Source organism: Gopherus evgoodei, chromosome 3 (assembly GCF_007399415.2).
Source record: "Gopherus evgoodei ecotype Sinaloan lineage chromosome 3, rGopEvg1_v1.p, whole genome shotgun sequence".
Lineage (NCBI taxonomy): Eukaryota > Metazoa > Chordata > Testudines > Testudinidae > Gopherus > Gopherus evgoodei.
In genome coordinates, this window is record NC_044324.1 from 182716484 (window position 1) to 182860662 (window position 144179).

Below are 144179 nucleotides of genomic sequence, written 5' to 3' on the forward strand. Positions count from 1 at the left end.
CACGACCCAGAATTTTCTTAAGAGTGAAGCACTTCACAGAAGAGGAGGCATTGAGAATTGGCAACTCACTTCAGTGATTTCTGAGAAGGTGCCTACCAGGTATCTCCATAGAACACACCTAAATATTAGTCTCTGTAATCCATCTTTAGGCTTTCCTCCCTTTGTTGATTACTCCTGGGGGAATCCTGCACCACAGAGCACATGCAGAATTAATGTCCCCTCCCAGATTTCTTTGTTTCCTTGCACAATGACGACTTTGACAGGGAAGGTGCAAGAGCAGTCACACACCACTCTCTAGCTGTACAGTTACATCATTTCAGGCACCAAACACAGACCTACAGCAGGAAGTGAAGAGGACTTGCTTATTGTCAGTACAATGATAATTAATTGAGGGGGGGGCACTCAAAGAACAAATGTGATTCTTTACCACAAGTAGAACTTGTTCTAAGACTAAAAAATTTGAGATGTGACATCTTATGTCCTTTACAGTAGATACAGACCCCTGAGAACTATTTTCTTTGAACATATTTATTAGACTGCCAAAAGTTTCCACATCAGCAGAAAATTAGACAAAATAAGGATGGAGTTAAATACAGTTCACTAAAGTACATTCATGGTATTATACCTGAAACTGTAAGGCAGAAGATGTAAGTTAGTACAAGTAAACAAAACTGCAAAGTTGTGAGAATACCCCCAAACCCATACAAGTTAAATTGTAAATGAAAGAGGGTAACAACTTTTTTCTGGAAAGAAACAGTGAATAGGTGAGACTATATTTGATTATTGAAAAAGTCAAGTAGTTAAGAGGGCCTTCAACTAGATACTGCTTTACAGTGATTATGAATGTATTTGATGTTTTAAAACATTGCACTTCAGCCCAGAGAGCAGTGTGTTTTTTCCAATAGGCAAGGCAGTGTTTATATTTATCTACACTAATATTTCAGAGTAGAGATGTTACAATGGAATGACCTTTGAACAAGGCATTTCTGTTTCAAGTTTCCACACCTTTCTACCAGCTGTCCTACTTGTAAACAATGAGCACTTTCAAGGGAAGGTCTTGTATATAGTTTGGTTTTTTTAAATAAAGGACAAAGGCTTGCAGACTATTCCATGTTGTCTTCTACTGTAAGTACATAATGCTACAGCACGTGTAGTGTGCTTTTGAAGGGCTACTGCTACATCTTCACCAAAATAGGCTTTGGTAAATTGCCTATGCAACTTGCCTACACAAAAGAGAAGCTAGCAATACAGACAGTAGATCAAGAGCTTGTAGTTAATTTTTTTTTGGGGGTGGGGGAGAAGAGGCAAGGAAGTTCTCTCTAAACCATCCTCCCCAAACATTCCACATCAATTCAACCCCTTTAGATAACTGTACCATATTACTAGAGCAAGACCTCTGTGGTACCAAATCACCAATTGCATACCTTAAATATGTTCTCTAAGAACTTGTTTACACAACTTTATCTCGAGTTAACTCATTTGCCAATTAATGTTTGTAATGGCTAATCTGGATACTTCCCAAATAGCTGTTTCAGGCTACAACCATTTGTCCCTTAGCACCCAGAACAGCATTTATGAACATATTTACCTTGAGTTAACTGATTCTCAAGTTAACTTGAGATCAAAACCGTGAGTAAAGGGTTAGCCTCCCACCAGGAAAAGAGGAGGTTCTTACCTTAGTGGCCAACGTATTGTAAAAGCCTAATGAAGACAAGGCAAGTTGTAGTTTTCACCCACATTAGCAGACTAAAGTAACTGCTAGGTGTATGCTGAAAATTTAGGCTGATCTAACTACACAGTTTAGGGTTGTGAATCTACATCTCAGGAGTGTGAATTTTAGTCAACCTAAATCTCAGTGCAGACAGCACTAGGGCAATGGAAAAATTCCACCTCTCTGAAAAACTTTTACCACATTACCTACTATGAAGAACACACACTAGTGAAGACAGAATCAGAGTGTAATATCCTATAGAACTCAGGAGTCTGAGCATTAGATTTCCTGGTCCACTGAAATGTACATCACCACAAGGCAATTCAGATTTTATCCAGCTGTACAAGTAGGCAGCAGCATACCTTTATTTAGAGGCTCAATGCCAGTGAGCAGGAAAACAGTGTACAAATCACAGAAGCCCTAAAGAGTTGTCACAGGGATACTGCAGTGGTTACCAGCCTCTATCATAGCACATCAATATATAGCAGTTTAGAACAAGTAGTTTTATCCCACATTATAATTCAACATTTAAAGACCCACAAACTGCTATTAAGTTGTTTTAGAATGAATTAAAGATAGTTTTATTTGCAGCTATGCTGAGACCTGCTGTACAGTCACAAGTTTCCTCTGCAGTCTCAGAGCAGGGTGAAAAGTTTTTCCTTTGCAGCCCTCATTCAGTCCCACTGGGTGATTCTCTCCTGCTCAGGGATCACGCTCCAGTTAGGCGAGGGCTCATCTCTGGCCAGCCAGTCAAAGTCATCCACCAGGTTCCAGTTGTTCCTACCTCTGTCTAGCCCGGAGGACTCGTAGTCGCCCTCGATGCCTGGGTAGCTCCAGGTGTAGGGGGCGAAGCGAACGTCACTGCAGTCCTCCACCATAGCCCGGCTGGTCACCTGCAGGTAGATCCCGGTGTCCCGGGTGCGGTGGGTGCGGAGCTGCTGGCAGGCCAGGACCAGGAGGCAGTCGCTACACCCGTCCACTAGCACCGAGGTGGAGACGGGCCCACAGAGCACGGTGCAGCCCCGGCAGTCCCGTACCCGGAGAGTGTTGGGGTTGCCGCGAAGAAGCACCCGGCAGTCACTCAGATCGGCCAGCAGCACATCGCGCTGCAAAAGCTCCGAGGGGCCAAGCTCCAGCGTCTGGGCTTCGGCCCGGCTGAAGCCGCACAGTGGGGGGCCGCTCCCTTCGCCCTCCGCGAGCAGCTGGCCAGCCGAGGCGGGCGGCGGGGCGGACTCCGCGAGCGGCTGGCCAGCCGAGGCGGGCGGCGGGGCGGACTCCGCGAGCGGCTGGCCGGCCGGGGCGGGCGGCGGGGCGGACTCCGCGAGCGGCTGGCCGGCCGGGGCGGGCGGCGGGGCGGACTCCGCCTCCTTCCTGCGGGCCCGGAAGGCGAATCGCTTCTTGGGCTGCAGCTGCTGGCGCTTGGCCGTCAGGGCCCCCTGGAGCCGGCTCAGCGCCTCCTGCGCCTGCCGCACCTCGTACGGCGCCAGGAAGCGGACGCTGTCGGTGAGGAGCTTCTGCAGCCCTTGCAGCCGCGCGGCTGCCTCCTCCAGCGCCGCCTCCGCCTGGCCCGCGCCGGGCCCCAGCAGCGCCTCGATGGCCGCCCGCTCCCGGGAGAAGGCGGCCGCGAAGAACCCGCTCTGCTCCTCCTGCACCGCCTGGGCCGCCTTCTCCTGCCGCCGCCGCTCCGCTTCCCGCTGCCGCTCCGCCTCCCGCCGCTGCAGCCGCTCCGGCACCGCCGCAGCCCGCGGCCTCAGTGGGGCAACGCCGCCGCCGGCAGCTGCCGGACCCCGCTCTGCGGCCGCTGCCTCCATCTTCTCGCCTGTCCCGCTGCTCCGCCTCTCACTAAGCGGCCTGCTCATTGGCTCCCGGCACCCCAGGCTGGGTCCCCGCCCCCGATTGGCGGGCGGCCTTTCAGGAGGGGGAGTGGGCGTGGTCTCCTGTGTTTTTAAAGGGGCCGGCGCCTCTCTGCGGGACGGGTGAGTCTCCGCACTAGACGTGCCGCCCGTGGGTTTGTTGTTATTGGGCTTCCGAAATTAGAGCCAGGCCGTAAATAACCCCGCGTGACCCCTTCCCCCACGCGCGCGGGCCGGTCCCCTGCTGCGCCTGGGGGAGGAGGAGGCCGCGCGACCAGTAGCAGCAGGTGCGCGCGCTACTCGCCGGCAGCGCGGCGTGGCCCTGCTCCTCCGCCCCGGAGCCGCCTGCTCGCGGCCGGCCCCGGCAGGGGGGCAGCCTCGGCCGTGCCAGGCTTCGCCCGTCAGGAGAGACCCCGCGGGGGTGACGGAGCTTCGGCTCCCCGCTCTGGTCCCTTCCCTCTAGGTGCTGCGGTCCCCAAGCCGGGGCCCTCCTGCCCCGCTGCAGCAGCGCCAGCGCCCCAGTGAGAGCAGCCGTAGGACGATGGGCCTGGGACGTGTCCCTGGAAAGGCTGGGGCAGCGCCTCAGGCGTGGGCTGGGGTGACCCAACACCAGGAGCAGTAAGGGGCCGGGGCCGAAATAACCAGGACACTGTCTCCCCTGGCACGGTGCAGGCTGCCGCCCGGCCTGTTCCCTCCGCAGAGCCTCTTCCGCTCGCCTGTCAGTTCGCTTTGAAGATGGGCTGTAGGGAGGTTTTCCTCATTCCCTGACTGCTTGTAAATAATTTGCAGTCTGAGATGTCCTGACTAGAATGTATTTGAGGCTCAAAATAAAGTCTGGCCTGAGCGAGTGATGGCTGCCCACTGAATTATGATATTTGCATTGTGAATTTCTATGTATTATGAATATCTTGGCCCTATAGACTACAAAGTGGAAGACCTGGGTTGTGCCCCTGAGGAACTTACAAAATAAACGGACAGGGTACACTGGTCTTAAGGAGGCTCCAGTATAAAAGTGGTATAGATAAAACATTTTCTTAGTACTTCCTGTGCTAAATTTCATTTGGTGCAGATATGTGGTGCTGGCTAATTGTAGTGCACATGCTCCTCAGAACTATTCCTAGGGATCAAGTGACTTTTTCAAAAAGTCAGATTTGCAAATGGAGTATTTGGATGCACAAATAAATGGATCTAAGTAGCCATTTATATGTGCAAATGCTCAGTTTGACTACACCATTGCAGTTGTGTTTTTCATTGTTGTGCATCTGACTTCTTGACTGTTTTATTCAAAAGGGAAGGGTACAGGTGAAGGGTGTGCATGTGGGTCCTAATGTGTTTAGAAGTAAGAAGCTGTTGGGAAAATATAGACCTACCAAGGATTTCTCTCACTTTGTTATTCTTTTTACTCTGTTTCTTACATTTATTTTACAGTCAAGGCATATTTTTAAAGTATGTTTGTTGCTGAAGCTACAGTAATAAAGTAAGCCTGCTGGCTTCACAGTAGAATATAGTCAGCTGTTGCTATGAGGTGGCAATGCTCAGCAGAACATATTATATTTTTGGTTTAACTAATTTTCTGTAACACAAAGGAAGTTTATATAGCATGAGGAAGATTGCTTTATAAAAAAATAAATCTTAATGCCTGTTCAATTCTACCATTCCCATTTTCCTCTTTGCATGTAGAAAATATATAAAGTACACAATTATAAATCACCCCAACAACCTTAGAAACAATCCATTAAAATGAAAATGTGAAATACTCGGAGAAAGTGGTGTGGGTTTGATATATTTTATTTGGACAATATCTATTTTTTATCTGTTATAACTGATTGCCTGTCACAGTTAGGAGTGGGCATTGAATCTGACTGACTTCTTTGCAAGCTGTAATATTTTGTTTATTGGAGAGACTGAGTTTGATTTTTGTGTCAAAAGTAAAATTACAGTATTATCTTCTAGGGAGTATTTGGATGGGACCTTGCAGGTAGTAAAGGGAGTCCATTTTGGACCATGGAGGAAGAGGCAGTAAAGAAAGAAGGCAGTGAAATGCCCTTTTTTCTTGTTTTGCAAAAGCTTAAGTTTTTAAGGGTTCTGCATTGAAATGGAGAGGGGGTATTGGTGGAATAACTTTGATGTTATGATTTAAAAATTGAAGGATGAATGTTTGTCTAGTAAGATAAGTACTTCGCAGCAGGTTTGTAAGCATGAGGCAAAAGTAACACAGTAATTGCAGTGTAGTCACACTGCTTTCTTGTAATTGATTTCCAGCATACCAGAGGTAATAGTCTATTCAGATGGAATATAGAAGGGTAATGTAGTGTTTAATCCATTCTAGCACTTAGCTATCTCAACACTGCAAAGCTAGTGGGTCCAGAATTCTGCTTGTAAAGTTTTTAATCTTATAAGAAGTATCTCTTAGGCTTTGGAAAAAGGAGAGTGCCGAACCATGAAAACTAGAAAAAAAATTGAGAAAGCCTCTCATTTTTTTCCCTGTTTTGTAGGAATGATGTCAGTATAAAATATAAGTTAAATGAAATACATCAACATGTCCTAGAGAGACACTTATGCCAATTAACAGCAGAAACAAATCCATCCCTGGTGCAACTGCTGTGGAGTTACATCAGACATTAATTTGGTGCAATGAGCTTAGTGTAAAAATAAAATTTTCCTTCAACATTTTTATTTTTCTTGTTTCTGTTATTAAAAAAAGAGAGGTAGATGTATGTTCTGTGTCATGTGACAGGCAGTTTCCTACCTTATGCTCTCACTGATGTAGGCATCACAAATGCAAGTGTACAATGATAAAAGCACTTATCCATGAACACAATAACTTTGACAAAAAACAGTAGTCTCGTCCCATTTGTCAGCATCTCAGGAGAGAGCTTTTGAGAGTGCTGTACTGAAGTCTCAAGTTACGAAGACTTCACTACCTTTACAAAATTGTGTACAATCAATTGTTTTGTGTTAGAGGAAACGTCAGAAATAACCAGACACTAATGTACATTTGTCAAAATACATTAAATAAGTACTTCTTGTGATGCAATATAATTTTTTATTGTTTACTCACAAAACTTGAAAATCTTACTGGGGAGCTTCCTGCAGTTTACTGATGGTACAAAGTAGCAAGAGCCAACTGTATTTGTATGAGATTCACATAGAGAATGGAATTTTTTTGACGTTGCTAAGCCACAGAAATGATCTATGGTGTTAAGAGGCTAACCAAAGTACTTTTGTACCAGTGAGATACATGGATATCAGAGGGTGACACTGCATACTAGTAATGAAAGATTGCAGAGAAAGAAGCAACAAAATCCTTTCCTTCAATTTTCTCATCTAGAAGTTACAACTTTCCTTTCATCATTTAGAATTTCAGATTTCAGTAAATAATAGTACAGTATTTTTTGTAGCAGCACTGAAAAAGTCAGAGTTTTCCCTTTAGGCAGACTTGGCTATGACACCTCTATTTAAGATTGCACTTTCTATTTTAAGCCCCTGCTTTCTGTTTGTAACATTGCCAGACTTTAACCATTTGAGTTGAAATTTTCCATGCTTGTTCTTTGCCTTAGACTGAACTTTGGTGGGATTTTCAGCAAAAAGAGTTTAGCTGTTTCAGAGGCCATGGTTAAAGAAAAATAGGTAGTTTTGCCAATCTTATTTTTTTGTAACTTTCTTTGAAGAGTTCTAGTGGCTTCATGCTTTTGAGGGAGGAACTTGAAATTTGGCAGGTGAATGGGCCTGTGGTTAGGAAGACGCCTTTTGTTGTCTCTTTTTGACAATCATTCCTGACTTGGTTTAGTTCTAAACTTCTGAAATTACTGAGCATGTCAAACAGCAGAGCTTTTTAGATGCTGCTGAAGTCTCTGAACATTCTGTTAACACAAAGCTGTCAGTGCTTTAGACAGTCCTTCATCTGTACTGAGCATGCACCAGCCCTATGGAGCTCTTAAATGTCACTTGTATTAAACATGCTCCCAGATCATGCTTAATCTTTATCACATTGTTACAGATATAGACCATTATCTACATTTTAAATGCTTTATTGATTGTTTTTTTTGATTCATTGATTCATGGCCTCTTGAAGAAAGAACTAGTGAACAGAGAAATACGTTAGAATGTTGATCCCACTAGTACAAAAATATTAGATTATGTCCTTTGTTCATATTAATTTGGATAACAATTAACAGAGGTTACATTTTTTTAGGGAAATATGTTCTTAAAAATTAACCCTAAGGTAACACTCTTGCTTTTGGGTAAGAAAGTCATTATGGGTATGTCTACACTGCAGCTGGGAATAAGCCTCCCAGCCTAGGGAAGACAGACTTAGGGGCTTGAGCTAGCATGCTAAAAATAGCAGTGTGGACATTGAGGCTTGGGCTCTCAAGGCTAGGGGGTCGGGTGGGCTTGAGAGTCTGAGCTGCAGCCTGACCAACAATGTCCCCACACTGCTATTTTTAGCATACTAGCTCAAGTCCTGCTGGTGTGATTCTGTCTACCTGGGCTTGGAGGCTCTCTCCCAGCTGCAGCATAGACATACTCTTAAAGGGCCCAATTCTCTCCTCAGTTACACTGATACAATTACTACTGAAATCAGTGGAAGTTGCATCCCTTTATCTGAGGGGAGAATTAGGTCTCTGGGTTTAAGTTCCATGTAAGAAATTGGGTTCATAATTTGCCACTATTACTGTGCCATATAGTACTGTTCAGGTGAAAGTTAAAGATTGCATTGCACTTTTGTCACTACTTAAAAACTATAGGGAATAACTCTATAAATCTGTCCACCAGTATCTGTCTGTCAAATAGGATTGTTTTATCCAAGACCCAAAGCTGCCCCATCAAGAAACACAGATAATGTGGCTCTGTGTGGGCATAGGAGTCCTGCATTGTTCTGAGTCTAGGGTTGTGACTTGACTGTGTGTGAATTGCTGATGGCTGCATAATGGATGCTGCACTGATCTACACAACCATTGCACTACCAGGGTCTGATTCCAATTTACACTAAGGCCCCTTTACACAGGTTGGGAACTCTGATGGGGCCTTTAAGTGAGTATATAAATTATATTTAACTCACTTTAAGACTTTTTCACACTGCACACTTTACATACTTTAAAAGGGACTTACTGAAAATGAGAATCAGGCCCCTAGTACCTAATACATTATTGAAAGCATTTTTGGATACTTTGCATATGAAAAGCTCTATATACAACTAAAATTCTATTCTATTTTAATGCAATTTCATATTTTGTTTTGTAAATATAATTTATCAAATCTTTTCAAAAAGCCAAAGTAATCACATATAGAAGCACTTATAAAGACAGTTCCTGCTGGCATATGTATAATTAGGATATTTCCATTATTAATTCCTGTTTCCAGAATTTTTTAAATTTAATTATAATTCACTGTGAGCTGAAACTTGGTATAGGTCTCCCCCTTTCTTTATTCCTCCAGGGATAGAGACTTCAGACCCTTCTATTGGTCCTGTTGATACCCTGATTTTTCCCATTTTGTTCTCTTCCTTTTGAATATGTATATCTTTGTCTGTGTAATATATGCTTGAGGGATAGATCCACCCCCACTGGTTCTTACTACTCAAGTGTCTGCAAGGCCAGGCATGTGATTCTTACATTGTGGCTCTGCAGAGACAATGTAATGAAGAGGAATATGCCCTAGCCTTTTCCACATTACTTTTTGTATTTTCTCCTGAGAAGCCCTGTGCTCCAGTAATTCTTTTTGGTAAAGGTGATTAGACATGGCTCCTTTAATGTACACTGCTTTTTCAATCAACTAGAATGTGACACTAGGATTTGACATAGGATACCTGTTTGTGCTGCTTTTAATGTTTTAGGGCTTATGTTTATATTTCTAATTTAAAAGGATTGAAAATTAAAACTAAATGCTGAGGACCAATTTTTTTTCTGATATAAACAGCTGGAACTTAACTGAATTAAATGGAGCTGAATTTAAAATGTTGCAGGCATTAGTCTGTAATGTGGGCAACTCCCTTCTAATATATATTGGAAATTTGAAAAAAAAAAAAACAAAAAAAACTTAAAAGTGAATCTGAAAACTGTCTGCTGTATATTCCCATTACATAAGTAGTTTCATTGATTTCAAGTCTGGATCCTGCTGCTTTTTAGTCTGATTTTTATTATGCATAGGGAACAGAGTGGCTTAGATTCTCCAGTGCAACAGTGAAAGCTCTCACGAGTACTTTAGATAAGCCATAAAAAGCCTAAATTCCTAGATAAAATTAGATGAGTGGTAATGGGGTTATGAAGTCCTTCACGTGTGGGTCCTTGGTTTAATCTGGCCTCAGTAATGACTGAAAGTAGTTACCAGTTTACTACTGGTTTCTGTATGGAATACATGAAATTCAGCCTAGTTTCTAGTGGTGAAAACTATCATCACAATATTACCTGGCAACATGATGATATCATTGAAGAAGCCAAGGATTGAATCGGAATCAAGACTGCTCTACGATTTTAGGCCTAGAAGTGGTTTTTCTTGTCAAGGAGCATCAACAGGGCAATATGGGAAAGATTGCATTACTATCTCCCATGCTGTAGTGGATAATGGTAGACTAGAGATTTAGCATTCTGTGGATTAAGCTTTTAGTTCTTGTTATTTAGCGCTTAAATTCAGTTAATTTTTGAAATTAGATTTTAACTGTACATTTAGTGTTATGAAATTTTAACAAATGTGTACCACTGTTGAAACCCTTTATAAATAAAAATAAACTAGTATCTTCCATTTTATTATAGGGTTTTAAGTGGCAAACATTATATTAAAACTGAAATTCCACTTTTGTTGTAAACCTGTGTTTCACGTGCTCAAATCTCTTTCAAAATGTTTTAGAGGTGAAACTTCATGTTTGCAGGGAGTTAGCGCAGATCTGGGGCTTAGCAAAGGTCTGGAAGACACGAGATGTGTTTCTGTTCCTGGCACTGACTTGCTGTGTGATTAAGTTGATTAAGTCCCAAATTTTAAATTATCTCTGCTAATTTTGAGTGCCCAACTTGTGATACCTGGGGACTGATTTTCAGATAATGAGCTCCTGCAATTCCCACTGACTTCAACTGGAGTGAGTGCGCAGCACCTCTGAAAATTTGGCCTTACATGTCTAAAGCTGAGCATCCAAAAATGTAGGCATGCAAAACTAGAGGCAACTTTTGAATGTTTGCCCATAAACTTCTCTGCTACAGTTTCTCCTTCTGTAAAATAGTTATAATAGCCATCTGCTTTATAGGTGTATTGTGAAGGTTAGCTAATTGTTTCATTTGTAAAGCACTTTGAGATCCTTGGTTGATAGACTTGATAAGTGCAAAGTAGTGATATATTTGGTCTCAGCTAAAGATTGTGTTTTGAATGTCTAACCTTTTGTTAAATAATGAAGACATACACCTCTACCTTGATATAACGCTGTCCTCCGGAGCAAAAAAAATCTTACCGCGTTAGGTGAAACCACGTTATATTGAACTTGCTTTGATCCACTGGAGTGTGCAGGCCCTTCCCCTCTGCGGGTCCCCCTCTTCCCCCCCCGAGCACTGCTTTACTACGTTATATCTGAATTTGTGTTATATTGGGTCACGTTATATCGAGGTAGCGGTATATAAGACAACGTCAAGGCATTTATTTATAAATAGGACTCAATCCTCCATGTCACTATCTTAAATGCAGGTTCCATATCGTCCATGTGGAACCAATTGGACCCTACTGCAGTATTTTTCAAGTAAGTGCTATCATGAAACATAGACTGTCCCGTAGCTTCACATCTCTGTTTACAGGGATTACACAATGATTCTCTGCTATAAAAGCTGGAAAAGATAAGAGGTGTGTGGCTCATTGAGAGCTAGTTATCATACTTGGCTCAAAACAATGGTCCAATTTTGCACACTTTTTTACAGGAAAAATTTTCTTAATTTTTTTTTGCCTGAACAAGGACTGGGCCAGAATAAAGTGTAGGGATCGGGTCAGAAAAGTACAGTTTCTTTTGTCTGCCAGTGTTTGTTTAGTTATATAGAGCCCAACGTTGCAATCCTTATTCATGTTGAGTAGTACTTGAAGTCAATGGGACTTTACATGTGACTAGATGATTCATATGCGTGTGCACTGGGCCTCAGCCTAGAGGGTTCTGGCTTTTAATGAAACCCTTAAGATCCATTGAAGACCTCTGAGAATTTATGGGCCAAATCCCCTGGCACTTCTGGAGCAAGGGCCAGGATAAACCCTGTGTCCCAGATGGAAGAATTAGAAAGGAAGCTCTTAAGTAAAAAGATGGTTTCTATTTTCTTCAGGATTATTCTCACTTAGGAGAGAATAGGATCCAAAATAATTTAGCAGTGGAAGTATACTACAGCAATTACTACTTTGCATTTATTCAAAAGTATCAAAATGGTGAAACTGAGGTCAGAGTGATTGTGAGCCAAATTTTCCAAAGTGGCCTTTAATTTTGAATGCTTCCATTTCTGGCTGCACAACTTTAGGCACATTGGTCCTGATTTTCAGAAGAGTTGAACACCTAAAACTCCAATTGTGAGCAGCTGGTGCTCAGCACCTCTGAAAAGATACTGTGTTAATAGAGGGAATCATATGTACCTGATAACTTGGATGAGGGCTTAGGTGTTTGCAGTTGGACACGCAAAAATAGAGGCCACTAATAAAAGTTGGACCTAAGTGATGTACCCACAATCTATCAATGAATCAGTGGGAAAGTCAGAAATGAACACAGGATTTCTTTTGACTCCCATTATCTACTGATGTTGCCTCCCTTTTATTTAATGTCTTTCCTGCCACAGTTCTACTCAACAGCAGGTCCTCCATCATGTTTCTGCTTTTTTGTTGCAACCCACTGGTGTTTAGCTTCTGAATTACACCTTTAATATTGCCTACTTGAGCTACATCCTGAATGGTGTACATTCTATGTCAAATGCTGATTGTGCCTTTGCTGTGGTGGGCCCTAAGATGTGGAACTTGGTCCGCCTTGGCCTCTATTCCAATCTGTTACCGTCACAGGTCAATTTTAAATATCTTACATCTTTTTTTCTGAGTTTCTTTTGTATTACTTTTACATAACCATTGTTGACCTCTTATGTGCTTATATCCTTATGCTTTCCCTATTTTTCCCTTGGCGGTCAGTGTTTTAAGGAGGATGCTTTTATTCATTCTCTCACTGTAGTTTTATGTGTTTATTTTATTTGCCGATAAAAAGGAGTACTGGTCCCTTGCTCTAGGTGTTTTTTGATGATCCTTAAATGTACAGTTGTGAAAGAGATTCTTCCAGTAATCAGCCTTTAGCTGTTCATGGTGATAGTCACAACAACCAACAATAAAACTGCAGCAAAAAACATGCTGAAGCTATCTGGCCGAAGCCTTACTAGTCCTTTGCAGCTAGAGAAAATAACATGGCCCTTGCAGGATGCCCTTAACATCAATACATTCTGACATTCAGGGGAAGGGAGGGAGTTCCAAAACTAAGGGGGCCTCCTGGTTAACACCCTGTCAGCTGCTCCCTCTCTTTTATAGTAGTGGGGCTCTAGCTCAGGTCCCCCCACTGATACAATTATGACAGTATAGAGCAGGGAGAGAGATGGTCTCTCCAGTAAGTAGCATCTAGATTAAGTAGGGTTTTCCAGGTTAAAATCAACATTTTTAGTTCTACTTAGTATTTAATAAGTAGCCAGTGTAGATCCAAAACCATGAATATAATGAGCTCATGGCAAGATATCTGAATTAGCTGCTGAGCCCTGCACCAGCATCAGTCTCTGGATAGATTTAAAATGTAGTCCCATCTAGAGCATGTTGGGCAGTCTTATCTGGAGGTGCCAAAGGTACAGAAGACAACTGCAAGATCTAAATCTGATAGAAACAGTTTCAATTGTTTAGCTGTGTATAATGGGCAGGTTAGGGAGAGGACAAATCTGATTTGGTTGTAATTGCTGCCTGATCTTCTGATAGCTTGGAATCTAGCCAGACTCCTAGACTCTGCACTGTTCCTCAAATGATCAACATCAACAATTTGCCTAATTCAGGCAGGCAGAAATTATTTTTGCCATCTCTTCTGGTTGTTTCCTCTAATAACCAACATCAGTCTTGTCTAAACAGATAGCTCTCATCCACTAAGGCACTCTGGTACTCCTATTCTAAACACCATATCAAGAGTACTGCCCAGTATTAGAGCTGATCCAGCAAACATCTGGCATAGATTTACCTTTGTCATGATGGCCATGAGCTCTTGATCTTATTCAGAGAACTTGTCATCCACGTGGAGACTGAGGTACTGTAATCTCTTACTATCCGCTTTGGTGCCTTTAAACCCACAATGGTGAGCAATCTGAGCAGCTCCTAGAAGGATTCCATTGTGCAGCAGAGTGAGTAACAGATTAACACCAATCTCATTATAACACTGTTCCAGGACTCTCAGAGAAGCAAGACATAGCACGCTATATATGTGATCAGTTTTGGAGTAGATTTCTAGCATTTTTGGTTGGATGTAAACAAAACAGTTACACCACGCTGATCTTCCTTCATTTCATGCTGGCACTGAATACCGAGCTGAAGTATTGTCCAAGCACGTTCTGGCAAACTTGCAAAGTCAGGGGCCTCATCTTTCACTGAATCCTGAATCGTTATAACTTCATTCAAAGTTGAACCGGCAGGACAATAGGACAAGATCATTGTCCATTGACATGCTCTCCTTTCGAGAACAATTTTGGTATAGCCAAAAAAGTCAAAGTCAAACATCTCAATAATATGTATTTTCCTGTCTTTGTCTCCCCCTTCCCACTATCACAGGGCTCAAGGGACCATCCCCCAGGCCTCCAAATCTCAGCCCATAGCAGCATTGCTCCACCTCCGGGGCCACTCTAAAACAACCACTTAAGAAGGGAACCAGATGCCAGAGCTAGATACCAAATGCAGAACTCAAACTGAACAGTAGAATGCATTTTGATACTATAATTACCATCCAAACAGTAAAATTATTCTCATTATCAACAGGCCATTTACCCCTGCCTCCCATCCCCAAGCTGAGTTCACCAGCCCAAAGGGAGAAAACAAAAAGAAAATATTTTTTATATGTGTTGTACTATTTATTTTATTGTGAATTGTTATACATCATTCTGAGGGATTTGGTGGTGGGTTTGGGGAGACGCTTCAGAAATAAAACTGGTATTAATTCTAAAAGGACATAAGGTAATCTTTGTTTTCCTTGTATTACATGTCGTATAATCACCTACTTCTACTTGTCAAATGTTAAGCTCAAGCACATTAATGATTATACGTCCATAAGAACTTTTCTATAATCCAAAATGTAGAGGAGGTTTACATTTGCTTTTGAAAGATGAGTTAATCATAGTTGTTTCTTTAAAATTACAGCTAATATACTGATAATTTAAAAGTTTAGCTTTTGTCTAGTTTTGGATTAAAATTATATATATATTTGGCTATAATAAAAGGTGAGGCTTTGTATAAAAAATAAGAAAGAAAAAAAAAAAAGAAATCACTGTTTAATTGGAGCTTTAGAGCAACAGCTGTAAAACTTGCTTGGTGTGTCCTAATTGCCATGAGTAATAGAAAGAGGCTTTGAAAAGTAATCCTTTGCAATGCAATATAATAATTATATTCCAACCAAAATGCAGTTGTTTTAAAACAAGTCTGTACTGAACCAGTTAGAGAGCTGGGTGTCACAAATAACAGATGTGGAGAAATAAGTATCAATGTACGCAAAGAAGAGCTATCCTCAGGAAGCAGGGACTGAATTTAGAGCATGAGAGTCCCCAAGAAAAGACTCCTTAAGGCTAATAAACCTCAAGTGCCATATGACTTGAAATGGGTCATCAAACACAAAGTTTATATACAAATGATGGAGCACAAATACCAGTTTTCTGTTCCCTTCCAAACATAGCCAGACCTCTTTCCAGACCTGGAAAAATACGTTTTCACAAGTAGCGTGTTTGTATTTTCAAGTCCTTGTTCATTAAATGTGAGAAATATTTTTAGTTTTCACTCTTCAATATACATTCCCATACAAAAAACTCCACTTAATACTGAGTTAAGGTTAGACTGCTTATCTCACCAACAAAAAACATGAAACATAAGGAAGTATACAATAAGTCATTCAGCAAATCTTCTACACTCCACTCATCACATCCCCTTCTCAACCATAGCTGCCTTCCTTTCACTACACACACATCTTCATCCTCAACCTGAACAACCAGCCTTAACTTAACCATATTTATTGGGTTTGTGTTGCTTTCATAAGTTACAGCCTACATAGTTCTGAACGTGGTTTTGTATTGGTTTTTAACTGGCATAGTATCAGATTAACAATAGTGGCTGTGAGGATTTTTTTAAAACATTTAGGAAGTTTTGTGAATGGATGATGTATGTTGGTAATTGTAATTAGGCAGTAATTTTTATGTGGAATTATCAATGTGGTATGTTGGTTTATTATATCTATGGTCAGAGTTCAGATTGAACATTGGTTGTTCAGGGAGATGAAGGAGACATGGATCATGTGTGTTGTATGGGAAGTACTTAATGAGTGGTGTGGAGTTAGGCTATTGAATGAGTGTTTACAGTTTGCATTGGAGGAGGATGCAGACTAACAATCTTAACTCAAAGTTTAAAACTGGAATTTCCCAGTTTTGTAAATGTGTCAGTACTATGTGACAGCTATCCATGTGAACAACTGTCAGTACTGATATGTACAATCCTCTGCCTTCCCACCAGAACCCTCTTACGCCTCTTCATAGCTCAGCTTCCCTTTTGAATCCCATAAAGCTGAAATCTTCTCTTCAATGTCATCCTGTTGAGATCTTGTTCCCCTCCATGCCTGATTATCTGCATACTCTCAGCCCACCAATATCCTTGCTTCTTATCATGGCCCCTTACTTTCAGCTTTTAACTGTTGATCTATCTATACATATAGATGTATTTGTGGTTTCAAGGAGTAGGGATATGGGGCAAGGGTATGAGGCATACCTTTTAACTGGCTAAGCTCCAAATGTACAATGCCATGTGGCAAAGACCCAAAATTAAGGACACATTCAGGGAATTTAGGATGCTGTGAAACTAATTCCTTTTAATGTACATAGATAATTCGGTAATCTTTTTCTTGTAATTTTGTTGCTTCTAAATAATTTTCAACAATAAAAGTAAAGGGAGATGCCAAATTTGTGTAGATTGTAGGTCACTTTGGCATTAAAATGAGTGACATCAATCTAAATGAGATATTTGAGGGGCAGAGTAGTGGGCCATGGAGGTTGTAGAGGGAAGAGAGAGCATGTGGGAGTGAATGGGGATGTGGGAGACAGGGACAGTAGGGGGTGAAGAATAGAGAAATGGGACTTGAGAGGTGGGAGAGACCTGCATGTGGAAAAGGGGAATGATGTTTTTTCAGACTGCAGCTTCTCTCCCCTCTATTTCTCTTAGCTCAAACTCTACTTTTCACCCCCACAGCCTCTCTTCCTCTGCCCCACAGTTCACTTCTCCTCCATGTCTCCATATCCCTGCACACCTGCTATAGCTTCTTGCCACACCATGTCCTCCTAAGGATTTCCGTGCCTCCACAACCTTGCTCTGCACTGCTCCCCACATTTCTGAGTGCCACTATTTCTCTTGGTTCCCTATGGTGGTTGAGGAAGTTGTTGGAGCCAGGGAGCAATCAGGATGTATGTAGTGTGGAATTTGGGGAATAGAATTTTAATTGGGGGAACAGGCTGTGGAGGAACCACACTGGCACTTGAAGGTTTTCCCCATCACTGCTGGCTCTGTTCGCTGGCGCACTAAGTGAGCATGGACAAGGGGACCACTTGATGTGGTGATATCTCAGTGCAGGGACACCTGCAATTCCCTTTTCAAAAAGGAAGCATTTTTAAATGTTTTAAATTCAGTAGTCCTCTGAAAAGTTACTATTTTAAATCTGAAGAACAAATTCAAACTTTAAAATGTAGAACAGTGGGATTTTAGTCCTGCTTTAAGTGCAAATCTCATTATTATCTGAACTGTTGAATCCTTTCCAACTTCTTCTCGTTATAATAAATTATAAACTGTGTAGGCCAAATTCTACTCTGCATGGATTATTCTTGCAGAGGGGAATGGGAACTCCAAATGGGTACAAGTTTGCCACCCAGTAGAAGAGGGAAAGGGTTCTCATCCCTAAACCTGTTGACCCACATAGATCTTGGGAGCAGTAGTGGAGGCAAGTACAGCCATCTACCATTTCATCAGCTCCTGGACCCTGGACAGCAAGGTTATTGCCCTAGAAACTCCCTCCAAGGGGGAGGAAATGCAAGTTACTGCAGCCTCTACAGTAATTTACATTGGCTTCTTTGTTTTTTTGACAGGAGACCCCTCCAAAAATCATTTGACCCTTCTCCCCTTTCTTCTCACTTTGCACTGCCCCTTCACTACCTGTGGAACCCTAACGGTGGTGCTTTGCAGGACTGTGGAAAAGGAGCCAGTACTGCATGCTTCTGTTCCCTTCCAAAGCCAGGCTCTCCTCTGCTCACCAAATCAGAAGAAAACATAGGAACCTATATTTGGAGCCCAATCCAATAGTTTTTAATCATGCAAAAATCACACTAAAGTCAATAATATTGAATGGGGTAATTCCAGGATGAGTTTGGCCCAAATGGCGTTTTGCCTGAATAAGAACCCCAGAAGTGGTGTGCTTTTGTGTGCTTCATTTTGTGTGAGATAACTTGTGTGGGATAAGCCCTTTTGTAGCTTCATTTTAGGGTGGGATAACTTAAACCATTAAAAATAACATTAATCACATCTACATTTAAAATTAGGACATTTAGATACTATCTGTACATTAATCAAACATGTAATCTGGCCCTTGGTTTCTCAGAGAGGTTCTACTTATATCACCGTAGGCATTTTTTTGAAGTTGGTCATTTTATATAAAAACTGAAAATGAATATTTTCTGGGACTTAACAAGTAACGAAAGAAAAATAGTGCTGCCGAATAAAGTCCCCAAATCCTGGTCTCTAAAGAGCTTTTACAAAATTAATTTTTTTAAGAAGGGTGAGGGGAAAAATAATTTTAGTCCACAGACTATAAACTTTCCTCCCCTTGCTTTTTTGGTAAATTGCTCATTTATGAAATTACTTTCACTCTGAAATAAAAAATTCTGAAAACTAAAACTTGCAGCAGAAAAAGGAGAAACTGGTCTTTTAAAGAGCGCTAATAACGTTACCTATAAATTTTTCAATGTAAGAATCAGGACGCAATCCTCAATGAGATTTTTGTAAGCAAGACTTACACGATCATATCCAAATTTTATTTTGAAGAATTTATTTTAATGTAACTACTTTGTTCTGAAAGAAAGCATTTCAGCTATTTTAAATTATATTGGATGTTAAAAACCCAGATTTTAAAAGAATAACAGTTATATTTAAGTGAGAGAAATAATTACAGAATTCAGTATGCCAACAAGTTCACTCCCTGACAAGTTTTGGATCAGATCTTGCCTTTCTAGATTATTCAAAACTTTAAAATCAATAGATATTCTGCATTTGCAGTGGCTTCAGGTCTGGATCCGAAAGTTCACTTTATTACTGCTGTCAGGTATTTCTAATTAAACTTTCTTTTATTAAGGTATTTTTTGGAGGTGGGACACATCCATAATTCACATTTTTTTTTTAAATATAGAAAGGTCAGTAGATTGCAACTTTTAACAGGAAGAAACCTGTTTTATACATCTTTAGATTTAAAAAAATACAAAAATTGTCCAGCATTTTACAACTTCAGTCTGGAAGAAATCTTGGAGGCTTTCTACATCTTTTTAGGAAAAAATACAAGGTTTTTTTTTTAAAAAAACAAAAATAAAAGTAGATTACAACTTCTAACTGAAAGTGAACAGCTCAGCTATATCTAGATGGTCAGATCTACAGTTCTCTTTAAAAAAAACTTTTTAAAGTGTCTGACTTTAAAAAATGAAGAACAGAGTGTTAATTAGAGCTTGGAAAAGAATAATAACGTCTCTGTGTGGTGGCTGTGTGTGTCTTTTTTCTCTCTCTCTCTCTGCTTATTCTCTCTCCGTGTGGCTGGCAACTCCTGCTCGCGCTGTGCTGTGTTATGCTGTGCAGTGTTCTCTCTCGCTCTCTCTCTTTCTCTGTCTCTTTCTCTCTTCCCCCCTCCCTGCCTCCCTCCCTTCTCTGTGTGTGTGTGTCGCTCTCTCTCTCTTACACTGCCAGCCCCTGATGTGATGGCGAAGAAACCCCGTTGACAAGGCACTGCTTTTTCATGACGGTGAGTTTCCCTTTGAGTGTATTATAATTTTGTGATAAAAATTTCAAGGAAAAAAAAACACACAACCTCCTTCCTCCCTTCCTTCGGGGAGGGAAAAGAGAGGGGGGAAATCTATCTCCAGACAGACAGAAAAGAAAGAGGAGCAAATTAACAACCAGGAGTTGCCAAAACCAGGATATTAGGTTTCAGCCCAGAGAGCTATTGGCTCTGGGGCTATGTATATAAATATATATCTAGAGAGCGAGAGGGGAGACAGGGAGAAAGAAGAGGGATATTTTGGTGGGTGGTTGTTGGGCAGATGCTAATTCACATGGAAATGAAATATTTATTTCTTTTTCAGCGAGGCTGCGGTGGTGGCTGCTGAGGCCACTTGGGAAAAAAAAGTTGTTTCTTAAAATAAAGAGGAGCGAGAGGAGAGAGATAAGGTTTCAGGTCCAGGCTGATAACTGCAGAGAGGGGAGAGGTTTGGGGTGTTTTTTTTCCCCCTCTTCTTGCTGATGCCATGCAAATGCAGGAGAGGAGGGGAAAAAAGTCTCTTTTAATGACTCATTGATTGAGCTGGTTTAAAATTAGTTGTTGGTTTTTTTTTATTTTCCGCCCCCTTGATGGCCATCGAGAGGGCTAGAAAGAGGAGAGGGAGAGAGTGTGTGTGAGAGAGTGAGGAGCGAGGGGGATAGAGAGAGTGTGAGAGGGAGAAAGAAAAATAATCTTTTCAAATCTCCTCCCTCTTTTTTCCCCCCTCGTTTCTTTGCTTTTCTCTAAAGCTCTCTGGGCTGTGAAACGCTTTTTCTTCCTCCTCCTCAGGAAAATGGAGACACTTCGTCTCCCTCCTGGCTGCGTGGGGCTGGGAAGGATTTTTCTTTTTTTCTTCACTCCTGGCTTGATTTTCCCCCCGCTACCTGCTTCCACCACTCTGATCTTGTAATTCCTCTGAGTTTGTTTCTCTGATGTGTGTCTGCGGCGGATTTATTTTTCATCGGTTTTCCTGTAGCCACGAGATTTTGTGGGGTTCTTTGCAGGTTGCTTCTGAATTTGCCTGTCTTTATTTTTTCCACGGCGTGGACCTGAGGATCCCTGGGTGTGCGTGCGATTTTGGGGCGGTGGATTTGAGTTTAATGATCTTTTTTTTTTCCTTTGTAGGATCAGCCTCCCCCCCCGAACATATTGCCCTGTAATCTATTTTAAAACGTAATAATAAACCGACTTTTCCTCTAGTAACCCTTTTGGTTTTGCATTTTAAGGGCTGTGTATCTAGTTCACCAGATGATTGGTCTGAGCATTTTCTGAAAAATCTCCTTTTGCATTTGAGCCAACACCAAGCACTGTTGGCGTTATGGAGGGGCTTCATTGAAACCTTCCGAGCTGAGGATGGGCGAAGTCGTTGCTGGGGTGGCGGTGTTTGTTCTTAGTGTTAGCTGTTTTCTCCGCCAACCTTCATAAAAATAAATCTTCTTTCCGATCACGGGCTTGTGGGGAAGGTGCAGTAACCTGGCATCACATTTTTAAAAAACACCCTCTAACAACTGAAGGGGAAATAGGTCACGTTTGTATTTTTACCGTGTTATTTAATGAGCGGGGTGGGGAGTGGCTGAGGCCTGACACACACTCAGCTCTCCGCCGTCTCGTTAGGATTGCAATTAAAAGGCGCGAGCCCCGCTGCCGCCTGTGGACGGGGCCGGCTCGCTGTCTGTGACTGGGAGAGCGGGAGAAGATGGCGCTGTCTGGCTGCCTGCCAGCGTTTGTTGCGCAGTTTCACTGTGACTCTTCCCTCCTGGCCTCCTCCCCCACAGGCGCCATTTTAAAGCCCTGGGTGGTTAGGGGTTTTCTTTCATGTTTCATTCCACTATATGGGGCGTCGCCCTCCTGTGCGTATCTCAGGTCGTTTCCTTTGCTCGTTCAGCCTGTTCAAAATGCTGCTACTCCAGCAAAGAGCACTTCTTTCCTCACTGAGGGAAAACCTCCTTTCGCTGCTCTCCCTCACTCTGGAGATGGGTGTGAAGGCGCTCCCCTCCTGCGTGTGTCTGGGGTGGGGGCGGGATGAAAGATCATGTTGCTGGGTCTCTTAAGGAAAAATGACACGGTTATTTATTTTGCTCTCAGTAACAGTTTCAGGAAGGGGCCCTTACACATGTTTTCCACTTAGAGTTGAAGTCTCTTCCCTGCTTCCCCCTTTCAGATTGTCCCCACAGCCCTTGACTAAGCTGCCACAGTTAGGGGTGCCCTCCTGGGAGGTGTGAAGTGCTTTCAAATCCAAATGACTTCTGTGGGGGGTGAGGGAGCTTCTGTGTCCCAGAGGGTGGAGACCCCGTTGTTTAAAGGCTGGTAACGTGAGTGGTAATATTTGTTTACCAGTGAATCCAAAATGTGTTCCAGACTTGGGGAGGGAAACACCCCCTCATTTGAAATTCATTTCACAGTGAGATTTAAAGCATTTCTTTCCTTGTGGTGAAGGCTGCTGTCTCAGGCTATGATAATAATCAAAACAAGGCAGCTTAATAAAAAAGTAATAGGAATAGAGATTTTTGTAATGTCTCAATACACATGACAAAAATTCTTCATCACTGGAAAGACTATAAAACCCGCCTTTAAATAGCCTTGCAAAATTCTACTTAGCCACATGCCTAGGGCAAGTAACCCATTTGGTGGGTGAGTAAACAACACATTTTTATTATTCTCTGCAAGATAGACATGAATGAGTATTTTATAGGTGGGGTGGAGAGAGGACTGGTATGTTTTCATGATAATTTTTAAGACTGATTTTAAAAGAATTTCCTAATGAGAAGGCTCCCTCCCACTGGCTGAAACATGGTAGTTCTGTTATGATGAAATAGGTTTTGTTTTTTTGTTTTGGAGCTGTGTGTATTTCAGTGAGACCACTGAATTTTCCCTTCTATTTAAAAAAATAAAACGTCATCATTCAAATTCTACACAGTTTAAAGTGTACCCATTAATGTGTGCATTTAGAAAAAGGGTAAAATCTATATTCAGGACAAATGAATGAACTCTGTCAAACTGTGTAAAAAAACTACTGCAGCATGTGGCATATTGTTTGTTTCCCTTTGAATTTTATGCCTTTCGATACATCACAGTATGTCCCTGTCGAACTCAGACCTTTCATTCTTTTATGATGGTACTGAAAGACTTCCTCATTTGGAATTAATTTTAAGGCATTTTTAAAAGCCTTTGCCTATTGGTGATGAAAGGATTTTGAGTTGTATTTTCAGTGAGAAATTAAACATTTTCCTTATTTATTTTTTTTTAAATCTCTTCCTTTATATAAACTATAATGTCTAGAACATATAGTGCTACAGCCCTATTAATGCTTGTTGGTTTTTTTAAGACAATCTATTAATGACAGGACAATAAACTCTCCAAATTCATTATTTAAAATCAATTAAAAGGGAGTGAAATTCTTGTTTGCTTACCTCTGAATTTTATATTTTGTAATACATGAAAACGTGTCACTTTCAGAGCTGTTATTTTACATTATTTTGCTAAGAATAATATTGAGGGCGTGAAGGAGGAGTCATTTTATTAATAGTACTGATTATTTACATATATAATATAAATATATAAATATATCTGATTTGCACTAATGATTGGGAGATCCCTTGTGGATTATTTTACTAATTTGTGCAAATTAGTAAGTAAGTGACAAAAATACGGTAACAATAGCAAGGATACTGTGTCAGTAACCACTCAGTCCTGCAAATGCTTAAACACATGCATATGTTTACTTGTGAGTAGTTCCAAACATTTACAGGATTGAGACCTAAATGTACGATGGGCATTTTCACAAGTGTCACTTTGTCCTGTACTCCACTTGAAAGTTTTGCTGGCACAGCTGTGTCAAAAGTGTGAAAAATTGCATCCTTAATCAACCTACCTGTGTTAGCAAAAGCCCCTGTGTAGATGCAACTATACCAGTAAAAAGAGTCCTTTTGCTGGAATAGCTGATTTTGTTGAGGAGACTGTTATAAGGCAGTGGTAGTCAATTTTTTGTCAAGGTTTAGGCTCCAGGAAAAAAACAACAACCCAGTAACGATAAGTAAATAAAAAGATTTCAGGGTCTGTTCAAAAGTGTCTGCTGGTCTGGATTTGGCCCTTGGTCACCTATTGACTACCCGTAGTATAAACTATACTTGCAGAAGCACTCTTTTCACAGTGTAAACTGCTTCTCTCCTAGGATGACCGATAGAGCTATATCAGCAAAGACAAGCTACGGTGTAGATGTTGCTTATATTGGTAAACTGCATTTTTGCCAGTATTGCAGTGCCTCCTCCTAAGTAAGATTAGCGATAGCAGCAAAAGCGCATTTTTGCTAGTATGATTGTGTCTATGGTAGTGCTTGTGCTGGCACAGCTATATAAGTCGGGATCACACTTTTTTACTCCCCCTAACCAACATAATTTTGTTAACAAGAACAAAAAGAACAAAAGCCCTTTTGCAAGTATAACTTATTTTGTTTGTGGAGCTGGTATAAACTATTCTGGACAGTATGAAATGCGTCTCTATTAGGAAGCTTTATTGGTATAGCTATACTAGCATAGCTGTACCAAATAAACCCTTTCTAGTGTGGACAAGGCCTTTGTGCTTGCTTACTTTAGCGCTCCCATGGCAGTGCTTTGAAGTGCAAGGGTGGTCGTGCACAAGTGCTGGGGAAGAGCTCTCCCAGTGCTCCTGGTAATCCACCTCCATGAGGGGATTAGCTCTGAGCGCTGGGAGCGTGGCTTCCAGTGCTCGGAGCCTGTTTACGCTAGCACTTTAAAGTGCTTAGACTTGCTGCGCTCAGGGGGCGGGGGTGTGTGATTTTTCACACTCCTGACCCAGCAAGTTAGAGCACTATAAAATGAAAGTGTAGACAAACCCTTAGAAAATTTTGCCTCTCTAATTACACCAGTATAAAGCAGCAGAAAAAAACCCTCTAGTGTGGATGCAGTTACACTGGTTTAAAGGTGCTTATTCTGGTTTGGAAAGTGAAAGTTAGATGAGTAAAAGGTACCTTTATACTGGTATAACTGCATCCTCCGCACAAGACCTTATGGTGGTATAATTATGTAGGTAAAAAAAATCACACTCCTAAATGACAGAGTTATACTGTTACAACTTTTCTCATGTAGACTAGGTCTTTGATGTAGTTATAGAAACCCGGTTTTGCTTTGTTTTTTCATTCAGAATAATTGAGTTTATAGATTAATGAAATAAGAATTAACAAAATTAATTAACACTATATAATACATCCTTTCCCCTCTTAACTGGATTCCTCATCTAGATGATGTATCTTCTAGAATTGTTTCAAGAAACATTTTGAATGAGGAAAAGGTTTAAAAAAATGTCAGCAAGATACGTCTTCCTTAAAATACTTTACCTTGTGATGAAGGACTTTGCAATGTTTAAAAAACAAACAAGCTTTAAAGTTAATTGCAACTGGAAGGGATCATCTTTCCAAGGGCTAATCTTGTAACACCTCACGCAAAACTCCTATTGGCTTTCAGCTGTTTACACTGCATTTTCTTCAGTAAAGCTATTGTCGATTGGGGTGTGAAACAAACACCCTCAACTGACAAAAAGCGCCGATGTGGGCAGCACTTTGTCAGTGGGAGACACTCTCCCGCTGACAAAGCTACTGTCCCTCATTAGGGTGGTTTAATTTGGTTGGCTGGAGAGCTTTCTCCTGCCAACAAAGAGTGGCTACAGTGCATACCTTACAGTGGCATGGCTGTAGTGGCATAGCTGGACCGCTGTAAGGTGCACAGTGTAGACGTAGCCTTAGTATGAATTTTCCCTGAGTGAAAAGTTACAGGATTGGGCTCGAAGAGCTGAGTTTATTAAGAACTTTGTGGACTGTGGGTGAAATCCTGGACCCACTAAAGCAAATGCCAAAACTTGCATTGACTTTTGGCCAAGAATCACCTTGTATCTTTTTTGAGGATTTCCATCCTATTTTTTGGGGGCGTTAGTGCAAACTAAGTACTATTAGGCCTTGGCTACACTTGAGAGTTACAGCGCTGGTGGTGGCTTTACAGCGCTGTAACTCACTCCCCGTCCACACTGGCAAGGCACATACAGCGCTGTATCTCCCTCGCTACAGCGCTGCATGTACTCCACCTTGATGAGAGGAATAAAGAAAATAGCGCTGCTACTGCAGCACTGGGGCGCCAGTGTAAACAGGGAATAATTTTACTACGCTGTAACTGACCTCCTGAAGCTTCCCATAATGCTTTTAAGTAAAGATAACTCTCTTTGTTTTGTGGTGATGCCTCTGTTTGTTTTGTTGTGAACTCAGGGCTCCAGGAGCTTCTTATCTAAAAAACAAATACAGTTACTGTTTGCTGTGAATGAGCTCCCTTTGGAACGCCCACAGCTAGTGTTTGCTTGAAGAGAGGGGAAGGGAGGGGGCTTGAGGAGAGAAGCAGCACGGTGCTTGGGAGGGAGGTGGGGGTCCATTTTGGGGAGGCTGCTTATCTGGTCTGTGAGGAAAAAAACAAAGAGGTTATTTGCTTTCAGTAAGTGAGAGGGGTTGGGGGAGGGGGTCAGAACTTGCAAGGCAGCTGCTGACAGAGTGTTAGCTTCAAAAATCCACTTTCTCCCCCACCACGCTCCCTGTCACACTCCACCACCTCCCCTTTTGAAAAGCACTTTGCAGCTACTTGAATGCTGGGATAGCTGCCCATAATGAACCGCTCCCAATGCTGCTGCAGATGCTGAAAATGTGGCCACAACAGTGTGCTGGTAGCTGTCAGTGTGGCCAGATTGCAGTGCTTTCCCTACTCAGCTGTACAAAGACAGGTTTAACTCCCAGCACTGTACAGCTGCAAGTGTAGCCATACCCTTACTTCAGTGTGTTCAAACATTCAAATTGTTCATTCATCTATTAGTTCAGTGTGTTCAAACATTATTTGGTTTCCAGGACAGGATGACTGAAAGGTACATAGTGTCATGTTCAGCATGAGTTATCACCAGTAACACAGTATTATATCATACATTCCTCTGTACTTAACAGGTGTTCTTTCTGTCTTTTCCAAGATACCTAATTACTACTTTAGTTACTAGTCAGGTGTATTGACTGGAATGCCATTGAAAATGTATGTACTGACCCTGTTTTACAAGTAAATTAAGTAATCAAATTCTGTTCCCAATATATTAAAATCTAGGATTGCATTAGGTCACTTTCTCTGTCCAATATCTTTAAAAAATATGTAAACATAGCAAAAGAGCATGAGATACAGCTCTTGTGAACAGCAAATTAAATAAAACTAACTGAAGAAACTGGTACAAGAAATTATTTATAACACTATATTGCAGTATAGCAGGTACTGTAACTTCCTTTGATACTGAATATGGTGTTAGTTTGAAATATTTAAGAACATCTCAGCACATAATAGAGAAAGAAGTACCAGTTTTAGGCAACAGCACTGGGACCTTCAGGAATCTATACATACTTTAGACCAGAAGAGGGCAAGCTATGGCCCATGGGCCACATTCGGGACCTGCAGGACTGTTCCCTCTGGACCCTGAGGTCCTGCCAGGGAGTGGGGTCAGGAAAGGCCTGTGGAGGAGCCAGCCCAACTCCCCGGCAGTGAGGTGGAGGCAATGCCGTGGCCCCTCCCTTTCTGCTCCCCTCCCTCGCTGCTTCCCTTGCAGTCACAGTTCCCCCAGTTCCTGGGCAGCGTGGCTGCAGTTCCAGCTGGGCAGAATGACTGTAGCGCCGCCAGACGTGGTGCTCCAGTGTGACGTGGTCAGAGAGCCGGGGGGGGGGAAGGCGAGGAGTAGGAGCAGTCAAAGGGCCTGGACCCTGCTGCCGGGGACAGGGGCAGAGCAAGCAGGTCCCCCTCCACCCACAGCATTCTTGGCCCATCTCCAGCAGCCAAGCCCAGATGTAGCGAGCCCTGCCCGACTGCCAGGGAGAGCAGCCAAACGAGCAGGGGAAACACAGGGAAAGGACTGAGCTCACCTTTCCGGCATTCCACAGATAACATGGGACGGGGAGAGTAGGGAGGGGTGGATAGGGGACAGTCAGTGAGTGGGGAGCAGGGGAGATCGGATAGGCACGAGGGTCCCAGGAGTGGTCAGGGAGTGGGGAGCAGGGGGGACTGGATGGGGGATGGGCGTCCCAGGGGGATGGTCAGGGGGCAGAAAGCAGGAGTGTTTGGATAGGAGGTGGGAGTCCCAGAGGGCAGTTGGGGGGGGGTGGATGGGGGTAGGAGTCGAGGGGGCAGGGTAGAGGGCAGGGGCCAGGCCACGCCTCGCTGTTTGGGGAGGCATAGCGTCCCCCAGCCGTCCCTACCCGACCCTCCATTCAATTTCTGTACCCGATGTGGCCCTAGGGCCGAAAAGATTGCTCACCCCTGCTTTAGACAGTAATTTAGTTTGACTTTCATGGATGTGCATATTCTTAAGATGTCAGCACACGTTTTACAGTTTTCACAGTTTCCAACCCTCTATGGATCTATTTAGGACCTTAGTACAGGTACGTAAAATTCAGGATGGTTTCCCAAAACTCAGGTGAGGCCTCCTCAGTTTTCTAAGCTATATTAACAATGAATGAAATATAAGGAATGTTTGAGTGCTGGATGAACTGCCTTTATCTTTTTTTTTCTTTGTACAGTGCTTTACTGTGCATGTATTACTTGCCCTTCCAGTGCAGAGACAGTCTATGTCACTGTAAAAGGATACAATCCTCTACAATGATTAATGCCTCTTGAAAAGTCATTAAAGGTAATGGGAGCTGAGGACACTTGCAGAGGTGTCCAGTAGCCCACTGGAGGTAGTACTTTATGTATTTAATAGGTGATTGTAGTGATGTATGTAATGTTATAAAACTACTCTGTGATGAATAGTATACATGTTATATACACCTCTACCCCATATAACGTGACCCGATATAGCACGAATTCGGATATAACGTGGTAAAGCAGCACTCAGAGTGTGGAGGGGGTAGGGCTGCGTACTCTGACGAATCAAAACAAGTTCGATATAACGCAGTTTCACCTATAACGCTTTAAAATTTTTTGGCTCCCGAGGACAGCATTATATGGGAGTAGAGGTGTACCACAAAGTAGTTTTCCCATCTTTTATCAGCCATAGTTTTTCAGAAAGTTGGCATTAATATGCAAATTGTTCTAGTGCAAAATTTAAATTATACTTTTCTTGTCATAGAAGTACTTTGCTAATATTAATATATTAAAATATTAATATTTATTTCTAGAATCACACAATTGATTTGCAGCCTTAAAATCTAATCTTTTAAATAAAATATTCCTCAATATGAGACCCCTAGATCAAAAATCCATTTTATAAAGAGAAAAAAAGTTGAGATTTTAAATAAGTGCCAATGAAAATGCAAATGTTTGGGATTCTGTCTTAAAAATATAGAATGTAATTTGGAGTATAAATGATTTTTAGTAAAGTACCATAGTTGTATAATTGCTGAGGCTTACCTTTGCATGGGTCTTGGGGAAAATATTCACAGGACACAGTTGTACCTTTATTAGAATCTGAACCGAAAGTACAGTTTGTGAGTGGATTGCTAACTGAAAAAGTTTACTGTTCTCAAATTAGTTTCACTTGCTGTTTTTAATGTATAAAATGACATCTTGATAATAGTTCATCCATTTTTCCACACTACTCTATATACATTTCATATTCTTAGTTTTAGTGTAGTCAGTCAAATTCCGTAATGTTGGCCACTTTTCTCCAGTGAACATTCTCTAGCAGTTCCTGGTGCATAATTTTCAAACTAACTGGGGTAGGGAAGAGAAATATATTTTAATAACGTTCCCTATACTGCAGTTGTGCAAAAACCAGAATTTGTTTCTTGAGAGCAAAAGGCAAGCAATGTGGGGGAGCAAACTCCACAGCTGATCTTTTATTTGCCTGGTAAGTGTTTGCGAGAGTGAGATAATATCTCCTTGTTGGAAGGTTCACACAATGCCATTTTTAACAGCATTTTGGAAATTTAAAAACCAAATATATATAATAAGGGTTTGAATTACTTTTCTTTATTGTTTCTGTATATTGCAGAATTCTCAGACAATACAAGCCAGATTCCTTGCAGAGCTCCCTTCAATTACATTTGGGGCCTTGTTTTCACTAGGAAGCTAACATATGGTAATTAACACATTGAAATCTATATGGACAAGGCAGTTGTAATTTTAATGCATTAGCAGGTCTATGTAAATGCATGATAAAATACATTTTTCTTTTTTTTTCTGATGTTGACACACCCTTGGGGCAATCTTGAGCCCATTGAAGTCAATGGGAGTTTGCCATCAAATTTAGTATGGCCAAGATTTCACTCTGGGGGTTTTGTCTGTGCAAACACTGCAAGATCAGACTTATTGTGTTACACACAGCTTTGATGTAATTATGTTAATGAAAGATATAGTGGTAGTCTTGATTCAGAATTTCCTTCCTTCCATTACTTTGAGTTGTGCCATAGTAAGATTTAGGGCTGTCAAGCGATTAAAAAAATTAATTGTGATTAATTGCGTGATTAATCACACTGTTAAACAATAATAGAATACCATTTATTTACATTTTTTTGGCTGTTTTCTACATTTTCAAATATATTGATTTCAATTACAACATAGAATACAAAGTGTACAATGCTCACTTTCTATTTATTTTTTAATATAAATATTTGCACTGTAAAAACAAAAGAAATAGTTTATTTCAATACAAGTACTGTAGTGCAATCTCTTTATCATGAAAGTTGAACTTACAAATGTCGGATTATGTACAAAACCCCCCTGCATTCAGAAATAAACAGTGTAAAATTGTAGCGCCTACAAGTCCACTCAGTCCTACTTCAGCCAGTAGCTAAGACAGAGAAGTTTGATTACATTTGCAGAGATAATGGTGCTTGCTTTTTGTTTACAATGTCACCTGAAAGTGAGAACAGGTGTTTGCATGGCACTGTGTAACCGGTGTTGCAAGATACTTATGTGCCAGATGTGCTAAAAATTCATATGTCCCTTCATGCTTCTGCCACCATTCCAGAGGATATGCATCCATGCTGATGAAGGTTCTGCTCAGTAACCATCCAAAGCAGCGCAGACCGACGCATGTTCATTTTCATAATCTGAGTCAGATGTCACCAGCAGAAGCTTGATTTTTTTTTTTTTTTTTGGTCTGGTTCAGGTTCTGTAGTTTCTGCATTGAGTGTTGCTCTTTTAAGACTTCTGAAATCATGCTCCACACCTCGTCCTTCTCAGATTTTGGACGGCGCTTCAGATTCTTAAACCTTGGGTCAAATGCTGTAGCTGTTTTTAGATGTCTCACATTGGTACCTTCTTTGCGTTTTGTCAAATCTGCAGTGACAGTGTTTGTAAATCAAACAACATGTACTGGGTCATCTGAGACTGCTATAACATGAAATATATGGCAACGTGGGTAAAACAGAGCAGGGGATGTATAATTCTCCCCCCAGGAGTTCAGTCACAAATTTAATTAACACACTATTTTTTTAAGATCATCATCAGCACGGAAGCATGTCCTCTGGAATGGTGGCTGAAGCATGAAGGGTCGTGTGAATGTTTAGCATATCTGGTACATAAATACCTTGCAGCGGTGGCTACAAGAGTGCAAATGCCTGTTCTCACTTTCAGTTGACATTGTAAATAAGAAGCAGGCAGCAGTATGTCCCATAAATGTAAACAAACTTGTTTGTCTTAGCGATTGGCAGAATAAGAAGTAGGACTGAGTAGACTTGAAGGCTCTAAAGTTTTACATTGTTTTGTTTTTGAGTTTAGTTATGCAAGAAAAAAAACTACATTTGTAAATTACACTTTCACGATAGAGATTGCACTACAGTACTTGTATGAGGTGAATTGAAAAATACTATTTCTTTTATCATTTTTACAGTGCAAATATTTGTAATAAATAATATAAAGTGAGCACTATACACTTTGTATTGTTTTGTAATAGAAAACAATATATTTGAAAACGTGCAAAAGCATCCAAAATATTTAATAAATTTCAAAAGATACTCTATTATTTAACAGTGTGATTAATCGTGATTAATTTTTTTAATTGCAGTCAATTTTTTTGAGTTAATCACGAGTTAACTGCGATAAATCGACAGCCCCAGTAATTTTGAATTTTTTACAACTGTACTCAACCCAAGGGAATAAAAATGTCATATACACCTCTGCTTCGATATAACGTGACCTGATATAACAAAATTCAGATATAACATGGTAAAGCAGTGCTCTGGGGTGGATCAAAGCAAGTTCGATATAATGTGGTTTCACCTGTAACGCAGTAAGATTTTTTGGCCCCCTGAGGACAGCGTTATATCGAGGTAGAGGTGTACATTTTATCAGAGGAGTGACATAATTCAGAACTATACCTCTACCCTGATATAACATGACCCGATATAACACAAATTTGGATATAATGCGGAAAAGCAGCGCTCTGGGGGGGCAGGACTGCACGCTCCGGCGGATCAAAGCAAGTTCGATATAATGTGGTTTCTCATATAATGCGGTAAGATTTTTGGCTCCTGAGGACAGCGTTATGTTGGGGTAGAGGTGTATTACAATGTAACTAGAATTGTAATAATCCTCCTTTTCATATATATACCTGTTATCGTGACAAATTTTTGTTACGATTTTGCGTAATGAAAATAGTCAATATTATAGTAAGACTGTTATTTAAAATACTGGAAAATAAATGAAATATAAGTAAGTGTGAAATATTTCACGCTGTTGGCTCTGATAGATCAGTTGTATTGTAAATCGCATTGGATACTCTAATTTCAGATATATCCAGATCAAATGCAATATGTAAATTCATATTGAAATTAATGAGATTTTGTGTGGTATACTTTGTATAATTTTAATATTTTTTTAAAAACACAAATTGAAAACGTTAAAAAAATATCGTGCTGTGTGTGCAGTTTGGGGTGTTTCAAACTAAACTTGCCCATATCCTAATTTTAAAAAGTACAAATAGAGCAGTAATTTGTCTTAAGATCTAAAACATTTATAAAGTAATTTTTGTTCTGGTCCTTCTTAAAAACCAAACCAAAGCAACTAAAATCAAAATATCTCACTATTTTGTGAATTTTTAAATATTTTAAACTGACTGTTGCAACAACAAGAACAGTGGTATCCAGCCTAAAAATCTGTGACAAGTTTTAGTTTGATGTGATTTGAAATGGGTTAATTTATATATGCATAAATCTTTAGCAACAATGGTGTTACTCCAGTCCCCTTTTTATTGGAGACTTTAAAGATGGAAAAGAAACCTGAAAAAGCAAAATCCGGTGACGGTAGTGTAACACTTCAAGCCTGATTTTAATATGTAATGTCATTGGAATTCAATGAAATAATTTACAATTTGGAGGGAACAAGGAATTTAAAATGTTTATAAATTGTGACCTTGATTTCATGCCTAGTATAAAGTGAACAACATTGTCATTGAAATATAAATAGTGTTCAGGGACAGTTTTTGAGGAAGGTAATCGTATACAACGAGATTTACCAAGTGGAGTCCTAATTCTGTGAATATTTACTCCCGTGTCTTGAAGTTAATGGGACTTTAAGCAAGTGAATAAAGTTTTTACAGGATTAGACTCTGCCTTAACTTATTAAAAAATTTCGGCCCATTGTCTGTACCTTTTCGCTTTGGTGAAGAGTACAAATAATACCTTTAGTGCAGTGGATAAAGAAACTGGCAGTGATAAAATCTTCTTTCTGTTTGAAAGGCAGTATTGAACACCATGTTTAGTGGGTTTTTTTAAATTAAATTTAAGTCTGAAAGCAGCTTTTCTTAGAGATTTCACGTAACAAGGAGCTTCTTGTTTTCCTCTGCTTACACTATTGGAGAGGAAGAAAACTGAGTGGAAATCAAGCCAGGGCAAAGGGATCGAGGAGAACATGGAAGCCCATCTGTTGATATTCAGTATTGCATTTTTGGGGATCTTATTGGAAGTGGCATATTGGAGCAGAGCTGGGAAGCAGCCAATATCTGTGGCATGCTTCTGTCCTAACACACAAGTTTTCTAATGTTTTATCTGTCCTGACAGCACAGCTAGGAGAGAGAGCGCGAAAGTCTATTCCAGCTTGTACTTTAAAACAAACAAACAAAAAAGTTACTAATGTTCCAATTGCAGAACTGAATTGTTCTGTCACTTACATTTTTCCAGTCCAGTTGGAGACTAACCTACAGAATTTCAGGAAATTACTATTCCATAGGTATAGCTGAGGGCAGAATTTGGTTTGCAAAAATCTTAATTATTGATAATGTACAGGCTGAAAATATACAGCCTAGCTTTCTGATCTCAGATTGTGTTTGCAGGGCTGACAATTAGAAAAGTCATAGTCTTACTTTTAATCTGAGCAAATTTGATATAGATAGTAAGAGACATTATACATGGAACCTTTATTCAGTCACTTTTCAGAGGACTGTGCTTCAAAAGAAAACCATTTTTTCTAAATAATTTATGGTAATTATAAATATATTCCTTGTGGGCCAGATCATGTCTCATGGCCGTATAGGGAATAAGAGTATTTATGGTGCCACCTTTCTTCCCTGTATGGGCTCCCATGCCAAGGGTAGCTGCATGGGGAGGAGAGTAGTTTACACAGAGCTGTTACATTCCCCTCGTGCTTGTGGATGAAAGTAGGCAGGAAGAGGTGGTGAATGGACTGAACCTTGGCTCCAATCCACAATGTACTTGTCAGCCTGTTGGGGGAATCTAGTCCAGGAGTCTCAAACTCAAATGACCACGAGGGCCACATGAGGACTAGTGCATTGAACCGAGGGCTGCATCACTGATACCCCCCCTCGCTGCTTCTAGCGCCGCCCCCACTCCACTCCTTCAATTAGGTCCCGCCCCACCCCACCTCTTCCCACCCCTTGCCTTCCCCAATCCAACCCCTTCCCTGAAGTCCCCACCCCAACGCTGCCCCCAGGGAGTGCAGAAAGGATGCAGGGTGCGGCGGGGGCTCAGGGTAGGGATTTGGGTGGGATGCAAGAGGGTGCGGGGTGTGGCAGGGGGCTCAGGGCAGGAAGTGCAGGAGGGATGCAGGATGTGGCAGGGGGCTCAGGGCAGGGAGTGCAGGAGGGATGCAGGATGTGGCAGGGGGCTCAGGGCAGGGAGCTGGGGTACAGGGTACAGGCTCCAACCCGGCACTGCTTTCCTAGAGCAGCTCTGGGGTGGCAGCAGCGCGCAGCGGGGCCGGGGCAGGCTCCCTGCCTGCCTGCTCTGGCCCCCAGCACGTGCTGCTCCATTCCAGGAAGCAACTGGAAACCTGTCCCTGCAGCCCTTGAGGGAGGGGAGAGGCTCAGGGTTCCCTGCATGTACTGCTCTTGCTGCTCCTCTAGGTACCTCCCATGAAGCTCCCATTGGCCACGGTTCCCTATTCCTGGCCAATGGTAGCTGTGGGGGGCGGTACCTGGAAGGAGGCAATGCAGGAGCCCTCTGCCTCCTTCTCCCTCCCCCCCGTTCCGAAGAGGTGTGCTGCTGTCTGCTTCAGACAGTGATGTGGGGCTTGCAATGCCCCAGGGGGCAATCCCACAGGTTGGGGGGGGGGGGGGGGCGGCGCAGGGAGCTTGGTGGGCCGCACGCAAGAGCCCCGTGGGCCACGTGTTTGAGACCCCTGATCAAGTCTATGCCATACCTGGCTAAGGATACCTCCTCACCAGAGTAAGGGGGAAACCAGGAGGCATATTGTGGAGTGACTCCGGTTTTCCCCTTGCCTTCTGATCTGCTCCAAGGGTAGTGCAACAATATGCTTAGGATTTGTGGCAAAACCAAAATTTATCCTTTCATTAGGTGCGTTGGTGACTTCTTCAGACATTTAAATGGCACAACTCCCTGTTCACTGAAGGGAGAAGAAATTGAGAAAGTCCCTAAAAGTTTGGTTTCCCAGGAGATTGACGACAATTTGATTACATTGCAATTTTTATGATTTGATTATACTATTTCTATATAAAATCACATTGAGATCATTTTAGTGCAAGTGCATGAGTATATATAGCATTCAAATGAAAATAACCTTTATAGAAGTGGACTGTAGCAATGTTAGATTATCAGTAAGAAGCTTAATGAATCCAGTATTGGAGTTTAGAAACAGTGTGAAGTTGTATCCAAAACTACCACTGCATATGTAAAAGGAAGTTATCTCAGTGCTATTTTGAGCCTAAATCACTTTAGCTCTTGCCTGCAAAGAAGACAATATATTAAGACAGTGTGATAATCCTAGTGTATTTGTAAGAAAATAGTGGAACAGCAAGATTAAATGATCATGCTTTGTCAGCAAGCCAATATCTATCTGCTGTATCTGTCTTTCTTTGACTACCGTAGTTAAAAGGTTCATATATAAATTTCCCATGAGGATGTTCTAATGGTTACCATATTCTCCTTGGGCCAGTATGACTGTACCCAAGTGTAGCAGCACATGTGGTTTCTCATTAGTGAGCCTGAAATCTTAACTACTTAGTTAAAACTACATTAAATGAGTCTGACTCCAGTAAATGAATATTAAACTGCTCTAATTTCAGGACCTTTGTTCTGACCCCTGACCTTAACTCTATTTGTGTAGTTCACTATATTGTGTCCCGATGTTACTGTATCTTGAATGCTCCATGGGCTCAGCCTTGCCCAGTACTTGTCGGTTTGCAAGGGCATGTAAGGGGTCTGTTTCTGTCCCACAGGGAATAGGGCCAGGACCAAGACCATTCTGTAGCTCACAAGAGTGGGCTAACAGATCAGAAAAGTTAATATTTTCACGTTCCAACTGTCCCCAGTGCCAGTGAGAAAAGGTGAGTGGGGTAATATCTTTTACTGGACCAACTCCTCTGTGGATGAGAGAGACAATGCCAGTAACATTTTCCTAGCAGAGGTGCTGACTTTCTGATTTCCTGAGGGGATGCATGACCCCTGCTCCGCTCCAGGACCCACCCCCACTCCAACCCTTGCCTCATGCCCCCACTCCCACTCTGCCCCCACTCCGCCTCTTCCTGCTCTGTTCTGCCCCCTCCCCTGAGCACACCTTGTACTCACTCCATCTCTTCCTGTCCCCACTCCTCCCCTAGTGCCTCCTACCTGCCGTTCAACAACTCATCCCAGGGGGCCCGTTGGCAGGCAGGGGGTACTGGGGGAGGAGGAGCAGGTGATCGGCAGGGCCCACCAGTGGGTGCTGAGCACCTACTATTTTTTTCCACGAGCACCCATTGAGTCAGCGCCTATGGTTCCTAGAGTAGTCATGTACAAGTAGGCTTCGAAGGATTAGATTTTTATTTGTAAATGTCAGTAAACATCAATTTCACCGTACATACACAAACCGACAAAAATATTTTAATTGATGATAATTGAAATTTACAGATAGGGAAAGCAAGAAAAATGTTGCTGGAGAATTTACTAGAGTTTGATATAAGGCTATTTACTTTGTATACTTTGACATGTCATGTTGAGAGTTTGTGTTTTAACTGTTAAAGCTTTAACTTTTTGACTCTGTCTACTGTCATTAATTATTGTCTGACTCTTCCATAAGTTCCTGAAACTGTATAAATCTAAATGGATAAAATTGAAAGAAAAAAAAAAGCCACAGTTTTGCGCAACTGTGAAAATTAAAATAGATAAAAATAGAAAATGGTGCTTAAAATAAACAATATTATCTGTTGAAATTATTTAAAAAAAAATCAAATTTTGCCTAGCATCATTATAAGACATTCAAAAGTTACATTATGTGTCTTTGTTTGGCACTGACGATAATGGTGATGGTTGAATATAAGCACCACACTGGTGAGTTAGTTGTGTTGCACCTGCTTAGAACAGGCCCACATTTGGTGTGATGATGATAAATTGATTTTTGACAGATTAAATTGTGTGGAGATAATAATACTTACATATTTGACATGCTACATTGCAGTGGCTCCCCAAAAGGTTATGATGCATCTTGTCAGTTGCTTGGAATTTATTCTACATTCAGTGCTTGCATTATAACTCCTGTTGATGTTAGTAGGTGCTTTGGGTGTGCATCCATGAAAGGGTAATTTCTGCTTTAAAAGTTTTCACTAGATACATAGAGCATAGTATAGCATGTCAGACAATCACCTGGAAGCACAGAATACCACCATATATATAGTCCTATTAAAATAAAGAGGTCAACCCACTTTTAGTGGATAAATAAATATTTTTAAAGAGAGAAATAAAGCTTGCTTTCAGGTTATGAACCTGTGTGTTATATTTTGGTCTGAAACAATGTATTAAAGAATGATCAGTCGCTGAACAAGCTGAGAGATGATAGAACAGATCTATTAGTTCATACAGTTCGTCTTCTGTTAGTGCTCCATAAATACTAAACAAAACAAAAGTAAAGACCCTGTTAGCTTTCATTTATTTGATATGCTGAACTTGACAGAACACAGGTAGCCTATCCAGCTTTTATTTAGTTATTGAGATTAACTACATCCACGGTGTTTTTGTCATGCTCTGATATCTGTATCTAAAGTGATTAGTTTGTAGTATAAGCTGTTTAAATGTAAATACCTGTCTCATGAAACTGAAGTATGTCAGATTTTCGGGTGCTCTTTTTCTTCTGCTGTCCCTCTCTTTCCTTTGACTGTATCCTGGGAGTGTAAGGCTTGGTTCTTTAAGAAATGTTAAATAAAATTATAGTAATTAACTATTTAATAATTTTTTTATGTCCAATATATAATATAGTTTAAAATTACTAGTTTCTGATGGAAAACACTCTGCAGATTCTATGTATGTACGTATTTTTAATAGTTTGGAAGATTAACAGATTTTTCAGTATTTGTTGGCATTTTAAGAAATGAGTGAGAGTGGTAGAATGCATTTGGTGCATGTCAAACATGATTTGAAGCCATTTGCAGTCTTTGAGACAAAGTCAGAGGTGAGTCAAAGTCTAGAGGGGTGGAGGTTCATATAATTCACATCTTCCAGTTCTCACCCAACACCTCCAGTTTAGACTCTCTTAAACGCCCGCAGATATATTTATTTTCACATACTCTTACCATTTATATCCTCAACTTACACTCTACTGGCAGTGAGACTGTAGGAGGTAACAACTCAGAGCCCAATCACTACTACATTGGAAGCTTGTTTTTAATTGAGGCGTTATTCTTTTTCGTTTGGTTATGTGAAGCTTAGAGAGGATGGGCCAAATTCTGTCAGTGTGTATTGAAGGACTAAAGGAGAGGAGTGTGGCTTCAAAAAAAAAAAAAAAAAAGGCAAGCAGAAGGGGTTGTATGTTTAAGTAATAAACCCTATTGTAAGTTATAACTTTTCTACAACCTTTTCTAGCTCCTTGGTATTTTAATTACACCAACTTAGACATCTGTATGTGCACACATTGGTAAATGGAAATAAATATGTGTAAGGGAGTTTACTTTACATATTACACATCAACTGTTGATAAGGTTTCCAACTTTCTACTGGCACAAAACCAAACACACTTGCCCCACTGCTTCTCTGAGCCCCCCACCCCGCTCACCTCATCCTCCCCTCTGTCTGTTGCTTGCTCTCCCTACCCATGCTCATTCTCACCGGGATGGCTCAGGAGGCTGGGGTGTGGGAGGAGGTGAGGGTTCCAGCTGGGGGTGCAGGCTCCAAGGTGGGGCCAGGGCTGAGGGATTTGGTGTGCAGAAGGGAGTTCTGGGCTAGGGGGTGGAGCCGAGGGGTTTGGAGTATGGGAGGGGGCTCCAGGCTGAAGCTGGGGTTGCGGTGTGGTCTCTGGGCTTGGGGTGTGGGTTCTGGGGTAGGGCCATAAATGAGGGGTTCAGGGTGTAGGAGGGAGCTCGGGGCTGCGGCAAGGGCTTGGGGTGCAGGAGAGTGAGGGCTCCAGCTGAGGGTGTGGGCTCTGTTATGGGGCCAGGGATGGGGAATTTGGGGTACAGGAAGGTGCTCCAGGCTGGGACTGAATGGTTCAGAGGGAAGGAAGGGGAACAGGGCTGGGGCAGGGGGTTGGGGTATGGGAGGTATCTTAGGGGGTCTGGCTAGGGGTGTAGACTCTGGGGCGGGGCTGGGGATGAGGGCTTTCATAGACTCATAGACTCTAGGACTGGAAGGGACCTCGAGAGGTCATCGAGTCCAGTCCTCCGCCCTCATGGCAGGACCAAATACTGTCTAGACCATCCCTGATAGACATTTATCTAACCTACTGTTAAATATCTCCAGAGATGGAGATTCCACAACCTCCCTAGGCAATTTATTCCAGTGTTTAACTACCCTGACAGTTAGGAACTTTTTCCTAATGTCCAACCTAAATCTCCCTTGCTGCAGTTTAAGCCCATTGCTTCTTGTTTTATCCTTAGAGGCTAAGATGAACAAGTTTTCTCTCTCCTCCTGATGACACCCTTTTAGATACCTGAAAACTGCTATCATGTCCCCTCTAAGTCTTCTCTTTTCCAAACTAAATAAATCCAATTCTTTCAGCCTTCCTTCATAGGTCATGTTCTCAAGACCTTTAATCATTCCTGTTGCTCTTCTCTGGACCCTCTCCAATTTCTCCACATCTTTCTTGAAATGCGGTGCCCAGAACTGGACACAATACTCCAGTTGAGGCCTAACCAGCACAGAGTAGAGTGGAAGAATGTCTTCTCGTGTCTTGTTTACAACACACCTGTTAATGCATCCCAGAATCATGTTTGCTTTTTTTGCAACAGTATCACACTGTTGACTCATATTTAACGTGTGGTCCACTATGACCCCTAGATCTCTTTCTGCCATACTCCCTCCTAGACAGTCTCTTCCCATTCTGTATGTGTGAAACTGATTGTTCCTTCCTAAGTGGAGCACTTTGCATTTATCTTTATTGAACGTCATCCTGTTTACCTCAGACCATTTCTCCAATTTGTCCAGATCATTTTGAATTTAGACCCTGCCCTCCAAAGCAGTTGCAATCCCTCCCAGTTTGGTATCTTCCGCAAACTTAATAAGCATACTTTCTATGCCAACATCTAAGTAGTTGATGAAGATATTGAACAGAGCCGGTCCCAAAACAGACCCCTGCGGAACCCCACTTGTTATACCTTTCCAGCAGGATTGGGAGCCATTAATAACTACTCTCTGAGTACGGTTATCCAGCCAGTTATGCACCCACCTTATGGTATCCCCATCTAAATTGTATTTGCCAAGTTTATCAATAAGGATATCATGCGAGACCGTATCAATGCCTTACTAAAGTCTAGGTATACCACATCCACTGCTTCTCCCTTATCCACATGACTCATTATCCTATCAAAGAAAGTTATCAGATCGGTTTGACACGATTTGTTCTTTACAAATCCATGCTGGCTATTCCCTGTCACCTTACCACCTTCCAAGTGTTTGCAGATGATTTCTTTAATTACTTGCTCCCTTATCTTCCCTGGCACAGAAGTTAAACTAACTGGTCTGTAGTTTCCTGGGTTGTATTTATTTCCCTTTTTATGGATGGGCAATATATTTGCTCTTTTCCAGTCTTCTGGAATCTCTCCCATCTCCTATGACTTTCCAAAGGTAATAGCTAAAGGCTCAGATACCTCCTCTATTAACTCCTTGAGTATTCTGGGATGCATTTCATCAGGCCCTGGTGACTTGCAGGCATCTAACTTTTCTAAGGCCATGTCTACATCTAAAATTTTGCAGCGCTGGTAGTTACAGCTGTATTAGTACAGCTGTATAGGGCCAGCGCTGCAGAGTGGCCACACTTACAGCAACCAGCGCTGCAAGTGGTGTTAGATGTGGCCACACTGCAGCGCTGTTGGGCGGCTTCAAGGGGGGGTTCGGGGAACGGGAGAGCAAACCGGGAAAGGAGACCAGCTTCGCCGCGGTTTGCTCTCGCGTTCCCCGAACCCCTCTGCAAACCGCAGGGAAGGAGACCAGCTTGCTCGGGGTTCGGGGAACTAGAGAGCAAACCGGAAAGGAGACCAGCTTCGCCGCGGTTTGCTCTCGCGTTCCCGAACCCCCTGCAAACCGCAGGGAAGGAGACCTGCTTGCTCGGGGAACGGGAGAGCAAACCGCGGCGAAGCTGGTCTCCTTTCCCGGTTTGCTCTCGCGTTCCCGGAGCCACCCAGCAAACCGCAGGGAAGGAGACCTGCTTGCTCGGGGCTCCGGGAACTAGAGAGCAAACCGGGAAAGGAGATCCGCTTCGCCGCGGTTTGCTCTCGCGTTCCCGGAGCCACCCTGCAAACCGCAGGGAAGGAGACCTGCTTGCTCGGGGAACGGGAGAGCAAACCGCGGCGAAGCTGGTCTCCTTTCCCGGTTTGCTCTCGCGTTCCCGGAGCCACCCAGCAAACCGCAGGGAAGGAGACCTGCTTGCTCGGGGCTCCGGGAACTAGAGAGCAAACCGGGAAAGGAGACCCGCTTCGCCGCGGTTTGCTCTCGCGTTCCCGGAGCCACCCAGCAAACCGCAGGGAAGGAGACCTGCTTGCTCGGGGAACGGGAGAGCAAACCGCGGCGAAGCTGGTCTCCTTTCCCGGTTTGCTCTCGCGTTCCCAGAGCCACCCAGCAAACCGCAGGGAAGGAGACCTGCTTGCTCGGGGCTCCGGGAACTAGAGAGCAAACCGGGAAAGGAGACCCGCTTCGCCGCGGTTTGCTCTCGCGTTCCCGGAGCCACCCTGCAAACCGCAGGGAAGGAGACCTGCTTGCTCGGGGAATGGGAGAGCAAACTGCGGCGAAGCTGGTCTCCTTTCCCGGTTTGCTCTCGCGTTCCCGAACCCCCCTGCAAACCGCAGGGAAGGAGACCTGCTTGCTCGGGGTTCCGGGAACGCGAGAGCAAGCTGGGGAAGGAGACCAGCTTGATTACCAGAGGCTTCCTCCTTCCACGGAGGTCAAGAAAAGCGCTGGTAAGTGTTTACATTGGATTACCAGCGCTGGATCCCCAGCGCTGGATCCTCTACACCCGAGACAAAACGGGAGTACGGCCAGCGCTGCAAACAGGGAGTTGCAGCGCTGGTGATGCCCTGCAGATGTGTACACCTTCAAAGTTGCAGCGCTGTAACTCCCTCACCAGCGCTGCAACTTTCTAATGTAGACAAGCCCTAAGTGATTTTTAACTTGCTCTTTTTTTATTTTCTCTTCTAAACCTACCCCCTTCCCATAAGCATTCACTATGTTAGACATTCCTTCAGACTTCTCAGTGAAGCCTAAAACAAAGAAGTCATTAAGCATCTCTGCCATTTCCAAGTCTTCTTGTTTCCCTTTATTCCCATAGCTAGTTTGAGCTCATTTTGTGCCTTTGCCTTTCTAATCTTGACCCTGCATTCCTGTGTTATTTGCCTATATTCATCCTTTGTAATCTGACCTAGTTTCCATTTTTTATATGACGCCTTTTTATTTTGTAGGTCATGCAAGATCTCATGGTTAAACCAAGGTGGTCTTTTGCCATATTTTCTGTTTTTCCTAACCATTGGAATAGCTTGCTTTTGGGCCCTTAATAGCGTCACTTTGAAAAACTGCCAACACCCCTCAGTTTTTTTTCCCCTCAGTTTTGATTCCCATGGGACCTTACCTATCAGCTCTCTGAGTTTACCAAAATCCGCCTTCCTGAAATCCATTGTCTCTATTTTGCTGTACTCCCTTCTACCCTTCCTTAGAATTGCAAACTCTATGATTTCATGATCACTTTCACCCAAGCTTCCTTCTACTTTCAGATGCTCAACGAGTTCCTCCCTATTTGTTAAAATCAAGTCTAGAACAGCTTGCCCCCTAGTAGCTTTCTCAACCTTCTGAAATAAAAAGTTGTCTGCAATGCAGTCCAGGAACTTATTGGATAGTCTGTGCCCCACGGTGTTATTTTCCCAACGTATATCTAGATAGTTGAAGTCCCCATCACCACCAAATCTTGGGCTTTGGATGATTTTGTTAGTTGTTTGAAAAAAGCCTCATCCACCTCTTCCACCTGGTTAGGTGGCCTGTAGTAGACTCCTAGCACGACATCACCCTTGTTTTTTACCCCTTTTATCCTAACCCAGAGACTCTAAACACTTCCGTCTCCTATGTCCATCTCCACCTCAGTCCAAGCGTGTACATTTTTAATATATGTTTGTGTCCTTTGGGGTGTAGGAGGGTGCCCCATGCTAAGATCGAGGGGTTCGGAGAGTGGTAGGGGGAACAGGGCTGGGGTATGGGGGGTGATGGCTCTGGCTGGGATGGGGCTGGGGATGAGGGGTTTGGGGTGTAGGAGGGTGCTCCGGGCTGGGACTGGGGCTTGGGGCATGGCGGGGGGTGAGGGCTCTGGCTGGGGGTATGGGCTTTGGGGTGGAGTTGGGGATGAGAGATTTGGGATGCAGGAGGGTGCTCTGGGCTGGGATTGAGGGGTTCGAAGTGTGTGGGGGGGGACAAGGTTGGGATGGGATTGGGGCATGGGAGAGAATCAGGGTTGCGGTCTTCGGGCTTACCTCAAGCAGCTCCCAGAAGCAGCGACATGTCCCCCCTCCGTCTCCTAGGGGGAGGCACAGCCAAGCAGCTCTGTGTGCTGCCACATCCACAGGCACCTCCCCCACAGATCCCATTGGCTGTGGTTCCCAGCTAATGGGAGCTGCAGAGCTGGGGCTTGGGGCGAGGGCAGCGTGTGGAGTCCCCTTGCTGCCCCTACACTTAGGAGCCGGAGGGGGGACATGCCATTTTTTCTGGGAGCCGCGTGGAGCCGCAGCTAGCTCCGCTATGCTGCCGACCGGACTTTTAACGGTCCGGTGCTGAACCAGAGCTGCCAGGTCCCTTTTCAACCTGGCGTTCCGTCAAAAATCGGACACCTGGCCACCCGTTTTTAAACAGGTGAGCCTAAGGACTTGCACTTGCTTGCATCACGTTGAATTTGGCTCAGTATCTTTAACTTAGTTACCCTATGGTATTTATAGAGCATCAATCACCATAGTATCTAGATCTCTATGAGTGAAATTCTGCTATCAGTTACACTGATGTACATCTGGAATAATTTAATTGAGGTAAATAGAACTACTTTAGCTTTACACAGTGAACTGAGCAGAATTTAGCCTAAATATCTAATTAGCCTCTAAGTTTCATACTTAGTTCTAAACTTGAACCACTTTTCCACAGACCACATCCTCTATATGCCATTTGTAGATCTTTTGCAGACTCTATGCGGTGTCATTTTTTTCTTGCAGTTCAGTATGGCATCATATTAAGTAGGAAGTTGTGGCAGTCACTTGAGGCTATAATAGTAGGAAGTTGCTACAGTTTCTATTATTTGAAGTGTATCAAGTCCCAAAAGCATATGACCCTTCTAATATATATGGATGATGCCCTCAGTAGAATATAACCATTTTTGGATCTGAGCTGTCCAGAAATACGATCTGTGTATCTTTGGCTAGTGTGAAGTACTGTTGCATTGATTGTGTAAAGACTGCTAATAGTAATTTTTTGCATATGTCTATTGAAGCAGATCACTGATAGGTAAGAAGGAAATAATGGAATCTATTCTCCTTTCCATACATTGCACAATGCACAGAATTTCTGTTGGCATTAATGGGAATTTCATTAGAAGTATGGAAAAAAGAATAAAGTTGATCCTAAATCAGATACTTTACACTGATGCATTTCATCTGTAAAGACCTGTTATGTGTGGATTGTCGTCCAGCTTATTTGTATTTTGTGATGGTCTTTTTTTCGGTTCATGTGATATTTAGAGATTATGGGCCTAATTCTGTCTGAAACCTAGAAATAGGTGTAATAGACCCCTGAATGAGCATGCAAATACACTGCAAAAGCGATGTTAAGTGTTCTTCTGATCAAAGCCTAGATTCACACAATCTATGCCTTCCTACTAACAGAAGAGGTAACTTACCGAAGTCTAATGGCTGTTTCTGCACAAAAGCCGTTTCATGGTTAGGAAGTATATGAGCATGAATATTGTAATATGCCACATAATATTCCTCTGCTACTCATATCTTGAATAGCCTGAGGGGTAATCTCTGTGCTCATATTTCTAAGTCATTTTATGTGTGGTTGAGTTTTTTTCATTTAAATAAAAAAGTCTTAGTCCTTTACAGGGTGCATGCTTAGGATCCTATGTTTTAAGTGGATAGGTTTCACATAGACTACTCCCTGGCTGGCTCAATTCCCTTCCAGGTGCAGAACTCTGTATTTGGGCTCTTAAAAGTCTACTCCACTGGCATTGAGACTAGCTCACAGCACAATTCATTATTCTGGCATGTTGTAAGTGTGCTTTTGTTTGGGAGCTCGCTAATCATGGCTGCCCTTGATCTTCGCTGCTTGCTAAAATGTACAGTGTATGTATCTTTCTTTTGTATCGTTAACAGTGTGTTGGGTAGATTTTAATAGAATAGACTTGCAGAATGAAGAAAAACATATTGGTAGATATTTTTCATTTTGAATTAATCAAAAAAGTCTTTAGTGTCAAGACTTTATAAAGTGTAAAGATTGTAAAGAAGAATATGAATTACCCACTGAAATTTTGATTTATAATGTATTTTCATTCAGTCCTACATTTTCTTTTTAAAATATAATTTGCAGATTTTGACAAATGATTGCGCTTTTACTATCAATTTCAGCTTATTTGTTTTTATTGGTTTGATGCATATGGAAATACTGAAGCTGAGCAAAACTTCTGCATTGTTACTTAGACTTTTATTTCTTTTTTCTTAAAATCTATAACCTTTATTACTTTGTCACAATAGATTTTATGGTCGATTTGGTAAAACATTTCCATCTTTATTTTTGCTTCTTCTCAAGTTCAGTTGTTTACAAGCAGTTGGTTGCACGGTAGTGTCCCATGAAGTAGCCACAGAACTTCTTTTACATAAGAAAATATACTGCTATTATGTTTTGGAGTGGAGCCGCAGCTAGCTCCGCTATGCTGCCGACCGGACTTTTAACGGCCCGGTGCTGAACCAGAGCTGCCAGGTCCCTTTTCAACCTGGCGTTCCGTCAAAAATCAAAAGAACCTATATAATGCAGCACACATTTTATTGATTTTCAGTGAGACTTGTGCATATGAGGGCTGGTCTACACTGAAAACTTATATCAGCGTGGTGACATGTCTCAGGAGTGCAAAATTATGCCGAACTAAACCTCGGTTTAGGCAGGGCTAGGTTGATGGAAAAATTCTTCCATCAGTCTAGCTACTGCCTTGAGGTCAGATGGATTAACTACAGCAGTGGGGGAACCTCTCCTGTCACTGTAGTGAGTGTCTGCAGTGAAGCGTTATAGCGGCCTGCAGCTGTGCCACTGTAATAGGGTATGTGTAGACAAGCCCTTAGAAAATCCCACCACTGAAGCAGTACTCCATGTGTGGACTCAAAATTCTGCTGATAGATCTAAGGAAAGAACAACGTACTATAAACGCTACTAGGAATAGAGTTAAAGAAAGCTGTAGGCTAAACATTTATTCTTAATAGTACATATTTACACAGTGCAGTGACATAATAAAATAGTGTTTATGTTGTAAATCATTGTGGTTTAAATCCTCAGCCCAGCATCCATACTGAATAGCTGGATTTGGCATTGAGTAGATGGGCTAGTCCATAGGAGAAAGAATTCTCTTTCCTAGGGTGCAGAGTCACTCCATGGATGCTACTTTAGTCCAGTGGCTGAAATAGCTCTCTGTAGGCTCAACTTGTCCCCCTCCCCTCCTGCACCCAACAGGAGTAAGCACCGGAGAATCCACACAGTGGTGGGCTCCCCCCACCTGCTTCTGCAAACTAATGCAGAGGGAATCCTTACTGTGTGGGACTCTGCACTATAGAAGGGCTGCATATCCCTCCAAAGTAATTTTGGATAACACTTTGTTTGCCAGTCCAGGTGATAGGGGAGATAGTGGAGTTGTCAGCAAGGTAGAGAACAAAGGTAATTGAGAGAGATTACTAAGAAATTTCATTTTGGACATGTTAAATTTGAGGTGGTTGCAGGACACTCCTGAGGAGATGATATAAAGACATTTGGAGATGTGAGAGTGGATAGTTGGATGGGAGGTCAGAGTTATGGGTAGATCTGGGATATGCCAGCATAGAGTTTGTATCTTAAATAGTGAGAGCAGATGAAGTCACCCAAAGAGAGAGTAAAGGAGGGCAAGAGAGGCAGTATAAGGATAGGGGTACCTTAAGGGGTATTAACCGAGTGGAAAAGAGTAAAGAAGATAGAGCAGTCAAATGAGATGATGATGGTTATTGTGGTAGGAGAACCAGAATCCTACAATCTCAGAAGCCTAAAGAGCAGAGCAGGCAGAGGAGAAATGCAGAAGAACATCCATCCCAAACTGAACAAGCAGTGAGTAGAGGAGAAGATGGCCATGATGGTTTGGAAGTAGAGATAGGGTGTAACTAATGCACAAGTGATTAAATACAATCCAGTTAATGCAAGTGATGTGTGTAGCAGATATTTCTTTAGGATTTTCAGCTTCTACTTCTTTTACCAGGAGCTCACTGAAGTATGCTTATGATTGTCACTTAGAAGAAACTAAGGGTGAGCATATCTTTAAGGGCCAGCCACTGACACAAAAGTGTGTTAAAGGGTTCTGAGAAAACAGCATCCTTCTCAGCCAGCTGCTCAGTGCCTTATGACTTAGGTTGGGCATATAGTGTTCTTCCCAGCCCACTGGGCTGTGGTTCCTACTCCCTTCAGCTTACTTCACCTTATTGTATCGTGAGTAACAAAACACCATGCTTAGTAGTCCCCAATGTTCCAGGTTTTGCAATGCTCATTTGTTCCCTGATGAATGAGCTGTCACTGTAAACAAAAATTCCCAGAAACGTGTTTTACTGGGAGAGAAATATGAGTATAATTAACATTTTTTGATCTATAAAGTGGTCCAGTTAGTCAGTTTGATCAGGCCATTGTCGTCTTCCATTTTTAAAATAACCGCAGAATGACAGGATTAAAATACTGCATTATGTTTACACAGATAGATACATGGGGCTAAATTCTGCACGCAGATAAGAGTGCAGGACTCACATTAGCTTCAGGACTTGGATTAACTTTAGTGGCCATTGTACAAGTTCTAAGAATATGGCCCAGAGTAAATATCACATAATTCCCACAAATTGATTATTGAAAAAAAATTGATGTTTTGAAATTTTGTTTTATTGTTGAAGGAAATTTTTTCTCTGATTTTGATGAAATACCAGTCATTTCCTTTTTTGCTTTAGTTGTCATGGATGATGACGACGATGAGTCCTGTCTCCTTGATCTTATTGGGTAAGTTCCCTTTAAGAAATTCTTAAAGAAAAATCTATGCAAAATCATTGTACAAAATTAATCCATATAAAAGATGATTAATTTTCAGTAGACTCTGGAAGTTGGTGTCATGTGATAGTTTGGAGGCCTGTAAGTGAAATGAACAGATAGTCACAATCAGAGTTTATGGTAATTGGTAGTCCACTGGTTTTTGGCATGACACTGACTTCCCCTCTTGCTCAATGATGGTCCTGTCAGGTCAGTGTTGAAGCACATTAGCAAACAGGGAAACCTAACCTGTGGGCGTGAGGCAAAGGAAATATCCCTTTTTTGGCTATATAAAGGACTTTAGCCTTCAGTGCTGTCAGAATAGCATGTTCACAGACATTACCTTCTAAATGAAAATATAATTAAAATATATAGACTGATTCAAAATACAAGCTACCTAAATTATTTTTACAGAAGATAAGATGCATTTGTGTACCAATTTTATAGGGTTGAATTGCTACTGGTATTATAAAGAATTGCAAACAATCAGGAATTTTAAAGGTTATCAACTTTTGTCTATTCAAAGGCATTTTTATTTTAAGTCTCTATTTGTGTAAAAACACCAACCGTCCTCCAAACAAACAAACAAAATCACAGTCTTTCTACTTTTCATTATTTCTATTCCATTCTATACCACTTTTACATGCAAATTGATGTGTATTCCATATGGGATTCAAAAATCAATATTTAGGTACAGTTGCAACCAAGAAAAGCTTTATGTGGAGTTGAGATATATTCACTGTAGGCATGGTGAAGTCCTTTTCCCTTGACTAGCTAAAATATCAGTATAGTTCTTCAAGAGCAGACATTTATCGTAATATGTCCAAAATGTGTAGAACATATTGAGTATCCGATATGTAGTACTTTTTTCAGACTGCATTTTTTTTTCAAATGTTATGCCAGTCACTGCAATAGGAAAGTTTTCCTGCATGGTTCTAGCTGTAGATGAAATCAAGAAGACAAATCTATCCACATATGTCAAGTATAGCAAACAGTGAGCTTTATCTTGCATTGCTTATGCACCCAAGACTTCCACTGAAACCAGTGAGAGCATTGAATGCAAAAGGAATGAAGTATCAAGCCCAGTAATAACTATAATTTGATCAGACTAGTATGTGAATAGCCTACCAAATAACAAGTTGTTGGTAGGTGTTGCCTAACCATCATCTTGTACAGTATTATAATATGAGACTGCTGACTTCAGCCACCAAAGGGAACATATTTACATCCTGCCTGGAACATCAGCGTAAGAATTGTCCAAATGGAAACAAAAATGAAAGCGCTCATTAAGAAGCCAAGTTACAAGAATTCCAGTCCAAGTCCAAAGAATGCTCAGAATATGAGGTCCTACAAATAGGAGAGTGTTGGGTGTAATGCATTATTTGTTGTAGTGTCCCTTTTTACTGCTTGTATCAGCTGCCGTTCAGAACATCTGGCAGGACAGAAAAACAGAAGTTCGTCTCCATTATATCTTTCAGTTTGGTAAGTGTCTTCTAATCTTTGTGGATTTATTTTTAGAAATAATAAAAGTTATAAGAAAGGATTGTTAGCTAGGATGATGATAAAACATCAACATTTAAATTTGTCATGATCACAAAAGCTGGTAAGCAGTATTGATAGTAAAGGTCTTAGTCCTGTATCAGTAAAACCCCATAAGCCCAATGCCTCCATGTATGAATGAGACAGTGAAGCCTTTCTCCTTTTAATTTTCTGTAATCTGTACTGAAAATGAGATTTCTCTTAAAAATATAGTGTGAAGGTTGTAGTGTGTGTGAGTAGAATCAGATCTTAGATGCCTCGATATTATCTGAGTGTCATGTATATCATGCAATATGTTTAAAATGTGTATAGTATAACTTCTGTTTGAGCTACAGCATAGCTTTTAGAAATATATCTAGTCATAATTTTAAGACTTCAGATGATGGAAAATCCACCAAGTCCCTAGCAGTGTTCTTCCAATAGTTAATTACCCTCACTGTTAAAAATTTCTAGCCTGAATTTTCCACTTCCAATCATTGGAACTCATTATACACCTTTTTCAGCTAGATTGCAGAGCCCAGTGCTATACTATATGCATTAATATTAACTTTATACAGGAATTAGGTTTCCCGCTCTCTCCTTTTTTTAAAAAAAATCCTATTTAAATTAAAATAAGTATAAAAGGCATTTCTTTAATTAGTGTAACTAGCAGAACAAGTGGCTGGAAACAAATTAGGTCCATTCTAAGATTAGCTCTATATTTTACAGTTAAAAATCACTATTTAGTCTTACTATTGCAATGGAGTTTGAACTGGAATGTATGTTATGAAGATTTTGAAAAATATTCAGATTTTTCCCCCCTATTTTCAATCTAGTTTAATTAAAAGCCAACTGTAGTTATTTATTCTAGCTAATTAGGCTTGATTTAAATAGATATGACAATTAGCTGAGTAGGAATGAATCAGATATCCAATTCCATGAAAATGTTCTCATACTAAATTAAAGCCCTATTCTAGAGGCACAGAGTGCAACTGGCTAAACAGGGCACATGTGTAGTAGCAGCATGATTTTCTTGGTGTTTGTGAGCTTGTGCTATAAACTTATATGGAGACTTGAGGTGTCTTTATTTTGTTTTCTGTTTTTCTTTTAGGATGATCAAGAAAGAAGAGGAAAATTTTAAGATTGACTCTGGTGTTTATTGAGGAGATTCATAAAAATGTTTTTCAAAATGTTTTATTAGTACTATTTACAAATAAAGATTATTTCTGTTAAACCAAAGAGGTCATGTAACTTTTTTTGAATTGAATGTGTACATTAATGGGTGTATCAAGAAAATAATTGTATAATTGCTATATTTAGCACTAACTACAAAGTAATCCCTGTAATTTAAAGTCACATGTTTGTATGCATACCTTGAGAATTTTTACCACCAGATTTGCATTGCATGAATGTATTTTTTTCAATACTGTTAAAAAACAGTATTTTTTTCAATACTTGAACTGCAAATACTTAGTTCATCTAGCTGCACTTCTTTTTTTAGTTGTGTATCAATGTTTTGTTCAGTGAAAGAGTATCTTGAAGGCTCTTAACCAAAGTAAGCTGTCATGGGAGGGTAACTGGTTAAAGATAGGAAACAAAGGGTAGGAATAAATAGGCAGTTTTCAGAATTGAGAGAGGTAAATAGTGGTTTCTCCAAGGGGTCTATACTGGGACCAGTCCTATTCTACATATTCATAAATGATCTAGAAAAAGGGGAAAACAAGTGAGGTGGAAAACCTGCTCAACATAGTTAAGTCAACATAGTCCCAAGCAGACTGCGAAAAGCTACAAAAGGATCTCACAAAACTGGGTGACTGGACAACAAAATGGCTAATGGAATTCAGTGTTGACAAATGTAAAGTAATGCACATTGGAAAACATAATCCTGACTATACATATAAAATGATGGGGTCTAAATTAGCTGTTACCACTCAAGAAAGAGATCTTAGAGTCATTGTGGATAATTGTCTGAAAACATCCAGTCAATGTGCAGCGGCAGTCAAAAAGCCAACAGAATGTTGGGAATCATTAAGAAAGGGATAGATAGTAAGACAGAAAATATCATATTGCCTCTAAATAAATCCATGGTATGCCCACATCTTGAATGCATGCAGATGTGCCACCCCATCTCAAAAAAGATGTATTGGAATTGGAAAAGGTTCAGAAAAGGGCAACAAAAATGATTTGGAGTATGGAGTGGCTTCTATATGAGGAGAGATTAATAAAACTGGGACTTTTCATCTTAGAAAAGAAATGAGTAAGGGGGAATGTCTATAAAATCATGACTGGTGTGGAGAAAGTAAATAAGGAAGGGTTATTTACTTCTCCTCATAAAACATGAACTAGCGTTCACCAAACAAAATTAACAGACAGCAGGTTTAAAACAAACAAAAAAAAGGAATAATTTTTTTACACAACACACAGTCAGCCTGTGGAACTCCTTGCCAGAGGATGTTGTGAAGGTCAAGACTATAACAGGGTTCAAAAAAGAACTAGATAAATTCATGGAGGATAGGGTCCATCAATGGCTATTAGCCAAGATGGTCAGGGATAATGTCCCTAGTTTCTATTTCCAGAAGCTGAGACTGGGTGACAGGGGATGCATCACTTGATGATTACCTGTTCTGTTAATTCCCTCTGGAGCAACTGGCATTTGCCACTGTCAGAAGACAGGATACTGGGCTAGATGGACCCAGTATGGCTTTTCTTATCAAGTTATCAAAAGAAAAATGCATGTAGTCAGTTATACATTTGATTTCATTTGGAAAAGAGATAACTTTTTCCCCCAGCGAAGATAATGATGTTGTAGTTGAGAAAATTTTCTTTTTTATGAATAGACTGGCAAGAAAACATCTTAAATATTTAATTATTAAATATGGTGGCTCTTTATCAGGACACTAACCAATTTGCAGGCAATAGAGCTCATTAGAGGAGATTATTTGTATTTTAGTGATTACATTTCTTGATCTAATACCAACTCTGTTGTGTTATAGAATATTGGGTATTTATTTAACAGATGGTGTAATCAGTAGTGGCCTATAGAATGGAAGTAAACATGTAAAGTGATATTTAGATGTTTTTGGAGTAATGAATATTTGTAAACTCCTGAAATTCTGAAATGTAATGATGAGAATTCCTGTCTTTGAGGAAGCCTCTTTAAAAAAAAAAAAAAAGAAGGTGAAAAATATAAATTTACATATTAACATGGTTTGCTGAAAACAAAAAAGATAGATCCTCAGCTGAGTAAATTGGCATAGCTCTATTGAAGTCAGTGGAGCTACACTGATTTACATGAAGGGAGCACCTGGCTCAAGGTTTTTATTGCTTTTTGTCTTAATTATGCTTTTTTAACAAATGTAAGTACTTAGTGATAACTTTTTTTGTTTCTTTTTTAAGAGATCCACAGGCACTGAATTATTTTCTACATGGTCCTAGTAGTAAATCTGTAAGTAGTATTCTACTATACTACTCTAAAATTACATGAACTTTAGTGACTACTTTATTATTAGTTTAATGTTACTTTACTACATTTGTGCCTTAACAGAGCAATGAAGACTTGACTAATGCAGGGTACTCTGCAGCCAATTCTAATTCAATTTTCGCCAACTCCAATGTAAGTATTCAGAAGAGAAAATGTGTATTTATTGTGATTACACGCTTTCATCATAGTGTTTGTCCTGTATACAGCTAAATGGAGTAAATGTTAATAATGTTAATAACAGACATAAAATAGGCACATCTAGACACTGAGAACTGTGAATGTATGTTTAAAGCACCTGTAACTTCTTTGTGGTTGCAGTTTTTATAGAGGCAAATTGTCCTCATCCACTCCCTTTATTATTTATTTATTATATTTATTTTATTTATTAACATTTATTTTGCAGTACAAACATGTAGCAAATGACATTATTCCCTACTCCAAACAGCTTACAGTCAAAAAGACAAAGGTGTGACAGGAGGATAAGACAAACATGGTGGTTGGATGAAAGTGGGGAAAATGGTTTTAGGATGTGCACACTTTTCAGCTAGCCAGGAACAATGATCACAATTTGTCTCCTATCTAGTCATTATTAAACAGCAGTTCCCTGTATACATCATGGTAGAAGTGAGTTTTAAGGAGGCACATGAAGAAGAGCAAAGTCATGGCTATGTGGATTTTGACTAGGATCTCTTCCCACATATCAGAGAGAAAGCAGGAAGGTGCTCATGGGAGAAGTGGGCAATGTGTGACATTTCTTTCCTGTGACAGTCACTGGTGGCTCCCTTGGGTCCTGCTGATTGCAGGAATGGGGGAAGTAGGAGCCTATTTTCTGCGTGTCTCAGAAACTGGAGATGCCCATAGGAAACAGGGTATTAAGGGAAGTCAGGAGACGCTGGGGAAAGTGGGTGTTGCTGAGGGCAGTTGAATTGTTTCGGGGGAGGAGTGATCCTTTAGGGCAGAGGTGGACAAACCACGGCCTGTGGGCCACATCTGGCCTGCGGGACCATCCTGCCCGGCCCCTGAGCTCCTGGCCTGGGAGGCTAGCCCCCCGCCCTTTCCCTGCTGTCCCCTCTGCCCCGCAGCCTCAGCTCGCTCGCTGTGCCACTGGTGCAGTGCTCTGGGCAGCAGAGCTGCGAGCTCCTGGGACAGCGCAGCTGCAGAGCCTGGCCTGACCTGGTGCTCTGTGCTGCGTGGTGGTGGCGGCGGCATGGCCCATCTCCAGCCGGATGGCATGGCTGTAGCGCCACTAGCTACTGGTGCTTCAGGGGGCACAGAGCAGGGGGAATTGGATAGACTACAGGGGCATTTGTGGTGGTGGTCAGGGGGAGGGGCAGTCGGGGAGGGAACAGGGGGTTGAATGGGGGCAGGTGTCCCAGGGGGGAGCAGTCAGGAAGGATGGGGGAGGTTGGATGAGGCGGCAGGAGTTCTGGGGGCAGTCAGGGGATAGGAAGAAGGGGTGGTTGGATGGGAAAGGGGTCCTGGGGGAGCTGTCAGGAGTGAGAGGAGGGGTTGGATGGGGCAGCAGAGATCCAGGGGCGGTCAGGGGACAGGGAGCAGAGGGGGGTATGGATGGGGCAGGGGTTCTGGGGGAGCTGTCAGGGAACAGGGGTGTTGGATGGGGCAGGAGTCCTGGGGGGGGGGCACATAGGAGGTGGGGGCTGGGCCATGACCCCTTCCCTAACCGGCCCTCCATACAATTTATGAAACCCGATGCAGCCCTCAGGCCAAAAAGTTTGCCCACCCCTGCATTAGGGGCTTTGGGAAAGGCAGAGAGCCTGCTGCAGCCTGAGATATTTGTGATGGGCCAGTAGCTGGGAGGGCAGTGGGAGCTGGGGCAGATGGCTTTTGGCTGTAGGTTCATGGGGCAATATCCTGCATTCTTCCCTCACTCCCATTTAGAGTAATAGGATTTAAAGCCAGGAGCAACTACCAGATCAATCTAGTCTGACCTTTGTATCACAGGCCACCAACACATGCACACTAAACCCAACGGCTGAAATTAGACCAAGATGTTAAGGCCCACAGGAAACTAAACTAATATAAACCGCCAGCAGAGAGTAGGAGGGACTGAGATGCACCAGTACCAAAGGACCCTTCAGTGGCAGGATATTAAGTGAAATACACCCACATGGACCTGACCATGCACCCATACCACAGAGGATGGGGAAGAATACCCAAGGTCAATGCCAGTATGACCTGTGGAAAAATTCCTTCCTGACCCCACATAGGGCAACCAGCCTCTGAGTATGTGAGCATTAACAAGCCAGACAACCACTTGAGAGAGAGAATTATCAGTACCACCCGGAGTCCCATCCATGATCCCATCTCCAGCCATGGCCATCTGCTGCTTCAAAGGAGACAAAAAAGAAAAACAAAAACCCCACAAAAACCAATATCACAATACCCAAACCAACACCAGAATACATTGGGTCACCCCTACAGGTGACAGCTGATGCCTGAGCTTTTAAGAATATCTGACATGAACCAGAAGGCACTCTCCTGGTTGCTGAACCCCATCCCCCACCATCACAAGCAATCATGTCATACATCCCATGCATAAATTGGTCCAGATCTCTCTGAAAACTAATTAAGTTGTTTGTTCCCACAGCTCCTATTGGGAGGCTGTTCCTGAACCTCACTCCTCTGATGGTTAGAAACAGTCTTCTTTCTGATCTCCAACCTGAATTTGTTCAAAGCCATTTTATACTCATTTTAAATAATGCTTGCCCATGTCACTCACTGAGCTCTGTTTTCAGCCTCTCATATGCCCTGAGCTGCCACCACTGCTCCACAGTGACCTGACTCCCCGCACATGGACAGGGAATGGCCAGAGCATAATTCCCAGATGGTGGATGATCCTTTGGGTAGCATAGTCAACTGGCACATGTTAGAGCAGACACCAGGCTGTTCTCATGTGGACAGAGAATCTCGGAGATATAACTAGGTTTCAGTTAGCCCCCCATCTGCTGTATCTAATAGAAGGTGCAACACAGCAGAGAATCTGGCCCCTAAATTTTAGATGTTTCTGAAGTGCTGATAAAGTATTTGTGCCAGATTTAATCCTTATGTTTTCATGCATGTACTGTATATTATAGTTTTACAGGTAAAGTTGTAAGGTTTCTGTTAATTTTTTTGAAAACCTTTAATAAAATAGCAAGAACTATCGCTCAATATTCCAAAATGACAGAGATGCTTTCATAAAATAAGCTAGCTTCAGTAAAAGGCAGACAGAAATGTGAATTGAATAAATAAATTATACTTATGAAGTAGACTCATAGACTCATAGACTCTAGGACTGGAAGGGACCTCGAGAGGTCATCGAGTCCAGTCCCCTGCCCTCATGGCAGGACCAAATACTGTCTAGACCATCCCTGATAGACATTTATCTAACCTACTCTTAAATATCTCCAGTGATGGAGATTCCGCAACTTCCCTAGGCAATCTATTCCAGTGTTTAACTACCCTGACAGTTAGGAACTTTTTCCTAATGTCCAACCTAAAGCTCCCTTGCTGCAGTTTAAGCCCATAAGTAGTGTGCCAATCAGTGAAAGGGGACGAAAGCAAACACTGAAGGTAGAGGTCTGAGAGATTTCCAATATGACAACTGTGTCATGCAGCAGTTTTCACAATGTTTATGTGAAACATCCAAAGCAAAAAATTCTCTACCCTTGAATCTGAAACTGTCTGAATTTCACACCCAGACCTTGCATTTATCATGGGCCAAAAAGGAACTGAGTTTTTGAAGACATCTTGGCTTTGAGTGGGTTGAGATTTGAATTTTGCACCTTAGCAGTGCTGCCCCAGCAGTTTGTTTTGAGGGCATAAATGGTGCAAGAGCTTTGTGCTGGCCCTATGCACGGGTTGATCTTCACTGTGCATATGTAGCTACAAGGATGTGGTATTATAGAGGGGCTCTGTTCTTTGCAGGGAAAAAATTAATTGGAAACAGTTTGTATCTTACATTATTTAAAAAATGCAATGTAATTTATTTATTGTTTTTCATTTTAGAACACTGATCCTAAATCCTCCATCAAAGGTGTAAGCAATCAGCTTGGAGAGGGGCCTAGTGATGGACTACATCTGTCAAGTAGCCTTCAGTTTCTTGAAGATGAACTTGAATCTTCTCCTTTACCTGATCTCAGTGAGGATCAGCCTTTTGATATTCTTCAGAAGTCCTTACAGGAGGCCAATATTACTGAACAGACTTTGGCAGAAGAGGCATATCTGGATGCCAGTATAGGTTCTAGCCAACAGTTTGCACAAGCTCAGCTTCATCCTTCTTCATCAGCATCCTTTACTCAGGCTTCTAATGTGTCTAATTACTCAGGTCAGACGCTGCAACCTATAGGAGTTACTCAAGTGGTACAGCAACCAGTTGGAGCATCTTTTGCAAGCAATACAGTTGGTGTGCAACATGGCTTTATGCAACATGTGGGAATTAGTGTTCCCAGCCAGCATTTGTCTAATAGTAGTCAGATTAGTGGTTCGGGGCAGATACAGCTAATTGGTTCATTTAGTAATCAGCCTTCCATGATGACTATTAACAACCTTGATGGATCTCAGATTATATTGAAAGGCAGTGGACAGCAGGCACCTGCAAACATGAGTAGCGGACTCTTGGTTCATAGACAAACTCCTAATGGTAACTCACTGTTTGGTAACTCAAATTCAAGTCCAGTAGCACAACCTGTAACTGTCCCATTTAACAGCACAAATTTTCAGACATCTTTACCAGTGCATAATATCATTATTCAGAGGGGTCTAGCACCAAATTCTAATAAAGTTCCGATTAATATCCAACCAAAGCCTATTCAGATGGGTCAGCAAACAGCTTACAATGTGAATAACTTGGGAATACAGCAGCATCACGTACAACAAGGGATTCCTTTTGCTTCAGCAAGTTCACCTCAAAATTCAGTAGTTGGTCCTCATATGTCTGTTAATATTGTTAATCAACAGAACACAAGAAAATCAGTTACTCCTCAAACAGTTAGTAATGCTGGCGGTAGTATTGTTATCCATTCTCCTATGGGACAGCCTCATGTATCTCAAAATCAGTTTCTCATACCTACAAGTCTCTCTGTCAATTCTAATTCGGTTCATCATGTCCAGACCATAAATGGACAACTTCTTCAGACTCAACCTTCCCAGTTGGTTTCTAGTCAAGTATCTGCTGAGCATGTTATGCTGAACAGGAACTCTACAAGCATGCTCAGGGCCAACCATTCATATTCAGGACAGATGCTGAATAATCAGAATACAGCTGTTCAATTAGTTTCTGGTCAGACATTCACAGCTCCTGGAAGTCAAGTTATAGTAAATCATGGAACTTCTCAAATTGTTGGTGGACAGGTGCCATTACAACAGGCATCACCAACAGTGTTGCATTTATCACCCAGTCAAAGTAGTGTTTCTCAAGGTAGATCAGGTTTTACTACAATGTCACCTGGACAGTCTACAGTCTCAAATATGTCAGCATCTAATCGGTTTACTGTTGTAAGTTCTTCTGGCACAGTACATCCCAACCTGGGGCCACCAGTTCAGTCTGTTGCATCAGGAGGAAATTTTACTGGAGATCAACTTACACAGCAGAATAGAACACAAGTTTCAGTGAGTGTATCACATTGTCTTCCAGTTTCCTCTTCTAAATCTATCAGCACTTTCAGTCGCACATCAGTAGGAGTAACACAGCAACAGTTCACTTTTGCTCAGGTATGAATACCCTTTAAGTACCAACAAAATTGCACAAAAGCATTCTAAATCATTTCCTGTTTCTTTGGTGGGGAAGGACATTAATAGGTAGTGTCCTTTAATACTGTATTCTCCAAAAATATTCACACATAATTTACTCCTTACGGTAATTGTTTTATAAACAAATATTGTTGATCTACAGAAAAAATATCCAATTCCTGCTGAAACCATTTAATCAAAAAACCTCTTTGAATGTTTCTTTAATGTGGATGAATCTATCATTGCCATTAATTCAAATAGTCTTGCTTTTGTTGATTAGTGTTTTTAAAAGTGTTCAGCATGGGCCTATTTCTGCTTCCAGTGAAATCAGTAGAAGTTTTACCATTGATTTCAGCAGGAGCAGAACTATGCCAAGTCAGGACTTTTGAAAATCACACTGTTGGAGTCATAAGGCAAAACTCTGGCATGTACTAAGTACCTGAAGATCATTTTGACTTCAATGATAGTTATGCATGCGAAGGTCCTCTCGGTATTTGTCCCACAGAAACTGGAGATGGAAAAGAGTATATAGTGCTCTAGGCCATTTCTCTGCCAGCACAGGTTTATTCCCTGCAGCAGATTTTATTTAATTCTCTGTTCAGTATGGCTTTAAATGTCTCAGTCAGTTTGGATTTTCAGTTTTGAAGTTTGGGGCAGAGATGCACTCTTGTATAGACCATTGAAAGAGTTACAAAGAGCTGAATTTTGTGGAGCTCTTTGGGGAGAAAAAGTTCTCATGTAATCAGTTGTGAAAGAGAATCCTTATAAATATGCCTTCTTTAGTAAGTGATCAGTAAAATTAAAATAGTGCTATTCTGTGTAACTCTGAATCAGAAACTGCATATGTGTTTTGAGATGGGGAAAACAAGCTGGATTGATTTGTGGTGTTGGGGGCAGTAAGGGAATGACTAGTGTCACGTGATCAACAGTGGGAATTTACACCACTTCTGAAATCAGCTAGTTATTTTGTATTTTCCTTAAGCATAATAAATTGGCCTAGTTACCTGTTCTTCTTTGAGGTGTCTTCTGTACTTCCTCACTTGTGGGATGGGCACTTTGGGAAGTTTTGAAAAGCAGTGTCCATTGGAGCCACAGAAGTGCCCTCTTGTTGGCACTGAAAATTCTGAGTCATAAAAGGGCTGTGTGACCCCCGCTAACTCAGTTCCTGTCCATGATTAGCTCTAGCTTTTTTCTGTGCTCGCAACCATATTTTTAATTTCAAACCACCCTTATTTTATTGTTAAATTGTATTTTAATTAATTCGTTCTAGATAGCGTACCACTCTCTGGACCAAGATTCTTGTACAGCTTGCGAGACCCTCACAAGTTAGGAATATGCAGATATGACTTCCAGAGGAAAAAAGGGTTACATAGTTATCTCACAAATGGTGACTTCCCATACTTGATCTTCTTCCTTGGCGTTGTACTCTCATGCAACTCTTCAAATTTGTATATTTAGGACAGTGGCATTTTAAAACCTGTACTGAAGGCACTTATTAGGATGGGTAGGGATGAATAGTCTTTTTCTGTTTTATGGGGACATGGTACAGTAGTCTTGAAGATTTCCTTCTTCTTCTGCAGAAGGGCCTCCAAGAACTTTTCAGCATTCTGATGCTGCCAGTTCTATTAGCTGATAGGACAAATAAAAGAGCCAGTAATTACACAGAAAATGTGTTACACATCAATACTCTTTGTACTTCTGAGGACTGACTGGCACTGTGTTGTATAGGATCTGATTATTTAATATGTCAGAACACAAAGTATAGAAGAGAAGGGAGTGTAGGGAAATAGTCAGTTTCCAACCAGTCAGCACAACATGATTATTTTTCATGTTTGGGATTCCAAATTTCATTAAAATACCACACAACAGCTATTAGATGCTGTGTGTGTCAGCTCATCTGAGATTGAAATTTATTAATATGATTGCATTGAGTTTCTCTCTTAATTTCTAGGTGTGTGTGGGAGGTCATTGTTTTGGTACTGAGAGAAAGTAAAACTACCATGGCACAGTTAACCTTGCAGATGATGAACTGTTTTAGAAGATTTAGATTTGGAGAGGGAGTTCTTTGAAGGAAAGTGGCCTATATAGAGAAAATATAATTTAATAAGAAATCTCCTCAGAAGAAGTGGTATGTAGTGAACGTTTAGTTTTTGTTCTCATTTTGTTTCTTTGATGACATTCTTACATAATCACAGTGGGGGAAAGAGTTGAGCTCAGTTGTAGGTTTCCTTTTTGCATTGTTATTAGGTCTGTTAAAACTACAGTGATTACTAGACTAACCTTTATTTCTCTATGGCATTTTCACAGGCTCAGAAAAAAGTTATGAACCAGTCCTCACCAGTTTCTGCATCAAAGTCACAGGATAGCTTGAGACAACCTCCGCTAACAGGTCTTCTGAGTAACACGTTGCCAGGTCAGATAAAGTCTTTTCATGATGATTTTCCCCAATCCCTGTGGCGTCTGAAGTGGGTTCTCCTTCATTATGTCAGGTGCTGACTTATGATTGGTGGCGATAGGGGGTCCTAACGATTATTTTTTTTCCATTTGAGGAACAACGATGCTGAGCCCACAGACTTTCTCTGTAGCAATTGATCATATGCTCTTTTTCCAACAAGAATTGTTAGTAGCCATCTGATTCTATTTGCTGGAATGATAGACAAGATGTATTCTTGGAATGAGCAGTCAAAAATCTTTTCCCACAATCCAAATGTGTCATCTATGTGATGTGTTTAAGTGAAGGAAGTGAGAAATATCAAGTCACTTTCAAACCAAGGTCTGCTGCTGCAAAATTCCAATTATGTCTTTGAGACTTCCAGCCATCCTCATGTGATAACAACTCTCACTACTCACCATTTTGTCTTTCCTGATACAGGATGTCTTGGAATCTAATCAACAGTTATTGTTTTGCAGCGAAAATGTAAATATCGGTTTTCAGTTAAAGTAGTGATGCACTGAACGCGAGAAGATATTATGTGGGTTCTTAAAATGGCACCATCCTAATTACAATTTTAAAGTTTCTAATATAGACTTAAGTCGTCAGGAAATGTCACTGGACTTCTAGGTCCATTTTGATTTAATATATTACAATGCATGTACATGTTCTACACAATGTTTCTGTGCAAAATGTAACAGTACTATTTGTGTTACATGTGGTGGGGGTGTTGGGCTGAGATGATTCCTCTAAATTATGCAGCTAGACAATCAGATGGGAGGCTACCCATCTGAATTTACAACATTGTGTGATCTAGTCACTCATTCACAGAGTGCTGCAGAGTCTTGAGTTTATAATTTTGGGAAAGAATTAGTAAAAAGCTGGATAGACTCCAATTTATCTTTTTTCGAATCTCTTTTGGGATGATACTTGATTTTTTTCTTATTTTGAATTAATGTGTTTAGATATTTTAGACTGATTTTCTTTATTTATAAACATGGTTATAGTTTTCAGCACTGTAGTATCTGATTACCATTTTACTATATGTATTGATTTCCTTACATGACTGCAGTAGCAATACTCCTATACACACTGTTATGTATCAACATCTATTGATATGTAATTTTCAGGTCAAGTAAAGGATTAAGCACAGGACTTCAAATATTCTGTGATGGTTTGTTTTAAGAATCATGAGTAATAGACTCTTTTAAATGTGTACTTTTATAGGACAGGATTCTGGAGGTAAAATCATCCAGCAACCTTTAGGAACAACACAGTCACAGCAGGAAAAAGTAGTAGGATCATCTCCTATCCAACAAAATGTGCAGGTAGGGAGCATTTTTCAGTTAATCCGTTTTTCTTAATTTTAATGAAGATAAGGAACCAGAAACAGTGTAGAAATATTAATGAATAATCTCCTACATGTTATTCTCATTGATCCCTATCCTAAACACAATAATTAATATTGTGTTTGTTTGGTGGGAGGAAGGAAAGAGGAATATCTTCCAACTCCTTAGAGATATTCCAGGAGCCTCTTTAAAGTTTTAAAAACAAAACCTTTTTCCTATTTTCTAAATATGAATGAATCAATATAGCAATCTGAGTGAAGGGATGTCTGCTAATTCAATACTGTGTGCTCTGCTCTTGATATCCAGTCGGTCAGCAAAGTGCTCTAAGGCTACACCCCCTAGTTACTCCATTGCATTTTTTCTTCTTTATGTCGTGAGACTCAATTGTTAGTGGTATTGTTTACTACCTATGTGGTAGGTTTCTTTTTGGGGACTGTGTAAGATGAGATACATAGTTTTCCCCATTGCTTACTTCATTCATGAGCAAAGCAGGAGTCATTTATGGTAGCTCACATTTATGGCAATGACTTCAAGTAATCTGTTTTCATTGATACAGAAGCCTACAGAAAATAAATGTGAGAAGCAACTGAAAGTATTTTATACTTAATGAGCAGTTTGTGCAAGGAAATTCTATAACTTATTTTTTCTAAAGGAAAAGATAATGCCAATGTAATTGAGTTTTGGTTTGGTCCTAGGTGGATGTTCATACAGTTGGACAAAAGAGGCCTGCTGCTAAACAGCTAACAAAAGGAGCTTTGTAAGTCATTTTTTTTCCATTTGTAGTTTTGTTATAGACATTTCTATTAACCTCTGCCTCTCCCACTCTGTCAGTTTGTAAACTGTAATATAGCCTTGTGGTATTAGAATGTTAATTATTGATATTAGTCACTTTCCTTTTAGTATTCTACAGCAGTTACAGAAGGACCAGGCACATGCTGTGACACCAGATAAAAGTCAATTCAGATCGTTAAATGATGCAGTCCAGAGACTCCTCTCATATCATGTGTGCCAGGGATCACTGCCAACCAAGGAGGATTTAAGAAAAGGTAATTTATGTTTTAATTTGGTATGATAAAAGTTGTGCTGCTGCTTATTAGAATTTTTAAGCAGTTAAATATTACATAGGGTGCTGAAAAAATTGTGTAAATCAGAAAGACTAAAAAGAAAAGACACTTTTGCTAGTGTGTGCTAGGTACTGAAGAACATTATCTAAATGTATTCTTTGTGTCTTTTTAGTGGACAGTGAATTTGAATCTGTAGCCACGCAGCTTCTGAAAAGGACACAAGCTATGCTAAATAAGTACAGATGTTTGCTCATAGAAGATGCAATGGTAAGATTTATATGCAAGAAAAACATTATTTTTGTGAAATGTATGGATCAGTTAATGCAAATTGGAATGACTTATTAAAACAGGTTTAATGGTCCAGAATAGAGTGATCTCAGAGGTGTATTACTTCCCTCTTTTGTGGCTACCACTGTGGATGGTGAACGTAAACAAAATGTCTCACAGCCCGCCAGTGGATTACCCTGATGAGCCGCGTACTGTAGGTTGCTGACCCCGGTCTGAGCGATTGGCTGAACAAGAAGTAGGAGTGATTGGACTTGTAGATAGTGTTCCCTCTAAATTTTCCCACACATATGCGGAATAAATTTTGTCATGTGCACCAATATGGAGGTGATGTGTCACACATCACCTCCATATTGGTGCACATAAAATTCATGTGGTGGGGGTGGAGTTGAGGGCTTCGGAGGGCTGGGGCAGAAGATTTGGGTGTGGGGGGTGAGGGCTCTCGGGTGGCGTCTGGGATGAGGGGTTTGGGGTGCAAGCTGCCCTGGGGCTATGGTGGGGAGAAAGGACTCTTTTTACTATGCACTTGGACTTTATTCATAGCTCTGCCAAAGACATTCTGTATGGGTATGTCTACACTGCAATTAAAAACCCATGGCTGGCCTGTGCCAGCTGACTCTGCTGCCGGGCTGTTTCACTGCAGTGTAGACTTCCAGGCTCAGGCTGAAGCCTATGCTCTAGGACCCTGCAAGGTGGGAGGGTCCCAGAGCTCGGGCAGCAGCTCGATCCTGGAAGTCTACACGGCAATGAAACAGCCATGTAGTCCAAGCCTTGCAAGCCTGAGTCAGCTGGCACGGGCCAGCCGTAGGTGTCTCATTGCAGTGTAGACATACCCTGTGTGACTTTGGACAAGTCACCTAGGCCTGATACAGCAAAGCACTTAAGAATGTGCTAATTTTAACTGGGCGAATGGTCCCACTGACTTTGCTACTCACATTCTTAAAGTTAAGAAGGTGCATAAATGCTGTCATGTGGCCGTGTCTTCACTAGTAAAAACAAAAAGTTTTTAAATTTGTGTTAAACTAACCCTTATTAAAATCCTAGTGAAGGCAAGGCAGATGTCGTCTGCATCTTCATAGCAAAATATGCAGCACAGTTATAACTTCCCCAGACAGTAAGAAACATATGAAAACAGGCTTACAATAAAAGTGCAGACACAGGTATAACAAGGTACTATAAAAAGGAAAAACTGCTATCATTTATGTAAATAATAATGTTGGATCTATTGTGTGAATATCAGGGCATCATAGTTGCCTCAGGCTTGGTGTGCTTTAAAGTCTTCTTAAAATATTGTGGGTTTCAGAACAGTCTTATATGTTATCCTGAATTTTCTGGACACAAATAATTGTAGGTACAGTTGACATAATTTAGGCATCTGACTCTCTCATTAGACGGCTATCTGATATCAAATATACTGGGAAATAATTGTGCATGCAAAAGAGTAGGTGGATATAAAAAAATCTATCCTTTATATTTTGAACCAATATACAGTAATTCAGATTCCATAACATTGGAAAGGAAATGCTATTTGGAACAGTGTGCCATGGTGTTGTATTTAATTGTATGAGATGTAATGTAGCAGGCAATGGGTTAGTCCTTTAGTGCTTGGTGATGGATTTTTCCTGGCTTAATCTCATTGTCAGCAATGGATGCAGCAGAGCTTTCAGCACCAAAGAGTTAACTTAAAAAAAAAAAAAAAGTGGGAAACAGAAGTGTGTTGATAAATGCTGCAGTAAGGGCTCCTCATGAGTATTTTTTCTGACAAAGTTATTTCATACTAGATAATAAGCTGCAAATGTCAATGTTAAATAATGTAGCCCATCTTGAAATATTATTATTTGTATAATTATATTGATTCACTGTTAAAACAAAGCTTCAACAACTACAAAATAATAAATAACTGCATTTTATTCCAGTAGTGCCTGGAGGCCCCAATCAAGATTGTACATTGTACAAACACATAATAAAAGACAATCCCTGCCCAAAAAAGTTAATTCGAGTGGAATACAAAAAGAAGAAAAAGCTAAATTTTTATTTAAAATCCATTCTGTCATGCTCCAAAGCTGTGGCAGGATTGTTTTTCTTATATGAGCATATGAAGTTATTTCTAGGAATTCTGTTTTGCAGCGGATAAATCCCTCTGCAGAAATGGTTATGATTGACAGGATGTTTAACCAAGAAGAAAGGGCATCTCTGTCCCGGGATAAGCGCCTTGCACTAATGGATCCTGGTAAGAAATGTTTAACTTCTGCACTGTGAAGTAGAAAACTATTTGCATAATCTTCAGGTGTTAAAAATATTAGGGGCCAAACTGAGGTGTTGATTTTAAGTGCAGTTCCTCTTTCTGCTTCAGAATTAATGGCTTATGGTGAAATCATACCTTCAGCTTCAAGAACCTAAGTTTGACATGTTTTACATCAAGAAACATTGTAAGGTTAAAGTTGTTCTCAGGAAAAAAATAATGGGTGCACTGGTGGGAAACCATGCAAGAATCCTGTTAGCAACAATCATGTGTTGCTTGTATGGTTAGCAACAATCATTTTGTTGCTTCTGTGGACAGGACCTTTGAGTCTGCAGCCAGCCAGATACAATAATACTGAGAGAATGCGAATTCCCTCATTCGTTTAATGAAGTGTTATTTCTGGAGCCCAATGACCACTTAAATTCCAGCATTGTTAACCATTTCACTGCTGACAGACACAACCAGAAACATTCAACAAATGCAATTACGTAGTATAGGTATATGTTCCTGTTGCATCCTGATGCTCTGTTCATCTTAAAGGACATTCAGAGAATGTAAAATACAAATATTTGGACAATAAAATATTCTAGGAAATGGTCTTCTCTTAGATATTGTATTCAGATAGTTAGGATGCTTGCAAATGCCTTGGTTCATTATTTTGCAAACCTTACTTAATGGAGTAGGAGATGTAGGATATAGTCCTTGTATTGCTGTCAGGTAAAACATATATGATCTTTCCTGTACTTCAGCATGCAGTAATTTGTGGATTTATTATAAAGCTGGTCTAGCAGCAAAGACAATTGGATTTAGATATTTTGTTAATAACTCTTCTAGCTTCTTACTCTGTTATGTAATATTAAATATAAGAACAGGGAGGGAGAAAAGAAGATAAAACTAAAACTCCTCAGCAGAATTGGACAGATTTTGGGGGGAAATTCATATATATAATATATAATATTTTGCAAATATAGGTGATACCTTTCTGTTGTTTGCTCCCTTGGCCTCATTACAATGTAAACTTGTGAAGCAAGTGGCTATCAATTTAGCATTTAAAGGAGACCTGCAAAGGAACAATAACAAAAATTGTTCTTTTTGCTTCTTTACCATCTATAAAGAAGGGCTAAAAGGATTTTTTAAAAAGGCTTTGAGGCTTATTTTTACCATAGCAATACAACTGTATCTTTCCCATTTTTGCTAGAGGATTAGTAGGATTAGATAGCTGGAATGGGAGCTTTTTTACCCTTCAGTTGAAGGAGTAGATGGCTTCTTTTACAAGTTTTAGTTAAAAGGTTTTCAAATAGAAACAGAGTTTTGACCAATGTGGCTAAAAATCCCTTCTCCAGTCACTTGTCCAGATTTCAGTCTTCTAGCTTTATTAATCCTGCTTATTATTTCCCAACTGCTTACAGTGTTCTAGATGCCTCACAGAAAGAATAAGACTGGTTCCCACCTTAAAGAGTTTATAGTCTAAATAGGCAAAACATATGGAGGATAGGGGAAAGGGACATAACATGCAAGCAAATTGTTGTCCTAATATGGCTAGTTGTCCAGTCTTCCAAGGAATCCTCCACCAGAAGTAGGGAAATCAGGAAATAATACTGTTAATATACAGCATAAAGCGGAAGCCAAAACAAAATTCCACCCCACAAAACTGTTTTTTTTCCTTTGCAGTAAAAATGTATTTCTCATGCATGATGCTGTGAAATGTAACATTGATTTAATATGAAACAAATGGTACAAAAATAGGTATTCTTATATTTTTAATATTTTAGTGCTAAATTTAGATGATCAGCTCTTGCCTGAGTATAACGGAGATTCACAAGAAGCTTCCCTCTCTCCTCCTTCCCAGATTAGCTTGTGTAAGGACCAATCACACTAGGGCCCCTGTGATCAGGAACTTCTAATCTCTTCCTCCTCATGATAAACGTGCCTAAAAGGGGGCAGAGAAGAGGTGGGGCCATGGATCCGACTCCCCTCTGCATTTAACCCTTAGAGTGGAGTTGTGAACTAGGGAAACAATTTGCACCATCCATTACTCGGGGAGCAATCTGCGTAATGGGAAATTCTGGCACAATCTCTCCTGGTACTCCCCCAGAGGCAGTGTAGCTCCGCACCACTTCCTGCTCAGGTCTGCGTGTAAAGCACGCAATCTTATCCCTAACTTACCTGTTAGCATACCTTTAGTAAGTGTAAGGTCTTCAAACAAGTTTATCTTCTAATTCATTGTTCATACATTGGTTTAACACTCTCCAGAAATGTAATAACATTTCACTTTTTAGTATCTTTTGTTCATGTTGAATGTAGTGGGTTTTTATTCTAATGAAAACTTTTAGAAATTTAAGTATAATTGTTTTTTTGTATGCTTTAAAACCTGATACCATATACCTGAGCAGCAAGATGTTGGTATGTATTCATTATACAGAAAATGAGCTTGTACTCAAACTCCCTATTTTGAGTATAATTCTAAATAGGCTTTAGAAATGCTTGGAAAAATATCAGTAAAATACTTGTCAGAATTTTCCGATTTGTTGAAATAGAAATGTTCTGCCGTATTATGTAGATTTTTGAAAAAAAAAAAATCCACTAGAAACCAGGCCTGGGAGTCCCAGGCTCATGGCTCTTTGGCAGCCGGGGTTTCTAGGATCCCTTGCTCTGAGGCATCCTGCCAGGACTTCTAGTAGACCTGAGCAGAGAATGGTAATTCCATTTGGCAGACAATTTCAAAATTTTTGGTTTTCATTCTGAACTGGAATGAAACCAAATTTCAAAATCTTGAAATCCTCCATGAATTACTGAGTTTTCTGCCCAGCTCTAACATGATGATATACAGTGCTTAGCAAATAAAAAGCAGAATCCATAGTCATCATAAGATGAGTGCACATTCCTTGTCTGTATTTCCAATACCCAAGAACACATATATCTCAATCCCTGCTGTATTCCCTGGAGTTCTGTTCTTATACCAGTCTTTTTCATGTTTTACTTTCACTACAAATAAATAATATGTTTTAAAAAGAATAGCACAGTTACATCTTGGCTACCTTGATCACCATTAAATAAGATATTTGTCATAGAAAACAGTACATCCCCCATTTACTCAGAAACTTTCAGTAGGGACAGAAGAGCTTCAGAATCCTGGAACAACCAATATCTATAAGGCTCAGAGCAACAATAGAAAGAGTCAAGGGGAAAGTCTGAGATGTTCCAGACACTCAAACTTCCCATGAGACATAATTTGTCTAGCTTGTGTCTGGCTTTATCTGGGAGTACAGTGCACTATACTTAATTTGCCCACTGGTTAATTAGATCAAAATCTGAGGTATTAGGCCCTGATCTAACAAAATATTTAACCATATGCTTATGATTCCATTGAAGTAATATTCTTAAATGCTGACAGTTGCAGAAGTCACTTTCCTTGAGTGCTGTCAACTTATGAATGGACTGTCTACTGAGTTGAACTCTGGGTTGCCACAAATGTTTTTGTGACAGCCAATAAAGACTTTAGGCTCTGAGTAGGTACTGTTGTCCAACAAATGGACAGTAAATAATAGAGGCATTTTCAAACACGAGAGAGCAATGTGAGCAAATAGCTTCTCTTTAATCATAGGTTTTAATGCTCAGTCACTTAAGAATGCTTGTTCTGCTTAGCACTTCTTTACATTTTACTGTCTTTGATATTTAATAACTCCAAACTAAAATGTTTGTTTTTAATTTTCAGATGGTTATCTGGCTGATTTTTGTTGTTCCTCTAAACAATTTGATGAAACTACTGATGAGGCACAGTCCAGTGAAAGTGATCATCAGTGTAGTAAAACTTTGACTTCTAACAGTCAGACTACCAAGATCCAAACCAGAGACCGATCAAAATCCAGGACAGCAGAGTCTACAAATCATGACAAACTTCATTTAGTGCCTAACAACATTATGACACAACTAGAAGGAAAAATTTCTACTAAAAAACCAGAAAGCCTCACTAAAGCTTTAAAGTTTGAGAAGGCTAGCTGTTCTCCTGACAGTCAATACATGGCTGTGTCTGAAGAGAAATTGGCTAGTAAAGATCTTGCCAAGACCAGTGAAAATTCTTCAAGTTCTGAAGACCTGTCAAAAATCTTGTCAAGAGCTAATCATGGTACACATAAAATGTCAAGGAATACAGTTGAATCTCACTCAGAGGTAATATGTAATAACTCCTCCCTCCAAGACAAAACTCAGAGGAGCTTTCCAAAGAATGAGGTTTTACATCTTGACAACGTGAAAGGCTCGGGTGAACCCCAACAGGATTTACTCCTCAGTAAGAGTTTAGAAACTACATTCAAAAACATTTTGGAACTGAAAAAAACTGGGAAACAGCCACAAAGTGAGGCTACTGGTAGTGGCTCTGTAGAATTAGACTTTCCAAACTTTTCACCAATTGCTTCACAAGAAAACTGCCTGGAAAAATTTATTCCAGATCACAGTGAAGGTGTTGTAGAAACAGACTCTATTTTAGAAGCAGCTGTAAATAGTATCTTAGAGTGTTAATAGTTACAGTACCATGGACAAGTTATGTTTCTCTTAGTAGAAGCAAATGTGAATAACACCACAAGTACAGCCTGACATATGTCAAAGGTTAATCTTTCTAAACTAGATTCTGTTCTGTGTTTGAGAGCAATACTCATTGTGATTACAGTGAGATATCCAGTAAAGTTAATTCTTGTTAGAATGCAGTCTGTTGGGGCCTACACATTTCAAGTATTATAATGATAGTGCTTATGGTAATTGTTTAACACTGCAATTTAATGAGATTGCAGTTCACTAGGCCCTCGGTAATAAGGTAATATACTGACAATCACAGTCATATGAAAAGACAGATTTATTCAAGAAAACTTTAAAAAGACAAATGGAAGCAACAATTTTCCCCCTTCCATAAATCACTAGATTTTAGTTTCTTTCCAGGAAAACCTCGTGGTTAAATACCCATTGTACCTTTATTCAGAAATGATTATCTATCTGATTTATTAATGAATCCATCTGCTCTAGGATTTTAAGTTGGAAGGATATCATCGGTACGTTTATAGGGCTTCATATTTCAAGTGCTTTTCTGTTGTCACTGAACAGAAAGTAGTACATGAGTATATCTGTAGTGGGTGAATTTAGTCTGTGGAATGATACTGTATAATGTTAGTCACAACAGTATGATGTGAAATAATATATGGTCGACTAAGGAAAGAAGAACAAAAGCCAGTAAGTGGCAAAGTGTACAGGAGGAGGTCATGATAGAGCCATGAATTTATATATATAAATACATATATATGTTAACTCTTGAGGAGAAGGTTTTGCTTTTTATAATTGGATATAGTCAACCTAAGTCTTTCTGAAGTGGTATAAATGTTTTTGGTTTTTTTTAAGACCAGGTGTCAAAAGCACTTTTATTTGAAAACTGTGTTATTAAATTAGTAGTTTATACTTTGAGGGGACATTAGCCTTAATCTGAGAAATTTAAAGGCCAGTGTTGTTGCTTGTTTCTGCTTCTTGCTGTCAGAGAATATTAGTCATCCACAGCAGCAGTCATAACTACCAAAATATGTACAGACCAAAGTTAATCAGCTATCCCATTGTCAAAACATATCTCAACTTGTACAATTATTAATTCACATTTTAGAGCCAAAGGAAACCCCTGTGTGGTTTGTATTTGGCTGGTGTTCATGTTGACGAGAATAGAAGCTTGTTGTTTTATTTATTTATTTTTAATATGTGACATTTTCCCTTTTATGGCCCATGCTTCTTTTTTAATAGTTTACCTTGGTCATTAGTGGTGTTGTGCACATAAGTGTTCTGCTGTTATCACGATGAATCTAGCATGTATGTCTGCTCAGAAGGGTAGAGCTGTTGTGGTTTCTAAGGCATGCTCTCTATCTCTCTTTCCTTCTGTCTTCCTCCCTGTTGCTCTCAAAAATAAACAGCCATGTTTCAAAACTTGCTGATTGCCATTATCATAATCTAGAGACTCATTGTGACAAACTGTGGTTGTCAGTCAGATTGCCAGAACTGCCAGGAAAGAAAACAAAAGGCCAGGTTTTGCTATCATTTACACCAGGGAGTTTGCACCAGTGTAAAAGAGAGCAGAATTTGACCCTTGGGCTTTTGACAGCATGAAATTATAATGCACCTCATTTTGTTGAGCTGCAGTCCATTATGTGATAACATAGGAAAACCAAATCTAGTCTACCTGAGAAAGATAACAATAGTTAACGTATAATTAATGTTCAGTTCCCCTTCAATGTGAATGGAAATATAAATATTTTGTACATTATTAATTGCCATTTAAAAAAATTTGTGCCAATTTAAAAGTACAAATTTGTCAAAATCCAACATTCCCAAATGTCATGTAAAACGTTTAAAATAATAACATGGTATTGCCAGTTTTAAATTTCTAGCTGGGCATCATTACAGGAGACTCTCAGGCAATTAGCGATTTTCTAGTTAATGAGACTGACAGTATAGTCTTTGCCTATTGCCTTTGAAATTTCATAAAGATAATGATGGCTGTGTATCCTGAGGATTATGTATCGTATAATTCATTTAATTTCTGCCAGTATGAGCACTCTAGAAAGGAAGGGTGTAAGTTGTATCAGCAATGTAAATTAGTTTAATTTTCATTTTATGAGAAAAAGATGCACGTTTATGGATACTGTCACTCTTGGTACCGTCTCAAACAGCATATTAGCTTTCAAGCATCTGTACAGCAAATACATAACCTAAATACCAAAATGCTGTGTCCACTATGTAAATTTATTTTCCTGGGCAGTGAATTATAGATAATGACAAATAAAGATTAAGACATGTTTTTTATCATTGTTGATTAGGTCAGACAAAGATTTGTCCAAACATCTTATGTTAGGAATCCGTTGAGCAAAGGCCTGCAAACTTACTGTTGGATCATTAGTGTTCTGTTATTCATTAATTTGAATTCTATTTTAGGAATACTTGTACTTGGTAATGCAGCAAACAAAATAATCGTATATATGAAATGTTGTTTTAATAAAGTGTGAATTGGAATCTGATCCAGTGAAATACTTTAACACATGCCTGATTTTAAGCACATGCTAAAATACTTTGCTGGATCAGTATAATGATTTCCAATGTTCTTGAATACTGCCTAAGGTTAAAATAAATTTTAAACTGGCAATTACAAAAAAATATTTTAATTTTGAAGAGTTTAGCATAATTTATCTCTTAGATTAGGGTGGCCTTACAGACTGACTTCACTTAAAGAGGATGTGTCACTTATTGTCAATGTGGTATGGACTTTATTTGCTTAAATACCTTCATTTGTATAGTATGTCTCACTTGAAATTGCTTTGTATACATTTTGTAAAAATATTTATAAAATGTTTTGTAAAAAAAGTATAACAAATTGCAGTTTATTTTGTTATGTTGGATAAATACTGTTAAAAGACACACGTTGGTAAATATATTGTTAATCCATGGATAGGAAATGTTTAGTTGGAGATTACAGATTGAAACAACCATTGCAATACAGCCAAAGATTTGGGAAAAAAGTATATCTGTGATTGTCTTGATTTAACCAAGATGAATAAGTACATTTCCAAAAAGAGGGTTGTTTTCAGTTTCAAGTAATATGGTTGCAGAACAGGCTGACTTACTATACTTTTTTATAATGCAACTGTGTCATGAAATAATATATTTAATAGAACAGTCTTTTCATGCTGTGCATGTAATTTTTTGAAGATATGCTAATAAGCCACGGGTCATGTGGTAGCATAAAAACATTGTTTAGTTTTAATCTCTTCGCTCAAGTTGGCTATGCCTTGTTACATTATCGCAGAAGTCCTGTTTTAGTGATGTGGTGGCTGAAAGAAGGAACAATATGGTATTAAGGACTAAATCATCTCTCCCGTGCCTGGGTGTGCTATACATGGGAAAGGGTACAGGTAGCCCTTTCTCCTCCTCCTCTTCACATGATAGAGGCATAAACTACTTCCTAGGACTAAGGAATGCAGGAGAGGGGAGTTATCTGTACTAGTGGCCTTGAAGAGAGCATATCTTGGTGTAGCATGAGTGATGCCATGTCACCTCACTCTGCCCCTGGATGACTCACCCCTTCCCTCACAGCACGCAGAAAACATGGTTTTTAGTAACATACCTCTTTCCACCTGGGTGGTGTGCCTCCTTGCCACTATGGTTGGGCCTGGCAGAAGATATAATTGAATCCTAAGGCCTTGTTCCAACAAAATGCTTTGTTTTGGAGCCTGAATAATGTAAACATTCATAGGAGGCCATAAAGACGAGGGCCTGATCCAGGGAGGATAGTGAGTATTTTCAAATCACATGAATTGAAAATGTCATAGAATGTTAAGGTGGATATCAAAAGGAAATCAGATGGTAGAAATCTTCCTGATCTATATGATAATCTATTCTAATTTGTGACAACAAGGCAAAGAATAAAGCCTAGTTACATGATGCTTTTCACCTGGATTCATCCTGTAACAAAATGAAGATGGCTTTATGACTTTGTTATATGTTGTTTGCATCCTTTTATAAAATAGTATGGCTTAGCATTATGTTCGGTGATAGAATCACCAAGAAAGCTTCCCAGACATCCAACATCTGTGAGGTATAGGGTTACTACACAGCTTTCTTCACTTTAAAGTACCCTTTCACTGTGATCAAGATGGAATTGTGCTCTGGTTTTTCTGCAAGGATGAGAAAACTCTAGTAGACTTTTTTTTTTTAAAAATAGATACCTTAGGATTTTCAATCATGGTGTTCGGCATACAGATTCCAGCTTTGGTTTGGATGCAGAATTTCCAAAAACATTATCTTCTTGTATAGTTGTATGAATAAGTTATTTAAGGAACACATAGGATCACAGCCATGTCTGAATTTCTAAAAAGAAAAGATTGTCAGAATAAACCTGGAGTACAGCAGGAGGCATGTAAGTGAGTTTCAAATCCTCACAAAATCTGCCTTTCATCTTCTGAAAATATTTCCTTCTCTTTATAAATTTTGGTGTTTTTCCTTTAGAATGGTTCTCAGTCTTCCTTGTAGTTCTCAGACCAGGCCCTAGACGGGGGCAGAAAACAAAAACGGTTTTACAGGAAGCCATCAGCAAAATCATAGTAACATGTTCTGTAGAAGATCCCAACTTCAGCAACTATGAGGTACAATGTGCAGAAATCAACAGCATCTAGCCTCCAAATAATATCCTTATATTTTAATTTTCTTTATTATTCTTTGATTTATGAATCCACTATAATTTTTGTTTCCTTTGGTCCCCAAATTCTTGTGCTAAAAACCATCTAGTCTTTATGCAACAAATCCATGCACTGGATTGAGACTAGAGGACTATGAAATTGCAGCAACAATTGTGCTGGCTAATTGGTTGTACGGATTGCCACTGTGGAATGCAAACTCCAATTTTCAGTTGGCTCAAAAAACAGTCTTTGCTGGGCTGGAGAGAAAGTTTTCTTATTAACCTGACTGATCCAATAGTTTTCCTTTTATTAATAATAATAATAATAAACTATAGAATTTGAAGGGCACACTCATTGCCTTTTTCTGGAGCTAGTTTTTTTCACAATAAAACTTTGTGCACCATATGTCAAGTCTTCTCATTTGTTAAGCATATGTTAAATCTTTCCATTTGGAAAAGAAATCTGCTTATTAGGTTCACATGTGTTGAATAGGTTGATGTAACCCTTTTACTTTTATCCTGACCCTGTACCCTGGGTGTAGGTTAGGTCAATATCATTACTCTTGCAGATTATTAGCCTGAATTATGACATTCCACCATTCCTTTTGTAACTCAAATCTTTATGTGGCTAAAAGAAGAGAGTGCACCATTTTTGGGCAGATCCTTAGCTAGTGTAAATTGTCACATCGCCCGTATAAGTCCATGGAACTATGACATTTTATACCAGTTGAGGATCAGTTACTTTAAATTAAGCAAAGTCTGTGATTTGCCATCAGTGAAATCATATGCATATCACAAATCTTTCTGCTTGTGGGGAATATTGGTTTGTAGTCAAATCAGCATGCCTATTTTTCATTTTAGGCTGGAATGCTGACACAGTATACGACCTTAGGCAAATTACCATGGTTAGATTTTTGAGAGCTCAGCACCAACCTTTTAAAAATCTGCCTGTTTAGTGCCTAATTGGGAGCGGAGCCCTTTTGAAAATCTGGCACTTAAGCCTTGATCCAAACTCCATGGAAATCAATGAAAAAAAAGTAAATAAAGAGGACTCTGCTTCTTTAGAGGAATGTGTGAAGTCAAATAATTAATATTTGCAAATGTCCTTTGTCATCCTTGAGTGGAAAATTCTATGTGAAGATGCTGAGATATTATACTGATGAGCATCATATAAGTACCTACACAGATAGGTGGTAGTATTAATTATATGATTTTATTAAAGTTATCGGGTGGTGGCAGAGAATAAATAAAATGGAACAGGAGTAACACAGCTGCTACTCTGAAACCAATAAATAAAATGTCACTGATTGATATGTGTAAGTTATTGATTATATATATTGTCTTCTTTAAACTGACAATTTTCAGTAATTACATGATTTTGAAAGCAAAGCAGTAAGCTGAACTTTGCCTCAAGTTTGAACTTTGGGCCAAAAGCTCACCCCAAGATGTAGCACCATATAAAAATGGTCATAACTAGTGACTGCATATAATTAATTTTGGTTGACAAATGGAACGGAATAGATGCAGTCAGTTAATGCACTAGTCATTCACCCCGGGCTGAAAGCCTGCGTGGAACACAATTGAAACCGAGTGACAACATTACTAAATGCCAAGGTACAATACTTGAGATAGGTGCAAGACTGCAGTAGCAGTGTTTTGTAGCTCAGGAATGAAGTTCATTAGCTGAGCTGTCGCCACAATCTTGTGTAGCATCTTACATTGCTTGGCTGCATGCTCTGATGCTGAGTTCCTCCTAATAATCTCTATTATAGCACCGTTACACAAATTAAAAGCCTTTTCAAACATAATTTCAAACAGCTCTAAAACTAGTCTTTAAAATTATACTAAGTTTGTTCATGCAACTATTTTTGTGAGCAAGCACTCATTTGCTCAAATGGGTACTGAATTAAGCTGATTTGCATGCACAGATAACCTGTTTTCACACACAAAAATTGCTAGCATTGAAAATCTGGTTTAGAAAATGTGGCCAAATATGTCATTTCTCTGACCTTTTTCATCGTTGCAACTTGAGGCAGTATCTAAAATGACATCTGTAGCTAGGTCTTGTGAATAGTATTGCAATGTATTGTCCTGAGCCTGCATTAACAAAGTATTTATTAACGTCACAGTTTTCTTCTTTAGATTTGGACCACTTTGCTAACAGATGTACACAACTGGGTTACCTCAGTACTAATTCGTGCAAGATATTGAGTTTGTATAATTCAGTTTGGTTCTGCTATGGTTCTTAATTTCAGTTGTTTTACAACTTAATTGGTGATCTGTTAAATTTCCAGGTAAGTTCAGATTTTATGTTACTGTTTATTGCGCATGACTTATGAAATTTGTGTTTTAAATGGTTGCAACTAAATTGTCTTAACTTGTTGCAGTGACAGGCAGAACAAACTAAGTTTGGCTGATAAACCCATTGTAGTTCATTGCATGGTCTTAATACATGCATTATTCAGTGTTCCTGTAGCACCATCTGCTGGTAAATAGCAGACAAAATAAAAAACATACGATTAATATTATTAAGAAGGAAGCTTACTTTTAGGGTGAAATTTACCAGAGGAGATGGGTTTGGAAGGCCCCTAGAGCAGTGCAATGGGCCTGGCTCGTCTGTGGGTGGGATGTGATGGGTGGTTGTCAAGTGAGCACTTAAATGGACTCTGAAACTCCTGTGTACAGATGAGCTGGGTTTTGTGTTTTCCCTACCTGGACAGATGCTAAGAGGGTCTTTGGGGTGAACTGAAAGGTTTGGGCTTCTGGGAGAAGAGTACCAACAAGGTGGTAATTAGTACTGATTGTGGGGTTGGGGGCTTTCGAATTGGACACTGCAACTTGGACTGAGACCACCAAACTCACCTCTTCTCATAGCACAAAATTTTATATAAAATGTGCCACGAATGAGAATAGCTTTGTGGCCATCTCCAGTAATTCTGCATTAGATCTAATGCTGATCCTAGAAATGAACAATAATTGTTATTGAACAGATTTTTTTTCCTTCCAGTATTACACAAGATTTCAACCTTCTTCCCCTTACCAAATTTTCAGGATATCTGGATTCTGTAGGTGTTGTCTGAAAAGTAGATTTTACAATTTAATTTTTATTCCACTTAGCAACTCAGTCTGTGCCTAGACACATATTTGTTCTTTTACTTGTAGTAAGACCAGGGTTCAACAAACCCTGGTTTGTGAGAGCGGATTGTAAATGAAAATATCGAGTACCTCAATGTTAGATTTAAAATCATAGAAGTGACTATTCAAAATTGTGGCTAGACATCAAAAACTTAGGGAATTAGGGAAATGCGTTCAATATACTGAATGATATTCTGCAGCAACAGATTCTTCTTTGAGTGATTGCTCATGTGTATTCCACAATAGGTCTGTGTGCTTGCCATGTGCACTGGTTCCAGAAGTTTTTCCCCTAGCAGTACCCGTGTAATGGCAGGTGTTGGCACACTGGCTCTTCTGGACCCCATGGGCTTACCGTCAAGTCCAGGGGGCTGGCTTCAGATCTGTCAGTCCCCTCGGAAAGGCGGGCTCCCCCTCCATCCTCTATGGCTTGGGAACCACCGCGAGTCCCCAACACTAGCGCCTGGTCCTGCACCGAGGCCATTACTGAGGGGAAACATTTCCACTAAGGGAAAAACCTTCCGATGACTGTGCACGCAGTGCACGCACACCTACTTGGAATGGACATAAGCAACACATCTTGAAGAACAACAGTTACAAGAAGGTAGGTAACCATTTTTCCTTTGGCAAGCCAATAAGTTCAATGAGCATCTTAATACCTCTAGCTGAGACCCAACTTCTCCATTTTGTTTCTATGTTGCTATATTCCATCAGACATAGATTAATTTTCCTTTCAGAAACCTTATAATTGAGGCATGCATCCATAATCATGAATCATTTCTGAAAATGTTTACTTTTGTGGCTTTGTTTCCCATCTCTAAAATGGGGATATAATAGTATTATCTTTGTCTTTTTTGACAATTTAGCTTGTTAACTCTCTGGCTCAGAGATTGTGTGTGTGTGTGTCTGTGTGTGTGTGTGTATAATAGCATGAACAATGGGGTCTTTACCTCATCTGGATCCTGTACATGCTATTATACTACAACTAAAAAACAGCACAGATATCAGTGGTAGTTCTATTGATATTAGTGAAAGCTGAATCAGAGCCGTTCAGTGCCTGGAAGTTTAAAGTTAATTTCTACTTACTTTTATTCACTGGAATTTCAAATGTTTAGAACAGTCTGACTGTTCATTTCTTTATAACTTCATTATCTTATTGTGTATGGGTCACAGCTATTGCAAGAATAATTCATATTTCGCTTAGTTTTTTTATTTTTATTTTTGCTTTTATTGTAAATCAGTGTCAAGAATTAGTAAGAGGACAGTAGTGCTGCATTAAAATGAAAATAATATGAGCTTGGAACACATTTTACCTGTCAATATTATAAACTTAATAACTTGATTATAGTCTGCATGTCATGGATCAGTGACATCTGAAATAGAGTGATCACCATTTGTTATATTACGTGTGTGTATAAAAATGGAATACAGTCTATAAAAATCTCTTCATAGATGTCAGAAATGTTTAGGAACACCTTAAATCTTTTCCGTCCCTGTATGACTATATGGTGGTTGTCCCCAAAAGGAAATAATCAGATAACAATTTTTCAATTTGACGGCACAATTTGCTATTTAGACATTTAAGGACCAGATCCTGCAAAACAGTCACACAAGTCAATGGGGTTCTGGCCATATGTGGGGGTTCTTGTGACAGGTTCCTCCCAGGGTGCTACCTGGAACTGGGGTACCACTGAGCCCCCTGACCCACTAGCCTGTGCTCCCTTTACACTGTACTGTTGTGACAAGCTGCAGAGACCTCCAGCCTGCACTTTCACCAGCATACATACAAGTAGGGACTCACCCAGCTGCAGTTACGTGCAGGCTCTCTGACTAGCCCCTCTATAGGAAGGCTACAGTTAAGGCAACTTCCAGCTCCCCAGGCGTCCCCCCCTTCTGGAGTATAAACCCCAAATTATACTGTCTTGCTCTGTACAGGGAACTGCACAGTGTAAGCTCATAAAATTCACCTCCCCCTCAATGTGGAGAGGAATATGCAACAACCTTTGCCCCTGAGTTATGATTCCCACACACTTCACTCCAACTCACTGGTTTAGATAAAGCAAAAACAAGTTTATTAACTACAGAAGATAGATTTTAAGTGATTATAAGGGATACCAAACAGAACAAAGCAGATTACCAAGCAAAAAACTCCCCCAAAAAGCAAACTTGATAGATTGGATATGAATAGAAGATTTTTCACCCTAAAATGGGTGGGGAGACCCAGAACCTAGAGTGTGAGGGTACTGCCAGGGGGGGCAGCAACCCAGAGAAAGGGGCACCAGGGTCCGGGAGGTTCATGGGGGCCCAGCGGTAGCAGATCACTGGCCGACAGAAGGCACTCAGAGGACTGGTGAGCTAATTCCCATGGACGACCAGCAGGAGGCTCCGCAGGGGTGAGTCCACACTGCTACACCCCGGATCATTCCTGGAGCCTTCACTTCAAATGGGGTCGAGTCGTGAAGAGCAGAGGAGAAGGGGGGGAAGCTACCAGCAGACTCCTCTCAGAAAGGCTCGCAAAAAGAGCTCCTCTGAGCAACTGGGCAGCCAGAGGGGTTTCCCAGTGCAGCCATCTCGGCACCGATCCCAACACCTAGGTTCCGAGCAGCTGGGTTGTCAGAGTGGCCACTTTAGTAGGACGATACCAGCAGCTCTGAAGCAGGCACCTGAGAAGGGACCTCCTGCTGTAAGCTCTGCCCCGCTGAGAGCTCTGCTCTGCACACCATCCCCACAGGTTCTTGGAGATGCCAGGGGCTTCCACAGTCCTGCTCTGAGGCAACAGTGTTGCCCGTTAAGGAGAGGAGACAATAACCGTACCATCTCAAAAAGCGCGGCACAGAGAAACCCTTTGGTACCAGGTGCAACAAGACTCCCATCTAGGAAGTGTTCTGCACCTTCCCAACCATTGATACTGACAACATACTACAGACACTACTCTGTGGTACCATGTGAGCCCATGGTAACACATGTTCTCTGATACTCTGGAGACCTGTGGCCTCAGTACCCAGGGAGAGACAATTACCGTACTATCTCTAAAATAGTGGCACCGACAAACTTTCTGTACTGGGCACAACAAAACTCTCATTTAGGGAGTGCGCTGCCCAACTATTGGTACTAACAATGTACCACAGACACTCCTCTGTGGTACCAAATGGACCCATACTACTGCATGAGCTTTGGTACCCTGGAGACCTGGAGATTGGGGAAGAACCACAATCCCCATGACTTGGTACCAGGACCCCGGTATCAAGCACTTTCTGGCACCCAGAATCACTCTTGACACCGAGCTGTATGCTGCCAATACCCCAGTCAGCACCACCCTTACCCACTGATGAATCTGATACTGGCCAGGAGGAGATAATTCCCCGGCCCCTCATCATGGCCCACCAGCACACTACAAGGGTCCTCCCCAATTCCATCAAGCCAACCTACAATCATGGTACGGGCCCCTGAAGTAAGCCCACCTCCCATGCCCCCCTTCCTCCCTCTACCCACTAAGGCCATATTATAACTCTTTGGCAGGCACCAGCATGCCAAGTGCGTGCCTGGGGCGGTAAGCCATGGGGGACGCTCTGCTGGTCACTGCAAGGGTGGCAGGCAGGTTGCCTTTGGCGGCATCCCTGTGGAGGGTCCGCTGGTCCCGCAGCTTCGGCAGACCTCCCGCAGGCATGCTGCTGAATCCGCGGGATGGGGGACCTCTCGCAGGCAAGCCGCCGAAGGCAGCCTGCCTGCCGAGCTTGGGGCGGCAAAATGCCTAGAGCCGCCCTTGCTCTTTGGTGATGTACACACACGTCCCGACTGTCCCCGGTGTCTCTCAGGGAGAGTCCACTAGATGGTTTGCTACAGCCTGGCTGTCCAGAGCACCAGAGCCAGGGCAGGAGAAAGCTCTTTTAGAACAGGAAAAAAGAACCCGAAAAGAAAGCTACTTCTCCAGCACACTTCTCCTCATCTCTCCCAGATGAAGCTGTGCTGCCCACCCCTCATCACTGGGTGAAGATTTTAAGAACTTTCTGGATCTTACCAAGAGGGTGGCAGACAAGCTGCAGATTCCACCACAGGAGATGGCAGATACTCATCACAAGTTGGTGGAAATTCTGCACACTGCCTTCTCATCTAGAATTGTCCTCCCAATTAATGAGGCGATTCTAGATCCTATCAAAGTCATCTGCCAGACACCAGCCTCCATCTCACCAACCAGCAACAGAGTGTAAAAACCAACCAACCAAACAAACAAAAAAACCTTACATCTCTACCCAAAGAGGCAGACTTTGTTTTCAGCATCTGCAACCCAACTCCATCATAGTGGATGTGGTTAATTCATGAAGCAAGCAACATAATGCCAAGTCAACTCCATATGATCAGGCTTGGCAAGACGGCATATTCATCGACAACATTACTGTTTAGAGTAATAAATTACCAAACTGTCATGGCCAAATAGAATTTTATTAATTATGGGAAACCTAGGATGTTTCTGGGTTTTATTAATTATGGGAAACACAAAAAGAACAGATTCAGACGGTTCTTAGAGACCGTCAGTTAATAGCCAGACTGGTCCTAGAGACACCACTGGATGCAGCAGTTACAGCTGCCCGCCTAGTCTCCATAACAGTGATACTGAGGCAGGTTGTGTTTTTGTTTTTTTTTGTTGGCTACACCTCTCTAGATTGCCCAAAGAGCTACAGACTTCCAGTTTGAAGGGCCAAACTCTTTGCAGAGAAGACAGATTTTCTCTCCACATCTGGAACGATTCTCACACCATGTTACGCTCCTCAGGAATCTACACTGTGGGACAGAGGAGAAGATATATACCTCTCAACCATACCACAGGTCACAATCTTCTCAATACCCACCATCTCAGTGCTATGAGCAACAGTGTAAGAGAACTGGGGCTCAAAAGTGGGAACAGTCTGCACCCCAGTCTGTGACCTCTCCCACTGCCTCTTATAAGCATTTTTGATAAGCTGGTCAAGGGCCTGAACAATGATATCTTACCGTATCAGCTGCCTTTGACAGGTTGGATCACAGAAACCCCCTTGGGGCTGCCAACTGATGTGCCAAGACTACTTCTGCCCCTACTTTCCTGCCCTGGCAGCTTAGGATTTCAGTGCCCTGCCTGGTTTGAGCCAGACCCGCTAGCCTGCTGCAAACCCAGACCCAGGGTCTGAACCATGTCCCCTAACAGCTGTAGGCTTAACTGAAAGCAACTTACAGAAGTGTTCCTGTCTTTAACACTTAGATGTCCAACTCCCAATGGGTTCCAACCCCAAATAAATCCGTTTTACCCTGTTGTGGTGCGGTGCCTCTGCTGGTCATCCTGGGAATTAGCTTGCCAGCCTCTGGAGCGCTCTCTGCAGGATGGTGACTCACCTTGCCGCTGCCCCTGGTGTCCCTCCTGGATCCCGGTACCCCTTCTCTCGGGGTTCTGCCCCCTGCAGTACCCCCACAGTCTTACTAGGTCTCCCCTCCCCAGGGAACCATCAACCCCCTATCCTCACGTCGCCTCAGTCTTTGGCTACTGCCAGTCACCATCTAGCCCCTGCTCACTCAGGCAGACTGCAGTATAATTGCCACTCATCATCAGCAAGGAGAGTTTGGACCTGCTGCCTCTGCCTACCCTTGGGCTGCCCCTCTGCAACCCCAGTACCTTCTTGGCCTTTAGTAAGGCCTGCATTCTCAGGGTTTTCCAGGCTGGAGCTCCCCAGCTCCTCTGGCCTTTCCCCAGCCGTACTCCAGTCTAGGTATCCTGCTCAGCTCCCAGCAGCCAGGCTCATCTCTCTTAACAGCCAGAGAGAGACTGTCTGTTGGCTTCTGGCCCCAGCCCTCTTACAGGGCCTGCCTGGGCCCTCATTAAGCCAGCCACATCTGTGGTCAGCTACCCACTCAGCTTCCCCAGCTGTTCTTAATCCCTCTTACCCTGCTGCAGCCCTCTCCAGGGCTGCTTTTACCCTTCCAGAGCCAAAGCGGGGTGATCACCCCGCTACACCTGTATAAAGCTTATACAGGGTAAAATCATAAATTGTTTGTCCTCTGTAACAGTGATAGAGAGAGATGCACAGCTGTTTGCCCCCTGCCCAGGTATTAATACATACTCTTGGTTAATAAATAAGTAAGAAGTGATTTTATTAGATACAGAAAGTAGGATTTTAAGTGGTTCCAAGTAGTAACAGACAGAACGTGAATTACCAAGTAAAATAAAATAGAACATGCAAGTCTATGCCTAACTGAATACAGATAAAACCTCATCAGTTCCAGTAAGCTTCCTTTTACAGACTAGGCTCCTGCTAGTCTGGGTCCAGCAATCACACACATCCCCTGTAGTTACTGTCCTTTGTTTCAGTTTCTTTCAGGTATCCTTGGGGGTGGAGAGGCTATCTCTTTAGCCAGCTGAAGGCAAAATGGAGGAGTCTCCCAGAGGCTTAAATAGACTTTCTCTTGTGGGTGGAGACCCCTCCTCACTCCTATGCAAAGTCCAGCTCCAAGATGGAGTTTTGGAGTTACATGGGCAAGCCACATGTCCATGTATGACTCTGTTTTTACCAGCTAAGCCACATCCCTGGGAAGGCTCAGATGTGGATTGGCATCTTCAAGTTCATTGTTGGCTTAAGTGGTTTTTGATTGGGCACTTAATTTGCACTTTTCTCAAGAAGCTGACCAAATGCTCTACTAGGCTAGTTAAAATCAAGCCAGTTCACAGCCAATATTTATAACTTCAAATACAAAAATGATAGATGCATACAAATAGGATGAATACAGTAGATCATAACCTTTACATAGAAATGTTACATGGCATATGTAGCCTAAACCATATTCCAATTATATCACATGTACATTCATAAGCATATTCCATAAAGCCTTATGGGGGGCACCATCACACTGCCATCTATACACCTGTCATGACACTCAGAAGTCACCTTACCCTACTTCACAGCAGTTAGGACCACCTCTAGAGCAAAGAGATTGATTTCTAGCCCTGAACCTACAGGGTGTCTACTTCCATATCTCAATACAACCATTGTACAGGAGATTTCCTACTGCTTACCTTTGAGGCAGGATCATTATCAGTACAGACTGCTCCACAAAGGATATTCTCAAAGGTTCTCTTCATTGTAGTGGCATACTAACCCCCGTACAATGACTGGACTTTATCAGCACCAACCTGATGCAGTACAAGTGAGAGCGTTCCTCTCACTACCCACATTCACCATCCTGGGACATGTGTCTCCCTAATACCCTCAGGAGCTCACCTACACAACCACAAGGTTCAGGACAAATGGCCTTCCGCAGAAAGGACCTTCCATATCACTCTTTTGGGGCTAAGGGCTGTCAGAGTATCTGTGCACACTCGCTGCCTTTCATAAAAAACAACACACAAAGGTCACGATGGACTTAATGTGATCTGTATGTTTTGTATAAACTGCCAAGGAGCTGCCAGATCTCCCTCTCTCTGCAAGACGGCACTCAAACTTTGGAATTGATGCACCCATCACAATATGCTCATCTCAGCTGTCTATCTACCAGGGATACAGAACGTGACAACCGACAGTCTCAGTTGGAATTTTCTCACGACAATGAGTGTGTACTAAATTCAGAGGTACCGTGCTTCAAGATATATCTGACTATGGATCTCTTCTCTACTTAATGGAACAACTGCTCCAGCGCCGGCCTGGGAAAACATTCACTGACAGTTGCCCTCATCTTCCCATGGGACAGGGCCACTTGTATGTCTTTTCCCAGTTTCCTACTCTATCCAAGATTCTGTTGAAAATTCAATGAGACAAAGCGAGAGTTATTCTGATTTCCTGTCTTAACCATGACAAGGTGACATCTGGTTCCTTTACCTGACTCAGATGGCAATATGCCCTCCTGTTTCTCTTCAGCCCATTCCTCACCTGCTCTCTTAAAACAATGGGCTGACCCTTCACCCCGACCTACAGGTCCTCTGCCTCTAGGCTTGGCTCCTTCTTAGTTCCAAGGCTTAGAGGCAGAATTCTCTGACAAGCTGAAGGATGTGTTGCAACACAACCAAAAGTTGACCACTCGACATACTTATCTACAAAATGGAAACGACTCCAAGTTTTTGTCATACCACACACAGACCCAACCTTATCTTTCCTCCCTCTGATTCTGCACTACATTTTAAACTCTCACTCAGCTCCCTTAAGGTACATCTCATGGCTAAAATGGCTTCCCACCTGGTGTTTGCTCACCCACTAATGCATAGATTCTTTAAGGGCATTGGGAATGTCTTCCCGCGTGTGACACCACCCACTCCAGGCTGGAACTTTAACCTAGTTCTCAGGGCTTTGACTAGACCTTCTTCCGAGTCCAGGGCAACTTGTTCTCTCTTACTCCTGTCCATGAAGACAGCATTTCTAATTGCTATCACGTCAGCGAGACACATAGGAGAAATAGTGGCCCTGATGGTACATCCATCATTCACGGCCTTTTTTTTTATTTTTATTTTTTTAAGACAAAGTAACTCTAAGGCCATATCTCAAGTTTCTCCCTACTTTCTCTGCACTTCCCATATGAATCAACAGATCCATCTCCCTGTTTTTTTCCCCAAAACCACATTGTGACAACTGGGAGACAATTGTACATATGCTAGATATTAGAAGGACATTAGCATTCTACTTGGACAGGACTAAGGACTTCAGGAAATCCCCTAAACTCTTCCTTTCATCCACAGAAAGATCCAAAAGCTCTGTGATATCTGCTCAAAGACTATCCAAATGGGTCTCTAGTTGCATTAATCACTTATCAAGGGTGCAACTTGCTTCTGTCCAGAGTCCGTACGCACTCCACAAGGTCAGTTCTTCTTCGAGTGATTGCTCATATCCATTCCAGTTAGGTGTGCGCGCTGTGCGTGCACATCTGCCGGAAACTTTTTACCCTAGCAACTCCAGTGGGCCGGCAGGTTGCCCCCTAGAGTGGCGCTGCCATGGAGCTTGATATATACCCCTGCCGGCCCGCCCGCTCCTCAGTTCCTTCTTACCGCCGTGTCGGTTGCTGGAACTGTGGAGTGCGGCTTGCTGTCCTCCACGTCCCTAGCTCTCCTTCATTACTGTCAATAGTTGTAGTTGTAAATAGTTTAAAAAACAGTTTAGAGTTGTATAATAATTAGTAGTCATTGTATATAGTTTATAGAACTTATTCGCGGGTTGGGCCGTTGCCCTTCCCGGCGCCCGGCACCGGGCCCATGCCTGGTTCGCCAGGCTTCAAGCAGTGCTCGGCCTGCAAGAAGCTGATGCCAACTAGCGATCCCCATGACGCATGCCTGAAGTGCCTCGGGGAATCGCATATCGCCGATAAGTGTCGCATCTGCAAGGCCTTTAAGCCTCGAACAAAGAAAGAGAGAGATCAAAGACTGCGGACTCTCCTGATGGAAGTGGCACTGAATCCGGTACCGTCAGTGCAGCCAGCCACCTCTACACTGGCACCGGACCGTGCCAGCACCGGAAAGACACCCCGGCACCGCCCATCCCTGGCACCGGGATCTGATCAAAGACCCTCGACGTCTGCGACATCATCTTGGCAGGCTCGAGTGGAGCGCCCGGCACCTACCTCTGCCGTGGCACCGCCTGCAGGGTTGCCGTCGACTCCGGGCCTGGAAGGTCCGTCGAGTCCGGCCCCTCTTAGCTCCCCTTAAGATCTGGGGTCGAGCTATTAGTCCCATCCACGCCGGAGACCTTCGTTTTGGCGCGGGACTTGATAGCTCTGAATGAGCCATCCCAGCCTCAACCCCCGGTGCGGGTCATCTCCAGAGGCAAGCCAACGTTGAGAGCGCTGTCTCCGGAATCCAGGCATCGATCGCCTTCAAGGCCCTGACGACGTGGACGCTTGCGCTCTCGGCGCCACTCGCAGTCCCGGCACCGCTCTCCTAGGTGGTACCGGTCGCACTCGCGGCGCAGGTCAACGTCGGTATGGTCCCGGTCTGGCTCTTCTCGATACCGGCACCAGGACTCTAGGAGCCGTTCGCGTCGGCAATCAACTCCCTGGTCGACCTCCCGGCACCGCGTCGGTGGCAGGTCCCGGTCCCCAGCGCCATCCCGGCACCGCATCAGACGTAGATCGCGGTCCCGATCCCGGCACCAAGCTGGAGGCAGATCCCAGCACTGAGTACCAGACTGATACCGGTCCCGGTCCCGGCACTGGTATGGCTGCCGGTACCGATCCTCGGCACTGAGAGGATCGTCGGCGTCGGAACTGAGAGATGCCTATCAGCCGAGTTCGGCACCTCCATGGCCTTCGAGGCAGCCATCGGTCTCCTCTCAGGTGGACAGCGTTTATACGCTGGGCCCGGACAGACACGCGGCCCTCTTTCAGGACTCTCCACCTCAAGACCAAGGGCCACAGCAGTGGGGGTTTTGGACTCCTGGGCATACCATCAAGCCCAGGGTCTGCAACATACTTCTCCCCGGCCTGCTGCGGACCGAAGACCACCAGAGTCAACGCTGTCTCGCCCCCCTCCCTCTCCGGAAGGCGAGGACAGGTCCAGCCACCAGGACCCAGAGCTCCCTCTGGAGCCGGAGGGCCGGGCCCAGACGGAACCCCCTCTGGACGCTCTACTGCCAGGGGTCTCCTCGTCATCTTCCCCTGACGAGGCAGTGGCAGGCACCTCGTCCTCCAGCCCTCCCCCTCTCGACCTCAGGGCACATCAGGACCTCCTCAGGCGCGTGGTGCAAAACTTGAATTTACAAGCGGAGGAGGTCGCTGAGATTGAGGATCCGGTGGTCAGCATCCTGTCCACAGATGCTCCCACCAGGGTTGCCCTGCCTTTCATTAGGACCATTCAGGCCAACGCCACCACTATCTGGCAATCACCGGCCTCCATCCCTCCTACCGCACAAGGCATAGAGAGAAAGTACATGGCCCCCTCCAAGGGCTATGAATTCCTATACATCCACCCGACACCGTGCTCCCTCGTGGTACAGTCGGTGAACGAGAGGGAGCGCCATGGACAAGAGGCCCCTGCGCCCAAATCTAAGGAGGCAAGGCGGATGGACCTCCTAGGCTGTAAAGTCTATTCGGCGGGGGTGCTACAGCTCAGGGTCTCCAACCAACAGGCCCTCCTTAGCCGCTACTCTTTTAACTCCTGGGTAGCAGCGGACAAGTTTAAGGAGCTGTTGCCGCAGGAGACACGTCAAGAATTTGTGGCTATTCTTGACGAGGGCAAGAAAGTTGCAAGGACCTCGCTGCAGGCCTCATTGGACGCTGCAGACTCGGCCACTCGGACCCTTGCCTCAGGGCTTACGATGCGCCGCATATCCTGTCTTCAGGTCTCTGGCCTTCCACCGGAGCTCCAGTATACTATCCAGGACCTCCCCTTCGAAGGCCAGGGCCTGTTTTCAGACAAGACAGACCCCAGGCTAAAGAGCCTTAAAGACAATCGGGTCATCATGCGCTCTTTGGGGATGCATGCGCCTGTGACGCAGCGCAGACCCTTCCGGCCGCAGAACAGGCAGCAACAACGCCGGCCGTATCCCCAGTTCCGCCCACGGCAAGACTTTAATAGGCGCCGGGGCAGGAACAGTAGGCGCAGACAGTCGGGTGGCCAAGGGGGGCAGAACCAGGGCTCCTCCAAGGCCCCACCCGGACCCACGCCTTCATTTTGAAGGTGCGCCCGAGGGCGCAGTACCAGTTTCCCCTTCGGATCCTTCCCCACAGTTTTCCAACCGTCTTTCGTTTTTCCTCCAGGCGTGGACCTGAATAACATCAGACCGTTGGGTCTTAAGCACTGTACAGGCCGGTTACCGCCTGCAGTTTTCATCGCCCCCCTCCCACCCCCCACCCTCGTCCCTCTTCAGGGACCCCTCTCACGAGCAATTCCTCCGTCAGGAGGTACAGACGCTCCTCGACAAGGGAGCCATAGACGAGGTTCCAGAGAGCGAGAAGGGCAAGGGGTTTTATTCCCTATACTTTCTGATCCCCAAGGCCAAGGGAGGCCTCAGGCCTATCCTCGACCTGCGAGAACTCAACAAGCATATGGTGAAGTTGAAGTTCCGCATGGTATCCCTGGGGACCATCATCCCATCGCTGGATCCTGGAGACTGGTACGCCACCCTCGACATGCAGGACGCTTACTTTCATATCGCCATATTTCCACAGCACAGGCTTTTCCTTTGTTTTGTGGTCGACTGCCAGCATTATCAATTTGCGGTCCTCCCATTTGGCCTTTCTACGGCCCTGAGGGTATTCACGAAATGCATGGCAGTCGTCGTTGCACATCTTCGGCACATCAGAGCTGCAGGTCCGCGACCACGTCCGCAGGATCAGCAACCTCTTTGCTGCCCTAGGCCTCATTGTCAATGTGGACAAGTCCACTCTGCTCCCCACGCAGAGGATAGAGCTCATCGGGGCCGTTCTGGATTCCACCTTGGCCAGGGTCTTGCTACCATTGCCCAAGTTCCAGTCGCTATCGGCCATCATTCTGCGCTTTCAGGCGGCCCCCCTGACCTCCATAAGAACATGTCTGACCCTCCTGGGCCATATGGCTGCCTGTACGTTCGTGACAGCGTATGCTCGACTCCGCATGAGGCCCCTCCAATCTTGGCTCATCGTTCAGTACCGACCGGTCAGACATTCGTTAGACACAGTTGTCACCATCCCCCAGGGGATACTGGACTCCCTCCGGTGGTGGCTAGACCAGTCCGTCGTGTGTGCAGTGCTCCCGTTCCATCCGCCCCAACCCTCGGCATCCCTGACGACGGACGCCTCAGATCTGGGCTGGGGGGCGCACAGCGGAACCCTGAGGACTCAGGGCCTGTGGTCTCCCCAGGAACTGGACCTCCACATCAACATACGGAAGTTGAGAACGGTCCATCTTGCTTGTCAAGCGTTCGTCCATCACCTTCAAGGTCGCTGTGTCGCTGTGTTCACCGACAACACGATGACCATGTACTATATCAACAAGCAGGGCGGCACCAGATCCTCTCCCCTATGTCAAGAGGCGACGCGGCTCTGGGAATTTTGTATAGCCCATGCTATTCACCTCACCGCCTCCTACCTCCCTGGAGTACAAAACACACTGGCGGATTGCCTGAGCAGATCCTTCCGCTCACACGAGTGGTCCCTTCGCCCGGATGTCGCCCTCTCACTCTTCCAGAGGTGGGGTCGTCCCCGGATGGACCTTTTCGCGTCCAGGGGGAACAGGAAATGTCAGGCATTCTGCTCCTTTCAGGGTCGGGAACCCGGGTCATTAGCGGACGCCTTCCTTATCCCGTGGGCGACCCATCTGTTTTATGTGTTCCCTCCATTTCCACTGGTCCACAAGGTCCTCCTCAAGGTGCGCAAGGACAAAGCTCGCGTGATTCTGATAGCCCCAGCGTGGCCCAGGCAACATTGGTACCCCATATTGCTGGACCTCTCAATAACCAACCCAGTTCCCCTGCCCCTTCACCTGGATCTGATCACCCAGGACCACGGCAGACTCTGTCACCCGGACCTTCGGTCTCTGCATCTCACGGCGTGGCTCCTGTGTGGCTGACCAACTCCGAGTTACGCTGCTCTACCCCGGTTCGGGAGGTTCTCCTGGGCAGTAGGAAGCCTTCCACTAGAGCTACGTATTCAGCCAAGTGGAAGCGTTTTTCCTGTTGGTGCTCGGAGAAGGGTTTTCTCCCTATGGAGGTTTCCATCGCCAATATTCTGGACTACATCTGGTCCCTCAAGGACCAGGGTCTGGTGATATCGTCCCTTCAGGTTCACCTAGCGGCCACCTCCGCCTTTCATCCGGGAGGAGATGGCCGTTCTGTCTTCTCCCACCCTATGGTGGCGAGATTCCTGAAGGGGCTGGAACGTCTCTACCCACAGGTCCATCCCCCTGCCCCTTCATGGGATCTCAACCTCGTTCTGTCTCGGCTCATGGGCCCTCCATTTGAGCTGTTAGCGACTTGCTCCCTGCTCTACCTCTCCTGGAAGACTGCCTTTCCAGTTGCCATCACCTCAGCTAGACGGGTGTCGGAACTCCGGGCCCTCACGGTAGACCCCCTGTATACGGTCTTCCATAAGGACAAAGTGCAGCTGAGACCGCACCCTGCCTTTCTCCCCAAGGTGGTCTCAGCCTTTCACATTAACCAGGAGATCTTCCTTCCCGTCTTTTTCCCAAAACCCCATTCGTCCTGCAGGGAGCAACAACTCCACTCGCTGGATGTCCGTCGGGCACTAGCGTTTTATGTGGAGAGGACCAAACCGTTCTGCAAGTCCCCCCAGCTATTCGTGGCGACAGCAGACCGTGTCAAGGGCCTTCCTATTTCCTCGCAGAGGATATCCTCATGGGTAACATCCTGTATCAGGACCTGTTATGACTTGGCTCACATCCCTACAGGCCGTGTGACTGCGCACTCTACCAGGGCGCAGGCGTCATCGCTGGCTTTCCTTGCCTGAGTGCTGATCCAAGAGATCTGTAGGGCGGCGACCTGGTCATCGGTCCACACTTTCGCTTCCCATTACGCCCTGGTCCGGCAGTCCAGAGATGACGCGGCCTTCGGCTCAGCAGTGCTCCATGCTGCGACTTCTCACTCCGACCCCACCACCTAGGTAAGGCTTGGGATTCACCTAACTGGAATGGATATGAGCAATCACTCGAAGAAGAAAAGACGGTTACTCACCTTTGTAACTGTTGTTCTTCGAGATGTGTTGCTCATATCCATTCCACACCCGCCCTCCTTCCCCACTGTCGGAGTAGCCGGCAAGAAGGAACTGAGGAGCGGGCGGACCGGCAGGGGTATATATCAAGCGCCATGGCGGCGCTACTCTAGGGGGCGACCTGCCGGCCCACTGGAGTTGCTAGGGTAAAAAGTTTCCGGCAGACGTGCACGCGCGGCGTGCACACCTAACTGGAATGGATATGAGCAACACATCTCGAAGAACAACAGTTACAAAGGTGAGTAACCGTCTTTTTCTACCTCAATCACATTCCGTAAGGGATACCCCTATCTCAGCAATCTATAGAGCAACGACTTCGGCCTCTGCTCACACTTTCGCAGAACATTGTGTGATCACTGAAGATTTGGCTGCTGACACCATCTTTAACTCCACAGTACTCTCTGTAGTAAAAGACTCCACTCTGAAGTCCCAGCCTCTAGTGGTGGATACTGCTCGGGAGTCACTCAGGAGTAGGGACACTACTCAAAGAAGAAGAGGAAGTTACTCAACTTGTGCAGTAATGATGGTTCTTCAGAGTTCTCTATAGGGCTCTGTGGTAGAGAAGGAAGTGATGGGGGTTCGTCCGTACAGTACTAAATAGCCTCGAGGCAGACTATGAGAGAGGGAGAGCACATACGCAAGCTCAATGGGACACTGCTACCAAAAGTCTCAGATTAGAGGTGCAGGGGCACACAGACACAGACTGTGGAGCATCCATAGGGACACACATCTCAAAGAACCATCGTTAATGCACAAGGCGAGTAACTTCCTCTTTCAAAGCTCGGTTCTCAGACCAGTCTGTGGAAAAATACTGACATCCCAAGATGGAGTCCAGCATCTTGTGGCCTGGTCACATGTCCATGCAGGGTCATAGCAGTCATCACTCACAGGCTGTCTATAGCGTTCTCAAGAAGGCTCACCAGGTGGGAGATAAGCTTCTCCTAAAGCCTATTGTTTTTTCCTAATGACCCATTGCCCTGAATAGGCCCTTCCCCACCCACTATCTAGACTGAAAGCATCTTATCTAGTGTGTGTTACCCAGGTGTAACTACATTTGAAATACAGGTATGTAGTCAGAATTTATAACTTCAGATGCAAAAATGATACATGCAAACAAATAGGATAATCATATTCCACAAATAATAACTTTTCCAATGACACCTCACATGACTTATCTTGCATAAAATACATTATAGTTATGTCATACTCATATCACAATAATATCGCTGCAAAGAATATGGGGTGCATTTCACACCTCTCATGCAAAGTTGCATGAAGGATTGGAGTTTCTATGAGAATTACAAGTCTGAAAAGGAGATCAGGTTTAGGATGGTCATAATACAGGCCCAAGATGTTTGTTAAAATATGGGTGTGGATCCATATTTCCACTTGCCAGTCCTGGTATCCCAGTGTATTGCTTTATTCAGAATGCTATTTTGGAGTGTCTGGGGAAAAAGCAGAAGAACGAATTGCAATTGCTGTACTTTGTTTCTGAAAGCAACTGAAGAAAAGGAGGGGGATAGTTGTGCTTTTCTCCTCCATCCACTTACACCTCTGTAGTTTTTAACTGATGCAGTGACTTAAACCAAGTTCATCTCTACTATAGTGAATAGCCCAATCAGCTCTGCACGTGTCCATTCAAAAGGGAGCTCAGAAACAACCGTTTCTGTGCAAATAAATAGTAGACTTCAATTGTCTGCTGCTAATTATTACCCAAATTTGATTTGCACACACTTCAAAGGGTCCCATGTCTTTCCATTTAGCTGTTTCAGCATGATGGATCTTTAATTCAAAACAAACATGGTCAGGTTTCCAGCCCCAAAATGGAAAGAATCATATCAGTCTCTCTATTTTGTTCTATATATGTGGTGAATTGCGGCCTCAGTGGGAAGGTGAATTTGTATCAGTCTGTGAAATGGCTTCGCTCGTTTGGCAAGTCTGTACAGGGTTTGGCCAACTGTAAAAGGGCTTAAATAATGGCAGAGCGTGGAACATGTTGGGCAGATATCAGAGGAAGCAGTGAAAATATTTAGGTTACACAGACCAGAGAAAAATTCCACTACTATGGAAAAGATCTTGCTCTTTCAGGGTGTTCTATGCAAAATCAGGATCAAATGATGAAATGAGGTGATCCTTTCCCTATAATATCCTTTCTGTTGCAATCATACTGAAAAAAAGAAAATAAATTCCTGTTTTGCAGATTGCCTGGCAGTTACTCTGTGCTTCTGTGATGTGACCAGCTGTCTCATAGGCTGTAGAACCATAACAGTTGTGTGCTTTTTCCTCTTTAAAATAAATGAAAAGTACCAAATGCAAGAAACAGGCTTGCAATAAAATGTAATGCAGTAAGTATAATGTGCAATGATGACTGACCAAGCAGACAGCAAAGACTAATTTAGGAAGAGGAAACCCTGAAGAGCTCTTCTCTGTGGGTTAAGAGCATCAACAATAATGTTCTCTGCACAAGAGATTCTTTTCAAGATATAAGGCTAAATTTAGCTCTAGTCTCCAGGGGCACCACTACTATGCACTTCAGTCTGAGAAACGCCTGCTCGTGCCGAGGCTGAATTTAACTCTCTGGGTTGCACGGGCATAACTGATGGCAGATGGTGGTCTTCAGATTCTAGCTAAGCTGAAAACACATTCCTGTCTGTCCTGTCCTTGTGACTTGGACAGAGAAAAAAAATATATATGTGAAAATTACAGTAAAAACAAACAAACAAAAAAACTGTGCTAAAATGTTACAGTTGCAAAGTCAAGCACTCAAAAGTTAGGAATGCGAGAATTAAGGTTGCATGTGCAATTTTAATTTGGCCCTCTTGTGTGTATGCATTAGGATACAGTCTTTAATTACATGGTCACTTTTTTTTTTTTCTGCAGGGCCTCTGCCTCGTTCAAGGCACAGGATGAAAGAGGGACACTACCATGTAGCATCAGAGCATCCAAAGGAATGAGGTGAGGCTACGTTACCTAAAAATCCCACAAGCTTTAACACAATGTCGCTCCTTTTTGACCTGACCCTCTAGTTTAAGTTCAGGTGCCAGGGCACTGGGGATGTTCCAGTTGAAAATAGTCATTGATGGAGGCTGGTATTTTCTTTGATGTAGTCCTCTTTATTTACCAAGGAATGTGCAAAGTCTGGTTCTCCGAATGCAGGAGGAACCAAGAACAAAAGGAGCAAATTCTAGTTTAAAGCCTCTACTCTCTTTTGCCAACAGACCCAAAAGTGCTCTCTCTAGCTTTCCCAGGGTCAGACACTGCTCCCAGGCTGCTGTTGTCTGTCTTCCTGCCTCTGGGTCTCTCTCTCTTCTATGTGTTCGCTCTACCCCCTCACCCCCACACCCACACAATGGTAACTATACCCAGTGGGGTAGCCTCTCCACCCCCACCCACATGATGCTAATTTCTGGGCAGATGCTATTAAGCCTTGTTTTAGGTGCGCCCCCTTAAGTGTTACAACTCTTTTAGGTGAAGGGTGTTTTCACACCTAATCTCAAAGAGGTTTGTGATCCAGGTGGTCACTACTCAGCACAGCAGCCAAGCAGTGGCCATCCACTCCCCCTGCCTGCCCAAAAAGAACATTTAGTGTCAGTTCTTGCTCCCCAGTTTCTCCATCAAACCACACCCACCTGCAACCCATCTAGTGGGGGAAAGGAAGCCCATTACACTGCCTTCTCCCAGATACACTGCCTGCACTCCCATGATAGGGGCAGTAATTCCGTGTCTATGGCCATATCTACACTACAGAGTTTTACTGACACAAGTTACATCAGCCTAAAGCTGCTGGGTTAGCACATCGTTTGTGCGTGTGAATACTTGGATCCTTGCATTGGCACTGAGCATACTCACCATGAGTGCTTGTGTTTGATGCCCAGTGCAGTGCACCGTGGGCAGGTATCCCAGAGTGCAACCTGCTACCATTCAGTATGTTGTCTTTTGGCTGCTTTTGGCAATGAATGGTGGGGCAGAAATGCATCATGCAGCGGTGACTAGGAGCAAGGTGTCAACTTCCCATAATGCTATGTTCTCCACCCCATAATATCTTGATGCTATAATTTTCACTCCTATATTCAGTTTCCTATGAACCTGTGCAGGACTTGTTGCTGTCTGCCATCTGTGACAGAAGCATAGAGCCAGCACAGCTTTGTGCTATTGTCATGAGCGTTGCAAGCTTAGGACACATGATTCTCCAGTATTTGCAGAGATACAAGAAAACTGTGGGAAACAGGATTTCCTAGTGGTCAGTTTGCTATGGGACATAGTCAGAACCAAATCAAGGTTGTTGGTGGCATTCATGGAGCACCACTTTAAGGCCCCAGAAATGAGCATTGACTAGTGGGATCACATTGTAATGCAGGCTCGGGATGATCAGCAGCAGCTGCAGAACTTTCGGAGGTGCAAGGCCACGTTCCTGGATCTGTGTGCCAAGCTCCCCACAGACAGCCAATGCAGGGACACCTCTCTTACCTTTTTACGAGTCTCTTACTGAAAAGTCAATATCTGTGTCCTGTTAGGTTGAGGGATCCATCAGTGTAATGAGAAGTAAATTTACACACTTGCCCGAGGTTCCTTCCCCTGCAACAGGCTCAGCTGCTGGGACTGACGGGACAGCGGTGGAGTCCCAAACAAGTCCCGGCTTGTAGCATAGCTGGACCCTCTGATTGCATGTTCCCCATCCTCCTCCACCTCCTCCTCCTCCTTGTCCTTGCTGTTCACACGAGGGGCCTGTGATTTGGTCTCCTTGGAGGTATCCGCAGTGATGTGCACGCAGCTCTTTGTAAAAGCAGCAGGTCTGTGGCTTGGCATTGCGTCAACTTTTGGCCTTCTTGGCCTTCTGATACATGTGATGCAGTTCCTTTGCTTTCATGCGGCACTGCTTCTAGTTGCTGTTGTACCCTTTTGCCCTGCATCCCCTGTGCAATCTGCTTGTAGAGGTCTACGTTTCTACAGCTGGTCCATAGCTGTGTCTGCATAACCTCTTCTTGCCACAGACTCAGCAGATCCAATATCTCCTGTCTACTCAAAGCCGGAATGTACCTGGAGCATGTAGCTGAGAAGATCAGCTGGGCTGTTGTAAACAATAATGGAGAGCTGCTAGGCCTGCTCGCCAAGCTGGACAATTAGGAAAAGCATTTAAAAAATTCATGGGGCTTAAATGGAAGGGAAGGGGCATTCCAGTCTCTGGGACACCTAGGCATTGTGCTTCACAACTGTGACCAGAGCGGTTAGTGATGGGCTTTATGGGACAGCTGCTGGAGGACTGTTAGGGTTGACAGAGGTAACACAATATCTACACTTAATGCTGTGTCAACCTCAGTACATTGATCATGGCCCAACACCACTTGGGGAGGTGGTGTTAGTATTTTGCTGTAATGGGGCACTTACATTGGTGGGAAACAAATGTAAGTGTAGATGCATGCACAACTAGGTCAATACAAGGCTGCTTACATCCACCTAACTTTGCAGTGTAAAAATGTCTGCTCAATGTGCTGGGATGGTCAAAAGAAAAAAAGTGTACTGACTAGCTTAGAAAAAACTGAAAATGTTACATCATTATACAAGTTAATGGTATGCCCTCTGTTTGGATAAAGGGTTCAGTTCTGGCCACCTTATATGGAAAACATACAGCAGTGAAGGCGGTTCAGAGACAAGCAATGGAAAGGTGTCTGCATGGGGATACAGAATGATGTAGAACTGTTCAGTTTACAGAGGAGCCAAATGAAAAGAGACCTGATAGATATAACAACAAATAGTATAAAGAAGGCAAACCAGGTACCCTATTTACACTAAATACAAGAGAAAGGTGACAACCAATGAAAAAGGACAAATTTCAGATGGATAATTGGAAATGCTTTTAATCCAAAAAGCATAACTAATCTGTGGAACTCACTACTACAAGATATCATGTAGGCCAAGAGCCAAGAAAGGATTAGATAACTGTATGGCTCATCGGGTGACCAGATAGCAAGTGTAAAAAATCGGGGCGGGGACAGGGGAAATAGGTGCCTACATAAGAAAAAGCCCCTGAAATTGGGACTGACCCTATAAAATAGGGACTTCTGGTCACCCTAATGGATCATCAAGCCAGCCACTGTTACATATAACAGAACAAAAATGTTGTGGTGACTGATGTAGATTAGAAAAATAGTTCCAAAATATACCACTAGATGGAGAAACTCTCTTATGCTTGAGCAACATGCATATTTCAAGAACCCCTGTTCCTAGTGCTTATCCTCTTCTGGTTTTACTGTGCAGCGTTCCTACTGCCCCTTTTCAAATGTAGATGGCAATCAGTAAGTCCATTTTACTGTGGAATTTGACAGAAGGATTCTATAGCAGGAAGAGGAGATGACTCCCTGTCTGTTTAGTAGTGTATATTTTCAATATGCATCTTGATGTTAAAATATAAAATACAAATAGCAAAAATTAAAGATACTTGAAGTACTGGGTAGTAAAACACATCAATTTATATCGGGATATTGCCAGGTGTGACTGCCTTCCATTTCTATTGACTTCAGTGGGAATGGAAAGCACTAAGCAGCTTGCACAATTAGGTCCAAACTGAGTACCGTTTATTTTCTGAGACCTTTAAAACTCAAAAGGAAAGGAAGGAGAAAATGGTGTGTTTTAAAACTGAGGCCTACATCCTATATTCTTTACTCAGCTGAGTAATACTTTCACCTGTAGTCCCATTGTCCACAATGGTGCTGTCTAAACAAAGGAAAAAATATGCTTCTTTTTCAACCAAGTTGATTCAGTTGAGTTAGCTTAACATGATTGGGAAGCCTCCTTGACACCCATGTAGACACAATTTAACACCTTCTCACTTGCATTAAGTGGTCATCGGGTAGCAGCTTTACCTTTAAAGTTGTTCAGTTGTGTCTACAAGGGTGTTAACGGGTTTCCAATAGTGTTGAGCTAATTCAATTGCAAAAAAGCAGACCCAGAAGATGACAAATAATAGCAGGTGGATGATAATGAGGTGGCATGGAATATACAAACACATGAGAAAACTGCAGTGTATTCCAGTTTAGTCTACACTAGAAAGGGTTTGCCAGACTAGCTTGTACCAGTTCCTCAAACAATGTAAGCCATATTCTCAAAAACACTTTTGTGCAGCTATAAATGCATTTCCACTGAGGCTTTTGCCAACCTAGTTGTGCAGGCAAAACTTGTAAGTGTGGACCAGGCTGACTGGCAAAGCACACCTAGTGTAGACACAGCTATAATGGCAAAGTTTCTTTTTGTAATGGTATAGCAGCCCCTTCCTTCTCCCCACAAGTTAAAAAAGCTATATTGGTAAAAGCAATTTTGCTGGTATAGCTGCATCTACACTAAGGACTTCTATGGCACAGCGATATCAGTGAGGGATCACATCTCTACACACCCCTGACCAGAGTCTGTACGTGTATATCTGGCTTAAACTTCTAATTCCCAGCTGGAGACTTACAGTTCAGCTCATCTCAGTCATTGCAGATGATTGGTTCTGCTTTAACAGAAAGGATTCCTGCTTCAGTAATATGAGAACTAAATAAGACATTTGTGTTCCCAGGGGATATAAATATGTGGGAATGCCTCAAAAACAACCTCAGGGAATGAGTTCTTGTCCTCAGAGCATAGCTCACCTTAAGAAATCTGACCTGTAGAGCTGTGCTCATAGTCAATGTGCCCTAGTGAGTCTGAGGGTATGTCTTTGCCATGGAGCCTTTGTCAGCACAGCGCCCTGCGTAGATGCAGCCTCTAGTGACAGAAGGAGTTTTTCTGTCAGTGTAGGAACACCACAGCCCCAAATAACAGTAGCTACTTCATCAGAAGCCATCTGCCTTCGACATAGCTGCCTCTACACTGGGGGTTTGTTGGCATGGTGATGACAGGTAGGAGTATGGTTTTGTCACAGCCTCGACTGACATAGCTATGCTGCCATAACTTAAGTGTAGACCAAGTCTGGCTTAAAATAGAGCAGGCAAAGCTTCACCTGAGGAGACTCCCATGACTCTATTAGCTACTAGTTATTAACTATTTATAGAGGACTCAAGTGTGAGCCCAGCTACGTGCCCACACAGAGTGTGAGACAACTCACTCCTCTCTACAGGCTGGCCACAGTTCAGAGGTGCTGCCGACTTTCTCATTTCCTTGGGGGTGCTCGACCCCCGCTCTCTTCCCACTCAGATAAACAAGTTTGTTTACATTTACAGGAGATAATGCTGTCTGCTTCTTGTTCACAATGTCACTTGAAAGCGAGAACAGGTGTTTGCGTGGCACTGTTGTAGCTGGTGTCACAAGAGATTTACATGCTAGATGCGCTAAAGCTTCATGTGTCCCTTCAAGCTTCAGCCACCATTCCAAAGGGGACATGTCCATGTTGATGACAGCTTTTGCTCAATAGTGATCCAAAACAGAGTCAGACCGATGCATGTTCATTTTCATCATCTGAGTCAGATGCCACCAGCAGAAGGTTAATTTTCTTTTTCGGTGGTTTGGGTTCTATAGTTTCCACATCAGAGTGTTGCTCTTTTAAGACTTCCGAAAGCATGCTCCACACCTTGTCCCTCTCAGATTTTGGACAGCATTTCAGATTATTAAAGCTTGGGTCAAGTGCTGTAGCTATTTTTTAGAAATCTCACATTGGTATCTTCTTTGTGTTTTGTTAAATCTGCTGTGAAAGTGTTCTTAAGACGAGCATGTGCTGGGTCATTATCAAAGACAGCTATAATATGAAATATATGGCAGAATGTGGGTAAAACAGAACAGGAAACATACAATTTACCCCCCAAGCAGTTCAGTCACAAATTTAACTAACACATTTTTTTTGTAAGGAGCATTATCAGCATGGAAGCATGTCCTCTGGATTGGTGACCAAAGCACGAAGGAGCATACAACTGTTTAGCATATCTGGCATGTTAAATACCTTGCAACTTCAGCTACAAAAGTCTCATGCGAATGCCTGTTCTCACTTTCAGGTGATGTAAATAAGAAGCAGGCAGCAGTATCTCCTATAAATATAAACAAACTTGTTTGTCTCAGCGATTGGCTAAACAAGAATTAGGACTGAGTGGACTTGTAGGCTCTAAAGTTTTACATTGTTTTGTTTTTGAGTGCAGTTATATAACAAAAAAATCTACATTTGTAAATTACACTTTCATGATAAAGAGATTGCACTACAGTATTTGTATGAGGTGAATTGAAAAATATTATTTCTTTTGTTTATCATTTTTACAGTGCAAATATTTGTAATAAAAATAATATAAAGTGAGCACTGTACACTTTGTATTCTGTGTTGTAATAGAAATCAATATATTTGAAAATGTAGAAAAATATTTAATAAATGTCATTGATATTCTATTGTTTAACAGTGCAATTAATCATGATTAATTTTTTTGAGTTAATCGCGTGAGTTAACTGTGATTAATAGACAATCCTAATTTTTATCATCTTTATCAAATCCTTTTTGCTTTTTGATGGTTTAGATTTATCAGCAGTTGGTCATTTAAAAAATCTGTATTACATGCAGTGCTGTGAAAACTATACCCACACCTAATGCAATGCACTGGATAAATCAGTGAGGAGTAGTCTCGCTAGTCTGTCCAGTGCTGGAGAACCATTCTTCTCTTGACTAGTGTTGCAATACAGTATTTCTTCTTCGACTGTAGCCAAGTGCATCAAGAAGAAAAACTGTATACTTTGCCAAACACGCAGCTGATGACACATATATTAATGCAGTCTGGCAAACCAAATTAAATAAACAGGGAATAGTTTGGGCAGACCTCATTGGAGATTATATTTTGCTATAACACAAGCATGAGCAGCTTTTTCTGTATTCCAATTATGGCATCCCTAGGCATCTTTTTATTCAGGAAGCTATTTGCAGGGGAAAAATACAGCAGATAGAACTCCTAAAGCCCAGTAACTATGTTATTTGACAGTAGCTAAAGTAAAGGAATCAGGCAGCTGTGCGTGCCTTTTTTCATATAAGATGTGGCCATTTTTAACTGATATATTAAAATGGTCAAATTAATCTCAAATAAAGCAAAATCACTCCACACTCTCCGCGTGCCCACCTTCAAACAGCACTCAGTAACATCAGTTGATGTGTAAATAAACAGTAGACTTCAGTTGTCTGCTGCTAATTATCACCCAAATTTGATTTGCACGCACTTCAAAGGGCCCCATATCTTTCCATTTAGTTATTCGTTTCAGTATGATGGATCTTTAATTCAAACCAAACGTGGGTAGGTTTCCAGCCAAAAAATGCAAGGAATGTATTTGTCCAGAACCAAGTCACTCTCTCTCTTTCATTTTGTATATGTGGTGATTCGCGGCCTCAGTGAAGAGGTGAATTTGTGTCAATCTGCAAATTGGCTGTACTTGTTTGGCAAGTATGTAAAGGTTTGGTCAGTTATAAAAGGGTTTAAATAACTGTGCAGAGTGGAACATTTGTAGACCGGAATTAGTGTAAGTACTGAGGTTACACAGGCATAGAAAAATCTCATTAGGAAGAACATGTTTTTTCTCCTTTTAGATGTACTTTTAAAAAAGCTCTCATAATGAACAGGGACAAAATGATGAAGCAACATGATCTGTTGTCTACAAGACCATTCCTACTGCATTTAGGCTTAATAAAGAAGAATAAATTATTTTTGGAGATCTACTCTCTGTTACTCTGATCTTTCATGTGACCAGCCAGAGAGTCTTTTCAAACATAGAACAAAAACAATTGTGTGCCTTTTCCTCTTGAAAATAAATGGAAAGTACAGAATGCAAGAAACAGGTCCACGGTGCCAATAAAATTAATTGTAATAAATATCACATGGAAGTATGACTTACCAAGCAGACAGTAAAGACTAATTTAGAAAGAGAAATCCTGCCATGCTATTTCTTGTGGGTAAAAGCAACATCATTTACGCTCCTTTTACAAGTGATTTACTTAAAGATTGAACACACCCCCTCTCTTTCTTCTTCCCATGATGTGGGTGGAGAATATTTTATTTTATTCACTCTCTCTCCCTTACATTCACACATGGCCTACATTTTCTTTTCAAATGGAGATTGTTGGTGGGAGTTCAGAATTTTTTTTTGAGAACACTTTCAAGATATTTCTGTGCTAGAATGTGACATTTCCCAGATTTATGTCTCTTTATGACTAAAGTAACTGGGCCTCATTTTAGGGAAGCCCAAAAATACCGACAAAATGCCCCCATCAAGATCCTTTGTGGTGCCTTATGCCATCTCTGCACTGCAGATTTCTGCCAGCATTGCTATGTTGGTCAGGGATGTGAAGAAGTAAGATTGTAACCATGCCTGTTTGGTGTGGCACTCTATGCCCCGCAAGTGGCACCTAGCCCAGCAGAGATTGAGGAGTCTGAGACAGCTGTGGCTTTTAGCTCATGCAGAAGACGTTCATACACTGAGCTCCAAAGGTCCCAGGTTCAATCCCAATGATTGGGGTCTGTCAGAGTTATGTGATCTCTGACCAACACAGCTCCCTTGGCACAAGCCTCTAGTGTTTTTACCAGCACAGCCTTGCAAGTGTCCACACTCTATTTTGAGTCCTGCCAACAAAACCCTGAACTTCTATTGATAAAGCTAAACCAGCTCCCTGAGCCATGCTAGTCCTATGCCGGCATTATTCCACCAGTATAGTGCCTGTGTGGAGCTACATTACTGGCACAAACAGTGCTCCAGCAACAATTCTACAATGCCTCTGTCCCTATGGTAGTGACTCCTCTGGTAAAAATTTTTGAACTCTTCTGCCCAGGGATCATAGTGACCCAGACGCTTGCCCTCCCTCCACTTCCTCCTGCTTTAAAATCTCCTGTGTGTATTAGAGATGCCTCTCTTCCTGTCAGCCAACCTTTGCAAACATGCAAGTATGGCTCCAGGTAAAGCTGCAGCCTAAACACCAGCTAAATTTCGTGCTTCTGTCTGGTCCAGGAAAGAAATCCTGGGTTTCCCTGGCCTGTGAGTGTGTGTGTGGTGTGTATATGTGGGAGGCGAGGGGGGTGGTGGGGTGAGGGAGTAAGAGCAGTGCAAGCCCAGCTATGGAATTCCTGAAGAAATAAAGACGTTTATTTGGACATTACAGAAGAGATGCAGAAGCTGGGTGTGACAGGGACGAGTGCCAATGGTGGGCAAAAGGGAAGGAGCTGCAGCAGCCCTACCAGAAGACAAAGGAGGCCAACAAAGAATCTGGCCTGCCCCACTCTGAGCTGCCACCACTATGCTGAGCTGGATGCCATACTGAAGGAAGACCCCGCCGCTCAGCCGCAAGTGACAGTTGATGCCTCATCTGTCTGGAGGAAGGCACTCCAGAAAAGCACAGTGATCATGAATTCATTGAGGGGTGGAACATGGAGTGCAGAGTCCATGGACAGCTAGGAGCTCTTCAAGACCCAGCTGAACTCAGAGAGAGAACCACTGAGCAAGGGACTCAGGTAGGTGTGTTTACTGCCCCCACTAAAGCACATTTTTAAAAACTTTCTTCAGTGTCCCCGACACTCTACCACCTGCTTTTCATGCCCCAATTCTCTCCCTGAAAATGACATCCAGCCGCATGTGGGCAAGGAAAAAAAGAATTGTTTTAAAGTAGCCAGTTTATTTTAAGAGTATGCACTGGCATTAATAGGCAAAACAGAAAGAGTACTTTAAACAATTGAAAAGCATTCCCAAATACCCAATGTGGCGTTCAAAGGGAAAACATTCGCAGGCAGCAAAAAATTCTGTTATGATAAAAACAATACAAATATAGCTCAATGCATTCAACACTGAAATGCACATAAACCAGTAACTGAGTATTCAAAGGAAATACATCAAAACCACAAAAGAATGCTTGCAACAATCAGTACCTGGGCATTCAGACTACATGGTTCTGCAGTAGGACTGTTGTAAACTTGTTGGAGGAAGGTTTTCTATTCCAAAACACAATGTTTTAGTTTTCATGTCTAAAAGATGTTCATAATGGTGATGACATGGTCTCAATCTGTGCTCTTATGGCCTTTTTCAGCCATATAGTGCCTCAATGTGGTCTGGTAAATGCCCTTGTGTCCAGCTGCTCAAAATCAGCACATAGGCTGTCTGCTTTCTTCCTCCATGCTGCTGGTAACATTTTCTCCTTGGCCTTACAAATATTATGTGAATTATAGCACTAACTATCAGAATAGTTGGCTCCCTGAGATCTAGCCTAATGATCAGGCATCTCTGCTGAGCCTTAAATCTGCCAAATGCACACTACATAGCCATCCTGCACTTGTTCAGGAACCAGTTACAGCTTTCCTTGCTGCTGCTCAGTGCCTGGTGTATGGCGTCAGGAGCTAGGGAAGCAAACGATAAACTGGGCCCCCAAGATTCACAATTGGCATTGACACCCCATCAATGCGAATGTACCAGTCCAGGAAAAATGTTTCTGCATGAAGCTTTTCATAAAGTCCTGAATTTTTAAAGATGTAAGAGTCACATACCTGACCACCCAAAGTTAATTCCAGGGAAACATCCCTGGTGGTCCACCAGTGCTTGCATAACCATGGAAAAGTAGCCCTTTGTGTTTAGATACTCAGAAGCAATGGTGTGGGGGCAGAATCGGGATACGCGTCCCATCTATCATCCCACCACAGTTAGAGAAGCTCGTTTCAGTTAGTCCATCTAGTATTTCCTGTACATTGAATCCATGTATTGGTTCCAGAGTTGCAATCCTGTGCAGCAGGACGTGCTTAATGATCCTGGACACTTGGATGAAGACTGCCCTCGTTTTAGATTTTTCAACACTGAACTGATCACCTACCAACCAACAGGAATCTGAGGTTGTAAGGTTCCACAGCATGAGCCTGTCAAAGCAGCTCTCATTCTGAGATTCTGTGCACAGCTCCAGCAATTTAGCCTTCCTCATCTGAAGGATCTGCAGCCACTGCTGGTCATCCCAGATTTGCATCATGTTCTAATCCCACCATGCAGCGCTCATTTCATGGGCCCAGAACCAGTGCTCCACCATATCCAGCTGGTCTGTGAATGCCTGTGGTATCTGGTGACTTTCACTCACTGCCCACATCATCCACTCCTGCTTACTTTTCTCAGTTTCACTGCTGCATATCTGGCCAGTGGGGTGGTCATTGTAGTTTCACAAATACAAAAGAATCAGTAGGCCTGTTTCCAAAATAGACCAGAAAGCTCAGCTGATCTGGTCAGCATCTTTGCTTCCAATAGCAAGACAATGGACAGATTGAAAACTGGCACAAATAAAACAGATTATAGGATGGGACAGAGAGAACTGTAGTAATAAAAAAAACAGGGGCTTGAAAAAGAGAAGACCGAGCGATGGAACAGAAAGAATTGTGAGACCTTGACCACCAAACCGTCACAAGTCCTGAGAAGACTGCTGGAATTCCACTAGGCACTGTAACATTTTTCTGAAGATAGTGCTCAGGCTAGTGACACAGGGAACATTGGAATACCTGTGAGCTAAGCTGCATGTCTTTTGCCAATACAACATGTTACTACAAGAAGGTATCATCGGCGATCCCTTGAGGCTGAGGATGATCTTTCACAGCTTTTATTTTTCATGGGTCCTTTGGTGACTGAGGAGTTCGATCTTTGAGCCACAGACTTGTTGGCAGATGTTTCAGGTGGTGTTGATAAATTTGCTTGGGCAGCCAAACTTTGACATGATTTGCCATGTGTAATGGGACTGTTGTCCCGTTACTAAAACTCAGTGGGGTGTTTTGGTTGGATAGTTCTCAGTACCAAAAGAAAGGGGAAGGGTCAATGGGAAATCAGGACCCTGAGACTGACAGTCCAAGGAACAATGGGGAGAGGCCAATGCTCCAAGTCAGCCTGATAGACAGGGCAGGCAGGGTAATCAGGGAGTCAGGACGTCCTGTCCTCCATGTGAGCTGGAATTGCCTGGGTCAGACAGAGTAGGGGCCAAGCTAAGGAGAAAGCAGAGGGCCAAGCTGAGCTGGGGAGCAGAGCTGTGCCAGCCAGAGGGGCCAGACAAGTAGTCCAGGAACCAGGTCAGTGCTGGAAGCAGAGTCACAGAAGCAGCCCACAGAGCAGACCTGTGCTAGAGGCAGAGCTGCAGCAACCAGAGCCAGAGGGGTCAGAGAAGCAGCCCAGGGAGCTGGAGGCAAAGCAGCAGCAGCAGTGCTGAGGCAGAGTGGATCTAGAGCAGTTCAGAGCTGGGTACGGTGAGCAGATGGGAGAAACAGAGGGGGACCTTGGGCAGCGGGCCCAGTGCATAGAGAGCACTCCTGAGTGGGGACACCCTAGACCCTGCCATGACATCTTGCAGGCCAGACTTGGAGCGGGATTGTAACCAGGGACGGCTCTAGGTATTTTGCCGCCCCAAGCACGGCAAGCAGGTTGCCTTCGTGGCTTGCCTGTGGGAGGTCCCCAGTCCCGCGGATTCAGTGGCACGCCTGCGGGAGGTCCGCCGAAGCTGTAGGACCAGCGGACCCTCCGCAGGCATGCCGCTGAAGGCAACCTGCCTGCTGCCCTTGCGGCAACCGGCAGAGCACCCCCTGTGGCTTGCCACTCCAGGCACGCGCTTGGCGTGCTGGTGCCTGGAGCCACCCCTGATAGTATCCCTGATAGGGAGGGGGTGACACCGGGAAGAAGAGTCCTCCCATCTAGAGTCTGAGGACGTATGGCCACTGCCAGAGCAAGTATCTGACCCGCAGCATCCCTGCAGCACAGCCAGGCCTGAGAAAGGGCCTGGGACTTGTGAGGGACAGACTGAACTTCCCTTACATGCCAGAAATGCTGGTTGTGATGTCCCCAAGCCACAGTGTGGGGTTACATGTTTTCCTTTAGCCTTTCCCATTTTCCTTATTTTTTTTAATTGATTGCTGTTTAATAAATTGTATTTGCTTTGAACTGTATGTAATGATCAGGGAAGCATCCAGTGCAGAGAGAGCACCTTAGACCCTGCCTTAAGTGACCAAGACAAGGTTAGGGATCGAGCCTCCCAGGAATCCTGGGCCCAGCCTTATTGGGATTACAAGGACTCTGACTCTGAAAGTGGAAGGGGAGTCCTCGAGGTCAGGCAGGCCTTTGGGTAAAGGAAGTGGGAGCGAGGACTCGGATCCTTTTGCTAACCCATTTCATCGGGGTAGTGTATGAGCCAGGAAAGTTTCCCACGATAGCAGGAGCATTCCCCTGCTTAAACACACAGTGTCATGGTTGAAAGTGCTCACAAGAAGGTGCTGCGCTGACAAAGTCAGCCAGAAGTGAACAGCATTCAGCAACACAGCAATGTTGGCAGCTGTATGTTGGCAGACATTTTACCGATGAAACTTTTTTGTGTAAATGTGCCCTCAGTGTCCTTGAGAGTCAATGATGTAATGTCACAGCAAACCATGAGCATATTTTTGTATAGGCAACAGACCAGCTGCTGTGTAAGCTCTCAAAGCCAAATCCTGGGCCCACTGAAATCAATGTCATAATTCCCACTGACATCAGTGGAACAAGGATATAGCCCTTATTGCATAAGTGGTGAGTCTCTTGTGGAGCACTTCTAGTTTCTATCACAATTAAAATCTGAGGTCTTTTGGGTTGGAGTTGTAACTGGCCAATGTACGGATATCACTGCATTTTATCATGACAGCTTATATAAGGTATGACCCAACTATTAGGGAAGCAGCTATAGAGAATTCTCCTTTAATCTGAGTAGTAGATATCTGTCTTTTCTTCTGTGCCAGTGGTTCTGGGTTCTCTTTCAAATGTCAAAAGTCTGTGGTTCAGCTGAGCTGACACCTACAATGTCTGTAGTCATGAATTAGTTTATCTATCTACCTTGTACAATCTAATCCATGTGTTTCTATAACATTCTCTGACCCAGCAGGAATGTTTTGAGCACTCACTGACAAAAGCAGGATGTGGCTGCAGACATGACAATGATCCTGGGGCATGAGACAGGATTTGGGAACAGACGGTATCTCAGGAAGACAGCAACAGGAAAAAAGCTCCAGAGCTCCTGGACCCAGGGATTCATTTATTTAGACTCCTCCCCCATTGTATGTGTCGTGTAGGAAAGGGAAGACAAGGAATAGGATCTACTTTTCCAGTGCATATGGCTTCCTTAAAACAAACTACCACCTCAATTTCCCAAGTAGCAGATTCTAACCTTTCTCCAAGTGTTTCTTGTGGCTGTTACTGGAAATGGAATTCTAGATTTAAAGAACCAAAAACATATTAGACAATCTTTTCTTCCTCCAAAATATTGACAGAAAATGTTTACTGCCCCAAAATCTATTCTAGTGCACTGGGAAGACACAGATGGAGTAGTCCTCACTTTTTTGCTATACTTGGCACTAACTTGCAAAAGGCGGGATTTTCATAATTTAGGCACAACCTCAAGTCATGTAAATTGGAATAAACTAGAAATCTACTTAATATCCTATGGACCGTATACTGTAATTTGATATCCTGGGCACTAAATGTCCTTTGCACTTTTCATAGTAATACATATGTATTACCATGTCATTACTTGATGCCTGATCATAATGTTTGCCAAACAGAATACAGTTATGAATAACGCTAAGACTTTGTCTGTATTTCCTTTCACTTGTGGAAGCAAGTAGGATGTGGTTAGCTCAGGGGCAGATGTCTCTTTTGACAGGTTTGGCTAGGTACAATATATAAACAGTTCATGAAAGGCTCCTCAATTGAATTGTGATTCACCAACCTTGCCCAGCCACCTACCTAGCCACTCCTAATCTTCCAGATTAAGATCACTCTATACCTCAAGATTTCTACATTTTATTTTATTTAAAAATAAATAAAAAAAATAATTGCTGACATGCTTAGAACTTCTGCCAACCTCTCTCATTCCTCCAACACCTCTGCAGCCCTCTCCGCTGCCCAACAGTGAGAATGCTGGAGTCAGTTATAAAATGTGCATTGCCTTCAGTGGCAGGCCCCCATCCCTGACATAAATTATTTCCACATTAACATTTCAAATACAATGGACTGTTCTTCCCAGTGCAAAATAATTACTTACCAGTATATGAAATTTCCCCCCAGAGCAAAGAACAAAAGCTCTGTACCCATTCTTCAAACTACCCTCTCCCCAAGTGTCTGGGAAATAGATGGGATTTTCAGCATGTCCCGAATGTTAATAGATCTGGGCTTGGGTGGACTAGGTGGGGAGTGAATTCCACAGCTCAAGATCCAGTTCAAGCATTTCTGCTGATCTCAGCTGTAGCAGTATGTTACAGGAGAGTGGTGGTCTCTCGGGTAACCATTTAGGTTTGTGTAAGTCAATACCAAACCTTGAATTCCAGCCAGAAACTTATTTGCAGCCAGTGCAGATCCCAGGGCCCTGGTGTTAAGTGTTCTTGGCATGAAACTCCATAAGTGAGCAGCCGCACTCTGCGCTAGTTCCAATTGTTGAGTGATCTTAGTGTATAGCCCTATGTAGAACGCATTACAGCCATCCAGTCTCAGGTGACAAAGGCATGGATAACTATGGCAAAGTTCCTGTGCAGAGAGAAAAGACCCCCAACCCTCACACCAGAAACAGATGGAAAAAAGCCCAATGTTTTTGTCAAAGACTTGGCCCAAAGTGTAATTAATGTCCATGATGTCATTCATCCAAAAACTTTCTGACTCAGAAAGTTCAAATAAGACCTGTAGGGTTTTATGTGTATTAGATTCATATGAGCAGTTTCTATCCGCACTCTATTGAAGTTAATGAAGTTACACCAGGATAAAATCAATATGAAGTCAGAATCAGGCCCAACAGCTCTGCTGGTGTGGATAGGTTGGAATATACTAGTATAGTGTAAGTAGATGAAATGGTCTTTCAGTTTCTATTATAGAGACTGTGATTTTTGTCATGACTCGTGAAAGTTTATGACATGCATGTCATTTGTCTTCACTTTTCATCCAAGAGAAAAATATCACTGTATCTGTGCTATGTACTGGGCTGTGAAAAGAACCCCATTTCTGGAATAGCCATTTAAAATGGATAACAGATGGGCTATGAATATACAGTCTCTCACTGTAATTATAAAATAACTGTCATTGAATGTAGGAGTGTTCAAGAAACTGAGGTTCTCCTTCACTTAGACTGAAAAACCACTTTGGACCAAATTTTCAGCTGACTCCAGACTACCTTCCAAAATTACACATACATTTATTGCACCCTCAAACTTGGACCTGTTCTTGTATATGTGCAGATGAATGGGATCTCTGAGAGACCAACTACAAATGCTGAGTATCCACAAGGTTTTGAGGGCACCAACATTTTGCATGTACTTTTGTGGTCCTAAGATCATAGACTGTGACTGAAAATGTGGTCCTATAGTTTATATTTAACATCTCTTCAGATATATTCAGAAAGATTTCCATCATGATGGCCCTGGACTTGGTCCTCTGAGATTCAGACAAGAATCCAAAGAAATTCCATATAGGAAAAAAATGATCTTAGGAAAATCTGACAAGAAATTGCAATCTTTGTGGAGTTCTAAATTCAGCAACAAGGTATAGCTGATTAATCATCCAAAATCATCCAAAGCCCAAGATTTGGTGGTGATGGGGGACTTCAACTATCCAGATATATGTTGGGAAAATAACACTGAGGGGCACAGACTATCCAATAAGTTCCTGGACTGCATTGCAGACAACTTTTTATTTCAGAAAGTTGAAAAAGCTACTAGGGGGGAAGCTGTTCTAGACTTGATTTTAACAAATAGGGAGGAACTTGTTGAGAATTTGAAAGTAGAAGGAAGCTTGGGTGAAAGTGATCATGAAATCATAGAATTTGCAATTCTAAGGAAGAGTAGAAGGGAGTACAGCAGAATAGAGACAATGGATTTCAGGAAGGCGGATTTTGGTAAGCTCAGAGAGCTGATAGGTAAGGTCCCATGGGGATCAAGACTGAGAGGAAAAACAGCTGAGGAGAGTTGGCAGTTTTTCAAAGGGACACTATTAAGGGCCCAAAAGCAAGTTATTCCGATGGTTAGGAAAGATAGAAAATGTGGCAAAAGACCACCTTGGCTTAACCACGAGATCTTGCGTGACCTACAAAATAAAAAGGCGTCATATAAAAAATGGAAACTAGGTCAGATTACAAAGGATGAATATAGGCAAATAACACAGGAATGCAGAGGCAAGATTAGAAAGGCAAAGGCACAAAATGAACTCAAACTAGCTATGGGAATAAAGGGAAACAAGAAGACTTTTTATCAATACATTAGAAGCAAGAGGAAGACCAAGGACAGGGTAGGCCCACTGCTCAGTGAGGAGGGGGAAACAGTAACGGGAGACTTGGAAATGGCAGAGATGCTTAATGACTTCTTTGTTTCGGTCTTCACTGAGAAGTCTGAAGGAACGTCTAATATAGTGAATGCTTACGGGAAGAGGGTAGGTTTAGAAGATAAAATAAAAAAAGAGCAAGTAAAAAATCACTTAGAAAAGTTAGATGCCTGCAAGTCACCAGGGCCTGATGAAATGCATCCTAGAATACTCAAGGAGTTAACAGAGGAGGTATCTGAGCCTCTAGCTATTATCTTTGGGAAATCATGGGAGACGGGGGAGATTCCAGAAGACTGGAAAAGGGCAAATATAGTGCCCATCTATAAAAAGGGAAATAAAAACAACCCAGGAAACTACAGACCAGTTAGTTTAACTTCTGTGCCAGGGAAGATAATGGATCAGGTAATTAAAGAAATCATCTGCAAACACTTGGAAGGTGGTAAGGTGATAGGGAATAGTCAGCATGAATTTGTAAAGAACATATCGTGTCAAACTAATCTGATAGCGTTCTTTGATAGGATAACGAGCCTTGTGGATAAGGGAGAAGCAGTGGATGTGATATACCTACACTTTAGTAAGGCATTCGATACGGTCTCGCATGATATTCTTATAGATAAACTAGGAAAGTATAATTTAGATGGGGCTACTTTAAGGTGGGTGCATAACTGGCTGGATAACCATACTCAGAGAGTAGTTGTTAATGGCTCCCAATCCTGCTGGAAAGGTATAACAAGTGGGGTTCCGCAGGGGTCTGTTTTGGGACCGGTTCTGTTCAATATCTTCATCAACGATTTAGATGTTGGCATAGAAAGTACGCTTATTAAGTTTGCGGACGATACCAAACTGGGAGGGATTGCAACTGCTTTGGAGGACAGGGTCAAAATTCAAAATGATCTGGACAAATTGGAGAAATGGTCTGAGGTAAACAGGATGAAGTTCAATAAAGATAAATGCAAAGTGCTCCATTTAGGAAGGAACAATCAGTTTCACACATACAGAATGGGAAGAGACTGTCTAGGAAGGAGTATGGAAGAAAGAGATCTAGGGGTCATAGTAGACCACAAGCTTAATATGAGTCAACAGTGTGATACTGTTGCAAAAAAAGCAAACGTGATTCTGGGATGCATTAACAGGTGTGTTGTAAACAAGACACGAGAAGTCATTCTTCTGCTTTACTCTGCGCTGGTCAGGCCTCAGCTGGAGTATTGTGTCCAGTTCTGGGCACCGCATTTCAAGAAAGATGTGGAGAAATTGGAGAGGGTCCAGAGAAGAGCAACAAGAATGATTAAAGGTCTTGAGAACATGACCTATGAAGGAAGGCTGAAGGAATTGGGTTTGTTTAGTTTGGAAAAGAGAAGACTGAGAGGGGACATGATAGCAGTTTCAAGGTATCTAAAAGGGTGTCACCAGGAGGAGGGAGAAAACTTGTTCAGCTTAGCCTCCAATGATAGAACAAGAAGCAATGGGCTTAAACTGCAGCAAGGGAGATTTAGGTTGGACATTAGGAAAAAGTTCCTAACTGTCAGGGTAGTTAAACACTGGAATAGATTGCCTAGGGAAGTTGTGGAATCTCCATCTCTGGAGATATTTAAGAGTAGGTTAGATAAATGTCTCTCTGGGATGGTCTAGAGAGTATTTGGTCCTGCCATGAGGGCATGGGACTGGACTCGATGACCTCTCGAGTCCCTTCCAGTCCTATGAGTCTATGAGTCTATAGTCACTGTGAAAACATAAAGTAAGGACCACAAAATGAAGGCAGTTGGGGAGAGAAGTGTTATGGGCAGGGGAAAGAAAGAAGGGTCAGTTTTTGTCTTTGTGATAGATCCCGTTTTATTCCACAGCCCTTTATTTGTCTGACATTCACTGGAAGGGAGAGCAGCAGAAGGAAGGGATGTTTGTATTTCTTCTACACATATGGAGAAAACAGGTAAGGAACACAGCTACTGTTCTGCTACACGCTGTACAGCCCAGAAGCTGAACTAGTTACAGTTCAACGGATGTGTAGTCCTGTTGCGTGCTGTCTTTGGAGGCATCTGGAAGACTGAACTGGAGGGGCAGGGTATGATTTCTGAATCTTAAGCCAGTGACTTTCTGGTTATAGGTTAGGATGCACTCTAGCCTTGCCTGTAGAGAAAGGCCTTGTAAAAATAATATGGGGTCCATTGCAGTGTATTTTGTGGAGCAGAGAGAATACTGCCAGAGGAATTTGTCTCCCCTACAAAACCTATGAAAATCACATTTAGCTACAGTAGTTGTTTTAGAGTGGGAATTGTCTTAATGAGGAAAATACCAGGGAGTTTGATGAGATGAGGATCTGCTATTCTCTTATTTGATTCAGCTGGGGTTATTGGGAAAGAACAGGGGGACCACTCAGGAAATCTAAAAGATGGATTATTTTATGCACTACTGTCTCATCCCTGTAATGTTTTGCCTATGGACTAGCTTTCTTGTTTGACAGGAAGGGAGGTAGAGATGTTGTGTCAGCCATTGACAGAGAATTGTTGTTAGCGCGCACATACCAGGCTTTTCTGGTTTTGCTAGCAAGGTAGAAGCAAAGGAGCAGTTCTTCTCAGACAATTGACAAATTCAGGTGATGTGCTACATTTTACTCCAAAAATAGATGCACTGAACTCCCATTGGAGTCAGCGGCTATTCCAAATGCCAACTAACTAGAGAACTGAGCCCTAACTTAGTAAGATGTTTCATAAGGAAACATCCAAACAGCTCAGATGCTCAATCAGTCAGCGTCTCTTATTTAATTCTTTTCTGCTGTTAGTCCTGGCTACAAAGATGTTCCTGCTTTAAGCAAACTGGAAAACATCCACCCCGCTCAGAGCCACAGGCAATCACACAATAAACAGTCCCGAATTCTAGGTGACTGAGTGTTTTTCTTCCACGTCTACTGTCCCTGTGCATTAATGATTTCCCAGATCTATGTGTGTTCATTGCCAGTAAAGAACTTTTTACCAGGAATATACATATCCCAAGCTTCCACAGAATTAATTCGTAAGTCTGATTGATGTACAATTGGACAAAATTAGACGGACAGTGAGTGTTTCATTGATGTGAAATTTTACACCAAATCTGGTTGTGGTATACACTTAGTTTATGATCCAGCTGGGCATGCTTGTTAGTTATTGTTGGGGTCAATCAAAGTGTAATTGTAACATAGGGAAAGACAGTCCCAGGGCTATGAAGATTTGTTTCCAACAGCTGCTATTCATTATTCATTAAACTCTACCTTCTGTTTTTGAAATTAATAACCCCTGGTCTTCTAACAAGGCATCAGACTTTGAGAATATAGGTTAATAATCAAAGATACACTAGATTCATCCCTAGACAAGTGATAGCACAAGAAATTTTAGCTAGTAGTAGGACTTGGCTGCAGAACAATTATTTCTTCTTGTGGAAAACCAGATATGAGTTAAGTAAACCAGAATTTACAGGCATTATATTCTGTATGTAAGTAAACCAACCAGTGAGATATCTTTATACAGGTAAACTTCCTAGTCCTCTGTGAATGTCCTTCCACTGGGGCTCCATGCATTTTTGGAGCAGGGCTGTGGCAAGATAAGGTGGAGCAAAGGACGGTCTAATGTGTATGGCACCCCATGCTCTGGGTGTTCCAAACTTCTGACTTCCAGAAGCTGGGACTGGGCAACAGGGTGTGGATCACTTGATAAATTGCCCTGTTCTGTTCATTCCCTCCGAAGCATCTGTTACAGGTCACTGTCGAAAGACAGGATACTGGGTGAGATGGACCATTGGTCTGACCCAATATGGCTGTTCTTATGTTCTTATTCCCTGGAGGCCAGCTGAGTTTCAGCGTGGAAATCTGTGCAGGATGTAACACAGCTCTGAGTCCCTTCCTTGCCACTACCGAGTAGCTGCAAGAGGATCCAGCCCATGGGCACATGGTTCTAGCAGGCCTGCCTTACATGCTTGGTAATTTTGGTGGGTGCTTCATGTACTTCTGTGATAGGCACTTCTTTTCCCCAACTGCATCAGGACTAGGGTTGCCAATTTTGGTTGGTCATATTCCTGGAGGTTTCATCATATGACATAATCTTTAATTCCTGGAGACTTCAGGACACCCTCCCGGACACCTGGAGGGTTGGCAACCCTAATTTCAAGGCACATGTATAGGAAATGGCAAAGCTGAGAATAGCCTGATTGAATAAAATGATGACTTTGAGTTTGGATGGGAAAGAGAAGGCCCAATACCAGATTGTCTTGTCCATTTCAAAAAAATTTAACCGAGGAACAGCTAGCAGACTATTCCTTATGGTGATCCAAGAATAATGTAGGCAAATACTTGGTTACCAATAGTATTTCAGGGAAGAAATAAGATTAAATAAACAACCAGGATAAAACTTGCTCAGGTGACCTGGTTCCCAAATTTGAGTTGTTGCAGAAAAAGTATTTTTGCATATTTTCCTTTTCAATTAAAATATTTCAGGGGGAATATTTTTCAGTGGAGAAAAAGCAGTTGTACAGCATATCAAAAGTTGAGAGTTAAGCTATAAACTAATCAAAATACAAACCCTATGCAATGAATTAATGCCTTAACAAAGCCCCATTAAAGATGTGGTGTTTGGTGGTAAACTATATTTGGGATAGATACCTGTTCTAGTTCTCACAATCACCCTCTAAGCATCCAGAGGGCACATTAGAGCAGTGTGTATTGCCATACAGAGGGTTAATTGCGGAAAAGATAACTAAGGGTTAGGATTGTGCCTGAATCAAAACCTTGGATGACAACACTACTGGGATTTTGGGGTCCCTTGCGGAAACTAATAATAATATATACGGCTGTTCATTGTTAAACCAAGAAGGTGCTACAAAAATCACTCTGATTTTAGCAGAGAAAAATGTAATTTCTACAACATTTAAAAAACACCCTATAGAATTTAATCGAGGATTATAACCCTGTTATCGAACTCTATACATTGTTTTAAAAATTGCATAGCAATTTTCTTTTAAATTTTATTTCATTCTCTTTTACATTTTACGGGATTTTTCCTCAAGATTAATATGGAGTAGCAAGTACCTTAAACTGTTCTTAAGTCCTGTCTAGGGCCCCAATCCAAAGCCCTGTGTCATCAGTTTAAGTCATTCCATTGACTGCAATAGAAATTGGGGTAAGACGTTAGCAATCCATGCTAAAATAGGTTTATTTTTCCTATAGCATCAGTGTTGTATTGCTAGAAAAATGTATCTCTGATGCTAAACTATCTACAAGATATTTGTTTGAGACTGGATTTTTCAGCGTAGGTCATTATTTTGCTTTTTTTTTTTTTTTTTTTTTAAAACTTATTTATGTTAACTATGGTATATGATCCAAGTGTTAATTAAAATGGGTCCTAAGTATATTAACACAGTCATTAATTTATTCTCAACTTGTATCAATCTTCTATATCCTTTTCTTTTTCCGGTGTAAACTCAACTACCTATTCACATGGGATTCTTTAAATCAGCACCAAATGTTACATTTTTCCAAGCAAACACTGGGATATCCATTGCACATGAACATGTTTCCTCAGCTCTGTTGGCCTTGTTGGGCAGCCTATCTGCTGTTCTCCCTAAGTCCAGCCTTTCATGTTCAGTTACTCTAAAGACACAAGAAAACGGACTATCTACCCAATTTCCTTATAGCTTGGGGGTAAGGTTAAAACATCAAGTAGCTACCGTATGTTTGACATTATACTGCCACAACTGATAAGCAAATATTTTCCTTTTAAATGTGCATCTTAAATGTACATAACAAGCTTTCTCATTGCTGTTCTCTAGCCCAGAGAAGACCTAGTCTTGTAAAATATAAAATGTCGCCTTGGGTGTTTATCTTGCTAAATCTGTCCACGTTGATTGGTTCTGCCTAGCATGTGTTTCAAAGCACAGTGCTATGGAAAGGTCATATATGTTGCCCTTCTCTTCAGTTCCTCACGTAAGGGTGCCCTGTTTGTAATTAAGTAACAATTTCACTTGGGAAAAGAAGAAGAGACGGCACTTCATTCATGCTTCCTTTCTTTCCTTTTTCCTTTCTTTCCAAATTTTACTATTTTAAATGTCACATAATATTTTTAAAGATACTGTAAAGACAAAGAATAGTTAAACACATGTTGCTGCAGAAGCCAATATATTTTGCTTCACTTGAAACACCTTCCATATTGAATATTTATATGTGGCTAAAGTTCTTCATAACAATATCAACACAGAGCATGAAGGTATCAGCTGAATGCAAAGGTTTTGATTGCAAAGCCATCTGGAGTTCTTACTGAAAACACTCCTGAATGCTTAAAGAAACGCAAATCACATTGTACCATAGGTGCTGACTCCAGTGAAATCGAACCATCTCGGGGCAGGTTTGTTGCCTAATTGTTGGAGAAGTTGTGAGAAAATCAGCTATTTTTATACCTATGAAGTGACTGAGAATCTGGACTTTGGGAGAAAATGCTATATAGAAAATGTTGACGATTACAGCAAAATATCTAAAGCTAGAACTGTGGTTTTCTATTTAGTACCGTGCAGGATGTACCATTTTTCATAAAACAAGTATAGCCCAATTATGTAGTTGCTCCATGCTGGTACTAGAGCGATGGCTAAATATTGCAAAAAGATCAACACTATTCTCAGCCACAGAATGGTTTGCAAAAATGTGGGCAATTGGTTCCGCAAAGAAATTAACAACATGCCTTCAGGCATTTATGGGAAATATAGTGTTACGTGATCCCCTTTCTTGGAGTATGAAGGACTTGGGATTCTGGGATACCAAGTTTGTTTACCTCTTTTATTACAGTATGAGTGGTATTTGTTTACAGGCTTTGTCAGGGTTCCCCCCCACTTTGAACGTTGGAGTACATATGTGGGGACCCGCATAAAACACCCCCTAAGCTTATATTTTACCAGCTTAGATTCAAACTTCCCCAAGGCACAAATTCCTTTCCTTGTCCTTGCATGGTATTGCTGCCACTACCAAGTGATTTATAAAAAAATTCAGGGAAGAGTCACTTGGAATCCCTATTTCTCCAAAATATCCCCCCAAATCCCTTCACCCCCTTTCCTGGGGAGGCTTGAAAATAATATACCAATCAATTGCCTTAGTAATGTGAGCACAGACCAAACCCTTTGTCTTCAGGACACTGAAATCAATCAGGTTCTTAAAAGAATAACTTTATTTATAAAGAAAAAAATAAAAGAATCACACCTGCAAAATCAGGATGGAAGGTACTTTACAGGGTAATAAAAAGATTAAAACACAGAGGATTTCCCTCTGGGCTTAGCTTCACAGTTACAAAAACAGGAATAAAACTACCTCTGTAGCATAGGAAAATTCACAAGTGAAAAAAAAAAAAGATAACCTAATGCATTTCCTTGCCCTACCTACAATTTCTGTGGTTTTAAATGGATTATTTCAGGTATATTTTCAGGAGATATTGTACCTGCTTGGCTTCTCTCTCCATCCAGAAGAGGGAACAACAAAAGAGAACAACAAACAAGCCCCCACCCCCGATTTGAAAGTATCTTCTTTTCTCATTGGTCCTTCTGGTGAGGTGTCAACTAGGTTATTTGAACTACTTAACCTCTTCAGGTAAGGCAGTTGCTACCCTTCCCTTTATATTTATGACAGGCTTTAATACCTGGAAGGAACTGCAGGGATTAGTAATGGGATATAAGGGCTGATCTAAAGAAGAGCTCTGGGTGGCTTGAAAGCTTGTCTCTCTCACCAACAGAAATTGGTCCAATAAAATATATTACCTTACCCACCTTGTCTTTCCTGTATAAACTGACAGTAGAATAGAGAACATTCTTTTTGGTGGGAACCCTGTATTCTATATCAGGAATTGAGGAGGTTCTGCTTATAACTATTTGTTCAAAATTGAAACTTCCCTCAGGACTGTGCTTGATTTTGACAATATTTCATTTAGGGAGGAAAAAATGAAAAAATGTGTTTCAATTAGACCCAAATGTTCGATTTTAACATTTTCAGATTTTTTTATTTCAAAATGACTTTTCATTTTGAAATTTCTTTTATTTTCTATTATAATTTTTTTAATTAAGGAAAAAATCTACATTGAAATGATACATTTTGATATTATCTAAATGAAAGGTTTCGATTGCCCTGAAATGAAACTTTTTCAGAAATTATATTTTAAAGGAGATTTCAAAACATTTTGTTTTCATTCCAATTTGGAACAAAAGAAATGCAAAATTGTGGAATTTCCTGTGAAACAGAAAATCTAGCTCCTGCACAACTTGTTATAACCCTTTACAACTAATTTGCAACTGATTTTTTAAACTACTGTATCTCAGCCTTATCTGAAATGATTTAACATTAATACCCACAAACACAGTCTGCACATACCACCAAATGGCACATTATGACATTATACCCAAGCTGATTCCTCACCATGAAGAAAAGAGGTTGTCTCCTCCATCTGCACTGGGCAGCACAGTATGGGGAGAAGGTGACCAGCCCTCTGTGGAGAAAGAAGTTGTTCAGGACTATATAGAAAAGCTGGACAAGCACAAGTCCATGGGGCTAGATGCACTGCTTCCGAGGGTGCTAAAGGAGTTGGCTGATGTGATTGCAGAGCCATTGGCCATTATCTATGAAAACTCATGGCGATTGGGGGAGGTCCCGGATGACTGGAAAAAGGCTAATGTAGTTCCCATTTTTAAAAAAGAGAAGGAGGAGGATCTGGGGAACTACAGGTCAGTCAGCCTGACTTCAGTCCCTGGAAAACTCATGGAGCAGGTACTCAAGGAATCAATTTTGAAGCACTTCGAGGACAGGAAAGTGATCAGGAACAGTCAGCATGGATTCACCAAGGTCAAAGTCACCATGCCTGACTAACCTAATGCCTTTTATGATGAGATAACTGGCTCTGTGGATGAGGGGAAAGCAGTGGACGTGTTAGTCCTTGACTTTAGCAAAGCTTTTGATACTGTCTCCCACAGTATTCTTGCCAGCAAGTTAAAGAAGTATGGGCTGGATGAATGGACTATAAAGTGGCTAGAAAGCTGGCTAGATCCTCAGGCTCAGTGGGTAGTGATCAATGGCTCCATGTCTAGTTGACAGCTGTTATCAAGCAGAGTGCCCCAAGGGTTGGTCCTGGGGATGGTTTTGTTCAATATCTTCATTAATGATCTGGAGGATGGCGTGGACTGCACTCTCAGAAAGTTTGCAGATGACACTAAACTGGAAGGAGTGGTAGATACGCTGGAGGGTAGAGACAGGATACAGAAGGATCTAGACAAATTAGAGAATTGGACCAAAAGAAATCTGATGATGTTCAACAAGGACAAATGCAGAGTCCTGCACTTAGGGTGGAAGAATCCCATACACTGCTACAGACTAGAGACTGAGTGGCTAGGCAACAGTTCTGCAGAAAAGGACCTAGGGGTTACAGTGGATGAGAAGCTGGATATGAGTCAACAGTGTGCCCTTGTTGCCAAGAAGGCTAACAGCATTTGGGCTGTATAAGCAGGGGCATTGCCAGCAGATCGAGGGACGTGGTCATTCCCTTCTGTTAGGCATTGGTGAGGCCTCATCTGGAGTGTTGTGTCTAGTTTTGGTCCCCACAATACAAGCAGGATGTGGAAAAAATGGGAAGAGTCCAGCAGAGGGCAACAAAAATGATTAGGAGCCTGGAGCACATGACTTATGAGGAGAGGCTGAGGGAACTGGGATTGTTTAGTTTGCAGAAGAGAAGAATGAGGGAGGATTTGATAGCAGCCTTCAACTACCTGAAGGGGGGTTCCAAAGAGGATGGATCTAGACTGTTCTCAGTGGTGGCAGATGACAGAACCAAGAGCAATAGTCTCAAGTTGCAGTGGGGGAGGTTAAGGTTGGATATTGGGAAAAACTTTTTCACTATGAGGGTGGTGAAGCACTGGAATGGGTTACCTGGGGAGGAGGTGGAATCTCCTTCCTTAGAGGTTTTTAAGGTCGGGCTTGACAAAGCCCTGGCTGGGATGATTTAGTTGGGGTTGGTCCTGCTTTGAGCAGGGGGTTAGACTAGATGACCTCCTGAGGTCCCTTCCAACCCTGATATTTTATGATTCCATTATCTTCACTTATACATTCATTGACTTACGTTACGTTTCAGTAGAAGATGTGCATAAATCCCTTTAGTAAAAGGCCCAGAACTACAATCTATCTGTAATGCATGATCTAGACTACAATTTGTGAAGAGTTTGCTCATATACAGTCCCCAGAAGACTCTATCATTTAGAGAAAGGCTTTTCAATAATTTCAATCTTTGCCTTATAAAGGTGCCTGGCCAAAAAGTAAGAAATGTTGCACAAAACAAACGCTGAGTCAGACAATGCCACCCCATCCCGATCTGTTCTCAGAGGAAACCATCTGCACATGGCTCATATTTTGCAGGGAATCCCCACAACAGGGGAGAGAATGGAGGAGGAAAAGAAACCATGCGCCACTCCAGCAGGAGAGAGATGGTCTCCTGCCTGAGGCTGCAGTACTGATTGTGGAGCAGCTCTGTGGCCTGTGGAGTGAAATATGGGTTAGCCAAGCACTTACAGATCTTGGGCTATGCATATGGAACAGGATTTGGTCTATAATGCACTGGGTGATGAGGAATGGTGAAAACTCAAACCAATGTACACATCCTTTTAACATCTATATCTAATTTTCCTGACTAGGCATTTCTACCAAACTCATCACCATGGTATATGAGAGCCATAAGAATCAGTACCTGATTTACAATAGTGCCACTGGCGCCATGGCACCAGGCCCACGGTTGAAAGGGGCCCAGGTCCCCTCTTCTCCGCCAGGGCTGGCTCCAGGCCACAGTGTGCCAAGCGCGTGCTTGGGGCGGCACACTGCAGGGGGCGCTTTGCTGGCTGCTGGGAGGGCGGCAGGCGGCTCCGGTGGAGCTGCTGCAGGTTTCAGTGGACCCGCAGGCTTCAGTGGTCCCACGGCTTCAGTGGACCTCCTGCAGGCGTGCCTGCGGAGAGTCCGCTGGTCCCGCAGCTTCCATGGAGCCAAGGGACCAGCGGACCGTCCGCAGGCATGCCTGCGGGAGGTCCAACAGAGCAGTGGAACCGGCGACCAGCAGAGCCCCCTCCATGGCATGCCGCCGTGCTTGGGGCGGTGAAATGTCTAGAGCTGACCCTGACTCCTGCACCCTCCCCCACATCACCACTCCCATCCTGAGAACCAAACAGGAGGTGCTCCAGGTAAGTGCTCCACACCCCAGCCTCCTGCCTCAACCCTGAGCCCCCTCCCTCGCCCTAGCTCCTGGCCAGACTCCGCACCAGAACATTTTTTTTCAATATTTGGAAAGATCATTAAGTGGTCCATCGAGACCCTCCGTGATTTTCAAGTGGTCTATGGAAAAATAAGTTAGACTACACAATCAAGGTACCTCACTTTGTTCACATTTATTTGCTATTACTTATAGGAGGAGGCTGAAGAAAAAAAGAATGAAAAATGGAGGCAGGGGGAGGTAAGATAGAATGTTCTTTTTCTTGGCTGGGTCCCAAGGAGAGGCCCCAAAAATGAAGCTGAGCACAGGGCTGGGGGCTTCCACTAACTCTAAATCCACCACTGGCTGTCACATCACCTGGGCTGGGGATATTGCCAGGTCTGGTGTAACCACTAGGCAAACTAGGTGACCGCCTAGGGCACCAAGATTTGGGGGTGCCAAAAAGCGGTGCCCCCAAATTTTTTTTACACTACAGTGGAGTCACATCTTACATGGGGGTTAGGTTCTAAAGTCACCGTGTAAGAGGAAAGTTGCATAGTGAAAATTACCATAAAGTACAGTATACACTAGAATAGGGGTCCTCAACCTACGGTACGTATGCCAAAGGTGGCGTGCAAGCTGATTTTTTTTTTAATGGCAGGCTATGGGTCCCAGCCACCGCTGAGCCTGCTGCCAACCTGGGGTTCTGTTCACTCAGCCGGCAGCAGCAGAGCAGGGCTGGCAGTGGGTCGGCTCGTGCCAGCCAGGGTTCCAGCCGCCAGCCCCGCTCAGCCCGCTTGGGTCCCAGCCAGCTCCACTCAGCCTCCTTCTGGCCTGAGTGAATGGTCTGGGGTTCTGTTCACCCAGGGTTCTGTCCACTGGCCTGTGGTTCTGTTCATCCAGGCCGGCAGGAGGCTGAGCGGATCTGGCAGCCAGGTCCCCAGCCGGCAGCGGGCTGAGAGGGGCTGGCGGCTGCGACCCCAGCTGGCAGTAGCCAGCGGACAGAACCCCAGACTGGTAGTGAGCTGAGCAGCTCAGGACAGTCCCAGCCCCCGGCCCTGCTCAGCCCGCTGACAACTGGGGTTCTGGCTGCCGGCCCCTTGCCAGCCAGGGTCTTGGCCACCGGCCCCACTCAGCCTCCTGCCGGCCTGGTTGAATGGCAGGAGGCTGAGTGGAGCCTCCGTCTGGGACCCTGGCTGGCAGCTGAGTGAACAGAAACCCAGGCCGGCAGCAGGCTCAGCGGTGGCTGGGACCTGCAGCCTGCCATTAAAAAAAAATCAGGTCCCGTGCCACCTTTGGCACCCGTGCTGTAGGTTGAGGACCCCTATTCTAGTGTATATTGTATTTTACGGTAATTTTCACTATACACAGCTTTCCTCTTACACGCTGACCTTAGAACCTAACCCCCGTGTAAGATGTGACTCCACTGTATTCATTTTTGAAAATTTATAATAAGCGATGCTCCGGTTAGGGCTCAAGGTGGAAGTTTTGCCTAGGGTGCAAAATATCCTTGCACTGGCCCTGGATACTGTGTCAGCTGATCTCCACAGTCTGCAACCTACTTGGGCAGTACAGCAGACATGGCCCTGCCCACTAGCTCCTCTCCACTCCCTAGCCCACCCACCACTTGCCCCCCCCAAGGCTTAGCCGTCTTACGTTTAAAAATGATTGCTTGCCCCTGTCCCCCACCCCTCAGGCTTTTCTGGCAGCCCTGTTGCCAGGTATCCAGTTTTAGACTGGAAACACCAGTAGAAAAGGGGACTTGAGGATCCGGTTAGCAGTGCTGACTGGAAACTAAATGTCTGGTTATAGGAGTAACCACATTAGCCTCCGCTCCTCCTACTCCCAACACCCACCCCAGAGGGCTGGGAGAGAACCTGTCCTGCTGCTGCGGGAGGAGGGGCAGCTCGGTGCAGAGAGAGTCAAAGAGAATGGGCTAGAACCAGGTACTTACCCATTCTATGTGGGCAAGGACGGGGGGGATCCTGTTTACCCCCTCCCAGCCCTTCTGTGCTTCCAGTTTACCCCGACCCTTCCCTTGCTCCAGAGACCAACCATAGCTCCTGCCCCACTGTGCTTTTACCCGCAGCCCCTTTAACAATCATTCCCCGGGGGGGCCCACAAATATGTTTGGCGCTGGGCCCACAAAAAGTTAATCTGGCCCCGATAAGAACTACTTTCTTGAATCAGAGAGGCACCTGAAATTCTCTGTAGCAAAGGAGGTGAGAAAACAATAATCTCCTGAGGTTTCTAAATTTTGCAATGTATTGGATCACCCCTTTTAATCTGAATCCTTTCATGTCACAGGGCTGTATTTTTGGTTACTCACTGCAGACTTGCTGAGCCTCTGCTGCTGGAAGAATACCTCATTCAGACAGAACAGCAACATCGTAAATCTTTATCCTCCCTGTGATGAATTGTGTGTTAAAGGAGATAAACCTTTCTTCAATAAGAAACCAGATTCAAACAGAATTCTTCTAATGAGGCAAAACCCTGACACTTAGAAAAACTAGATTAAGAAACTCAGGATATGCCTACAATACAATAAAACACCCATAGCTGGCCCATGTGAGCTGATGGGGCTCATGAGGTGCAAGATGTGGGGCTATAAAATTTGCATTGTAGAGTTTGGGGCTCAGGCTCCAGCCTGAGTGCTAGAACTCGTGAGGGGGGAGGGTCCCAGAGCTCTGGCTCCATTCTGAGTCTGAATATTTGTGCTACAATTTTATAGCCATGCAGCTTGAGCTCAGCAAGCCCATGTCAGTCATGGGTGTTGCATTGCAGCATAGACATATCCTCAGGAAACAATGGCTCCTCAAGCAGAATGTACATTTATACAATGATAAATTCCTTCTGACTATACTAAACACTTAAAAAATCAACTAAATACTAAGGGACATTTGAAAATATGTGGCTTCTTACTGAAAAACTGGTTGGTGAAATTTTTTACATGCATATTTGATTATGGACATTTTGAATATTTGACCTATAGAATTTTCTGAAGTAACCCCTTCTGTCCCTCTGCCCCAATGTATTCTTAATTTCTCTAAATGCTCTTACTGTTTTATTCTTCTCAACCAACTACTCTTAAACCCCCCCCCCCCACAGCTCTGCATATTGGGAGACTGATGCTCCGAGTTGGGAAGAGTGTGGAAAACAGCCAAAACTGGGAGCCTATCAGGCAACCTGGGCAGGGCCGGCTGAGGCTTTTTTGCCACTCTAAGCGGCAAAGGGAAAATAAAAAAGCCACGATCGGTGGCATTTCGGCAGCAGCTCGACCACGCCGCTTCCCATTGGCCCCCTCAGGCAACTGCTTCGTTTGCTGGTGCCTGGAGCTGGCCCTGAACCTGGGAGACTGAACATGTAAAGCGTAGCAAAGAATCCTGTGGCACCTTATAGACTAACAGACATTTTAGAGCATGAGCTTCGTGGGTGAATACCTACTTTGTCAGATGCATGTAGTGGAAATTTCCAGGGGCAGGTATATATATGCAAGCAAGCTAGAGATAATGAGGTTAGTTCAATCAGGGAGGATGAGGCCCTCTTCTAGCAGTTGAGGTGTGAAAACCAAGGGAGGAGAAACTGGTTCTGTAGTTGGCAAGCCATTCACAGTTTTTGTTTAATCCTGAGCTGATGGTGTCAAATTTGCAGATGAACTGAAGCTCAGCAGTTTCTCTTTGAAGTCTGGTCCTGAAGTTTTTTTGCTGCAGGATGGCCACCTTAAGGTCTGCTATAGTGTAGCCAGGGAGGTTGAAGTGTTCTCCTACAGGTTTTTGTATATTGCCATTCCTAATATCTGATTTGTGTCCGTTTATCCTTTTCTGTAGAGACTGTCCAGTTTGGCCGATGTCCATAGTAGAGGGGCATTGCTGGCATATGATGGCGTATATTACATTGGTGCACATGCAGGTGAATGAACCAGTGATGGTGTGGCTGATCTGGTTAGGTTTTGTGATGGTGTCGCTGGTGTAGATATGTGGGCAGAGTTGGCATCGAGGTTTGTTGCATGGATTGGTTCCTGAGCTAGAGTTACTATGGTGCGGTATGCAGTTACTGGTGAGAATATGTTTCAGGTTGGCAGGTTGTCTGTGGGCGAGGACTGGCCTGTCACCCAAGGCCTGTGAAAGTGTGGGGTCATTGTCCAGGATGGGTTGTAGATCCTTGATGATGCGTTGGTGGGGTTTTAGCTGGGGACTGTATGTGATGGTCAGTGGAGTCCTGTTGGTTTCTTTCTTGGGTTTGTCTTGCAGTAGGAGGCTTCTGGGTACACGTCTGGTTCTGTTGATCTGTTTCCTTATTTCCTCGTGCGGGTATTGTAGTTTTGAGAATGCTTGGTGGAGATCTTGTAGGTGTTGGTCTCTGTCTGAGGGGTTAGAGCAGATGCGGTTGTACCTCAGTGCTTGGCTGTAGACAATGGATCGTGTGATGTGCCCGGGATGAAAGCTGGAGGCATGAAGGTAGGCATAGCGGTCGGTAGGTTTTCTGTATAGGGTGGTGTTAATGTGACCATCACTTATTTGCACTGTAGTGTCTAGGAAGTGGACCTCCCGTGTAGATTGGTCCAGGCTGAGGTTGATGGTGGGGTGGAAGCTGTTGAAATTGTGGTGGAATTTTTCCAGAGTCTCCTTCCCATGGGTCCAAATGATGAAGATGTCATCAATGTAGCGTAAGTAGAGAAAGGGCATGAGTGGACGAGAGCTGAGGAAGCGTTGTTCCAGGTCGGCCATAAAAATATTGGCATATTGTGGGGCCATGCAGGTGCCCATAGCGGTGCCACTGATCTGGAGATATATATTGTCATCAAATTTGAAATAGTTGTGTGTAAGGATAAAGGCACAGAGCTCAGCAGCCAGTTGCGCTGTGGCATCATCAGGGATACTGTTCCTGACAGCTTGTATTCCATCTGTGTGTGGGATGTTTGCGTAAAGAGCCTCTATATCCATGGTGGCTAGGATGGTGTTTTCTGGAAGGTCACCAATGCATTGTAGTTTCCTCAGGAAATCAGTGGTGTCACGGAGATAGCTGGGAGTGCTGGTGGCATAGGATCTGAGTAGAAAGTCCACATACCCAGACAGTCCTTCAGTGAGAGTGCCAATGCCTGAGATGATGGGGCGTCCAGGATTTCCAGGTTTGTGGATCTTGGGTAGTAGATAGAATAACCCTGGTCGGGGCTCTGAGGGTATGTTGATTTGTTCCAGTGTTAATGTAGGGAGTGTCCTGAGTAGATGGTGCAGTTTCTTAGTGTATTCCTCAGTGGGATCTGAGGGAAGTGGCCTGTAGAATTTGGTATTGGAGAGTTGTCTGGCGGCCTCCTTTTGGTAGTCAGACTTGTTCATGATGACAACAGCACCTCCTTTATCAGCCTCTTTGATGATAATGTCAGGGTGGTTTCTGAGGCTGTGGATGGAATTGCGTTCTGCACGACTTAGGTTATGAGGCAAGCGATGTTGTTTTTCCACAATTTCTGCCTGTGCCCGTTGGCGGAAGCATTCAATGCATAGGTCCAGACTGTCATTTCGACCCTCAGGAGGAGTCCAAGTCCATATATATACCTGCTCCTGGAAATTTCCACTACTTGCATCAGACGAAGTAGATATTCACCCGCGAAAGCCCATGCTCCAAAATGTCTGTTAGTCTATAAGGTGCCACAAGATTCTTTGCTACTTTTACAGATCCAGACTAACACGGCTATCCCTCTGATATTTGACACCATGTAAAGGGTATATACTTTTGCAAAGTAAAATGCCTTTGCTCAGCACACAGTATATAGTGTAAGGTTCAGCTTCTTATGTGGTCAGGACATAATGGTCAGCAAAATATGAGTCAGATAGAAGCCCAAAATGAGGATGGGGTCTTGTAGCTAAAGCACTGTCTGGTATTTTGGAAAACTTGGTTCAGTTCCTGACTCTGTTATAGACTCCTGAGGGATGTTGGGCAAGTCACTTCAGCTCTCCGTGTCTTAGTTCCCCATCTGTAAAACGATGATGATAATACTTCCTTTCTCTGTCTGATCTATTTAGACTTTGAGCACCCCATGTCATCAAAACTACCCATACATAGCTGGAAATGATGTTGGGCGCAATCTATGAGATGATTTGGCTAATAAGGTTTCCAGGGAAAACAAATCAGTGTCTGTACTCGTCAAGGGAACCATGCTGGCACCCCATTACCAACAATTGTATTTAAACACGTGCTACATACTGTGGCACAGTTCTGATCACTGAAAGCTGCAACAGGATGTTAAAAAACAACATTTGCCTCCTTTTCTCAGTTCTCCTCCCAAACCCTTTGTGCCTCACATTTTTGTTTTACTCCCCCTCCACCCTCATTCCAGACAGTCTGGCAGTAACACTGAATGTTCCGATGAGAGAAAACACCAGCCAGCCATTTTCATGGCCTGTAATTCTTTCACGCACTGAACATGAGCACCATAGTGGGGTTATCAGTTTCACGTGGGTTATGTTACCTTCTTCAATTCTGATATATTTCTGTTTTCAGTAGGATATAGTTATCTGTTTTTTTTTATTATACAAAAGATATAACCTCTAAGAACCAACATTAATTTCCTCTGGAGACTTATGAAAAATATCAAGGGCAAGCCTGACTTGTGGTGACAGAGCATTTCAACATATCCAGAGAAAGAACTGCTTCTGGGCACACATGGCAGCCAGATATAACTTATGTGCACAGCAGTGTATGTATAGTGCTAGTTCATTAAGTTTCCTATCATGAATCTGCTAACCAGATACTTTACCAGTCACATTTAATGTACGATCACATGTCTGAGGTCAAATATTAGTAATATCCAGCTGCAGATCAGGTTGAGTTTCAATAAGGTTTCAAACAATAATGATTAGGTGAAAGCTTAATATTTTGGAATGGTATAAATTTCTTCTTGTATATTACATCAGGCATTCATAAAGGGGAGACAGAATAAGCTGGTCAGTGCAAGATTCTAGGAGTCTGAGCTAATTCCATAATTCCCAGGATTATCCCTAATTATATGATCCTAAAACAGCTGATGAAATGAAACAACAAAGTCATTGTGTGGCAAGGCTAAAATAAAATAATCTATAGCTACTAATCTGCAAGGTTTAACAGAATTATCATTTGCAAATAACTTGAAAAATTCCAGAAAATGGACTTCAGCTTGAGGTGATTATGAAACCATAAACAAATATGATGTTCCTCTGTGACCTTGGGAAGGAAGGCTTTGGTAGGCTAGCGTCAGTTTACTGCAGAGAAATGGATCTGATACAGGAACATAAGGTATTAAAGCAAACTTTGTGGCTTTCAAAAAAGATAATCCTGTCTCTACATTTTTATTGTCATAGTCTGAATATGTACTTGCACACTCAGACCAAAGTCTGACTTATAAATCGTTGAGTCTTAGGCCTCATCAGGTCTGGGAACTACTGGGTTGCACAGGACTAGATGTGTAGGCGTCATTAACAATCAATAATGGATGTTGCAGCTCTAACCCCATTGCCCTGAACTGAATATTTAGCTTATGTGGTCAGATCTTCAGTGGGCCCCTATTATGTGCATGTAAAATTTATTGCACATGGGAAAACATTTATTTGTGGAAATATGGGCCCAGATTGCCCTCTTTGTGTGGGAAAACTCACCCAAGTTCTCCTCACTTAGCTCCCAATATGGGATGAACAGGAGGTTCTGCCTCCAGGTCCCAGGGATCAATGTGAAGGCTTTGGCCTTGTCTAAATTACCTGCTGAATCGATGGGCAGCGATCGTATCCAACGGGGGTCGATTTATCACATCTAGTCTAGACGCAATAAATTGACTGCCAAGCGCTCTCCTGTCGACTCCGGTACTCCACCAGGGTGAGAGGCACAGGCGGAGTCGATGAGAGAGCGTCAGCCGTCGACTTACCACAGTGAAGCCACTGTGGTAAGTAGATCTAAGTACATCGACTTCAGCTACATTATTCACATAGCTGAAGTTGCGTAACTTAGATTGACACCCCCCGCCCCCAGTGTAGACCAGGCCTTTGTGTCTTCACTCCACTTTCAGGGTCCCCTGACTCTCTTCTCCATCCACACACTGAAGAAATGCTGCAGCCAGCCATTTTCCTGCCTATGGCTGTCCCTCAAATCCCCTTTTAAATACACCCTGAAGCTGCATTAATTTACTGCTGGAGATTAGAGGATGATACACATCACCTGGCTCCAGCACTTCCCATCCTTTCTCTTCTTCATGCATGGATTCTGAGCTTCTTTCTTAGGTTCCTGGGCAGGGAAGGGTGGGCAGAAAACAGAGGCCCTTAATTTCTTTGATTTGAGAAAAAAATGGAAACCAACTGCCTAGTGCCATGCAGTCTTACTGCAATACTGTATAGATAGTACTGTCCAGTGTGTCTCTTATTAAACACTAAGTGAGATGAATGGCTTTGACTTAGAGGAAAGGGAGGGGGATCGGCACATCTGTTGGAGAAAGACAATCTGAGTAATTTGTTTTCACCTTTGCTGGCGAATGAGGCAATTCAGGGTTAATGTACCAACAAAACAAAATCAAGACCAGAACTCACTGGATCTTTAAGTCGTGCATCAGACTAGAGGTAAGCAATTAATTCCGAAGTAACAATTATAACTTTTTATTAGTTGTTGGTCCTGATTAATTGCTGTCCTATGGCCTCTTTGCACAAGCTTCACTGGCACAAAGGGGCCACAGAGCAGACTTAAGCCTGCCCTAATGAATATCATTGGCAAAGGGAACCTCTTTGCCTGGTGCAGAGCTGCTGGGACTGTGCTTCCCTGGGAAACTTGGAATCTTCACATGAAAGGCATTTTAGAAGTGAAAGTACTAGATTAACAAATCATATAATTATACACATTTCACAATATTTAGGGCTAAATTCTGCCATTAGTTACACCCCAGCAATTTTAGTGAAGTCAATGAGGCAGAGTGAAAACAGAATTTGGGCCTTTGTTTTTTCTCTCATTAACTCACATTTTATCAGCTCCTCCTCAGAGACAATGGGAGAGATACTTGGCCATGCTAAGGAGTGGCACTAAGGAACTGTAAACAGATACTGCCTGGTACATCTACACTGTGATAAAAGAGCCACAGCAAGGCTGCAGCTGGCCTGGGCCTGGCAAGGCTTGGGCTAGAAATTGTGGTGTTGATGTTCAGGCTTAGGTTGGAGCCTAGGTTTAGAAATCCCGCAAGGGGTGTGGAAGGGGTAGATCTCAGAGCCCAGCTTGAGTCTGAACTTCTACACTGCAATTTTCAGCCCTACAGCCTGAGCCCCGCAAGCTCACATCAGTTGACACAGGCTCTGAAACTTGGTGCAGTGGGTTTTTTATGGGGGTGTAGATGTACCCTGAGGACACTACTGTTGTGTTAGGAGCAGGCCCGCAATGGGTCAGCAGCCAGGCCCAGTGTTAGGGGAAGTGGAGAGTCGGCTGAGAGCTATCTATATGTTTCTCTCCCTCATCTATGCCAAAGAGTGAGATTATTTTAACATGGTACAGAGGCCTATTAAGGTGGGGAAATATCCAGAATCATGCTAACTCTATTCTAGGTTTTTTTCCCTCCTGAAAATGCAACTCCAGACAACAACTACAGAGAGAAGAAGTGGTCCTGAGATAGCAGCTCATGGGTATAGAAAAACACAGGCTAATCAATGCTGTCTAGGGCTTTGGACCAGAACTTTGAAGAGGCGAGGCTCTCCTTTCTCTTGGCAGGGGATTTACTGAGAGTTTCTCTGGAGAGAAGGGACAACTCAGCTGATCTGAGCCCTGAGCAGGGGCTATTTTTTTGTTGTTTGGATTTTAACCTTAGAATCTTTAGTGTGCTGTTCAAAACTTTGTCTACCAGATCTCAGCGAGAGTTTGGACTCCCAGCAAAGATGCCTAGGAGGAGAGTTAGTTTTCTTTAGCTTGAACTCTAACATAACACATTTTTGTTTGGTTGAGACTTTGCCACCAGATCCCTGGGAAGAACAAAATTCTTTTCCTTTAGGAGAGGATATTGTTTGTGATGCTGTACTGCCATGTTAAAGAAAATGGTGATTGACAACCCGAGAGGAACCTTGTTACAGGCCATGTCTACATCTAAAATTTTGCAGCGCTGGTTGTTACAGCTGTATTAGTACAGCTGTATAGGGCCAGCGCTGCAGAGTGGCCACACTTACAGCAACCAGCGCTGCAAGTGGTGTTAGGTGTGGCCACACTGCAGCGCTGTTGGGCGGCTTCAAGGGGGGGTTCGGGGAACGCGAGAGCAAACCGGGAAAGGAGACCAGCTTCGCTGCGGTTTGCTCTCGCGTTCCCCGAACCCCTCTGCAAACCGCAGGGAAGGAGACCTGCTTGCTCGGGGTTCGGGGAACGCGAGAGCAAACCGGGAAAGGAGACCAGCTTCGCCGTGGTTTGCTCTCGCGTTCCCGAACCCCCCTGCAAACCGCAGGGAAGGAGACCTGCTTGCTCGGGGTTCCGGGAACGAGAGAGCAAACCGGGAAAGGAGACCAGCTTCGCCGCAGTTTGCTCTCGCGTTCCCGGAGCCACCCAGCAAACCGCAGGGAAGGAGACCTGCTTGCTCGGGGAACGCGAGAGCAAACCGTGGCGAAGCTGGTCTCCTTTCCCGGTTTGCTCTCGCGTTCCCGAACCCCCCTGCAAACCGCAGGGAAGGAGACCTGCTTGCTCGGGGTTCCGGGAACGCGAGAGCAAGCTGGGGAAGGAGACCAGCTTGATTACCAGAGGCTTCCTCCTTCCACGGAGGTCAAGAAAAGCGCTGGTAAGTGTTTACATTGGATTACCAGCGCTGGATCACCAGCGCTGGATCCTCTACACCCGAGACAAAACGGGAGTACGGCCAGCGCTGCAAACAGGGAGTTGCAGCGCTGGTGGTGCCCTGCAGATGTGTACACCTTCAAAGTTGCAGCACTGTAACTCCCTCACCAGCGCTGCAACTTTCTGATGTAGACAAGCCCACAGTTTCACAATCTCAACAATAAAGCAAGCCACAATCAAAAGCTTCAAAGTGAGATTTTGTAAAGACTTATTTTCCCCTCCCCCAATAAATCACTATTTCCCAAACAGTCTCAATGGGTATGTGCAACTTAAATACTTCCTTGAAGAATCAGCTGCTCAGCTGGCTGCAGAGAAATGCAAAAGTTATTTAGTAACTTTGACTATTTAACTGAGCAATCTGTGGAGAAAAGATGCACCACTACTTGTGTTGATCTTGCTCTCTGAATGCCAGTAAGTCAGTTCAACCACTGGGAATTGTTATTACCTCCAACAACACCATTTCTCAAACGTTTCAGAAGCCTGCTTCCAGCTTTTTCCACTGGCAGCTAAAAAGTGATCACTGCAAAGGAATAGTGAGAAGTCTGATTAAAAGTCAAAGTATGAGCTGTTATCAACCAGTCATTTGCTTGGATTAATGATCTGATTACAGGCCAGAATTTACTTTATGGCACTATTCCCATCTGTGTTGAACACAGGTAAGGGCTGGCTGATTTAGCTTAAAATATATATAATTGTAAGTATCTCAGTTAAACAAGGTCTAATTCAGCTGAGTATCATAGCAGAGGGTTATTCTTTATATATATATATATGGTTTAATTATTTAAAGATGGTCACTGATATTGTAGGCAAGCTATGCAATAAACTTACATGAATTGATATCTAACAGCTGAAAACGGAGCTGAAATTACAGTACAGTGGTGGAGGAAAAGAGCGATACAGAGAAGCAGCATGGTCTAGCAGTTAGAGTATGGGGGCTGGGCATTAGAAGACTCATGCTCCATCTTGGTTCTGACTCTTGCTTTTGGTATGACCTTTGACCAGGTAGTCAGCCACAACCCCATGGAGCACCGGGAGACATTCTGAATTTCTCACAGAACTACCAGTGTGTAGGAGGAGCCTATTGTACCCCTTCAAAATCATTCCCATCCCCTCAGCACCCATGGAAAGGTTAGGCAGTATCCAGCCCTTTAAAAAAACTATTTGCCTCAGTTTCCTCAACTGCAAAATGAGGATAATAATACTAATGAAACCTACTGTACTTCACAGGGTGCTGAAGAGTTAATTAAGTAGGGCCAAATTGGAGGTAAACATACTCTAAAGTCAATGGGATTACACTCATGTGAATCTAGAGTAAGTGAAAGCAGAATTTAGCTGTTTAATGTTTGTGAGCTACTTTGATATCTTTAGATGGAGGGTGATGTACAATTGCTGTCTTATTAATTTAATATGCATTTATGGAAACTGAAACATTTTTACAAAAGCAAAGCTAATTCAGTGCTGGGAATCTCAGTAACATTAAAATAATCTTCAATAATAGAACAGCATTACAAAAAAACTGTATAAAAAGAACATTAAGGTTGCAAAGTCAAACACTCACTGGTTGGGAAATGCCAGAATCTAGGTTGCTTGTGCACCTTAATTCAGCCCCCTTGTTTGATTGCGTTACAGGATAGTTTTTAATGACAAGATCACATACTATTTTTCCCCACAGAGATCCCTGCCTCATTCAGTGCATAGAATATAAGAGGGATGTTACACTATAGCATCAGGGTATCCAAATGAATGAGAAGAGACCACATTGTCTAAAAATTCCACAATCTTTAACATGGCCAGCACCCTTGCAGAGCAGCACCTGCCTCTCCTAGAGCAGAGAACAGGTGACTCCATCCCCCATCCTCCAAAGAACACTGTGTATCAATTCTCATTTCCCAGGCTCTCTGTCATACCACACCCACCTGCAACCCAGCCAGTGGGAGACAGGAAGCCCTTACACTGTCTGATCCCAGATACATTTGTCCCCGAATGTGGTGTCCTGCACTCCCACAAGAAGGGCAGTAGTTCTAAGTCTATGGCTCTGCAATAGTTGGGAAAGCTCCTGGAAAACGTGAGTTCCAAAGTTCCTCCCTATGCCTTCACCCTCCTCTCTGCTAGCTGTTCAGCCTCATTCGGCGCACAGGAAAGGTGGTGCTCAATTAATGAGCAGCTATTCAACATTTCATTTGATTTCATTTCATTTTGTCCTCATCATGCAATGTGTGGGCCTACGCATTATTTACGTAATAATAACCCTGCTCTGAAGACAGAATTATTAACATTCTCAAGTGCTTTTTCTATAGCATTATAGTATCTGAGAACTTCACAAGCAATAATGAATTTATCTTCACCCCTGTGAGGTGCGACAGGAGTCACCACTATTTCACCGATGAGGAGCTGAGGCACAGAGACGTCGATGTCAAAAATAACCACTACTTTTGTGTGCTCAATTTGAAATGTCTATGGCCTGATTCTTCAGAGTACTTAGCATTACACAGCACTCTGTGTGTCAGAGCACAGGTCCCATTGTTGTCAGTGGCAGTTGTGAGAGCTCGGCAGTTCCACATAGCAGACCTCAAGGTGTACCAAATCAGGGCACCCAGAAAAAGGAGGACCACACAATTAGTGACCACCTGTGAAAAGTCTGGTTTAAGTGACTTGCCTGGCATCATATAAGAACTGTGTGGCAGAGGCTGGGATAGAATCCAGCTCTTTAGGGCCTCATTCAGTTGCCTAAACCATGATCTCATTCTTTCCCTTCTTGCAGTCTCCTGCTTCAGTCACTACTCACCTTCCAACTTCTGCAACCAGGGAGGCAGGGGGGAAATGGGATTGGGGAAGATTTTCAAAGGTACAAATGGCAGCTAGGCACCTAAGGGCTTGATCCTGTCCCACGGAAGTCAACCGAAGATTTGTGATTGACTTCAATGAATCAGACTCTTACCATACCACGCTGGTTCATTCTGTGAGCTCTGTCTATTCTGTCCACTGAAAGAACTTTTGAGCGCTTGACTTTGCAACCTTATTGTTCTTTTAGCATAACTTTTTGTGTGTAATTGCCTAGGTTTTTAAAAAAGCAGACTGAAAAAACCAGGGGTTCTGTAGCAATTTGTATAGTGGGGGTCCTGAGAAAGGAAACCATGGAAACCATGTATTTGGTGTTTGTAGTCCTACTTCAAGCCAGGGGGTCCAGCACCCCCATCTCCCTAGTTCCAGCACCACTGGAAAAAAGCAGAAATTGAATTGTACATATTGGCTGCCACATGGGTAATGAGCAGGATTAAACCTTTAGATCTATAGCACAGAACTCTGCCACTTGCGCTACTAGAGTAAATGATAGCAGTAGTAGGTTTTCATCATCTGTGTGGAGCAGTGGCTGTCTCAGCTGTTTTCTGACAGAAGAAGAATGGCAGAACCCAGGAATTCTGGGTTCTACTCCAGAGCCTGAGGATAGTGTACTCTGGTGGATTTTATGATGAACAGCAAATCTGCAGCCCCATTTCCTCCCAAATGTGGAAGTGTTAGGATCTGAGGTTAGCCATAGTGGAGAGTAGTCCTGTATTCTTTTCCTACTGGAACCTAGGTTATTCCCCAGTAGGGGCTTGATAGGTTACAGAGCTGCTGCGTTCCCATTGGACAGTTTGGACCCCCTCTTAAAGTGAAAGATGCAGCTAAAAAGACCTGTTTTTGCTACTCTTCATTCAATACTAGAACATTTCTCATTGTGATATAGGATGTTATGTACAAAGATACGCTATTTCTCTCAAAAATGATTATGGTAATAACATTACTGCACTGATAATAAACCCTTTAGCAAGGATTAATAAAGTGACCCTTGCTGTTTTGGTAAAATCTGAGACCACAAGATCTAGAATTGACCAATAGTAAAGGAAGATAAAATAATAGAAAAACTAGAAACACAGTTTTTATTCTTAGTTCCATTTCCACTAAATTATTGTTAGGTTTGTTTGTGCCATATTTTTGACCCTAAGAATTTGATTGTTTTTTCATTTGTTTTGTTGGGCATTTTTTCAAAATCTCAGTGTGATTCTTTTTTGGTTCACATTAAAGAGCATCAATATTATATACTGTAGATAACTTATTTTTCCTCTCTTTCTGGCTGTCTAATGCTAGCAGTCTTGTCAGTCAGTAAACAACATGGCCACCACAGAATAGTGACTGTGTTCTGGTTTTACTTTCATACTATATTTACTTGAATGCAAGGGCCATGTTTCTCTGACCATCACACCTAGCTATAGCCCTAAAAGAGGAAAGCCCAATATTTTTCTGTTCACAAATCTCTTTGAAAGATTGAATTCTGGGTTTATATTTTTAAAATATTACCACCTAGGAAAATAAATAGATCATTAGGATATTTTTACAGGGAGAAAAAAAGTAAAGGGGGGGAGCCTGATTTCTATCAACCTGACAACTGCAGTCACTTAGAAGTGGCACTTTGACAGTCAGCTTCAGTGTGGTGAGTCGTTTGAGCCGTTATAAAATTCATTATGTTAGTGTAGCGCTACCACCCACTTATATTTATTGTGCAGCTTTATTTTTGCTTGAGTAATATTTTTCGTGTGTTTATTTTAAGAGGTCTACATTTTGTGGTGACAGTCTCCCATTTTGCAAATTAACTGCTAGCAGATGTTGCTGTGTGGCATGAAGCACACACAGCAACATAAAGCACTATGGTCTGCATACCGTTTTTGAAAAGTGTTTTTTTAGGCAAAATTCGTAAGCTTTTATAAAATACTTAAAGTAGGATCTTATACTGAAAATAGATCAGTGCTGTTTTTAAAACTTTCAGATCCTTTTAATATTTACATTACTGAAGCGTAATTGATATATACCTTCATTTGTGAAGTACCATTTCATTCAAAAAGTGTCTTTCAGGAAAATTTTGGTTGCTATTAAAGTAATTCTAGGCAGTGCAAGTAGTGATGCCTGTAGATAAGGATGACTGACATTTCCCATTATAAGACCTTGTTTTGGTTGCTTATATCTACCAAACTTTAATCATTGGGACTGAAATTTTTCTATGTTGGATATCTGCTTCAGACTGAATTTTTTGAAATATTTCAGCCAAAATTGTTTAGTCATTTCAAGAATGAGATTAGTTGTTTTGATCATGTTAAAAATTCTTACAGATGTTTAGTTGAGAAGTTCTAGTGCCTCCCTGGTTTGGAGCAAGGACTCACATTTCGGCAGAGAGGTTGTCCTGTTGTCAGGGATGTGCCTTTTGCCATCCCCAGGAAAATCCACCTAAATATGGCCAAGTTCTGAGTTTCTGAAAATCTCAGTTTGCACATGCTCAGTAGAAACTTGTTAGAATTTGGCAGCTAACTAATCTAGCTGCATCACCTATAAATAAATTGTTTGTTGCTGTTACAGCTAGTTCAAGACTGGCCTTGTGCATGCGTCACGCTGCAGTTTCCCTCCAGGAAAGCCTGAAGGTGCCACAGTTAAGAACACAAGAACATAAGTTTTAGCCACAAGATTAAAAGCATATATTAGATTAATTGATCACTAGATGTCACTATTGCTTTATAGAAATATGATTGCAAACAGCCTTTTCAGGTAGTGAAGCAGGAGATCTTTAAGGGAGAAATTTACCAGCACACTAACACTAGACAGAGGTTTAGACAGGAAATGAATACTATATTATATGAAATATTAAAACTAAGGTTAGGGAGAATGTAGATACTTGAATTGGAACTTTGTAAGGTACATTAGGCCTGATATTGCTATTCTTACAAAAAGTGCCATGGTGTCTATCTATTTACCACAAAAGGTGAGGACTTCTGTTTTAAGTCTTATTTGTAAGCCAACACGTCCCACAATACAGTGCCAGTTGGAAGTGCGCTGGCACATTGGTTAGGTATTGATTAATGGCTTTATCCAAAGTTCATTGAAATGAATGTAAAGACTCCCATTGACTTCAGGGGGCTCTGGCTCAGGAAAGCTGTCCGTATATACTGAGTCACCAACAAGAGGGTCTGAAACACCTCCTGCACTTCTCCAGTGCCCCGTCTAATTGTTGAGCCACCCCAGCTAAACTTTGCTTAGCTTGTGATATCTTGTGGAATCACAGCATTGAGTGGGAGAGCTGCAGTGATTAGCTGCAATATTTCAAGTAATATTTAGTGGATGCAAATACGTTTAAAAGGGATTTTCAGAGTAGTCTTTAGAAATACCTGTCATTTAATTATTGGCATACAGCAAGTGGGACTCAATGAACTTCCCTTCCAATGAGGCTTGGTTTGATGCTGCAGTACTGGACTGAAAGAATATACCTTGCATTTGACATCAGAGAATTTCAGCGGTATGGAAAGGTAGGTTGTGCAGTTATATAACGTTTTGAACTTTGTTTAACTTAGCAGTTGACTTAGCCACTGCTAAACAACAACATCCTCCAGAAAAATTTACACATTTTTAGGATGGTTCAACAATGGCTAAAGACAACTGTTAAATTAAATACAATTAAAATATTATATGACTTAGGGCCAGATTTTCAAAGGTATTTAGGTGCCTAAAGAGGCAGATAGGCACCCAACCTGCACAGACACTTTTGTAAATTCCACTTGATGCCCAACACCCACTGAAGTAAATGGGAGTGAGGTGCCTAAACCTGCTTAGGTACTTTTGAAAATCAGACTAGGCACTGATCTGTGGCTTCAGGTGCCTAAATACCTTTGAAAACCTGGCCCAGAGTGCCTGAGCTAACCCCACTAATATCAATAGGATTGTTTCTTTAAGGGCTATTTTTTTCATGAACTTCACTAAGCTTTGGTCCAGGTCCTTACAGCACCAAGTTTGAAACTGAATTCTAGTTCTTTTAAATGAGGCAATTTGTTCTTCATTTTTTGATTTCATTTCTTTGTGAGAGGAAATTTCACACAGAAAAGGAAATGCATAGACTTTTGTAAGATATTATTTTCCTTTGAAAATAACTATAAAAAGATACTTGATATTAAATAATATTGTTAAAGCAAAATTATATCAATTAATATTAAAAGTTATCGAGAAACAGAAGCTGTCTCACACTGTTCTAAGGCATGAATAGGACAAAGTGTCTCTTTCATTTCACCTAGTCAAGGTCTGACCATTTATACAATCAGTAATTGGCCTATAGTTGACCTTTTGTTGACTTATTTAATCATCTACTCTATTTCTAGAACAGGTTATAGGTATGGAGACCTGAATCACTCACTGAAAAGGTCCTGTCATTAGGAACTAAGACTTATACCTGATAATCTGCCTGTCACATAATATGCATACAGATGACAATCACTTACTGTTTTTATGATATAAGGCTGAAATTGCCTATAAATGAGGAAGAAAGCCATTATTTAATCAATAGAATTGCGTCAATTGAGTAAAATTTGTCTCCAGTGTAAAAAAACTGAATGTCTACACATTCCGTGAAAAGAAGACTAAATTACTTGCAGATCTTGCAGATAGGAAAAACATAGGAAGTGGACTAGCAGCCTGACACATTCAGGATTTTGGAATAGACGTTAAAGTAATTGCTCAGATAACACTGGATTACTTGTTTTTGCACAGTGTATATGCACCTTTATTTCTATAAAAAGTGAAAAATATTTGCTGTTTTAAATTGTTTGCTGCATAGGTATTTTGGAAATGACTTTGGACGACGCATGTTTATTAATAATAAATGCATCAGTTGAACAAGTCAATGAAAAAACTCCTATGGACTTTAGTGGGTTGAGGATTGAGCCTTATTATATCATGATCTGGCAAATATGATGAAGACCCAAGGTATTCATAGCAGCAGTGGAGGTCTGTCTAAGAAACATTGAGGGCAGAGTTATCATACCCTCCGCACCTTAACAGCTTCCTCCTTGCAACCTAATACTTATATTGGT

The 144179-nt window shown here is 42.5% G+C and overlaps 2 protein-coding genes across 7 annotated transcripts; one reads left to right on the forward strand and one right to left on the reverse strand.

The window, feature by feature from the left end:
• Positions 1-510: 510 nt before the first annotated feature.
• TBCC (tubulin folding cofactor C) lies at positions 511-3522 on the reverse strand. Its single transcript, XM_030558367.1, has 2 exons — positions 3013-3522; positions 511-2913 (listed from the first exon to the last, which is right to left on the reverse strand). Exons 1-2 carry the CDS (start codon positions 3520-3522, stop codon positions 2386-2388), a joined length of 1038 nt encoding a protein of 345 aa, XP_030414227.1. The 3' UTR covers positions 511-2385.
• BICRAL (BRD4 interacting chromatin remodeling complex associated protein like) lies at positions 3165-74769 on the forward strand. Of its 6 annotated transcripts, none has more exons than XM_030557636.1 (12): positions 3165-3214; positions 48896-48944; positions 53886-53934; positions 54034-54102; positions 57979-59682; positions 62008-62113; positions 63359-63459; positions 64176-64237; positions 64381-64526; positions 64717-64811; positions 66957-67059; positions 70787-74769. In XM_030557636.1, exons 2-12 carry the CDS (start codon positions 48901-48903, stop codon positions 71587-71589), a joined length of 3282 nt encoding a protein of 1093 aa, XP_030413496.1. In that variant the 5' UTR covers positions 3165-3214; positions 48896-48900; the 3' UTR covers positions 71590-74769. The 6 variants fall into 6 exon arrangements, with proteins under 6 accessions (XP_030413496.1, XP_030413494.1, XP_030413493.1 ...); XM_030557634.1 differs by lacking the exon at positions 3165-3214 and adding an exon at positions 3576-3687; XM_030557633.1 differs by lacking the exon at positions 3165-3214 and adding an exon at positions 19347-19813.
• The last annotated feature ends 69410 nt before the right edge of the window (positions 74770-144179 follow it).

What these genes read in the sequence shown, in the direction of transcription:
- TBCC (XM_030558367.1), bottom strand. Translation starts at nt 3,522, where the DNA reads ATGGAGGCAGCGGCCGCAGAGCGGGGTCCGGCAGCTGCCGGCGGCGGC. An exon ending in CGGAGTCCGCCCCGCCGCCC is followed by an intron (nt 2,914 to 3,012) that starts GCCCCGGCCGGC and finishes TCGGCTGGCCAG; the next exon opens with CTGCTCGCGGAGGGCGAAGG.
- BICRAL (XM_030557632.1), top strand. Translation starts at nt 48,104, where the DNA reads ATGCAAGTGATGTGTGTAGCAGATATTTCTTTAGGATTTTCAGCTTCT. An exon ending in CAATTTTCGCCAACTCCAAT is followed by an intron (nt 54,103 to 57,978) that starts GTAAGTATTCAG and finishes TTTTCATTTTAG; the next exon opens with AACACTGATCCTAAATCCTC. An exon ending in TGCTCATAGAAGATGCAATG is followed by an intron (nt 64,812 to 66,956) that starts GTAAGATTTATA and finishes TCTGTTTTGCAG; the next exon opens with CGGATAAATCCCTCTGCAGA.